Source organism: Ochotona curzoniae, unplaced genomic scaffold (genome assembly GCF_017591425.1).
Source record: "Ochotona curzoniae isolate NIBS_2020 unplaced genomic scaffold, NIBS_Ocur_1.0 scaffold_2476, whole genome shotgun sequence".
NCBI classification, from domain to species: Eukaryota; Metazoa; Chordata; class Mammalia; order Lagomorpha; family Ochotonidae; genus Ochotona; species Ochotona curzoniae.
The window spans coordinates 1,116,187-1,254,882 of NW_024467095.1; the positions used below are offsets into that span (position 1 = coordinate 1,116,187).

At 51.2% G+C, this 138,696-nt stretch overlaps 6 protein-coding genes and 1 non-coding gene across 16 annotated transcripts; 1 reads left to right on the forward strand and 6 right to left on the reverse strand.

The window, feature by feature from the left end:
- Positions 1-3,196: 3,196 nt before the first annotated feature.
- Positions 3,197-31,461, reverse strand: CCDC136 (coiled-coil domain containing 136). 5 transcript variants are annotated; one of them, XM_041002406.1, is made up of 18 exons: positions 31,404-31,461; positions 30,528-30,635; positions 28,457-28,702; positions 28,301-28,375; positions 21,311-21,634; positions 18,888-18,999; positions 17,878-18,046; positions 16,986-17,126; positions 16,532-16,690; positions 16,159-16,329; positions 15,640-15,825; positions 13,850-14,044; positions 13,214-13,413; positions 11,507-11,981; positions 10,952-11,173; positions 9,746-10,027; positions 8,815-9,123; positions 3,197-3,529 (listed from the first exon to the last, which is right to left on the reverse strand). In XM_041002406.1, the coding sequence occupies exons 1-18, from the start codon at positions 31,459-31,461 to the stop codon at positions 3,419-3,421; spliced, it is 3,543 nt and encodes a 1,180-aa protein (XP_040858340.1). In that variant the 3' UTR covers positions 3,197-3,418. The 5 variants fall into 5 exon arrangements, with proteins under 5 accessions (XP_040858340.1, XP_040858341.1, XP_040858345.1 ...); XM_041002407.1 differs by having other exon boundaries at positions 11,507-11,974; positions 13,213-13,413; XM_041002411.1 differs by lacking the exons at positions 8,815-9,123; positions 9,746-10,027 and having other exon boundaries at positions 18,888-18,996; positions 21,344-21,634.
- A 4,011-nt stretch (positions 31,462-35,472) lies between these two features.
- Positions 35,473-35,544, reverse strand: TRNAP-AGG. The gene has a single exon. It is a non-coding gene; the product is annotated as a tRNA-Pro (tRNA).
- Positions 35,545-38,012: 2,468 nt separating this feature from the next.
- OPN1SW (opsin 1, short wave sensitive) lies at positions 38,013-40,816 on the forward strand. Its single transcript, XM_041002118.1, has 5 exons — positions 38,013-38,359; positions 38,626-38,794; positions 39,171-39,336; positions 39,657-39,896; positions 40,697-40,816. The coding sequence occupies exons 1-5, from the start codon at positions 38,014-38,016 to the stop codon at positions 40,814-40,816; spliced, it is 1,041 nt and encodes a 346-aa protein (XP_040858052.1). The 5' UTR covers position 38,013.
- A 1,013-nt stretch (positions 40,817-41,829) lies between these two features.
- Positions 41,830-69,104, reverse strand: CALU (calumenin). Of its 5 annotated transcripts, none has more exons than XM_041002057.1 (7): positions 60,952-61,538; positions 56,349-56,542; positions 52,385-52,551; positions 51,512-51,572; positions 45,821-46,020; positions 44,297-44,434; positions 41,830-43,146 (listed from the first exon to the last, which is right to left on the reverse strand). In XM_041002057.1, the coding sequence occupies exons 1-6, from the start codon at positions 61,170-61,172 to the stop codon at positions 44,330-44,332; spliced, it is 948 nt and encodes a 315-aa protein (XP_040857991.1). In that variant the 5' UTR covers positions 61,173-61,538; the 3' UTR covers positions 41,830-43,146; positions 44,297-44,329. The 5 variants fall into 5 exon arrangements, with proteins under 5 accessions (XP_040857991.1, XP_040857990.1, XP_040857989.1 ...); XM_041002056.1 differs by lacking the exon at positions 41,830-43,146 and adding an exon at positions 69,057-69,104 and having other exon boundaries at positions 43,883-44,434; positions 60,952-61,184; XM_041002055.1 differs by lacking the exon at positions 41,830-43,146 and adding an exon at positions 67,972-68,446 and having other exon boundaries at positions 43,883-44,434; positions 60,952-61,184.
- FAM71F1 (family with sequence similarity 71 member F1) lies at positions 68,926-88,911 on the reverse strand. The gene is made up of 7 exons (XM_041001916.1): positions 88,663-88,911; positions 87,421-87,605; positions 85,162-85,414; positions 84,303-84,424; positions 79,871-79,908; positions 76,053-76,225; positions 68,926-69,390 (listed from the first exon to the last, which is right to left on the reverse strand). The coding sequence occupies exons 1-7, from the start codon at positions 88,909-88,911 to the stop codon at positions 68,926-68,928; spliced, it is 1,485 nt and encodes a 494-aa protein (XP_040857850.1).
- A 10,344-nt stretch (positions 88,912-99,255) lies between these two features.
- On the reverse strand, positions 99,256-107,487 carry FAM71F2 (family with sequence similarity 71 member F2). Of its 2 annotated transcripts, XM_041002288.1 has the most exons (6): positions 107,203-107,481; position 106,040; positions 103,547-103,757; positions 102,317-102,566; positions 101,735-101,853; positions 99,256-99,602 (listed from the first exon to the last, which is right to left on the reverse strand). In XM_041002288.1, the coding sequence occupies exons 1-6, from the start codon at positions 107,353-107,355 to the stop codon at positions 99,404-99,406; spliced, it is 933 nt and encodes a 310-aa protein (XP_040858222.1). In that variant the 5' UTR covers positions 107,356-107,481; the 3' UTR covers positions 99,256-99,403. The 2 variants fall into 2 exon arrangements, with proteins under 2 accessions (XP_040858222.1, XP_040858221.1); XM_041002287.1 differs by lacking the exon at position 106,040 and having other exon boundaries at positions 103,547-103,731; positions 107,203-107,487.
- Positions 107,488-113,754: 6,267 nt separating this feature from the next.
- Positions 113,755-115,205, reverse strand: HILPDA (hypoxia inducible lipid droplet associated). Its single transcript, XM_041002124.1, has one exon. It carries the CDS (start codon positions 114,515-114,517, stop codon positions 114,323-114,325), a length of 195 nt encoding a protein of 64 aa, XP_040858058.1. The 5' UTR covers positions 114,518-115,205; the 3' UTR covers positions 113,755-114,322.
- Between the last annotated feature and the right edge of the window lie 23,491 nt (positions 115,206-138,696).

Genomic DNA, 138,696 nt, shown 5'->3' on the forward strand with positions numbered 1-138,696 from the left:
AGGGGTCCACCAATCCTTTCTCAGGTAATGAGTTTGCCTGGTCTTTAGGTCAGGGAGGTGGGGCAGGAGGTGAGAAGGGGCCAGAAACAGAAGAGGGACCTGACGTGCGTGGCTGGAAGGGAGCGGGACTCCGGGCAGCCTGGTAGTGACAGGGGAGGTATAAATAGCTCGGGCCCTGCAGCTCATGTTCTGTCACTGCCTGTGACGAGCTGCTCAGGAATTCCACGTTCCCCCTGATGAACCCCTCTCTCTGTCTCCCTCTCCTGCCGCCCCTCCCCATCCCTCCGGCCATTTCCATCCTACGCCCAGGAGGCTGGCTGTCCACCTGAGGGATGCCCTGCTATGGGACACACAGGCTGAGTCTTAAGAGGGGGTTGCGTGCCTGTTCATGTGTACCCGCGCATGCGTAAAACGGCAGGCTTCTGGGCAGCAGCCAGAGGTGCCAAGGCTCTGCATTCAGCCATGTGGCCTTTTAGGCCCTAAAGCAGAGATGGAGGGCTGGGTTCTAGCCTCGGCTACTGCTGAGGGCAACGGCAAAGTAGGGGTCCCTTTACACCCACATGGCTCAGCTTTTATATGCATAAGCCCACCCCTCTATCCCCGCAGTGGTCCATGCAGGGCCACAGCAAAGGTGGGAGCGTCCTGGGGGAGACAGAGCACCCCCAAGCTAGCTGTTCTCGTGCTCTGGCCCTGACCATTGTCTGGCTTCGGGGGAGTGAGTGGAAGGGTGCAAAGTGACGAAGGATGGTTCCCGTCACTGCTGCTGGAGAAACCCGAGCCTGCTGCTCTCCAGGATAAATTGGGGCCTGAGTCAGGCCTGCAGCCACTCACAGGCTGACCCCGGGCTCATGCCGGTGACTCAGTCCTCAATATAGCCCATGAGCAGCGGCTCCGGGCCCGGCATTGTGGGTCGGAACGGACCGTGCGCAATGCTGTCCTGGGGCCTGCCAGCTGAACCCCTTCTCTGAGGAGGAGGGCTGCCCAAGGGGCTTACAGGGGGGTTTCATCAGCCCAGCGTGTGCGGCGGTTGGTGCCGGCCAGAAGCACAGGCTGTTTATAACCCCCTGACTCACCAGCAGCTGATTTCTCTGGGGAGACCAGGTTGCTTGGCTCTTCACCTGAATCTGCTCCGGCCATCAGGGGCACTGCTCATCAGCCACCACCATGCGCCTTATTTAATGCTGAATCAGCAGCAGCAGGTCTCAGGTGGAAAATCCTATTGTTGTGGAGTGCAGCCAGTGATTGCTCCTTCACCTCTCCTTGCATACTCTTCCCCATGTCCCCCATGTTGAATGCAGATGAATCCAATTAGGCTTTTTAGCTACCAGCCCAGTTCCTGTTCCTGCCCTTTCTGGTCAGGTGTTACCGTTACTTGACTCTTGGTTGAGCCAGGACAGGTAACCCCCTGAGCATGGTCCCTGTGTACTGCTTAGATGGGACAATGGATATATTAGCACTGTTTCTGGTTTGCGTACTATCAGGAGGCCTGGCAGAGGTGGAATGTGGGCAGAGAAGCCAGGGAAAGGTGAATGTCTATAGCTTTGTGTGTCCAGGTTATTCATTGCATGGCTCTTAGGGTAACTTGTAAGTTGGGGAAGCTGGGACATAGGTCTTCAGTTTAAAGGATGGACTTCAGGGTAATGGCCATTTGTTCCCCTTTGGATTATGTTTGGTTGGATTGCCATATGGACTTGTGATCTGCTATTTTTAGTGTGTTCTATTATCGCCAAGTTTGGTTGATAAAAATTCCTTAATAAAATCTTAGACATGTCTGATGTGATCTCGTTCGCATCCCGTAACACTATTTTTTTTTTTCTGGGACCAGTGCCATGACATGGTAGGCTAAGCCTCTGTCTGAAGTACTGCTATGGGTGCCGGTTTGTATCCCGGTTGCTCCACTTCCCATCCAGCTTCCCGTTTATGGCCTGGGAAAGCAGCTGAGGATGGCCCAAGTCCTTTGGCCCCTTAATCCATGTGGGAGATCAGGAAGAAGTTCCTGGCTCCTGGCTTTAGATTGGCTCTGTTCCTGCCGTTGTGGCCATTTGGGAAGTGAAACAGTGGATAGAAGACCTATTTTTCCCTATAAATTTGCCTATCCAATAAAAAAAATAAATCTCTTTAAATTTTATTGGAAAGGTATATCAGATTTACAGGGAGAAGGAGAAACAGAAAGATCTTTGTCTACAGGCTCCCCAAATGGCCATGACAGCCATTGCTGAGCCAATCTGAAGCCAGGAACCAGGAACTTCTTCCGGGTATCCCACATGTGCAGGGTCCCAAGGTCCTTGAATGCTTTCCCAGGCCACAAGCAGGGAGCTGGATGCGAAGTGGAGCTGCCAGGGATCCCAGTGCGTTCAAGGTGTGGACTTTAGCCGCTAGGCCACGGCCCCAGGCCTACCTTCCTGCATCTTAACACTCTACCTCCCAGAATCAGAACCATAGAGATGTGTGTGCCATCTCTCAACAGCAGGTGACTGGTGGCTAGAGTGGAGGCGAAAGCAGAGGGTGCTGGAGAAGAGGTAGGAGGGCGGTGGGCAGGGAGAGGCTGCTGATTGGGTTGGGATCCTAGACTTCATCCCTGCCTGCCTGTGCTTTCCAAGAGAGCTAGGAGACTGCAGTAGATTTACAGTCCATTCCTCCTTGCTTTTTACATGGTTTTGTATTTCAAGGAAAGGAGTAATCTTTAGAAGACATTGCTTATAGTGCATCAGTAAGACCAGTCTGTACCAGGGGGAATTCTAACCTGAGCAGAGATGGGGAGAGGCTTCTGCCAGCTGCTCTGGCTTCTACACTGAAAAGCTGGGCACAGCAGTTGGTTCACTACCTGTTGGTTCACTCCCCAAATGGCCTCAGTGGCCAGAGCTGAGCCAATCTGAAGCCAGGAGCCAGGAGCTTCTTCTAGGTCTCCATCATGGGGGCGAGGGAGGACAGGAGCCACCTCCCACCAGAGACCCCAGTCCATTGTATTTCTCCATGCTCAGTGGAATTCCTGGAGATAAGCAGAGACCAATCCGTGATCCATACAGCTCACAGCACAGGGAGCCGGCCTCACTTCTGAAGTCACCCGGAGGGCAACAAACCATGCCCATGAGCAGACCCCTGTGTGAGCGACCTGGTTAGAGAACTGTTCTGTCCTTTGTCTGGGTGGGAGGTGTCAAAGCGCTTAGGAAATGAAAAGTAACGCAGTCTCAGGTGATCTGGTTGATGTTTAATTACAAGGAACCCAGGTTCTTAGACAAGGCAGGAGGTGGGAGCCAGGAGCTCCCATAAGCCTGAGTGACTGAGGCTAAGGAGGGGGGCACACATGGGACACACAGCTGCGGGAGGGGCTCTGGCACAGTGCATCCTGCCCAAAGGCGAACGTGGCTGCTGCTGCTGCTGCTGGAGGTCTGCCTGGTCCACGGGCCCAGGTGTGCCATCACTCCATGAGGCAGAGCTCTGTCTCCTGCGGTCTCATGCTGGGTAACACATACAGAGCCGCGGCCGCAATAGCCAAGAACACCATGGGCTTCCACATCCCAAACATGTTCTGTGGGGACCAAAGCGAAAACGTGAGTGCCCAGCCGTCCCAACCCTTCCCTGAGTCAAGCACCAGCTGCCTACTGCTGCCCGAAACAGGTGCCCTGGGAGCACCGTGCATCAGCCTCTTACCTCCTGGGCAACCATGACACAATGTGGGCTCCAAGTCCTGACCCCACCAGACTGATAGCATGGCACACACCGGAGGAGTCCCCATGGCTGTGGCTGCAATTAGGCCTCCGCCTTCTCCCGGGGGAGGGGAGGATGGAAACAACTCCTACGCGTGGAATGCTCAGACTTCAAACAGGTGCAATGAGAAAGGGTAGGTTGCCAATAGGGCAACGGCGAGTCCCCTTAGACCCTTGAGAAGAGGGCTCATTGGCGTTATAAAGAAGGAGTTCAGAGGGAGGGGAAAGTGAAGGAAGTACAGGTCAGTAGGAGTTCTTAGGTGGTCCAAGCTGTTGCACCAGATGCAGCCAGTTCAAACCTGTTATTGGCCCTGGGTCACTGAAACCCCCCCATTCACAGGTGTGTTGACTGACTTGCTGGTGCATGTGCAAGAGTAAGGCTTTCCAACTGAGGGCCATGTGGGGAACCCTGCCGATCCATGGGAAAATGACAACACCATCAGATGATACCCAGAACAGCATCCTCTAGGAAACACCCATGTGGGGAAGCAGTTCCTGTTATTAGCTTTGTAACGGTCTCACTTGGATTCTGAGTCGTGAACTATGGCTCAAAACAATTTTAGGAAAAGGCAGAGTAGGGCCTTGTTTGCGCTAGAAACAGAATTTTTCAGAGAATAACTGCTCCGAAGAGAGGCTTCAAGTCAACAACCAAGAGCAGAGGACCTCCCAGATGTGGAGACCAAGTGACCGAGAGGAATGGAAGACAGGCAGCAGAAAGCAAGCAGCGCTGGAGGTGGGTGCTCAGGGTGGCTCCGAGAAGGGAGCTGGAGCCAAGACTTAGCCTCCCACAGGGCGAACGTGGCAGCGTGGTGGTCTCATGGCAGGAAGGGCAGAAAGCCACCTACGAGCATGAGTGCACACGCCACAGGTAGAGGCCCGAGTCTAACACAAGATGAGCAGCGGGAAGCTTTGGGATCCTGAAGGAGCACGTCACACCCAGGCTTGGACCACAGCCATGGAAACCATGCCTGCAATTCCACCCAGCTGTTTGATAATATTGGCCATGAACTCTGCAGGTAATATGCAAGATAAGAGCAGGAAGACAGTGTGGTCCTTTGTACGCCCTGTTAGGTGACCAAGGAGCTCAGTTAAGAAGCTGGGGCAACCTCACACAGGAAACCTGTTCCCCACTCGCACCCTGGATAAGGACAAGGAGGCGTGCTTGTCACCCCAAAGGACAATGGGAATAGTCTGAAACCGGAGGTCAAGGTGGAAACCTCTCGTAAATCTTCATAGGAAAGTTTTGTCAATGGATCCCAACATCGAGTCAGGGGCAGAAGGGGCAGAGGATGCACAGGGGCTTCCTAACCAACACAGCAGGATAACGAGTGACCCCTCAACGCTGACGGGCTGGTGTTGCATAAGCACAAAGGAGGCGTCTGCCCAGTGTGCAAAGCAAGAGGGGGTGCTTGGGGAGCCAGGATCAGAACTTCATCGGTAGCTCGGCTTCAACTCTCACAAGCCGACTCTCAGCTCTGTCTATACAGGGAAGACGCCTGCAGCGGCAGCTTGCTCGCAGGGCTGTGGCGAGGAGTAATTGGTTAATGCCTGTAACGTGACTGCAAGCACCCAGCTTTATGCATTATGAAGGTGCATGCTCTTTTCATGATTGTGTAGTGATTTGTAATCTACAAAATGCTTCTGCATACATGAACTCATCTGACCCTCCCAACAACCCCATGAGGAGAGCAGAGCTTACGCATCTTCCGCTGACATCTGAGGAAACTAAGGCTGAGATGATGCATTTTGCTCACAGGGGTGGAGCCTAGAAGATTCAGACTCAGCCCCCTTGGCATCTCAGCTCAGCAGGCTTCCTGGGCAGGGCTCTGCGGAATGTAGTACCCCCTTCACCAGCAGGTCTCTGCTCTCCCCATGACCTGGACTGGGAGGGGAGGCGCTGCCCAAGACATGTGCCAGTGACTGTACAGGAGAACCATAGGTAGAGAGAGAGCCCTGTTACTGAAGGGGTTAAAGATCGCCCACGAGGAATAACAGGAATGCCTTAAAAGCAAAAAGGAGAAGGGGATGCAGGTGGGCGAGGTGACACAAAAGAGGATAGAAAAGGAAATAATGGAAAGTGCTAGCAACAGATATCTCGGGAGTTGCCACTCTGAGATCAGGCACGTTCAGGGTGGTATGGCCGTAGACGACACGGGAGTTGCCACTCTGAACCCTACACTTCCCATGAAAATATAGGGCAGGGATGGAGTGGAGGGGCAGCAGGGGAAGAACGAGAGAGGAGTCAAAACAGGGCAAAGAGAGGCTAGCTTATGGGTTCCAAGAGACAGGCAGAACCCTAGGGCTCTCTCTGCCTTAGGCCACAAGACTAGTTCTGCTTCCTGGATAATAACCTGGTGCCAGAGCAGACCCCAGGAAGGAGGCCAGAGGCATCGGCCCTCTCTTCCACTCCGCTCCCCAGCAGTACCACACACGCTCCTGGGAAACCAAGCTTGAGATGCCGATTCAAATGGAGTTTGACCCCCAAGAGGAATAAACCAACTATGAAATACTTTCTGGCATTCTGTTCTGTTCTCTGGAAGCCAGGCGTCCTAGACCAAGGAGACATTCAGGACCAAATGTCTAACACGGTGGACGTCCTGTCTGTTTCACCGAGGCTGAGGGTCACAGCTCTGTGGAAGATCTTTCCTTGCACCCAGCGGCAGAGGGAGTCACCTCTGCCCCTCCAGCAGCAACAGAGGGCTCTAGAGTTAAACAAAGGCAAGGAGCCCAGGCCAGCCCTGCAGACAGATGTCAGCTCACTGGAAGCAGTCAGGCAACTCTAACAGTAGCAACAGTTGCTGGGAGTATCCTAGTTTTTCCTAGCCAGGGATAGGAACTCAAACCGTGCCTCTGGGAAGCATATTCCAGATCCCTGAGACTTGGGAAGACTCTCAGAGAAGTTACCAGGCTTTGCAGTAGCCCGAGGAAAAGCCAGGACTAAAACTCAGCCCCGAGCACCAGCTCTTGTCCAATGGCAAAAGAGGCGAGCAGCTGAGAGAAAAGGGAAAGAGGGAAGCGATACCAGTACCTGTGTTAGGACGACGTCTCAGCCCACCAGCACCAGAGCAAAGCCGAGATGACCACCAGACCTACAAGAGGCAAGGAGAAGATGGGGGGCTCGGGGACAGGGGGTGGCTGCAACACGTCAATGAGGAAGAGGCACGAGGAGGGACCAGGAGATGCAAGGTGGCATAAGGACATAAACACACGAATCCAACAGAGAATGAAGATGAGAAACAAAGGGAAAGAGAAAGCAATCCACAGGTTAAAACCAGATAGATTCCAGCTCTGCCCTTGGGCCCGGGGCCTGGTTCCAGCTCTGCTCCCAGCTCTGCTCCCTGGGCCCAGGGCCTGGTTCCAGCTCTGCTCCCGGGCCTGGAGCCTGGTTCCAGCTCTGCTCCCGGGCCTGGAGCCTGGTTCCAGCTCTGCCCCCGGGCCCAGGGCCTGGTTCCAGCTCTGCTCCCAGCTCTGTCCCCGGGCCCAGGGCCTGGTTCCAGCTCTGCTCCCGGGCCTGGAGCCTGGTTCCAGCTCTGCTCCCAGCTCTGCCCCCGGGCCCAGGGCCTGGTTCCAGCTCTGCTCCCTGGGTCCGGGGCCTTTCGACTGGTGGCCCTCAGGGGCTGCCAAATGGAAGGGGCTGAGTAGGTGCTAGGTCCAAATCAGGTGGCGAGTTGGACTCTCCATCTTGTACACTTCTCACGTCTTGTCCAGCTGCAGGCACCTGCTCCTAGACCATCCTTGTGGGTCTATCATGCTGGCAAAGCAGAGCTCCAGAAAGCAAACTGGGCTTCCGCCAAGCAGCACTGCACGCCCTGCTCCCTGGTCACTCTAGTACAGCCGGGTTTTGCGCCAGGCCACCTGTCCAGGCTAATTTCCAAGAGTCTCAGTATCTTGACCTCTATCTAGGTCCTGTGACCCATCAGGAGTTAATGCTATCACTGTGAGACAAAATACATTAAAATAAGCCAATCAAGGAGAAGGGATAATTCTTTGTAACAATCTTCCAGAGAGAAACAAAATGTGCAGGTGGCAACAGGTGTGTGTAGAAATGCCTTAGGGCACGGTGGGCGCTGGGAATGCCGTTAACCTTGATGTACAAAAATCAGGTCTGGCTTTAGAAATGTGGCATGCACAGTAAAAATAAAACCGGTGAGGCTCTAAGCCAGGATGTAGTTAAATATGATGGTTTCAAGGAAATCCATCTCAAGGGGAGCGTCCCTGTTACTTTGCCAAAGTGAGGCTCTTTGGCCGCAGGGTAACAGCAAAGTGCACACAGGGTCCTTGGCCATGCTGCTTGAATTGCTGGAAAATTCCAGATATCCCTCAAGTTGATGGGGTAATCCCACCACAAGAGAATTCTTTTATTTCCCTGTTATCAGAAAGAAGCTGCATGGGAACCAGGGACTCACTCAGAAAGCTCTGAGTTGGACTTACTCAAACTCCTACACTCAGTTAGCCCCAGGGTTGGAAGTCGGCTGGTGCACGTAGGCACAGAGGTAACAGCTGTTAAAACACGGAAGCACTTCTGAACAGGTGGCACATTACCCTTGCCATCTGGGGACCTCTCCCTTGACAGCCTCCCCCCAGTCCCTCAAAGATCCAGCAACTCGAGGGTGGGGGTGAGGCTGGTCCCCTCAGATTGGTCAATGTCCCTGCCTGTTGGACAAAGACTTTGACCATCATTCCTTGGCACTTCCAGTCTGCGTGTTCAAGTCCTCAAGTCTACAAAGGCACTGCCCGCCTCACCACACCCTTCATTGCAGTGACAAAGGTGAAACTTATTTGTCCAGGATGCCCAGAAGCACCCTGAGGGCCTCAAGTTGTCACCGTCCCTCCTTCAATGCCCTGTAAGAGAACCCTCTGAACGAGAAAGGTGTAAGTGAAATGACAGACTCCAACGAGCCACCTCGGCTCTGCTTCTGCATATTGGTCTACACTGGCCATTTCCTACAGAGTGACTGTCCTTCCCAGCTGCCCTCTCCGTGCCCTCCTGCCCAGGGGCCATCCTGGGGAGTGCTCTGGCCTCTTCTCCTGGGCCACCCCTCCACACCAGGGCACTGGAGCCTAAGGTCGTTTCTTCCCACCTGAGGCAGCCTTCGGCTGTGGTTACCTTTTTACTCTCAGAAAGTCTGAGCGGGTTGTCTTCCTCGGATGTCTCAGGGCGAGAGTCGCTGCTTTCCTCATCTTCGTCATCTTCTTGCTTGTCTTCCTCTTCTTTGTATTCTTCGTACTCCTCCTCCTCCTCGGTTGGTTTAATCTTAAGATCCGCTGGCTCAGTAGCTTGCTTGTCTTGGCATTCCTTTTTCGCTTTCCCTTCCAGTTCTCTCTTTTTATCCTCCTCCTCCTTCTCTTCTTCTTCTTTTGCTAGCTTCTCTAACTCCGACTGGCTGACCTTGTAGTATAGCACCACCTCCAGACTCTGTGGGGTGGGGGCAGGGGAGCCTGCTGTCACTTGGGAAGGGTCCTACTCTATCTAGGGAATGCTTCCCAGCAGTGAGAGTCAGAGTTAATGTCCTTAAACGTGATGGGGCATCCCCAGGCCTGGCCTCTTGGGGGACCTGGGCAAGCGCTGGGGGTTAAGCCACTCAGTCGCTGGAGCGGAAGGTTCTTGGGCTCTCCTCTTCCCATCCCTTCTCTCTCATTTATTGGTGCTTTTCTTGGGCAGATAGTAGGTGAGCGGGGAGCGGAGCCCAGCACAGGGGCTGTGGTCTTTTGGGACTGGATCCACACTTCCCAGGACACCACAGGAAGAGGGCACAGCAACTTTCCATGAAGATAGAGCTACTGTCAACACGTGACTGAGATTCTGGGACCTTTGCTTACAAATGCCAAGGGTATTCAAAATGGTCATAAAAATGAAACTGCGCATGGATTTCAAAAAGCAACTGGCACCAAACTAAACTTGTATTTTCCCTCTATTTGCCCACCAGCTGTTTGAAAGTCCTTGTACCTCAGCTGGCCATGGCAGTGATGGAAGGAGCTCTGCTTGTTGGCATCTGCCCTGCCCTCCTGCCTATCTGGCTGCCAAGTTGACCACTCACCTTTCTGGTCTCAAGGTTGTCCTCAGAGCTGTCCGAGCACGCCTTGGGCACCTTTTTAGTCTTAACCCCACTGGCGTTTTTGTTCACATTCTTGTTGCTGCTCTTTCCCTTGCTCTCCTTGGGCACGGTGGGCTTCTTCTCTTGGAGCCTGCCCAGCTCTTCCTGGCAGCACTGCAGCTGCCCCTCCAGCTGCTCCTGCACGGCCAGCAGCCGCCCCTGCTCATCCATGCTAGCCTGGTACTGCAGCTGCAGCTCCCGCAGCTTGGTCTGCAGTTCTTTGATCTGTTGGTAGTGGGGAGGGTGGTGCCCAGTTACCCAGAACTGAGTCTGGAGTCCAGGCAGGCAGCCTGGGCCCTGCATGAGTGTGTGTGTAGAAATCTTCCAATGAAAAAAAAAAAAAAACCCTGAAACTGCAGAAGGCAAAGCTCTGACACAGTGTTGCAAAGAGCTTTCCTCTAATTTGAGGCACCTGTTGATTTACATCTAACATGATTAAAAGAAATAGAGGACTTAAGTGATGTTATTTTTTACCAGGAAAAGAGCTATAGGGCTGCTAACCACCTCTCAACCCCGGGGATTTATCAATAACCCTTGTAATGGGGATTCTTCTCTCAGCCTGCCCATCTGTCTGTCTCCTGCAGGAAGTGTGCCGCGCACTCCTGTGATGCTCTAGCTCCTGCATTGCCTGGCCAGGGCAGCGGAAGTCACACCCAAGGACCTGCTCATCGGTCTGGGCTCCTGTGTGGGCTGCCATTTGAATACATATACACAGTGCCCCCCGCTATCACTGCTAGAGACGGGACCTTCTGTGCCCTTCCCGTGGGGGTGCAGCACTCTGCTTGGCACTATATGAGGCCACAAAGAAAGAAGCAAAGCCCCTGTCCTTGGGGTGTTTACAATCTGAGGAGACAAGGAAAAACACAAACATCGGCAAGTGAAAAAAGGCTGCTCTTCGGAAGTGCCCTGGGACTCCAGCAGGACAGAAGAGGCAAAGGAAAGAAGCAGTCTTGATGTCCAAGGCTGGTGGGCACGAGGGGACCTGGCACCTGGCCTTGGCCCTGCGCAGGTGCAGCAACCGCTTCCTAGGCTGTGGTCTGCCTGCTCAGTGCCCGAGCTCCTCTCGCTCTAGGGGCTCCCGGGGGATGCGTGGGGGGAGCCCTGCATCTCCAGCTCTAGGGGCTCCTGCCGGAGGAAGCCCTGCATTACCTCATTCTTGTCACTCTGGGAGGCCGAGGGCTTTTCCAGGCCCTCCATGCACTCCTGGAACTCCTTTTCGCAGGCATCCAGTTCTTCCCGAAGTATTCTCTGCTGTTCCAGCAGCTTGTTCATCTGCTCTTGCAGCTGGCAGTGCTCCTCCTCGCTTATCTGGCCCAGGGCCTGCACGGCCTGCAGCTTGGTCAGCACCTTGGCTACCGACTCCTCAAAGTGCTGTGGAGGGTGGATGGGCAGTGGCAGCACCCTGAGAGTGACCTGACCTCCGTCCCACTCTTAGGGAGGCCCTTCCCTGGATATGGAACTGGAGCTGTGCAGGGAGATGCTGTCTTTTCCCCCCCATCAAGAGCCCATGACTGTACTGATGAAGACCCCCGAATCCCAGGCCTCCAATCAGTGGGGGCTGCAGGGGCGGCGGAGCCGCTAAGGACAGAGGGGTCTCACTTCCTGCCAGCGGTCTCCCAGCTCAGCCCTGTTCCCCTTCCACCTGGCCCTGGTGATGCAGTTCATTGTCTTCCCCTGCCTGCCCTGTCCTGTGGCGCCTGTTACCTCCATGTCTTCAGACTCAGCCAGGTCCTCACTGGTGGTGCTGCTGCTGGCGTAGCTCTTGTGGTAGGTGTCAGAGCTGTTGTTGCTACCGTAACTCTTCTTGTAAGAGCTGTTGCTGCTGCTGCTGCTGGAGCGGTAACTCTTCCCGTAGCCCTCGCTGGTGCTGCTGTCATGGCTCTTGAGGAAGTTCTCGCTGCTGGCCTCCACGCTGTCATAGCTCTTGTGGAAGTTCTCGCTGCTGGGAGCCACGCTGCCATGGCTCTTCTTGTAAGACTCCAGGCTTGCCTTGGCAGCCGGGGACTGGTCTTGGAGTAGCTGCATCTCTTCCAGGCAGAACTGCAGGTCGGCCTGCAGCCTCTTGCGCTCCTCCAGGAGCCTCCCGTGCTCCTGCTGCAGGAGCACCTGCTCTGCCAGGCTGTCGCTGTACATCGCCTGCAGCGCCTGCAGCGCGTCCCTGAGTAACTGGGACTGCCGGGGTTAGGGACAGGGAGACAATACCATTACTTTGCACGTTGCAGTGAGCTGTGCTTCTGCCGGCGCAAAGGCCTGCGAAGTGCCTATCCCTAACTGGAGGGGTCAGTCTGCTGCCCATCAGGGAAACCCCCCAGGGCAGACATCCCCATTTCTGCTGGCTCCGGTATTGTGCTATTTCCCTCTGTCCTCACAGGAGCGCTGAGCAGGTCTCATGAACACCCTGGATCCTCACCCCTCAGCTTCTTTTCGGTCAGTGGACCCCTTAGCCCAAGCTTTAGGGTCAGTCTTCTCCTGATCCCAATTCTATAATCAATTCCTCGAGAGCAGAGGCCTACAAAGAATCCCTCCTCAGGAGACGTGGGTTCGGCGTTGAGGTCCTCTCTGAATCCCTACATCTCTTGCTCCAGCTCTCAGTGTGGCTGCTGGGCACGTCTCCCAGACCCCTGGGCCTGGCTTCCTGGCTCTGGATGCTCAGGGAACACCTGCTCAGCTCAGCAAAGACGTTGTAACTGGTGCCCACTTGCACTACGGGGCATGCAGCCTGCACGTCTGATGCGCTGCAGCAGGGCAGGCCTCACAGTCCTGGCGGCTGCTGCTCCCTGGCCCGCCCGGCTTGGGCCAACTAGCTGCATGAGCAGGTTGAGCCTCAGCTGGGACCATCTAGCTGCTCCTCCTTGCCAACACTGAGGCTCAGACTCACCTGTCTGCGGATCTCTGCCTTGCTAGTGTTTGGATGTACCCATTTCCTGGACTAAGTCTGACCTGGCTCTGTCACAGCACCCAAGTTCCACCCAGGGGAGCATGATCTGTCTGAAGAGACACTCGTGCATGGGAACTCCTCCCTTGGAAATGAATGGGCCCAATCTACCTCATGTAGCACACCACAAGGTCACTTCTCTGCTTGTAAGGAGAGGACAAGCCGTCCTGAGTCAGAGCACAGGAATCCCAGCACACATTCAAAGCACGTGCAGCTGATGGGACCACATCACCGGAGCAGAGCTCCAGCCCTCCAGGCCATCGCTGCTCCGCCTGAGTGTCCCCAGGGCATGGCCTCAGGTGAGCTCCACCAGCTATAACTAAAGCCGCATCTCAGGGAACCCTGGCTGGCGGAGGGGAGGGCTTTAGCCTCGTGCTACTGCTGGCCACACAGTCCTCCTAAGCCAGCCCCTCCTGCCTGGCCCCTGCAAGGCTGCCGGGCTCAGGGCTGTCCCCCTACATCTTGCCGGAGTTACCTTGTTTTCACATTTTGAGGATTCAGACCATTTGGGGTCATCAGGATTCTCCGTGAACTGTCGCAGTGCTTTGTGCGTCTCTAACTGCTCTTTCAGTATGCCTTCTTGGCTCTGGATCAGTTTTTTCTGCGCATTCTGCATGCCTTGGTAGAGCATCTGCAGTTCGCAAAGGTCCTGCAACTTTGTGAGTATATCCTGACTCTGTAAGGTGGGGCGGGAGGAAGGTGTTGAGGTGGCTAAGCAGCAAGCCCGGGGCTCCTGTGTCGCATCCCCGCTGGGAGCCCTTCCCTTCCACAGAGGAGGCTCTGTGCTGGCTGCGCCCCATCCGGGGCCTGAGCCGCTAACGGAGCAGCCATGACCTCTTCTGTCTGGATGTTTACAAAGGGCTTTCAGGTGCATCTTCTCCAAATGGCCAATATCTACAATATGAGATGCTGCACAGATTCCAGAGGTGAAAAGCCCTCATCGGCTCTACTGAGCTCTTTGGTTTTGGGGAGATCATTGAGAAAATAACGAGTGAGTGGTTGAGACAGGAAAATCGGTCAGGTCCCACCCTCTCACTGCCCCAGGACACCTACATGTCGACTACTTGTTGGAGCGGCCGCTGGGCCAGCAGTCGCCCTGTGGCCGCAGTTACCTTCTGGAGGAGGCCGCTTTTGGGCAGCGGGAACATGAGCTTGTGCAGCTCCTCCTGCAGCTGGCCCTGCTCCTCCTGCAACCTCTTCTGATCCTCCAGGAGCTCACACTGCTCCATCTGCAGCTGGCCCAGCTCCTTCTGGCTGGCCTTGAACTTCTCCTGCAATTCTGTCAGTCTGGACAGCAGCGCATCACACTGTAGGCGTAGTGAAGGAAGGGACAATTATTCTGTGGGGTGTACCTCCACAGGGGCCGGCCGAGTGCGTCTGCTCTCCGGCTGCTCGCGGTTCGCTAGGTCCCGGGAGACCCAGCTGCTCCGTTCACCCCAGGTGTACCGTGCCCAGGCAGGCCCGGGCCTGGATACTGAGGGTGGGAAATGCCACAGGGCGCTGCACTGCCACCCCTCCTGGGGAGGGCACTCAGGAGGGCTGTTTACAAAGCCCTGCTTTCTCAGCCCTCTCCCGTTCTAGCACTTTCCTTGGATGGCCCATTTTCCTACTCTGCTAAAAACACAGGCACCCATTACACTCACTCTCTCCAGGTGTTTTCAGTCCACATTGCGCTCCTTACTAATAAGGACTTAACAGCATCCTAAGTTTTCCTATTTTTGTTGTCTTTGTCATCTTTTAAAATCTTTTGAACAGTATCAGTGACCCTGCATACACGTGGGAGACCTGGAAGAAGATCCTGGCTTCAAATCAGCTCAGCTACGGCTGTGGCGGCCATTTGGGGAGGGGTAGTGAACCAGCAGATGGACGATCTTTCTATTTCTCCTTCTTCCTATACATTTGCCTTTCCAATAAAAATAAACAGATCCTTTAAAAAAAATTAGTGACTGCTGAATTTGAGTAGTTAAAATGAAATCATCCCATAATTCCCCAAACCTTCTAACATATCAGAAACAAATTCCAGTGGTGCCGTGGGCCTGGAGCCAAGCCAGCCCTGGGCGACTGCACCTTCGCCTCTCCCCAGCTGTTCCCACGAGGAGAGAGGGGATGAGCATGGGCCCTGGGCCCCCACGTTGAGTGAGAGCAGAGAAGGAGGGCCCAGAGAGGCAGCTGAGTGCAGAGCACCGAGGTGCTCATGTCCCCAGGCCTCTGGCCCAGGACGGCCTGCTGCTGCCGGCTGGGGGAGCTGCCAGGGGTTCCAGCACCACAGAACCAGCTCTGCCACCTCCAGAGACCCTATTGCCTTCTCTCCAACCTGCTTCAACGCCTTTCCATGTCCTGTTGGTAGCCAGGAATGGAAAGTGCTCAACAGGGTGTGAGAGAACAGCTTTTATGCTCTACAGAGAAAGGAAGTGCGAGCAAGGCTCTACTGATCCCTACCAGCATTTATTCCTAACAGGAAGTGACAATAGTGTGTTCCGCCAAAGATACAAGAATCAAGCTTCAAAAACTGAACTACTCCAAAACCATAGAATAAGTCCTGGAAGAGCTTCCTTAGAGCCTCTGAACACCCAGCCAGCACTCCGACCGTGTGACTGCACCCAGTTCCCCCAGACACCGGCCCCTCCTCCTAGCTCCAACATTCATGGGTGTGTCCTGTCCTCTCCACAAAGAGTTAAGCTCACCAGTTCAATACCAGCAAACCAGCATCCACACAGACTCACGTAACGGACTGGGATCCACAGCTCCCACATCTAATCAGCTGTGGCTCTGGCTCAAAGTCAAGGTCAAGGACAATTGTGATTACAGGTAGCAGCAAGAGGCTGTGCCAGCTTCCTGGCTCAGGAGCCCATCAGGCCCCCTGGTGGGGCGACTGCCTCTCCTGCCCAGGAGCACAAGTTACCTTGTTGGCACAGGGGCCGTGGTCCGCGGGGAGTGGCTGGGTGCTCTTGAGTTCGTTCAGCTCCAGCTGGCAGAGCAGGTAGTCCTGCTCCAGCTGGTCATAGATGTGCTTCTGCCGCTCCAGCTCGTCCTTGCTTTCCTGGTACAGCCGCTTGACCTCATGAAGCTGGGCTTGAGTCTCTGCGTTCTGGGCAGGGGAGGCAGGCCTGGCCATCACAGGGCGGCAAGCCACCGCAGCTGTTCTCCTCCCAGGCGGGGGACCAGTCCACCCCACGGCCCCTCCACTCCCCAGCCCCCATCTTTGTCTCAGCTCCAGTGTCGTCCCAGCCAGGGATACCCAAGCAGAGCCATCCTTATGGGGCTTGGAACAGAGAATCCTGGGCGCATGAGGACGGGAAGGGACTGCCTTTCTATACACGACGCTGGCTTTCTGACTTGAGAGCAAAGGTCTCAAGAGCCCAGGACACCCCGTGATTACCTCTCCACCCTTTGGCTACAGCCTCTGGTGCAGCTTCTGTACCTTTTGCTCGCTCTCCCGGAAGCAGTCCACCATGTTCTTGAAGCGCTGCAGCTCTGCCTCGTGGCACCGCAGCTCCTCCTGCAGCTGCTGCTGCGCTTGCAGGAGCTTCTCCTTCTCCTTGGTGCTGTTCTGATACTGCAGCTGCAGCTTCTGGACCCGGCACGCCCACTCCTACGGGGGAGCAGGGAGCCCGGGGCAGTGCCGCTGCTGCCCGAGCTGGCCAGCTGCTGATGGCTGGGGGCGTCTCTCCTCCCTGCCCTCCACCTGCTGTGGTCTTCTCTTGGATGGCCGGAGGGTGCTGTCGTTTTAACTCTGCTCTCACCCTCTGCCTCCCATGACCCTGGGGCTCCGGGTGCCCTAGCTGCCCCCTCACCTTCTCGGCCTGGCTCTCCATAACTGTAGGTGTTGCAACCTTGAGCTGCCGGAGTTCACTCTGAAGCTGCAGCTGCACTTTCAGGAGCTCCTTCTGCTCGTCCTGGCTGGCATCATACTTTTGCTGCAGGGCACACAACCTGGTCTTGAGCTCCTCGTTCTGTGGCAGGTGAAGGGCATGGGAAGAACCATCACTCTCCAGACACAGCAGTCCACACCCTCCCACACCAAAATGGGGTTCTGTCCAGGACAGACATCCCAAGGGGCTCCCTGGGTCGAGCGGGAGGCACCCCCTCCAGAATGGCCACCATCCTAGTGTCGTGCTGTAGGGTTTTTCTCTCCCAGGGTTCTCCAGGGGGCTGTGGCCATGGCAGTGGGCTGGGAGCCGGTAGGGGAGGCCTTGGGCTCTGTCCCATCTTCTGGGGAAGGAGCAACGATGCGCATGGCTCACTCACCTGGACAAAGCTGTGAGAGGTCTGGAAGCGGAGCACCTCATTCTGTGCACACTTGAGCTCCCGCTGCAGCCGCCTCTGCTCCTCTTCCCCGACCCGGCGGTGATGCTGCAGCTGCAGCAGCTCAGTACTCAGTTCCTTACACTGTCGGGGGAATGGAGCACGAAGCTTGGTTAACGGCAGGTGCCACACACACTGCAGGACAGGCATGGGGCAAGGATGCATTCCTTTGATTGGAATGCAGTCATGGGGCTCTCCATGCCAGCAGAGATGTGTTCTGAGAAACACACAAGGCACACCCTACTGCCTGCCTAGGCGACCTGGTTTTCACATACACATGACTTCGTCTATTGGCCCTAGGCTCACAATAAACAAAACAACATGAGCTTAAATCTAGCACAAGAGGAAAACAATGAGATCCAGAGGTGAAGTACACACAAGTTGCCTGAGGCTCCACGACTTATAGCCAGCTCTTCTGCTAGGGAGAGGAACTCACTCTAAAGTCAGTACATGTGCAGGCAACACAGCCATTGTTTGTCAGTAGCACGTGCCACATACTGCACGCAACTGCACTGCCACCCCTGCGTGGTGACTGCAGGGCAGGAGGTCCATCCACAGCAACACTGCCACGAGCTCTGGAGGGACGTGTCTCCCGATGAAAACAGGATGTCTACAATGCCCCTGGGCAACATCTTAGCTCCACCAGAACCTCACGGGTCACCCACTATAGGTGCAGCCCACCGCTCACCAAGCACCGCCACACGGCAAGTTGGCGAGACCCCTGGCTACTCTCTACGGCCACATCCATCAGGGCCTCCCTTCAGCGCTGTGTCTACCCCAGGCCAAGGGAGGGTAGGAGAGGGAGAACTGGGAGGGGCCCGCCTGCTCTCCTCACCTTGTTCTTCATTCCATACACCTGCTCCTCAGCACCCAGGAGCTGCTGCCGCAACAACTGTAGTTCAGGATCCGGCTCTGGGAAGTCTACTTCGAAAGTCTGGGATTCTGTTGACATCATGGTCTTCAGCGGTTGGGACTCCAGCCACCTCTCGGTTGCTCTTCGTGTCCTGAAATCCAGAGTCCCAGAGCCATGATCGTCGGGAACCCGAGCTGGCATCACCAGCTGAGTGGGCACTGATGCCTTCAGCTTCAGCCAGGAGAAAAAGGACCCTTTCGCTATGATTTACCTCTCAAATAAACACTGAGAAGATGACAGGGCCTCCAGGACCCCATCTGCAGAGGCACGTGGGCTTCGGAGCCTCAAGGCTAGGTCTGACATCAAGCCAACTGCAGCCTGGCTCTACTAAGCCATTAGACCTAATCAAGTCTGTGTGGACAACACAGGAATCTCTTCTAAATGTACTCTCACACAATGTAAAAACAAAAACCACCTATCAATAATGGGAGAAATCTAACTTTGAAAGATAAGAGTCGCAAGGAGAGAGGGAGAGTCAGAAGGAAACATCTTTGATTCACTGGTTCACTTCCCAAATGGCTGCAATGGCCAGCACTGGGCCAGGCCAAAGCCAGGAGCCAGGAGCCAGGGACTCCATCCAGATCGCCCACGTGAGTGGCAGAGGCCCAAATGCTTGGAGCCATCTTTTGCTGCCTTCTCAGGTACATTAGCAGGGAACTGGAGCAGGGAGAAGCTCAGACTCAAACTGGTGCCCACATGGGATGCCGGCATCACAGGTGGTGGCTTTACCCACTATGCCACAATGCAAGTTCCAAGAAAGCTAAGGATTAGAACCCACTCAGCTGTAGTGTTGGCTTCCTATGCCTATTCCTAGGTGGCCTCTGTGGCCTTTGGGTGCCATGGGAAGGACTGGGTCTCTAGAATCAAGCACCTGCTCTTAGAGATGCCCAAGGCAGTCTTGCAAACCCCCAAGCCCTGTCCCCTGGTTGTACCTCTCGCTCTCGAGTTCCGCAAGCTGCCCTGTGAGGCTGCTGTTGCTCTCCTGCAGGGCCCGGTACTCCTCGTTCAGGAAGTGGTAGCGTTCCTGCAACTGCTGCAGTTCTTCTGTGGAGGACAAGCAGAGCAAGACGAGCCCCTTGTGGGAGTGGGGGGACAAAGCATCGACAAGCACCCTCCCCTAGGGCCTCCTGCCTGGAAGCCTGAGCGCTTGAGTCACAACAGTCTCACTTGCTTTGGAAAACAGGCCAGAGGTCCCACTCACAGAGGCTTGGGAGACAGACAGAGTCTGGAAAATCCTGATGTCACAGGCTGGCTTCCAGACTGGCCCCAACAACAGCAGGGTCTTAAGTTTTTAGGGCCTTTGGGATTTTAATTGGGTGACTGCATCAATGCTTGCTGTCTGATTCAGTGTGTCTGTGTTTTCAAACAAAAAGCAGAGACCTGAGCTCTGCTGACACTGGTGCCTGCAGACACCCGGTCCATGTTGGAGCTGCCCTTCTTCCTTTATCACTAGATCCACTCTTTGGTCTTCAGGTGGTCAACAATTCATCTGAATTATTTTTTTAAATAAATGCAAGCCTTATTTTTTTTAAAGATTTATTATCTAAGGCAGAGAAAGACAGATTTTCCATCTGCTGGTTCACCCCCTAGAGTCACAATGCCCAGGGCTGGGTCAGGCCAAACCAGGAGCTTGGAATTCCATCTGAGTCTCCCATGTGGGTGGCAGGGTCCCAAGTACCTGGGCCACCCTCTGCTGCTTCCCCAGGCCATAAGCTGGGAGTTGGACAGAAGCGGGGCAGCCAGAACTCAAACTGATGCTCTATGGGACGCTGGTGTCACAGGAGGCCGCTTAGCTTGCCGTGCCACGATGCTGGTCTCTCCAATGGGCCTGCATTCCCCGCATATCACCCCAAGCTTCAGGTCAGGGGTAGCAGAACTGCCCCACCGACCCTAAGGACAAGTTGGTGATTATTTTTTAAATGCTGTCATGAAGTGAACATCCCTATGTTTTGTTCTCCCATGACTAAGAACTATATCTCTTAGAACACTAATTCTGTTTATGAAGCAAGGCCTATCTTACCCGAAGGGAAAATCAAGACTCTTGATGTCATTTCTAACTTCTCCTTTTCATTCCAATCAGAGCCCTTAGGCCACTGCAGATGACCACACACGGGAGGCAGGCCACTGATGTTTAACGGAAGCCAACTGTGTGACGAGCACACCCCTCGTGATGTCAGCCTCCGCCAGCTGGGTGTGACTGCTTGCAGTGTGCCAGGCTGGAGGACTCAGCCCTCCAGTCAGCCCTGGAGCAGCTTGCTTTCTTCTTCTTTCTTTCTTTCTTTCTTTCTTTCTTTTTTAAACAAACTTGGGGTTGTAGAATAACTTTACATTTAGGAAAAGACCGCAGATAGTGGAATTCTCTGAGAGTCCTCTTGTGGCTTCCCCAAGTGTTAACATCTCACATTATTACCCTGCTACCTGTTCCCTAACTAAGGACCCAAGGTTTCACATTACTGTAAACTGTGGGCTTGATTCAGGTATCTCTACATTTCCCCACAGCCCTCTTTCTGTTCTAGAATGCCACCTTGCCGTAAGGGTTCAGTAACCATATTTGAATTTCATACTGCCTCCGCCCAGATACAGAAGTGGAGGCTCCAGGAGAGGTGACAGCCACACTAAGTTCATTCTGTTGAAGAGTGGCGCCGTGTTTCTGTGTTCAAGCCAACTGTGCTCTGGCCCAAGCCTTTCCCGCTCGCCAGCCTCCATGGCCCAGCACCACCGGCCAAGGCTCTTCTGGGAAAGCTTGAAGGTCTTTGAGGCCTTGTTGACGGCCTCTGCCTTGACCTGGCCAAATCCAGGGCCTCTATTGTTCTCAGCTCATAAATCGAGTCCCAGCAGAAAGGCACACTCACTGAAATAACAAATCCTAGCAACCAGCTGGGAGGCTCAGTGGCTGCAAGCAGAGTGCAATGCCATGACTGCCTGGAAGACTAGAGGCCGTCTTCTCCCTTCCAGCTTCTGGGTACTCTGCTCAGTTGCCACGGAAGCTTTCCTTGGCAAAGGCTCCAGCAGCCTAAGAAGGAGCACTCTGGAGCCCCGGAAACAGGATGTGGCCAGGCAATGTGCCACGATGCCAGAGCAGCGGGAAGGTTCCCAAGGTGACTGGTCTCCCCACCCCCACCCCAGACCTGGACAACATCCCGGGAAGGCCTTCCCCGTGATCAAGTCAACCAAGACACATTGGTGATGAATCTGTAGAATCGGAGTGCATTCTCTCCCTTAGTGTCTCAAGTTCAACCTGGAGGGCGTCTTCCTAGAGGTTCCCAATCCATCGTCTAAAACCACCCCTCTCCCCACCTCCCTCCACGCGAGCTCCTCTCTCCTGCTGGACCAGGAGGAGGACTTGCTCTCATACCTTGCAGCCCAGAAAAGTCAGAAAGACTTAAGCTGTTGGAAGGGTCAGAGCCCTTCATCTCCATTTCGGCGCGGAGGGTGGCGATCTCCAGCTCGTAGTCTCCCCGGATGCGCTCCATGTCATCAAGTTCATTCTGCATCCGGCAGAGGTCCTCCTGCAGCGACGCCATGTCACTTTCATGCTCGCTCGCTGAATCTGCTGCTGCCTGTCGTAGGTTATGGATCTCAGCCTGGGCCAGATGTAATTCCCGTTCTATTGCCTTAAGCTCACTTTCTTTCTCTCGCTCTAACAGGGAAATCTCCTCCCGCAGATGTCGCAACTCGCCTGTAAACCCAAAGATGCAGACAGTCAAGAGGACAAGGCATCTATCACCCTCTAGATGCACAAAGCTAAAAGCAGACTCTTGGATTGTCTGGCTAGGAATAGCAGGAACAGAGTGACTACATGTAAGCCATGGAAGGAACAGATTTCAGAGAGAAAAAACAGAGACAGATCTTCCATCGGCTGGCTCATTCCCCAAATTCCCGTCACAACCAGGGCTGGGCCAGGCTGAAGCTGGGAACCCAGAACTCCATCCAGGACTCCCACGTGGGTGGCAGGGACCCATGTACTTGAGCCATCATCTGCTCCCTGCCAGGGTATGCATAAGCTGGAGCAGAAACAGAAGACCAATGACTTGAACCGGGTACTCCAACTTGGATGCAGGCATTCCAAGTAGCAAGTGAACCATTACATCAAAATGCCTACCTTGTGGGACAAGAGTGGACCAGCCTGCTGCACATACTGCAGTGTATCCAGGGCTGGGGGTGGGCCTAGTGGGAGTTATCGGGGGTTGCTCTGACTAGGCTGCAGTTCCTGCTGGTGTGTATAATGGCAGAGTATGTGGTGCGCAGGGTTAGGCTGGACCACAGCATCCACTGATTTGAGTATGAAATGAGACTGGAGACAGAACTGACCAGGTGACTGTAACTACCAGTATGTGTGTGCAGGCTGATGTGGGTGATGAAGTGAGTCGGACCCCACACTGGCCGGCACACACAGGAGTCAGTTCTGGGGTCACCTCTGGCGAGGTTTCTTTGGGGACTCCCTCCCAATTGGATCCCTGGACTTAGACTCCAACCACAGGTAAGACCACAGGATCTATGGTCTGATTGTGGAGTGCATGTGTCAGAACTGGGTCTCCTTGGTTGCTGAGGCCTGTGCGGTGGACAGCATGCCCATTTGCTCATGGGGGTCATGACAACCAGTTCATTGAGGCCTGCAGCTGATGTCTAGTAGCATAGAGGGCAGAACAAATTGGACAGCTCTCCTGGACTGGTATCTGGGCAAATCAAGACTTTAAGGTGGACTATGTCAGTCAATGGACCTTGGAAAGATTTCCTCAACCTTGGAGTAACGAAATCAACAGCATTTCAGAACTATCAAAACCACTCACGCAGTATGCTCAGAACATGCTCCACCTTGGGGGCCACGGAATGACATCAGGTGGGCTTCCCCCATTCTTGGGGTTGCTGGGAGAAGTCCCTCCCCTGTTCTCTCTCTAATTTCCCCAGATACCAGAAGGAAAAAGAGACTGGAAGCAGTTTTCTCATTCACTTTCCCCCATTCCTCAAACTTCCGCACCCTACCTGGAAGTCCACATGGGCATGTATCTCTCTCAACCATGCAAACATCATCAAAAATAAAATGAAAGTATTAAAAATAATTAAATGCCTATCCCTAATTTACAGTATGTTACTGATGCCTGAGTTCTTTTAAAAATTCTCTAGCTAGAAAAAAATTCATGAAAATGATGTTCACCATTTCAAGGTGGTAACTTGGAAATTACAACAGCTCAGAGATCCCATGAACTTTCCATGTCAGGACAAGATCCAGAACAATCCCAGCACAAATCCAAATGTCACTTTATGATGACCAAGCACTGAGTAGTCACCTAACCGCCAACTGGGAATGATTTTTAGAGAGCACACAGTCTCAAAGGAGAGTGGTGGGTCGGTACTGAAGTTAACGACATGTCACATAGACGGGAAGACGAGCTGTGGGACCTGCGGCATTCTCTAATTCTTGCCAAAGGTCTTCTCATGCGAGGTACAGAACACACACGCACAAACAGACCTGGGAAAGACCTGCCCCCCAGCCCCCACGGGCCTGTTTCTGGGGGGTGGAACAGCACCAGATGGAGGGTATTTTACTTTCCCCATCTTCTTGATCTGCCCTGTTTGAATGCTGACAAAACCTGTATTTCAGAACATACAGAAAAGTTGCAGAGAAAAATGCGTCTGAGCTCTCTATACGAGCAGCAGCTCAGGGCTTCTGCCCATCTGGGATCGGCAGACCCTCCCAGCCGGGAGGGAGCAAAGGGCACAGGCATTAACTAACAGGAGTCCTGGATCTGGGATCCAGGCGGAGGTAATCGGGGGACTGGCCCTGCCGGGAGGGACCTTCCCACACACCACACCAGGCGCCATTCTCCTCAGCCCCTGGCCCCAGGCTCCGCCCACTCTACTTTTCCCAGCTTCTTGAGGCACCTCCTCAAAACACAAGCTAGGGCCTCTGTGGCATGCTCTGCCCTGGCGCCTGGAGCTCTGTGGCGCAGGTGCAGCCACTCTGCCTGCCACCTGGGCTGCAGGCTGTAGGGAGGCGGGTCTCTCGGCTCTGCTGCTCATCACCAACAGCTCCAGGACCCGGTACTGTGCCAGGTGGGTAACCTCCAGCCCAGCAGGCTCTTCCTGCATTCACTGGTATGCATATATTCAACAAACGGTGACTGAGCATCTCCACGTGTCCACAGTGCATGCTGGGCATTTTTTCAAAAACTGGAAAGGAACAAAGACGCTTGAGAAGGCCAAGGCATACCCAGGCAGCGGACGGGGTATCTCAGGGTTAGAGTTAGGGTTAAGGTCAGGTGTTGTTGTGCCCCCATGTGTTTGGCCAAGCCTTCCTAGCTACCACCGAGCACCGGGCCTCCTCTCCTCCGGATATGCCACAGGCAGGAAAGGTTCTGACTCCAGGCCAGGTCACCCACAAGGCCTCTGGCTTCCTACTTGAAGGCCAGGAAGTCCTCACTCTGCGCCTACTGCTGGGCCAGGCTCGGGGACACACTGGTAAACCTGCCATTCGGATGAAGACCTCCGATGGAGGGTCTGACCCCGCCCAAGGCCCTGCTGCCGGGAGTTGGGGAGGATGGGGGGTGCCCTAGTCGGGGTTCCGAAGGGGCTGGCGCCGGTTGGGACCCATCGGCGCAGCCCAGAGCTCCGCGGTCGGGCTGTGGGACGAAAGGGGTGGATCTACTCACTGGTGATGGCCTCCATGTCCCTGGCCCCCCGGCTAGCGGACTTGGGGGGCCTCCCACCGGCCGGCCGGTCCCGGCCCCCGAGGGGCTGTGGCGGCCCCAACCGCCCCCGACACCAGCGCCCTCTGGGCCGCGCGCGTCCCTGCGCGGAACGGGCACGGCGCGCGCCAGGGGGCGGGGCGCGGAGGGAAGAACGACGCTGGGGCTCGGGCAGGTGGCTCCTACCTGTCTCTTGTTCGGACTTCCAGCCTACTTGAAAGGAAGGGTGTACCTTTTGGAGTCAAGGCGACTGCTTTTTCTCCTCCACGGGACCCTCATTCTACAGACAAGATCTGACGGATTACCTTGACAAAACCAGAAACAAACAAAAGCTTTCTCCTGACTCCGCAGTCTGGAACTTTTATTTCTCCACCGGAGTTGCCTGTACTCACCTAGGTTTCTCCTCTTACTTCCCCTTCAATTCCAGTCCCTCCTGTCTGCACTGGAGTCTGCAGAGAATCCTCTGGTCAAATTCCACCATCATCTCCTTCCCTTGTCATAGTCACTTTGGACAGTGCCGTGTCAGTGTCCAGCAAATGTTTAATTCGCTGTTCATCTCTCTTGGACCGCTCCTCCCACCCCATGCCCAGGGGTCCATGTGACAGTGTGGTCATGTCCCGTGGAGTCCAGTGCTGCCCGTAGGCTCATGGATCTCAAGTTGATAGCCCCAGCCAGGTTCTTCCCTGGTCTACATTTGTAGATCCAATTGCCCCCCTAGCACAGCCACTCGAGGGGCAGATGTTTGGCTCAGGATCCAAGATGCCCCTCCTCACAGGGCCTGGGTTGGAGTCTCTGCTCCGGAGTTCAGCTTCTTGCACACGCACCCCTGGGACAAGCAACGGCTCAAGCAGCTGAATTTCTGCCATCTGTGTGGAAGACCTGGGTCCAGCTCCTGGATCCTGGCTGTAGCCTTACCCTGCCCCAGGGCATCTGGGGAGTGAACCAAAAGATGGAGAAACCTCTTGCAAATGAGTTGGTTTTTGAAAAAAAAATTTTTTGTTGTTTAAATAATTAATTTTTTAAAAATTCTAAGTCAGGCTCAGTGCCTAGTGGCTAAAATCCTTGCCTTGCGTGCACTGGGATTCCATATGGGCGCCGGTTCTATCCCGGTGGCCCCATTTCCCATCCAGCTCCCTGATTGTGGCCTGGGAAAGCAGTGGAGGATGGTCCAAAGCCTTGAGACCCTGCACCTGCATGGAAGACCCGGAGGAGGCTCCTGGCTCCTGGCTTCAGATCAGCACAGCTCCGGCCATTGTAGCAGCTTGGGGAGTGAATCAACAGACAGATCTTTCTCTCTTTCTCTTTCTCTCTGTATATCTGCCTTTCCAATAAAAATAAATAAATCTTTAAAAAAATTCTAAGTCACTTAGGTGTTCACAAAACATTTCAAACTCAATAAAAACAATCTTAAAGCATTCCCCTAGTTCCCACGTTCGTTCCTTGCCGAGTCCTTCCTGACCCAGTACAGGACACCGCCACCCGGCCAAGTGTTCAACATAAAAGTATCTTTTGTGCTTTTGTTAGCCTTCTATTCATTTCATCAGCAAGTCCTGAAGTTGCCACCTTCAAAAATATATATCAAGTCATCTCAGTGGATACCGCCTGGATCCAAGTGCCCCCCTCCTGAGGAATGCCACAGCCTGCCAATCGAACTGTCTTGCTTCTCTTCCAGCCATCCAGTTTCCACACAGTGGCCGAAGAGAATGTAAAACATGGCATGGTGAGGTACAGTCCATGAAAGCACTGCTTGGGTACCTGCATTGCACAGCAGAGTGCCTGGGGTCAAGCCCTGCCTCGGTGTCCACCCAGCTCCCTCTAAAGCCTGCGAGGCAGCAGACAATGGCTCAAGTCCTTGGGTTCTTGCCAACCCATGTGGGAGAACTGATGGAGTTCTAGGATCCTGGCTTGGGCCTCATCCAGCACGGGCTGTTGCCAGCATGTGGGGAATGATGGATGGAAGACTTCCCTTCTGGGTCTGTTTGCCTTTCAAATAAGAATAATTTTTAGAGGCCAGCACAGTGACTGAACAGGCTCATCTTCCACCTGTTGCACCAGCGGCCCATATGAGCACCAGTTCTAATCCCGGCTATTCCACTTCCAATTCAGCTCTCTGCTTGCGGACTAGGAAAGCAGCAGAGAATGGTTCAAGTCCTTGGAGCCCTGCACCTGCGTGGGAGACCCAGAAGTTCCTAGCTCCTGGCTTCAGATCAGCTCAGCTCCAGTCATTGTGGCTATTTGGGGAGTGAAACAGCAGATGAAAGATCTCTCTCTCTCTCCTTCTCTCTATAAATCTGTCTTTCAAACAAACAAAAATAAGTCTTTTAAGCAATAATATATTTTTTTTCCATTTTTAAATGATATAAAAAATAAACCCAATTCTATCACTTGGACCCTGGCCAAGGCCCTTGATGGCTTTCTACTTAATGTAAAATGCAAGCCAAACGCTCCCAGCCGGCCTGCAGGACCCATTCTACTATCTGGTCTCTGGCTGCCCTTTGCAATGCTCTTGACCAGGGTGCTCCAGCGCACATTGTCCCCTTGAGAAGTCCACCTGAATTCAGTTGACTCACTGCTGGCCCATTGCTGTCCTTTCTGCCTGGTGTGCAGCACACACGAATGGCTGGGATGCTACTTGTGGCTCAGGGCTTCGCTCCAGCGCCAGCTAACCACCCTGTTCACGGCGAGCATCCGTGCCAGCCCCTCCATCTGCATCATTCCAGAATGCTGCTGTCATGGCACTCTGGGTGCCATGTGCATTTGTTTGCACTTTTCTGCGCTTCCTCATCAGAACGCTCTCTTCACTGGGGCAAGAACTGTCCTTTTCTCATTCCTACCTGGCCCTCCAAGTTCAAGTGCACTGAATAAACCTGTACTAGCTAGCAGACAAGCAACTGATTTTCAGAAAGAAAAAAAAGCAACTTGCCCAGCTTTGTGCCCCTCAGAGTAGGGGTGATCTGAGACCAATACCTCTTGGCTCCCTCTCCCTGGCATTTTCTCGTTGTCCACCTTCCCTGCTTTTGCTTGCGTCACTGTCCCCTTTTCAACGCCTTTGCTTGCCCCTCTCCAGGATCGCTTCCCGACCTCCCTTTTTTCCCCTTTCATTTACCCGGCTCTTTCTGGCTTGATCTCACTTCTCCCTGTGGTGTGCCTGCTGTTTTCTAGGGCAGCTCCCCTAAACTTTCCGAGGCCCCACAGGAGGAACAAAGGCTGCTGCTTTACTTAGAGGTGCCAGCTGGTTTCCAGAAACAAAAGGATGTGGGCCTAGGAAGAAAGGGGCTGTTGGGGGGGCAGGCACAGGTGCACATCTGAGACAGCCAGAGAGAAGCTCTCAGTGGTTCCTTTCTAGGCAGCACGCAGTCACTTCTTGGCAGCTCATTGCTCCTTCCTGTGATGCCCTTGGAAGGACAGGTGAAAGGAAGCAGACTCAGAAGTCAATTCCAGCTACCCACCCTTGGCATGGACCATGGGCCCAAAGGACTGTGGGAGCTGTGTGAAGGGGAAGGGTGAAGGAGAGAGAGAGGAGAGAGAGAGAGAGAAACAACAGAGAGGAACGAGACAGTAGCATTGGGCTGTTTTCCTTTGCCATGCTTCAGTTAAAACCCAAAGAGAGAAGTTCTCGATTGACCAGGTGGCTGGCCACTGGCCTCCACATGAGTTACCTTGCAGCTGCTGGATCTGCTTGGTGAAGGCCTCTGCCTGCTGGGCGCTGGCCAGCCGCTCATCCTCCAGGAGCCCTGCAATGAGAGGGGGCCAATCAAGTTCCGATCTTGGGGATGCACTGAGCCTTTCGTCGGGGGGTGCGGGCACGTGCTCACCCTGCAGCTCCAGGGAGTCGTCCTCATGTTGCCCAGCCAGCTCCCGGGTCTCCTCCAGCTCAGCCACCAGCTGCAGCACCTGCGCCCTCAGCTCATCCAGCTCAGTCTCGGTGAGGCTCAGGCCCCGGTGCTTGCTGAGGGACAGGGAGCCTCCGCTGCTGCCCTTCTGCACTTGGTCAGTCTCTTCCTCCTCCTCCTCCTCCTCCTCTTCCTCTTCTTCATACAGTGCCGGCAGCAAGACCTCTCCTGGGAGACACCCACCCCACCACAATGCTAGACCTGGCTTCCTTGCCAAGGCCATTCCAGAGGCCTATGGCACCAGGGCACAGATGGAAGGGCAGTCCCCCTTGGTGTACCCTCCACCCCAGGAGCCTCCTGTGCCCATGATGGCTCCTCAAGCATAAGAGGCAAGTTGGCAGGTACCCTCCCTTTCTTCTCCCCTTCTCAGATCCTTCTGGACCTACGGCACACGTGGTGGCACCTCCCCAGTCCCTATTCCAACCTGTGGGCAAATCATCTGTGGGCCCAGGGAACTTGCACAAGCATTCCTGAGCCTTTTCCAGTCTGTTCTCTGGGGGAGAAGATGAGTGGGCAAGGGGATTATAGCCACTGAGTATGTCTTTAGGCCAAAAATTGGGCCAGAGTTGGAGGGTTCGCCATGGGTCTCTGCCTACAGTACCTGCAACTCATACAGGTGCCGGTTTGAGTCCCAGCTGTTCCAATTCAGATTCAGCTTCCTGCTAATACCCTTGGGAAAGCAGCAAAGGATGACCCACATTCTAGGGCCTTTGCATCCACGTGGGGACCTTAAAGAAGCTCCTGGCTTCTGGCTGCAGACCAGCCTACCTGCAGCCATTGTGGCCATTTGGGAGTGAGCCGGCAGATGCAAGATCTCCCTCTCCTTCTCTCTGCATAACTCCATTTTTTTCAAATTAAAAATAAATAAATTTTAAAAACACTATCCAGGTGGCTTGTGCAAAATTAGCCTTTCTATAATAAGAAAGTCTTCTCTATGAGTAGTTAGAAAACATTGAAGAAAATGATTCTAAATGTTGTGCTGGACAAACACCAGTGCCCTTTCCAATGATACTTTCTCAAATATCTTTTTGAAACTTTCTGCAAGGCCCCCTTGCTTGGCCCTGCTGGCTTCCCCTCCCCGAGCAGGACTTGGCCCCTCGTCCCTCGTGACTTCTCTTCCCTGCAGTTTTCAAAAGTCGCAGCTTGCACTTGTGTGCAAAAAAGCAAACCAGTCATTTTCCATGCATGAAAAGAGAACAAAAACCCTACCAACAAGGGTTGGGTGCCTGGTCCCCAGCCTCTGGTTGGCAAATACCCCCTCCTTCACTGCAATGCAGCTCCTGCAAATAGCAAAAATCTTATTCATCTTTAACCCTTGGAAACTCCACTCTAACTTTGTGTGTGAGTGGCAGCCCAGGGCTCCTTTGAGACGTCTGCTGTCAGCTGCCCCTCTTCAAGGTAACAGTGTAACCCACGCTGCATATGCAGAGGGGACCTGGGGATATCTCCCAGAAGGTCCTGGCTAACACACCAGCCAGCATCCATCCAGGGGCCTGGTGCTGCCGGATGTGCCAAGTCACATGGGTGTGACGAGCATACACGTGCACTGCAGGCTGGCCCCACCTGCCCTGGCAGAGCCTGGAGAACTGAAGCCCCAAGAGTTCGCTTTGAAGCAAATCGTGATGGCCCCAGAAAGACCAAGCCTGGGCCCATGGCTTCGCCTTTTCAAAACCAGAGACAGCTTGGGATCTGGGTCGCTGGCAGTGAGAGCAATTCCCCCTCCTCCAAGGCTGCTCCAAAGCTGTGTTCACAGAGGCCACTTTGTCCAGCAGCTCCCCTGGGAGAACACACAACCCAGCTAGCTGTATTGTCATGTCTCCCCACCTGCAGGGATGCACCCTGAACTTTCCCCAGCACCTGGGCCTTGGGGAGGACTTGAGTTCAAATCCACAGGCAGAGGGCCCGAGGGGAACCAAGGGAAGGATTTCGCCCTGGCTCAGAGGGTCAGAAGCAGGAAGAAGGGCCAGGAGAGAGGCCCTAGGGGAGAACTCACCCTCCATGGCCTGCATCCCTCGCCGCTCCAGGGACCCCCAGCGTTGGCCTTTCTTCCGGTCACAAGCTTCAGACACTTCAAAGGAGCCTAAAGTGGTTACTGTGGGTCCTGCGGGCATGGAGACAGGTTGCATTGTGGGGCATGGGTGCAGGGGGAAGCGGGAGATGTGCCTTCCAGCACCCTCCCCACCCCAGCCCTGGCAGCTGCAATTCCGGTGGAGGTGCCTGACTGCCCAGCTCTAGGACTACCCTGCGGGGACCCTAGCTCAGCCCTACTTGCTCCCCTCCCCCAATTTGGCACTCCCAAACCCAAAACACACCCTACTCGATTTCAAGCTATTCCAGCCCCTGACACTGGCAGAAAGAGGACAAGCATACGTTCAGCGAAGGGGACAGGGAGAAGAGCCGGGATAGGAGGCAGAACAGCAGCCAGTTGAGAGGTTGCAGTCAGAGAGAGAGCTGACGCGATGGGGGCGCATGAAGGGGTCCAGGTGGGGACACCCCCTGCCCACCTCGCCAATCTTTGCCCCTCTTATTCCCTCCTCTCTTCGGCCATCCTATGTTGCCGGGTGTCCGGGAGCTCCCAGGGCTGCAGGGGCTGCAGGGGCTGCAGGAGCTGCAGGGGCTGGAGCCCACCCTACCCCATCCCTACCCCCCGGGACAGAGAGGGGAACGCCCCGGTAAGGATGCAGCTGCTGTGCAGATGCCCTTTGCCGGAAAGATGGAGACCGGGCCCCAGGGAGGGCGCGGATGGAGCGAGGAAGGCTGAGGGCTGAGGGGTGGGCAGAGGAGGGTCGGGGCGCCCGGGGTCTGCAGCCAGGCATGCAGGAGAGGGAGGGAAGAAGGCGGGGAAAGGGGGAGGGAAGGAGGCTCTGACCTGGGCCGGGGCAGCTCCAGCCCGCGGCTCCCGCGCCGGCCCCGGCGCCCGCCTCCATGGCCGCTCTGGAGCCCAAGCTGCAGCCGCAGCTGCGGGGCCGGGACCCGAGCGAGGCGCGCGGGGAAGGAGCGGAGGGCGGGCCGCGGGGAGGAGCCTGTGTCCGGGCCACCTGACGACGCCGCCTCCCGGAAGCCCTCCCTGCGCGCGTTCTGGGAGCCAGTGCTAGCTGGAGGCCGCGCGAAGGTGAGCATGCCACGCTCGGAGAGCGGCCGGACTTGGACAGCACACGCACGCTGCTCCGAGGTGGAGAGGCCAGCTCCACCTGCTGTGTTGATGGGCAGGAACCTCAGTGCAGCCCATGCCAGAGCCAGATCCTCTCCCAGTGACTGACGGAGGGAAGAACAAGGACGGGTCCCTCTCTTCTGTCCCCATCACCGCAGTGAGCGAGGCCCACCCGACACGGTGACCCCCTCCAAGCTGTTGCTGGGCCTCCGCGGTCTCCACACTCCTAGCAGTCAGAACCCGGGACTCTCGCTGGGGCCCCAAGGTCCCCTTGCCTCCCGGCCCTGCCTCCGGTCGAATCCCCCGCGGTGGTGGAGGCCGCCCGGCTGAAGCTGGCGCTGCCAGTGTGGAAGGGGGCATGCAAAGAAGGGGTTTTCTCTTCCTCAACTCATTCCGGCATCGGTGGATGCCAGCAGCTCTCACCTCTTCGCGGATCTGAGTCGCAGAGGGTGTACTGGGTTACCTGTGTACAGCGCCACGGCTCCCAGTTGCCAGAAGTCTGGCTGCCCAATTTCTTCAAACCTGGGCAGTATCATTGCCTGACTCCAGCATGACAAAACCCTGGACAGCCAAGCTATCTTTGCCCTGATCTAAGGGTCACAACCTGGGAATCCAATGGTGCCCACGGACAGTCACGTTGTCTCCCTGCACGGCCCTCCCATTCCCTCTGGCTTGGTCTCCCCAACCTGATCTTGGGGGTGTGGGCATGGAGCAGGTGTTTCTTGCACCTGCTGCCCAGAGGCCAGGATTTTGCCCCAGACCCTCCCTAGCATCAAGTCAGGAGGAGCTGCAGCCCTTGCCGAGCCAGTGGGGCACAGGGTGCTCGTGGCAGTGCTGGGACTTGGGCAGCACACAGAGCCCTTGGGTGGGCATTGCAGGGCTGTTCTGGTTCTGTCTGAGCCCATGGGATCAGGCTAGCTTCCTCTGGGCAGGTGGAGGGTGAAATGGGAGGTGCAAGTTGTCCGTTGTGACCTCCTCAGGGATGTTCTTTTTGGGGAGCCCTGATCCCCAGTTAGGACTAATCCCCTGCTGGTTCCTGAGGCTGCAGATCACCAAGCGAGTCTGGGAGCATTCAAAACAGAGTCATGTTCTTGGAAACCTCCTTTTGGCTCTTGCGGTGCTGGGCTGGAGGGGGAGAGGTCAGGACGCTCTCGGAAGGGCTGGGGTGAAGGTAAGTAGGTCAGCCGGTGATCACCTTATGGGATGATCTGTGTTAAGCCTTGTAATCCCTGGGACTCGGGCCTGCCCGTCTCCTAATCCCATCCCAGCAGATCATCCTCTCCAAGGGCCTGTGCTGCCATTTATCTCCCGGTTCTGAAGTAGCGTCACGTTGTTGCCTTAACCCTTGCTTCATGCCCTTGAACTGCTCTCTCACGTTTCCTGTCACCTTTCCCACCTGGTCTTACCAGCTCAGATCCTCTTTCACTGAAGCTTGAATTATTATTAGATACCTCACCAACCAACACCACATTTTCCATTCAATTTCTTAGTGTTGTATTTATTCATGTATTAAATTCTGGGGGCCTTAGTGATTATTAATTTTTTCCCCTCCATGTCTCCCCTGTGGATGCAGAGCCCTTGGGTCATCCTGTACTGCCTTTCCAGGCACATTAGAGTGCAGCAGCTGGAACCTGAGCAGATGTCCATATGAGATGGATACGCCCACTGCACCACAGTGCTTGCCCCTGGAGCTGGGCACGGAACCCTGGCACTCTAACATGGGGAGTTTAACCAGTGTCTTTAACCACTGTACCAAATATTGAGCTCTTCGTTTACTTTTTAATTTATTTTTTGTTATTATTTTTAAAGATTTATTTATTTTTATTGGAAAGTCAGATATACAGAGAGAAGGAGAGACAAGGAAGATCTTCCGTCCGATGATTTGCTCCCCAAGTGAGCACAACGACTGATGCTGCGCTGATCCAAAGCCAGGAGCCAGGAGCCTCCTCCAGGTCTCCCACATGGGTGCAGGGTCCCACGGCTTTGGGCCGTCCTCCACTGCTTTCCCAGGCCACAAGCAGGGAGCTGGATGGGAAGTGGAGCTCCCAGGATTAGAACCGGGGCCCAGATGGGATCCCGGCACGTTCAAGGCGAGGACCTTAACCAATAAGTTATCGCATCAGGCCCTACTTTTTTTATTTTTTAAGAATTTATTTTATTGGGAAGGCAAATTGGATTTACAAAGAGAAGGAGAGATAAAGATAAAAATCCTCCATCTGCTGGTTCCCTCCCCAGATAGCTACAATGGCTGGAGCTGATCTGATCTGAAGCCAGGAGCTTCTTCTGGGTCTCCCATGTGGGTGCAGGGTCCCAAGGCCTTAGGCTGACCTCGATTGCTTTCCTGTGCCACAAGCAGGGAACTGGATAGGATGTGGAGGAGCCAGGACATGAACCAGTGCCCATAAGAGATCCTGGCACTTGCAAGGCAAGGATTAACCACTAGGCTACCATGCTGGGCCCCCACATTTAGTTTCTTTTTTTTAAATTTTTATTATTTTTTATTGCAAAGGCGGATATACAGAGAAGAGAGACAGAGAGGAAGATCTTCCGTCCGATGATTCACTCCCCAAGTGAGCGCAACGGCCGATACTATGCCGATCCGAAGCCAGGAGCCTCTTCTGGGTCTCCCACGCGGGTGCATGGTCCCAAAGCTTTGGGCTGTCCTCGACTGCTTTCCCAGGCCACAGGCAGGGAGCTGGAAGGGAAGCGGGGCTGCCGGGATAGAACCGGCGCCCATATGGGATCCCTGGCGTGCAAGGCGAGGACCTTAACCACTGCGCCACCGCGCCGGGCCCCACATTTACTTTCAAACTTCTATTTTCCTCAGTATCTCCATGTGCATTCTCAAGGGTGCTGGATGAGGAAAGAGCCATGTTAGTGTAGTGTGTTGCGGTGCCAGGCATTCCCTGTAGATTCACTCATGTCTGGAAGGGCCATGGCTGCTTCTGATGGGATCCAACAAGTTTAAGCAATGAATAGCGCTCTTCCTGTTTCACCAAGGAGAAAGCAGTTTGATCTCTGATCCTACTGTTTGGACTTGGAAATCTGATGGCTTTCCAACTGGGATTTCACATCCGGAGCCTATCTGTTCTTTATTGTTGTTCTTTGATGCAATTTAGTTGGCACTGGGGTCTCCTTTCCCCCTCCTGAGTTCCCTCCGCTCCCCTCTGTTCTCTCCTCCAATCTCACAATGGGTGTCTTTTGTGAATTTTCCCAAGTCCATCATGCTGCTGCTGGAGTGTCTCCCAAGCGCGTAGGTGACTGTCAGTGATTTCGTTGGCAGTTCACTCTTGTAGCCCAGGCTCCTAATGTAGATACAGTGAGGACTAGGTCTTCATTATTTATGGACAGTAGCAATAACAGTGATAAAGGGACATTGACCATCTCAGGTAATTATAAACAGTCTCTTGTGGATGGCTGATTAATGATTACATCACAGGATCTTATGGCACAAGGTACAGGTAAGTATGAAGTGACGTAAGGTAGGATTCATGTGTAATATCCCTAGATTTGACATTATGTTATGTTATATTAGAGCAAACATATGAGCTTATCTGTACTTGACCTTGACTCAGAAGCCACCATCAGGCTGTCCTCTGTGCCAGTCCGTTTGGCCTCAGTGGCTGAGACAGCACTTGCAGTCAGCTCACCTGCACTCCTGGCTCCCAGCTTCAGCTTCAGCTTGGCTGTCGTGGTCATTTGAGGAGAGAACCAGTGGGTGGAAGCCCTTCAGCCCTACAAGGCGTAAGCAGCATGCATGAAGGTATACAGTGTGAAATAAAAAGCAGGGCTCGTCCGGGATTTGAACCCGGGACCTCTCGCACCCTAAGCGAGAATCATACCCCTAGACCAACGAGCCACAGAAACTTACATGTTGCCAGATGTATCCTCCTTGCCACATGCGGCAGCAGTAATTTGTGGTTCCTAGAAGTGGCCCCTCCTCTGCTCCAGGCTGGCTCCCAGCCCAGGCCGGCTAGGCTCCAGCACACACCTCGCCTCACTCCTCCCCAGTCCACTGTGGGACCACACAGTGCCCAGAGCCGGGGCGGGCAGGGGAGGGGAGGGCAACTCCAGGCTGAGCTGATCTTCCCTGGAACCAGGTGGGTCTTCCTGGCGTTGTTACCAAGGTAGGCCGGGTAGTCATAGCTGCTGCTGGGGAAGGGCAGGGAAGAAGTTGGGGCACCCCTGGGCCAGAGGGAGCCTGTCTGAGACCTCTCACACCAATTCAGAGCCACCCTTCTTTCTCATCCCATGGTGGAGCCACATACGCCACGTGGGTCCAAAAGCACCACGAACCGCCAGGTGCCGTGTGCGGCTGGAAGGGGCAGCACAAGTTAGGGCGATCAGACCTTCTGGGAATGCAGCTGTCATACCCTGTGGGGGTGCTCCATGCTTTACAAAGGTTTTTTTTTAAAGCCTTTTTATAATCCTGGGAGGATTGGTGTTCCTCCCACCACGAGAAGAAAGACACCTGCTTAAACTCAGCTTCAGTGTCATGCTTATCTGAATGCAAGGACTGTTGGGAATGCAGAATCCATTGAGAACCCACACTTGCTTGAAAAAGCTGGAGAGGATGTCTGCAAAGACCTACCCTGACCCTCTCCCAGCCTGCCCCTGCGTGTCCTGCCAGAGTGCAGCAGCCAGCTGGGGGAGACCCTGACAGCCTTCACAGTCCAAGCTGGGCTGGGCTAGGGGTTGGTCAGGTTGAGAGCATCCCAGAGGAGAGGGAGTGGCTGGGATCCCAGCTGAGGAGCTGAGATCTCATTGGAGACCCCAGTGGGCTGGGCCAGGTTCCCTCTTTTATGTTTGCGCTGGGCCCAGCCCATTTGGGTTGGTTCCTCTGAGCCAAGAGCTCCCTGCAAGCAGAGATGGGCTGGTGCCGTCTGGGTCTGCCCCGTGGCTAGCGCTTGCTCATCCTGCTGACAATACTATGCACCCCGCAAGGACTTCCGTGTGGCCAGCCTTGTAGAAGCCTTTTATCTGGTTAATTTCATTTAGTCCCCAGCACAAGTGACTTAGCAAATGTCTGTAGAACGAATGAGTGAGTGAAAAAACAAGAGAGAAAGGAAGGAAGGACACCTTGGAAGTATGCACAGTCATGAATGTGCCAGCTGCTCAAGTGAGACATCACCACCAGGCTTGAGGCCCAAGCCATCGCCTGCCCCCACCCCCACCAAGCTTTGGAGGCCCTCACTCCCTTGTCCCCAGGGAATACAGTTTTAGGAGTGTCTGGGGGCAGACAGCTGCTTGTGCTGCCCCTTCCAGCAGGCTGGGGATTTTTTCAGCCCCAAAGACTTTTTGGGTAGCTGTTCCCAGCCTCACCCGGGCTTCCAAATCAACGTCCACTCAACCTGCGGCTCTGTGACCTCAGCTCGCATTCCCTGCATGGTTGCCGTGGCTGGGCGTGCCAGGCACTGACGCCAGCCGCGCCTGCTGCTCAGAGCTGGGCCTCCTGCAGGGACAGCCGTGCTGAAAAGGGCTTGGCCCCAGTCACTGCCTTTCCGTAGGGGGCTGGGTGCTGCTGGGACTGGGGACAGCGTCACTCATCATGTGGCTAATGGCAGGAGATGATGCCCACAGAATGCCAGTAATCCCTTCTCTGCTGTTGTAACCACATGGCTCCCTGTGCACACATGTACACGAATGGGTGTGTGTGCGCACACACACGTGAACACAGAGTGGGGGTCAGGGAAGAAGGCTGCCCTTCTGGGAGTCCATGGGCTCCTGCCTTCCGTTTATTTCCAGGTTACAACGACGGTAGCCGTGTACCATGTGTTAGGACTTGGACCCTCCATCGCTTGTATGTGCCTCGTCGAAGAAGCCCTAGATGCAGTGTTCTAGAAGACTTGTGACTGCCTTCCCGAAACCTCCCGTTTCCCCAGGAGGGTAGAGGACTTTGAGTCAGGCAGATCCAGGACTGATGGCTCGTTTGCCCAGAGCACGGCCACTCTCCTCATCTCCCCAGCTTGCAGAGCCTCGGGGTCAGCATGGGATGCACCTTGTGCTGGCTGCGCCTGTGAAGGGTAATGGAGGACAAAGGTGACAGCTCTGTCGCTGAATACAGGTCAGCCCCCTCCAGGCCTTGGAACCTACACACCCGGGTCCTTTGACCCCAATCTGTTATCCTCTGAGGAACACACAATCAGCTTTGGGACCACAGAAAGAGGTTTAGGTGGGGCTCAGGGACCTCTAATCCCAAGCTCCGTCCTTGGGCGGCTTAGGATCACCCAAGCAGCTTCAAAGGAGAGGCTGTGTGGTAGGGTGGGGACAGCATGGCGAAGGGTGATGTATAAGAGCACCCGGGGGGCGGGGGCCTCCCAGGAGCACAATGTCTGAGGAGGAGGATTTCTACCTGTTCAAGAATCTCTCCTCTGTGGCGCCGTGGGATGGACCTCAGTACCACATTGCTCCCGTCTGGGCCTTCCACCTCCAGGCAGCCTTCATGGGCCTCGTCTTCTTTGCAGGGACTCCGCTCAATGCAGTAGTGCTGGTGGCCACGCTGCGTTACAAAAAGCTGCGGCAACCACTCAACTACATCCTGGTCAATATCTCGCTGGCGGGCTTCCTCGCCTGCATCTTCTCTGTCTTCAACGTCTTCATCTCCAGCTGCTATGGCTACTTTGTCCTTGGCCGCTTTGTCTGTAGTTTGGAGGCCTTCACGGGTTCTGCTACAGGTACTGCAGGTGTAGGGGTGAGTGGAGGGGAGGCTGAGGATGCTCCTCCAGGATTGCAACCAGAACTTTTGGGTGGGAGGGAGTCCCTAACAGGAGCCTAGCTGAGGTGGGGGAAGGAGCTGGTGTGCCCTTGAAGGCTGGGGTACCAAGCGGCCCACACTTGCACCATACCGGCGACGTTTGGATTTCCAACCTCATCCCCTATGCTCTATCCGCCAGCTGGGTAAGGGCCCCACTACTACCATTACCCCCGCATTTCACCGCAGGACTGGTGACAGGCTGGTCACTGGCCTTCCTGGCCTTTGAGCGCTACATTGTCATCTGTAAGCCCTTCGGCAACTTCCGCTTCAGCTCCAAGCACGCACTGGTGGTAGTCCTGGCGACCTGGGTCATTGGTGTCGGTGTCTCCATCCCGCCCTTCTTTGGTTGGAGCCGGTGAGAGCGCGGGGTGGCGGGCCTGGCTTGGCTGGAAGCTCAGGGTGAGAGCGCGGGGTGGCGGGCCTGGCTTGGCCGGAGGCTCAGGGTAATGGGTGGAGAGCAAGCCTGGGTTCTAGAGAAGCCTTGTAGTCTTCGACTTCAACTTGCTCAAGAGTTGGTGGGGTAGGTGAGGCGAGAGGCCTGTGGGAAATGAGGCCCCTGTCCACTCTGCAGCTCCAACTGTGGCCTCCTCCCCACGCTCCCAGCTCTGCCAGAAGCCTTGGAGGGGCACCTTTTGGGCTCTAAGTAGAGAACATGACTCACGTGCAGGGCCTGGGGTGGGGGCGAGGCGGGGAACACAGAGCTTCTGTCCTGAGTGCGTGGTCCCTGGCAGGTTCCTCCCCGAGGGCCTGCAGTGCTCCTGTGGCCCCGACTGGTACACCGTGGGCACCAAATACCGCAGCGAGTACTACACCTGGTTCCTCTTCATCTTCTGCTTCATCATCCCTCTTTCCCTCATCTGCTTCTCTTATGCTCAGCTGCTGGGGACCCTCCGAGCTGTGAGTGGGGGTCAGAGACCGGGTGGAGGTGGGGTGGCTCCAGGCAACAGCCAGGATGAAAACCTTCACTGCTTAGGGGAGCTAGCAACAGAGAGGGGAGCGGAGGCAGGGGTAATAAGACCGAATGCAGACAGAGGCTGTCAGCCCGACCTCTAAGAAGTTCATTGAGCCCAGAACTGCCTCCACTCTGCCTTCCCTCAAAGGAAAGCCCAAGAATCAGGCCAGGAGCTGGGAGATGTCCCCCAATTACAACGGGTCCAAAGACCCGGAAACTGGGGCCTGGGCTGCAGAGGGATGTGACGCTCCGTGTTCCGCCGCAGGTCGCTGCTCAGCAGCAGGAGTCGGCGACCACACAGAAGGCTGAGCGGGAAGTGAGCCGCATGGTGGTGGTGATGGTGGGGTCGTTCTGTGTGTGCTATGTGCCCTACGCCTCCCTGGCCATGTACATAGTCAACAACCGCAACCACGGGCTGGATTTACGGTTTGTCACCATTCCTGCCTTCTTCTCCAAGAGCGCCTGCGTCTACAACCCCATCATCTATTGCTTCATGAACAAGCAGGTAAAGCTGCCTCCCATGGGCCTCTGAGCGCCTGCTTTCTAAGCTCCATTCTCGCCCCACCAATGACTTTGAACCTGGGAGTTCACCTGGTCTCTACTCAGGACTCCCAGGAGTGGACAGGATCCCCAAGGCCGCCTGGTAGGAAGGGGCAGACACTGACAACTAACAAACCCCACAGAGGATAAGGCTTGGGCCAGAAAAACCAAGTTCCTCCAGATCGGGATGAAATGTGCTGGAAAAAGAGATGCCCTTGCATTTTAGGAGTTCCTACCCCTTTTCCTCCAAATGTCTTGTGGCGTGTGGCAATCTGAGCTATGGCGGGAGAGGGCTCCTACAGCTAAACCCACCTCAGACCAACCTAGGAGAGTTCCCGTCTTGGAAAGTCCTACTTTCACAATGACTTTGTTTCCTTCAAACATTGAGACAGACTCAAAACTGCCTTGAAACTCCCCAGCAGGAAGAGAATTCATAACCCTTCCCAGCCGGGAGCATCTTCAAGCAATGGCAGGGTGGGGCAGACTAATTCTGACACTCTTATGAAGCAGGCTGGTGCCTAAGTCTTGGGAGAGTGAAGTTATAGGTTCAGGCAGAGTGTCCAGGGACTTCTACTGTGGACCCAGGGAAGCAAGCAGATCCAGACTGGATTTTGGCCGCTTTTCAACATGGGAAAGATAGCATTTCAAACCTGTTGAAAACCTAGGTACTGGGGTACTTAGAATGCCCTTTCCAACACCCATGGGCATTATCCTGCCCTGTGCTCCTCCGTCAAGGGGCACCTCCTCTTCTGCCTTTCCCTCCAGTTCCGAGCCTGCATCATGGAAATGCTGTGCGGGAGGCCCATGACTGACGATTCTGAGCTGTCCAGCAGTCAGAGGACGGAAGTTTCCACTGTGTCTTCCAGCAAAGTTGGTCCCAGCTAAGGACCACTATGCTGGCCTACTTACATTTAAGTAAGTTTCTGCTGTGGCTACCAGAACCACACAAGCCGTGGAGACATGCGGCAAGGGGTGGGACAAGGGCAGGTGGGGGGCCAAGTTCTCACTGTCCTGCTGCTCTCTTCCTGTTTACCATGCTGGTGTTCCTCAGGTTGGGTCTACTTCAGTCCAGCCAGAGGCCATTTGCAAACAGAAGCGCTGCTCACTGTATTGGGAGAACTGAATTCTAGACACAAGGGGGACTCCAAAATGTGTGTGGAGAGATGAAATTAAAAGATCAAGTTTAAGTTGAAATCCATGCATTGTTTTCATGTGTGCGTCCCATGAATATTCTGAACATTCCTTGTACAGGGCAACTCTACTCACGGTTGATTCCTCAGTGCATGGCTAACGGTGACTTTTCCTTTTTTTGGCATCTGTCCTCTCCCCCAGCTCCACTGGGGGTCTGATCTGAGGACTTATTTCGAGTTAGAACAAACTTAAGGGAGCACCATGGGTTGAGGGTGGGGTCGGGGGAGAAGCAGCCTAAGCTCCAGCCAGCCCATGCACAGTTTAGAAGACCTCTATGGCAGCACTGTCACAGTGCTGGCAGGAGGGCCACTGCCACGGCCCGGATGACTTATTCCACCAGCCCCCCTTGGGATAAACCTAAATGTGTTATGCTGCGTATTTGTTAAAGTCAGTAGTTTAATTCTCTCGATGTCTCAAAGAGTTTGCAGGTCTTAATCCCATTCAACAAACAAAAATACCAATCAAGATAACTCAGCGTGCCATGCCATCAGATAATGATGTCCTGAGCGGCTGGGCTTGGCTCCAGCTCCACTGACAAAGGCACGCTGTCTCAGAAACAGGAGTGACCAATTTTGGAGAAGCAGGGCCAGGAAGGAGATGGCAAGCCTCCTAGCAGAGTTCCTTTTCTGTGACGTGTTACAGCCTCCCAGGTCCGAGCCAGTGGCCTGTCCCATTCCTAGAGAACAAAGGACACATACCCCCACAGTGAATGTCAACAGTTTTATTTAGAAACAGATAGGTACCTGTTTGCATTACAGAATATAAAACTTGGTTTACACTCTATAAAAAATAACCAATATCCAAATTCAAGAGAGCTAGCATTCACAGGACGCATGATGGGGGTGTGTCGTTTCTGTTCAACAGCCTCACGCTCGACTTAAACAGCAACAATCCGATGGATCAGACGAGGGTACAGTGGTTGTTGCTGGGTCCCCAGCACCCAGAAGCCACCATCCTGGCAGGCCATGGCTTACCTCCTGGGCAACTAAGCTTTGCTTTCTAAGCGCATGATTTCAACATTAGGCCTGAGTGTGCGGTGAGGCTCCGTGGCCTCAAGGCTGGCCACCAGGGCTGGTGGCATCAGTGATTCTCTGGTTGATTTATCAGAAATGGAGCAGGAGGGTGGGGATTCCATTACCTTCTACTGGAGTTAAACTTAGTGTATTCATTATCAAGAGCTCAATGTGAAGGCTGGGGTGAAGTTACATCAGACCTGGCTTTTTACCATACCAAGTAGCTCAACATGATTGCGGAAGACCAAAGGAGATACTTATGTTCAGATTAATTAATAACCACCCAGCACCACCTGAATGTGTTATCCAGAAATATACAGGAAATAATAAAGGTTATATACACATATATTTATCTTAGTAACCTGAGGGCTAAAAACTTGGAATACAAGAATTCTTCTTAAAAGAGGCCCATCTGTAAGAAACGGACCCAAATGGACAGAGTTCATATTACATACAATATAGGTAAAGTGGAGTTGGGAACAGAGTGGGGTTTGTCAGCTCCTTCTACAACGCCCCTGGCTTAGGTGAGGATTGGCAACCTGCTGATTCACAATCTACCTTTCAGTTCCTGCTGGTGGCACGGAAGTGGGGAGATGAGGAACGGGGCGATGGTCCTCACACCCAAGGGGCCTCCCTCGCCTCCGAGCAGACATGGAGAGAGGCCCGACAGGAAGTGGTTTGCACTGTGAGGTATGAGGATCCCTGGGAAATTCAGCAGCACGTGGTTTTTGAAACCAGCACACGAGAACAGAACACTGCAGCCAAGCATGTAACTAATACTGTTGTTTAACTACTGTTCAGGAGAGGGAAAGGAAAGGAAAGGAAAAAATGCCCACATTGGGAGGCCCTTAAGCTTCCCAGGAGGCAGTCCAGGTCATCGCATGTCAGTTTCGTAGGCGGATTTCCGGTCCGAGATAGTTTCTCTCATAAAGGCACTTTCGATGATGATGACGTGATTGGAAAGGAGTGAATTTTAATTATGGAGAAACCAAGATTCACTCCTTGGCACACCTGGGGAAGAGGCACCACATGTGGCACTTAGCGTGATTTCAACAGGCGAAACATTATGCTGTAAGCACTTTAACAGATGCACACCCGGAACACAACGTCCGCCTGAATACGCTAGGATTCTTCCTTTAATCTTCTAGCTGTTTGGGCCGGAAGCAACCCTGTGAGGCTTACTACGTGAGCCTAACCCTTCCCCACCACAGCTGTGTTTGACAAAACCAGCAAGAAGCTGGTCCCATGGTGTGTGTGTGTGTGTGTAAGTAGATGGAGCTGAGCTCTCTCGCAGCATGGGCCTGTCCTTGCCCATGTGTGTGTGTAAGCAGGTGGAGCCGCAGCATGGTGTGTGTGTGTGTGCATGTGTGTAAGCAGGTAGAGCCGCAGCATGGTGTGTGTGTGTGTGTGTGTAAGTAGATGGAGCTGGGCTCTCTCGCAGCATGGGCCTGTCCTTGCCCGTGTGTGTGTGTAAGCAGGTAGAGCCGCAGCATGGGGTGTGTGTGTGTGTGTGTGTAAGCAGGTGGAGCTGCAGCATGGTGTCTGTGTGTGTCTGTGCATGTGTGTAAGCAGGTGGAGCCGGGCTCTCTCGCAGGGCGGGCCTGTCCTCGCATGGGGAATGGAACCACACGAGTGTGTAGCACACGCCCCCATTGCCTTCTCAGCAGGCAGGAAGAGAAGTACACTTGTTACATACAAATGGCGGGGATAGCTTTTTCCTTTTCTCTCTCCTGAACGTTTCTTATTGATCTTAGGCTTAAAAAACAAAGACAAAAACAAAAAAACCCCAAAAAACGAGTTAAGTGAGAATTATAAAAATTGTCAGGGAAGGGCTTGGGGAGAAGTACAAGGCTGGTGCTTGCCTCCAGATGTGGGCCAAGGCGCTGACCCTTCTTATCCTCCTCCCAACTAGAGAACAAAGACAAAAACAAACACACCATGGTATACACAGCACAAAGCGTCATCCTACAGACACAAGTGCACTCTCAGAGCTGTTCCTCGGACGCATGACTGCCCTCCAGGCCCTCGGAGACAGGAGGGACGGGGACGGGGTGGTTTTCATTGTTCCGTGACGCTGCTGCACGTCCTGAAAAGTTTGTACTAACAGTCTCAGTAGCGCAAACAATTTCATGTGAAACCAGAAGCTGTAAAAATAAATTACTTTTGAAGTGATGCAAGCTCCTCCGGCGCAGGCTCAAAACTCATCGTGCCGGACTAAGGCCTCCCCGAAATCTGTGGCCTGGCTGCCCACGAACAAATCATACTTGTCGACGATCTCCTCCTTGGTCAGCTTGCCATCCTGCTCAGGGAAAGCAAGAGGTGAGGCAGGAAGCACTCCCACTCCACGCCCGGAAACACGGCTACAGGAAGACTCCAGTTACTCCACTAACTGTCCCTTTCCTCCACTGGGAAGCAAACAGCAATCAATGTGTCTATTACAAGAAAGCTTAAAGTGGAAGGATGTCAGTAATAGACAACTCAATGCCCGAGATGGGTTGGCTCCCTAGGAGGAAGGTCCCGTCACAGCAGAATAGTGGGGCACCTGCAGGCCACGGTCAAGAACTGGGCAAGCACTTCAAAGTGAACCACTCATCACTGGACAACAATGAAGAACCTGCCACTAAACCTCAGCCGCACCTTGGCTTTGCCCTGGCCAGGAACCAGGTTAGACAACCCAAATCAAGGCTCAGGCACACATTTCCCAAGGATGTCTACTTGAGGGCCCAGCATGGTGGTAGCCTAGCAGGGATTCCCATATGGGCAACGGTTTTAATCCTGGTGGACCTGCTTCCCATTCAGCTCCCTGCTTGTGGCCTTGGAAAGCAGTTAAGGCCCAAAGCCTCGGGACCCTGCAACCACTTGGAAGACCCAAAGAGGCTCCTGGCTTCAGATCGGCGCAGCTCTGGCCATTACAGCTACTTGGGGAGTGAATCAACGGATGGAAGATCTTCCTCTCTGTCTCTCTTTCTCTCTATATCTGCTTTTCCAAAAAACCAAACCAAAACAAAAAATAGTAAAGTAAATCTTAAAAAAGAAAAAGGATGTCTGCTTGCATTTCTGTTCCCTGCGTACCTTAGGACAATGTACTTGGCAACTGGAGCAAGAACTCGAGACAAACCAACCCTTAGGAAGGCTCCAAGATGAGAAAATGCATTTGAAACGGAAGCTTAGCTCAGCTAGAAGGATTTCCAGAGCACTAAAATCCCCATATTTAGATCCACGTTTACTTTCAGTTTCAGCAGACTATTCAAGTTGATGGGGCTTAGCAGAAACACCACAGTCAATGGACTGAATGCCTCAGCTAATTCATCCAGGGCAACCTGAGCAGTTTCAGGGCAAAGATATTTACTAACTGTTACAAAGGACTGAATTTTTAAAAGTACACATTTAAGGAGCAAATTACTAGCTTTCAATGGGCAGAGTAAGCCCATTAAGGTAAAAGAACAAAAGAAACAACAACAACAACAAAAAGACAAGCAAAGATCCTGGGGCCTCAGGGAGCAGAGAGGGTGCTGTGTGCTGGGCTCAGGCTGAGGGACACAGGCCACTCAGCAGCTGTGGCCTCCAGGTTCTCAAGGCCACACCTGCCTCCTCTGCAGACTCAGACTCTCAGTCTTTGGCCTTGACAGAAATTCTGCAGGCGATGCCCTCGGCACCAGACTTGGACCCCTGCTAGCTGACCCACCTTGTTCTGGTCTGACTCATAGACGAGGTGCCTGGCTTCTGCCTCTGCGTGGTCATAGTCCGACGGCAGGATCCAGTCTTTGGTTTCTTCCTTGTCCATCTTCCCATCACGGTTCTTATCTCGGAACTCAACAAACTGCTCTCGCTCTGTCTTCACCCACTCTGGCTCATCAGCGTTTCCATCGTGGCTATACATGTCACCTGTGCAGACACAGAAATGTACTTGTCTTCTTCCAGACCGACTCACGTCATCTCTTTGGATGACTATGGCTAGGCACTGCCTGTCCATCTCCTTAGAACCTAACAGCACTAGGGAAGGTTTGTTACACCACAGCGACTGCCTAGCAGGGTATTTTCCTGGAGCTTAATTACTTTCTTTTTTTTTTTTTTTTTGCAGAAGAATATTCCCACCTGCTGGTTTTGAGTAAATAAGAGCTTCTTTATACCTTAAAAAAGGCAGATAAGACATTGAATGGCATCGAGAAAGGTAAAGACCAGCTGTGCCCTATGTCATTTCTCCTCAGTGTGCCTAAGTCAACTGGACCACTGCTTTCAGAAAGGTGCAGTTTTCAATTCTCAGGGAAACTTGACCAAGTGTAGAATGCTGCAAACCCAAACTGTCTCCCACCCGATCACTATACACAGCACACACACCACTGTCCTCAGCACTGCAGTGGGGTGGGCACAGCCGCAGGGCACACATGCTCTAGCTTGAGTCCTGGCCACCCTGCTTCCCAGCCAGCTATCTGTAAGCAGACCTGTAAAAGATCAATCTCTATCCTCAGAATTACTAGAGTGTAAAAAGGTGATTAAAAAATCTTTCCCTTAAAAATTTTTGTTGATTTTTAAAAAAACTTATTTTATTAGAAAGTCAGATCAGATTTACACAGAGAAGGAGAGACAGAGAGGAAGATCTTCCATCCACTGGTTTACTCCCCAAGTGGCTGTAATGGCCAGAGCTGAGCTGATCTAAAGCCAGGAACCAGGAGCTTCCTCCAGGTCTCCCATGTGGGTGCAGGGTCCCAAGGCTCTGGACAGTCCTCGACTGCCTTCCCAGGCCACAAGCAGGGGCTGGATGGGAAGTGGAGTAGTTGGGACAAAAACTGGTGCCCATATGGGATGCCAGGGCTTTCAAGGTAAGGATATAGCCATTGCTCCAGGTCCTTTCTTCCTTTCTGTAACTCCAACTTTTAAGTAAAATAAAGAACTCTTTTCTTAAAAATAATTCTTGGCCAGGCACAGTAGCCTAGTCCCTGCCTTGCATGTGCCGGGATCCCATATGGGTGCTGGTTCGTGTCCCGGCTGCCCCATTTCCCATTTGGCTCCCTGCTCGAGCCCTGAGAAAGCAGTTGAGGACAGGCCAAAGCCTTGGGACCCTGCACCTGCATGGGAGACCTGAAGAAGCCCCTGGCTCCTGGCTTCGGGTCAGCTCAGCTCTGGCCATTGCAGCCACTTGGAGAGTGAATCAACAGATGGAAGTTTCTTGCCTTCTCTCTGTAAATCTGCCAATAACAAAAAGTAACAAAAATTAAATCTTTAATAAGTAGATAAAATTATTTTTTATGACAGGCCATATGATTTTTGGCATGTAATACAAAAAGAGTTCTAAGAGCTAAATGACATTACTGTAACAAGTACCACTTGCACTAACTCGTTACACTTTAAATATAAACAAAACCTTTTCTGTCATTTTGTTCAAATGTGTATTAATAACTCTAACAGTAACTTAACTTGGAAGGTTTTGAAAATACCTGTCAGCCCTTTCACAGAGAACAACCATGCTGCCGTGCACACACCACTGTACCACGGGCAGAACGTCTGTGGGGTGAGGAGGGCCAGGGGCAGCACAAAGATGCCACTTGGTACTCCCTCCTCCCATGCTGCAGTGCCCTGGGAAACGGGATGGTCCCTGCCAGGACATGGGAAATGTGCACTAGGTGTTCTGCCCCTTGCCTCTGGTCTAGACGTGAGCCGTGGGAGAGTGAAGCAGCGGATGGAAAATTTCTGTGTCTGAGTACAACAAAAACAAACATTAGAAATCTAAAAACAAACCAGCTTGTATGAAACACAGAGCCAGTGGTGTAAGTTAATATGAACAAAAGAAAGAATACAAAATACCTGCTGGAGAACCGAGAAATAAATCCAGATATCTACATTCAACTGATATTTGACCTCAAACATATACTGGAGAAAAAGACAGCCTCTTCAATACATGCTGCTGGGGAAACTGGCTGACCGCATGCAGGGGGCGGAATGACACCCCTGCCTCACTGCACAGAGGAAACCCCACTCCAAGTGCATAAGACCCAAACAGAGAATCTGAAACAGCGGGCAGCAGAATGGTGGCAGGTGGCCCCCCAAGCTCCCTGCTGCTGGGCCTGAGAAGGCACTGGAAGGTGATCCGTGAGATCGGGATGAAGTCCTGGCTTCCGCACAGTGCAGGCAACAATCAAGAGTAAAGGGATAACCCACACAGGAAACCACACGCCAGCTGTTGTCACACGGGCTAATAGCAACCAAACCAACAGCAAAGTGCACCAAGGGTCAACCAACAACTTCTCAGGAGAGATGACTGCCTAACAAGTATGTGAACAAATACCCAACATCACTCCAATGTTAGTGAGCACTCAGTATCACTAAATATTAGGGAAAGACACATCAAAACCACCAGGATCCATCTTCTCCAAGTAAGAATGGATACTCTAAACAAGGCAAAAAACAACAAATGCTAGTGCTGAGGTAAAGCAAAGGAAATAGTTTTAGCTACATTTTATTTGTTTGAGATACAAGGAAAGTGCAAGTCAAGTGAACAGAGAGCTCCCAGTGCTGGCTCCCTCCCCACCCGCCCTCAGTGGCCAGGCCCATTCCAGGAACCAAACTCATCTCTCCAGTGTGGGTGGTGAGGCTCTGCTGCCTCCCACACTGTGCACGTGCAGAAAGCTGAAACCGGGAGGCAACTGGCTGAGCAGTCCAACACGACAGCCCCTCCTGGAAGGCAGTGCCACCTGGGATCCTAGCTGCCTACAAAAGGGTACTCAGAGATACTGCTCTCGTAATAAAGCCAACTGGAAGCCCCTCCCACAAAACTGAACCTACCAGGATTCAGTCACCCCACTACTTGGCATTTATTCAAAGGAAGTCACATCAGCACATCAAGAACTGCACCCCCATGTTTACCAAGTCTGGGGGCCAGAGGTGTCTGCTGCTGTACAGATGAAGAACATCTGGTGCATTACACTACAGAATATCAGTCATAAATATAATACTGTCATTTTCAGCAACACGAATGGAACTTCAACACTATTAAAGTGAAATACGCCAGGCACAGAGATAAGTACTGCATGTTGTTGCTCATATGTGGAAGCTGAAAGTGCTGACCTGGCAGCCAGTGTTGTGTGTTAAGCCCCCACCTTAACCCTGGCATCCCTCATGCGCACTGGTTTCAGCTCCAGCTACTCTACTTGTGATTCAGCTCCTCGTGATGCTCTTGGAAAAGCCCAGATGCTTGGGTCCCTGCCGTGACCTGGGAGACCTGGATGGAGTTTGAGGTTCCTTCCTTTGGCCTGTCTCAGCCCTAAACATTGCAGCCATTTAGGGAGTAAACCAGCAGCCATCTTTCTCCTGTCACTATCTTTTTACTGTTCTTTTCCTCTTTTCTTTTCTCTCTTAAGATGGCTACAAAGTCAGAAGCCAGGACCTTCTTCCAGGTCTCCACGCGAGCTGCAGGGATCCAAACACGTGGACTATCTTTCACTGCTTTTCCCAGGCACACTGTAGAGAGTTGGATCAGAAGTACAGCAGCCGCGACATGAACCAGAGCCCATATGGGACACCAATGTCAAAGACGACAGCTTTCCTGCTCCGCCACGACGCCAGCCACTCATTCTGCTATTTGAATACTTATTTATTCCCGGGTTCCCTGCAGTTCTTTACTATGAATTAGCATGCCACATGGGGCACACTACAGCTATGTATCTATCCACATGGTCCAATGTGGCTACTGAGAGCTGAACATGTAGCTGGGTCAAAGTGGGATGTGCTCCACTAGCAAATGCCTAGGTGAGGCGGGTCATGCCAGACTGGGCCTCAGTGCTAGTAGGAACCAGGGAGGGAGGGGGTAAAGCTGGTAAGAGGAATTTGGAGGGCCCCCCTGCTGGAGCACCTCATCCACTGGAGAGCATGAGTTGGGATGGTGGCAGGGCTACAACACCTGTGGGCCTCAAGCAAGCCAGATCAGGGAAGAGCCAGGCTTGGTTGACTGTCCCTGCAGGTGCAAACATGGAGCAGAATGGGTGAGGGTTGGTTGGGCTTTGCCGCAGCATCAGATGGCAGATGCTGGCACCAGTGGCTGGTCTGTCAAGGTAAACTACAGAACCATGTGGAAAGTGAGTGATCCGGGAATGGGAGTGGCCTAGGAGGGGAATAGTGGGCAACTCCCTCATAGGTTACCACTCCCACTGGAGAGCATGAAAACAAGGACTGGGTCAGGGGTGGCTGGACAGAACAGCACCCACCAGCATGTGTGTGGGCTGCACAGTGGAGCTGATTGGGTTGAACTAGGCTACAATCCATACTGACATGTATGAGAGCTGAATGGGATGTGGGACAGACTGGACTAGTCTGCTGTATATATTGGCGAGCAGGGGAACAAGGGCAGGGGGCGGGCCTGGTGGGGGTTATTGTGGGTCACTCCAATGAGGCTGCAGCTCCCACTGGTTTATGTGAGGGCCGAGTATGCGCTGGGCAGAACCAGGCTGGACTGCAACACCCATTGGTTCAAGTGGAAGACAGGGCTGGAAACAGAACCAACCGACCCAGCAATAGCAACCACCAGCTGATTGGGGCAATGGACAGTGCCAGGCCCTGTACTTGCAAGTACACACAAGAATTGGTCTGGGATCACCTCAGACAAAGTTTCTTTTGGGATCTCCCCAATCGAACTGCCAGTCTCAGAACCCATGATCTGCCACGGAGTATAAAGTGCCAGAGCCGAGCCTCCTCAGAGGCTCAGACGGAGAGGTTGAAAGCATAACCAGGTGCACATGGAGGATATGGCAGTCTATTGGAACCTGCAGAGGATACCTGGCACCACAACAGAGGACAAAACAAATAGATCAACGACCCCAGCCATGTGTTGGCAGTTAAAATCTGGGCAAACGGAGACTTTAAGTGGACTATGTTAATTAGTGGATTCTGCAACGACTTTATCATGCTTGGAATGGCGAGACTGGCAGCGATTCAGAACTGCTGAACTATCAAAAACCACTTGAGCAAGACCCTAGGAACATGCCCCACATTGGGGACCTGGAATGGGTGCGGCTTCTCCTTTATCTCCCCCTTTACCCCAGATACAGAAAAAAAAATGTGGTAATAATAGTCTTACCCACTTTCCTGTAGCCCATGAAACTTAGTGCCCTAATTAACTATGTAAAGATTGTCAAAAAATGAAAATTAAAAAACTGAAAAACCCACCCACACAAAGTGGGATGTGCTATGTATGACCATTTAAAAAATCAATAAATTATGCTGGTAGTGGAAATTATAGCATTTTAATTGGATAGTGCCACTGTGGATACTTTATTATCACACTGGCCTGGCTTAATGATCAGGTAAGAGCTGACCCACAGAGCAAATTGCTTCCAAAAGTCTTTTTTTTAGCTTCTTCTAAAAACACCACTAGAAACAGACTTACCAATATACTCTTCTAGATCAATGAAACCATCAGCATTCTTATCTATATCCTCCATTGTTTCCTAAGCAGGAAAGAACAAAAAGCCATTTTAGTTGGTCTCTGAATGAATCTGCCAAGAGAGAATACAGCACTCTCTCTCTCATTCTCTATTTCTCACAGACCCTGTAGAATTAAAGCAATGGGAAACTGGTGTTTTCCTAACTGGAAAATGGTAAACAAGTTTCTTCAGGGAGAATATGGGCAGTGCAGTACACTGCTGAAGTCCTGGAGCTGAGCGATGCCGCAGGCAGCTCCGGACAGCCCGTGCTGTCCCCAGCTGCCTTCTGCGGGAATTCTGGTATTACTGTACTACTATTCAGTGAGACCACTCATCATGAGATATTTTAAAAAACAGGATTCCCCCCTTTGTACTTTATATGAAGCTACTAATGAAAAAGCCAATTGTCTGATGGAAAGTATTAAACAGAAAGCCTAAAGTACTTAAAAAATGTACGGGGTCCAGCAGGACAGCTCAACAGGCAAATCTTCCACCTCCAAGCATGGCATCCCATATGAGGGCCAGTTCGTTTGCCAGCTGCTACACTTTCTATCCGGCTCCATTTATGGCTAGGGAAAGCAATGGAGATGGCCCGATGCCTTGGGGGAGCTATGTGGGAGACCTGAAAGAAGCTCCTGGCTCCAGATTGGCTCAGCTCCGGCCAATGTGGCCATTTCTGTCTCCATGTAAATCTGCTTTTCCAATAAAAGTAACAAAAAGAAAAGTGGTGACAGATCCTGGACCATGAATTGGACCAGTACTTGTGTATGTACATGGGAAAAGCTGAAGATGATGACAATGGCAGCAGAAAGACAGGCTGAGCCCTGTTCCCGCACCTGCACCACTATGTCTTTCATGTAGTCATATTCCTCGGGGTGCAGGAAGGCTGTGAACTCCTCCTTCGTGGCGATGAGGTCTCCATCCTTGTCTGCCATTTTAAATCTCCGCTCATCTCTAACCATCATCTGTTTATAGTTAAAACCATCATCAGGGTCTGGGTCATCTAGAAAACAAAAATTCAAGTCAAATCTTAAAGGCTCCTTATACAAACAAAAAATGCCTTGGATGAGGAAATCAATTTCCAAGAAAGAGTAAGCAAAGAAGAAATAACTCTTGATTATATAGGTAAAATTGTAGCAGTATAAAGACAGTTCATCTAGGGTTAAAATCCTGGTAATCAGACCTCAGAATTAAGTCCAAGTTGAGTGTAAATGGTTACCATTCAACACGGAACCCGGGCTCTTGGAAGACATAACCAAACATGGAATATGTCACTATTATTGGGATGACACAGCTGACATTTGCAGTTATGTCTGGGATGCAGTGCTGGCCCACGGTCACACCATATGGGTTTGAACTCCACTGCTCCCTCACAGTGTGAACGTAGGCAAGTGCATTAACTGTCTCCAAGATGGACATAAATGTGGTACCCGCCTCACAGGGTACCTAAGCATTTCATGAGAAAGTCAGTCTAGGTGGAGTTCTTGGACTAAGACCTGACATGGCTAGCTTTCAATAAATGTCAGCTCTTGCAGCTCTTTTACGTAAACACAGGGCTCTCATCATGAAGCTGAATGCCAAAGGACTTCTAGCCCATTTCCAGGACACTTGGATTCAAGTAAAGCAATGTCAGAACATCACCACTTTGAAAAATCACAGTTGATGCGTGTGTGTGCTTGGCCAACCAGGATATCTAAGCCAGAAGTTACAGGTGCTGCTCACCCTTCCTTACATGGATGCAATTTCTAGAAAGTACGAACTATTCCAGAGTTACAGAAAGCAGAGTACTGCTTGCTTAGGAGAAAAGACATGGGCAGAGTGAGAACTAAAGGAACACAAGGACGTCTCGGGGTGAGAGGTAAGCCCACTGTCTGGACTGTCCCCAGTTTCCCTGGCATATATATTGGTCAGAACTTAACAACTGTGCATTTAAGTACCCCCATTTCACCATAGGTCAATTACTCTGATAAAGTTAGTTTATTAAAAGAAACATCCTATTACAATCAAATTGATTTTAGACCTGTTCATCTGGTACAGTGTGGCAGTGCACAGGCAGCAGTTAGTGTCATATACAGGACGGAAAGAAATTTGGTTTCTTTAGGCTGAAAAAGCGTGAAGGCTTTAACTTAACTGCAGAAAAGAGAGAAAAACGTCAAACTGCTGTGTGAACCAATGCAGACAACAAATTTGAGAACACTTTGAAAGACAATAAATTTTTATTCTTGTAACATACCGAATAGTTTTGTAAAACGATCCACAGGGCCTTTTAAATAATAACACCAATTCTGTTGATCTTTGATATTCTGGCTCAACCTTTCCACACTTGAAGCATAAGAGAAAACAAGAGCCAGTGTTGTTATAGTGTGTAAAGCTGCCACCTGCACTGCTGGCATCCAAAATGGATGGCGTTTCGTGCCCAGCTGATGCACTTCCTATGCAGCTCTCTGCAAAGGCAGAACATGGTCTAAATGCTTAGGCCCCTGCCACCCACGTGGGAGACCTGGAAGAGGCTTGGGCTCCTGGCTTCAGCCTGGCTCAGTCCTGGTTGTTGCAACCATCTGGGGAATGAACCAGCAGATGGAAGATCTCCAAGCTCTTTCTCAGTAACTCTGATTTTCAAATAAATAAATGAAGACATCTTGAGACAAAACTGTTTTGAGAGGTGATCAGCTCAAAGTTTCATTCTTTATAGCTTGTAAAAAAAATTCAGTCAGCATATTGAATCATCATAGATGTATACTCCAAGCTGTCACCTTTCTCTGATATAAAGTCATCTCTTCTAACCAAACACAAAGTTTCAGCACCAGTGGTGTTACATGACAAACACAGCTCCCACTTTCACACTAGATCCTTACTCACAGCCCTCCTCTTACCCCTGGGGTAGACCATGGTGAGCAGTCCAAGAAGCATGACAGCAACATGGCATGCATGAGGAAGAAACTTTAGGTGACAAACCTCGGGCCTACAGCCCTGTCGGGGCCCAGGCCTTGCCTAAGAGCTCGTGTGTACTTCTGACTGGCCGACACAGCTCTGGAGAGGCTCCTGATTTCATTTGGGAACAGGCACAGTGGACCTTAGGATACCATCTTTCATTTGTGGCAGAGAAGGGTGTTAACATCCCTTCTGAGAGCAGTGGATTCATGAAGACACATTTTACCTAAGAGCTAAGATGATTCCTATGTGAACGCAAAAGTGAATCAAACACCAATGAGCAGGCAAACTCCTCGTCACACCCGGAGTGCTGTCAGCCCCGCACGCCTCTGGGGAAAGACACCTTATAAAGGCATAGCTACTTCAGCCAGCACTCCAGCTTATGTATAGTCTCCGGCAGTAGAAATACCCATCACATTGAATCATCTGCCTTGTGAGGCCATGGGCTCTCAACAGATTTTTATGCAAACAATCATCCGGAGTTTTATTCTGGGCAGGGCAGCGGGTGAGTGCTTAAGTCCAAGCTGATTTATTAACACAGCATTTCGTGTGGCTCACCAACAGCCTACCCTCCGCTTCACAATCCCTGCCAAGGAAACTGGGAGAATGTCGAGCCAGAGAGCAAAAAGCATCACCTCCCACCTGCACTGACTCTTCTGTACACATGTTCTTAACACGGTGCAGGATCTGCTTGATCTTGGCTAAGCATCGGAGCGGAGACAGTGCCAGCTCAGTCTGGGAAATGAGAACACGCTTGACACAGAAATAAGTCTCTTCCCCAGAAATGCATGCAGTTGTGTAACTACCGTGGACAGCTGGCTCGCAGCGGACAGTGACCATTACACTGCTGGCCAGTCGGAGGGACACTTGCTCCCAAATTCCCCCGCCTCAACTGTAGCCGTAGGCAACAAAGGACTCACAATTAAAACACCTTAGGGCAGCAACTCGGGAAGACTGTCACTGAATATTCAGCAGAAGCAAAGTGGAACAAGCAACAAAATTACTTACAGGTGGCCCCCCACACAAATCAACCGAAAGCAGTCAAAATAACATTCATTTGCCTTGAAGCACTTGCAAAGCAGGCTGAAAAACCCATGCGCCAGAGGAAACAAATGGGAAATTTTCATTTCTAAACTTAGTAAGCAGTATAGTTAAATTTTTTAATTGAGGAAGCTATTTTGTTTGAATTTTATTTTACCAAGAGAAGACAGTGCATTTTACCAGATGTCCGCCAGTTAGAAAGGAATCTAATTTGGTTTGAATTTCAGGCCCAACATTTGAAAGGGACAATGTCAAGAGACATCTCCAGGTCTCGCTTGGCGTTGCTGGAACAGACACAGTCTCTTCAGTAGAATCTACTCTGAACATCATCCAAGAAGGAAATACAATCAAACAGATTTGCAATGCTCAAGTTGTGGAAGACGCCAAACTTCAGAACAAAATCAAACCAATAATACATAGCACACAGAGTTCAAACAGAACCAAAGGGCCATCAGCTCAGGTGGGACGACTTGGGCTAGGCACCATTCTTCTTTTTACTGTGTGACCCATTTGTTTCTTTGACTCAGGACCATGGTCTCCAAGGGCCGACACCTTGCCCCTTACCCAGGTATGTGCCATAGGCCACGTTTCTGTACTCATCCCAGGAGATTAAGCCGTCTTGATTCATATCAAATTCCTGCCACTGGCTTTCAACATTGCCATATATGTATTTCTTCTGGGCGTGCTTAATCCAGGCTTTCAGCTCCCCCTCCGTCACAAACCCATCTTTATCCGCGTCTACTTTATCTACAATCACTCTACAAGACAAAACAGTTACATTTCAAGGTGCCGGCTCCACGAGGCTTTCCCCCGACGGTAGGGACCTACCTAGGACGTAGCCGTAGGTGGCATTTTTATACTCCTCCCAGGAAACGAGGCCGTCCTCATTGAGGTCATGCCCCTTCCACTGTCGCTCTACATCCTCGTAAATCCAGCGTTTTTGTGCAAACTTAATCCAGTCTTTGAGCTCATCCACAGTGACAAACCCGTCCTTGTCGCCATCTATTTTACTTACAATCTTTCTGTAGAAAATGCAGAGAAATCCAGCAAGAGGTTAAAAGGACACCAGGCCCTGGACATGGCCAGCTTGTGTGCTGTGACCACAGGTGTCGCTCAAGGCTAATGCATGGAAAAGTCTCCAAAACCAAACATTACACAGGCATGCCTGGTTTCCCTCAGAAGGGACTCATTTCTGATCATAATAAGCCATTCAGGGTAAATGTTATTATTTATTTATTTATTTATTTATTTATTTATTTATTTACAGTCCATGGCTGTTGCACTTACACCCCAAAGCCAAACCATTCTGTCAGCACTCAGGAGCAAATGCCCATGCCTGTTTGGGTTCTCCATGCTTACTGCTTTGAGGAAACCGAGAGAACCCTCATTTCCTGGCCACAACCATTGATAATGGTTTACTACAAATGCAAGATATTCCAATAATTTAGTCCATTCAACATAAAGATATGTAATTTTTATGAGGGGGATGCTTATCTAAAAAAGGGCAGCAACTCTTGTTATGCTGAGTTGGACTTCTACATGTCATCAGGAAAACAGAGAACTCTGGCAAAATATCTTAAGCATGCGGATCGTGGCGAGAATGTTAATAAGGTGACAAGGTTAGTGTGCAGATTACAAAGCAAAACACCAAAACTGGTCAATGATCACACCATCTTTCCGACTGGCCATCTGAACTGAAGTCTATGTGCATGGCAGGTAAACTCTGTTTTAAAGATTCAACCACCTACTTATAGAGACCGAGGCAACTTAGGTAAAGCTACACATGAAAGCAGCCCAGCGTGCAGCAGCAACTTCCAGCATGAGGAAGGCAGCGTGGGAAGACAGTTAAGGCCATTGGGATGCTGCCTTCCCAACACATCTGAGGGGCAGCAAGTGATGGTCCCAGAAAGTAGCTGGGCTCCTCCCATCCACATGGGAGATGTGAATGCAGTCCCTGGCGTCAGCTAGGCCGAGCTCTGGTAGTTGAGGGCATTTAGGGGATAAGACAGCAGACAATAGCTCTCTGTTGTTTACCCCTCAAATAAATCTTAAAAAAAAAAAAAAAAGGCAGGACTTGGCACTATGGCATAGTGAGCTGCCACCAGTAGTGAAGGCAACCCATATGCGTGGCAGTTCAAGTCCGGCTGCTCCTTGCTAATGTGCCTGGGAAAGTAGCAGAAGTCAGCCCAAGTCCTTGGGACCCTGCACCCATGTAGGAGACCCAAAAAAGGCTCCTAGTTTCAATCTGGCTCAGCCGTAGCCATTTGAGGAGTAAAAATCTCGCTTTTTTCTGTAGTTCTGTCCTCTTTCAAATAAATATCTTTTTGAAAAGATTTATTTATTTTTGGGTCCGGCACGATAGCGTAATGGCTCAGTGCTAAAGCTTTGCATGCACTGGGATCCCATACGGGTGCTGGTTCATGTTCCAGCTTGTGGCCTGGGAAAGCAGTGGAGGACTCTGCACATGAGTGGGAAACCCGGAAGAGGTTCCAGGCTCCTGGCTTCGGATCTGTGCAGTTCTGGTCGTTGCGGCCAATTATTAGAGAATAAACCCGTGGACAGCAGATCTCTGCCCCTCCTTCTCTGTAAATCTGCCTTTCCAATAAAAATAAATCAATTTTAAAGCAAAACATACCTTCTCTCTATATGGACGTAAGGACAAAACTGTTTAAGACTGTAGAATTTTAACAATATTAAGCTATACCAGTATTGAAACTTCTCTACTGATCTACAATGACCCAGTGTGTGCCTAAACAGCACCACCTCACTGTTCCACTAAGGAAAAAAAGGACAAGGTAGCAGAGCCCCTCCCAACCCCAAAAGATATTTTTAAGTTACTATAAATAATCTGAAGAGAGGGATTACCCAGATAAAAATGGCACATGATTGCTCAAGACGAGCTTTTCTTAATGAAGCTGGCTGGACAGAATCTTCAAACGATTCAATCCTGCAGTTGGCTACCTTTCTTTTGAAAACAGACAGAGTAAATATTTTTGACTTGGTCTCATAAACAATCTGCCATATTCATGCACATATAAAAACATTGCAATCCTCTAAAAATGTAAAAGGCAGCCTGCAGGCAGCTGCAAAATGCACTGTAAGCAGGCACACAGTTGGGTATGCACCATTTCAGGCCTGACATTCTAACTTGGACTTTTAATACTTTGAACAAATTTATGACACTAATGGTGTTAAGAAATAGTTCTGTGACAATGGACAACCCCATGGATGCAGTTATGATGACACTAGCCAAATACTGACTCCAGAACAAACACAGTGCATTTAATGGCCTTCAGGGTACTTTTCTGAAGAGGTAGCATACGAATCTACAGCTCAAATAACAAAGTAACCTTTTGGTTCCTTTAAGAACTTGAGGGTGGGGGTGGGTGCCACATTGCAGCAGTGTAGTAAGGGAGTCACATGGGACACTCGGAGCCCATGACTGCTAGTTCCAGTTCCAGCTGCTCTGCTTCCGCTTCAGATTCCTGCTAATGCACCTAGGAGACAGTATGTGATGGCCAGGAGCTCGGACCCACGCCACCTGTGGGAAGACCTGGGTGGAATTCTGGGCTCCTGGCTTTAGCCTGCCCCAGCCCCTGCTGTTGGGAGTCATTCAATGGAAGATTTCTCTCTGCCTTCTAAGTAAACAAATAAATCTGGGTCAATAAGAGGACTCAAAAGGGCCCATAATATTAATAATTTCAACACACAAAGGTTTCTATAATAGTATGTGTGCATTTTCTAAGAAAGAGATTAGTTTCCATTAAAGTGTCTATAATTTCACAAAAGGATGAGGAACCACTTTTACCCATTTCTAGAGCAAATGCACCAAAGCTAAGAACTCCACCAAGTATTTCAAAAACAGCAGTGAGCCTCTATAACTATGATTTCCCTCTTAATAATTACTTGCTTTACATAGACAAATGAAGAAAAGGGGCAATGTTATTCCCAATTTCTAGTGTGCAATCATCTACCAAAATGGCATCTACATATGCCATAGAAAATAAGCCAAAAAAGAATTAACCTGGGCTTTGTTTTCAATGGTGTATCTGTGCCTAGGGTTAGTGCCAAAATTTAGAAGCAAGCACGACTTATCTCATTCAGTCAACCTGACTTTATCATCTCGGTCTAACAGAACACTGCAGCTGCTGATGTGTTCAATCTCTGATAATATCCACTTGATGATGTAAAAGTCTTTTTCCCTACTGAAAACAGGGCCAGCAGAGCTATTCTGTTACCTGGGAAAAGCCAGAACAGCCTCGGTCAAGTACACCAAGATAAGGGTGCTTCCTGTGGAGCAAGTTGGGAAAGAGGTGTGTGCAGGCTGAACAGGGGAGGGATGTACGTAGTATTAACAGGTGTGACGTTAACACTGGGATCTTCTTTGTGCAACTCCATTTTTGGTCTGGAATGTTAGTGCAGTTATGGGATTAACACAAAGTGAGCACAATCTCTCCGAGTTAGAAAAGCAACTCACAGTGGGAGGAGACGGATGTATGCTTTCCATATCTACTCCCAAACGTTTTGGAAGATTGGTCATTCTACGCAGCAAAATCTTTTGATTACTTCTGCTAGTGCTGAGGAATAAAATACTGCATTTTTTGGTCCGCAGATAATCCAGTGAAAGACTAAATTTATTCTGTGGTATTTCCAAATGCAAACCTATAATAACATTTTATAGTGCCACCCATGCTGGTAAAACATTTTTTTTTGGAAAGCACTGTCTACAACTTTCACACACACCTGCTGGATACAGATCAGAAAGCCGTCCCAGCACCCTTGTTGCAGAGACAACCCGCATCTTTTTAAAAAGCAAGGCTCTGGGAGAACCAGGAGGTCTCAGAACTCCAGGTAGAAACAGTCCGCTGGAACCCTGGCACTGAACTCCTAGGGAGGGTTGCCTGTTGAGGGCGCCAGAGAGCCCAAGAGCCGAGCTCGGCCCAGGTACCATGGTGACATTGAGATCACTGATCGCGCTCAGTCGGTTTGGGTCTCATTTTTTTAATTAAGCAAATATCTGAGACTGAAGGACATCCTGGGAAATCATAAACTTTACAGAAAATACTCCAGGGGTCCAATGTGCAGTTTACTAGCCACTCTAAAATGTGGATGGGCAACTGTGAACAAATGGTCCAGATTAAAACAAAAAAACCGAACCACCAGCAGAGGTCCCCACATATGTTCTCCTAGGACCAGCAGGATGCAGCAGGAGCCCTCAGCACATCTGACGCAAAATGACTTTGCCTTGTAGAATGTGATCACACTCCATGGAGTAACCTAGGCAAGCAGGCACTAATTCTATTTCAGGGGCAGCAATTGCGTGGTTAGCTTCAGAAGATGCAGTTCAACATAGCTTTACTGCTGCCATAAACGGGGGAGGACATACAAAGCATGGCATTACCCTAATTGGTCCCCAGAGAAGGCACCTTACCCCAGCCTCTCCTTGCTCTCTTCCGGTGTCAGCTGATCAAAGGTCTTTGCTTCCTCAGCACCCAGGAAGGCATCATGATCGTAATCAAAGCTCTCAGTGTCGTCATGAACTTTGTCGCTAAGTTGAGGCTCATGATGCACGCGGTCCTTCTTCTCCGTGGGCTTGCTCAAGGCCAAGGCTGTGCACAGGGACAGGCACACGAGAAGCTGACGCAGCTCCATGACAACCAGATCCTAAAGAAAATGAAAGGCAGTTAATCTGGAGACGGTACAGGTCACGACAAGCAAGAAAGCAGTGCCCTAGTAACATTAGTAATGACACACCAATCTGCAAGTCACTTACACTACCCACATATCACTGCTTCCTCCATGAAATAAATGCAATGGATTATCAGACTTTCCAATTAACATGCTGGGACAGGTGCACCAGTTTTCTTCATCTAACTGTAGGTTCATAAGAAGACTACCAAATCATTATTTTAATCCTTCTCCCCAAGTTCACAAGCATTAATAAAAGCAGAAGAATCAAGATTTAACTTCTCACTTAATCTCTTACTTGTGTGTCTTCAAACCTGGTGTGTTATTAAAATCAATCATAAAGTTTCCTCAATTTATTTAAAATCTGTGAAGCCGATTTCAATTACTCAGTTTTAAATAATTGGTTTGGCCCTGCTAAGCCAATAACAGCCCAAGACTTGAAATGCAATAAATCCATAGAAGGCTGATCACACACACACACACACACACTCACTCAGTTTTATTTATTTGAAAGGCAGAGCTTTGGGGGAGAGGAAGGAGAGGGGTTTGAGCAACAGTAAGATCCACCTTTCACCTGTTGGTTCATTCCCCAAAGGGCAAAAAAAGCAGGGGATGCTTGCAATGTAGGTGGGCTGTAACCTGCCATCTTGTAACACCAGGCCCCAGCAGGCCGATTTTTAAAAAGATTTACTTTTTGTTATTTGAAAGGCATATTTATAGAAAGGAGAAAGTCTTACACCTACTGGCTCACTTTCCAAATGGCAACAAAGGCCAGAGCTGAACTGATAATGAATCCAAGAGCCTGAACCTTAGAGGTGTCCCGCATGGGTGTTGGTCCCAAGGCTCTGGCCACAGGCAGGAATGTGGAGCAGCTGGATGGGAAGTGGAGCAGCTGGGATGCTAGCGCTTGCAGGTGGAGGATTAGCAGTGGAGCCATCATACTGGCCCCTAGCAAGGCGATCTCTGAGTTGGTAACTGTGCTCGACGAGTGAGCTTAGAAGGATTCAATGGCGCTTAGCAGCAAGGTCCCAGGATCACTGGTTTAGGAACCAATCAACTACTCAGGAGTTCCCCTAGTCCACTCAACTCTGAGCTGCCCTTACTCGCCCAGGCATACGAACCTGGAGTACTGTTTGGAGTAGAAATTTCCAGGTCCTACCTGCTTTTGCACTCTGAGTGCAAAACTTCAAACCAAGTGAAGGTTCTATGCAGGCTAAAGCAATCTGTCACCACACAATAATATCCTGAATATAATATCCACTTCAGTGTGATTAACCACATCACATTATCTCTCTCTCATCTCTCTTTATGCCTAAACCCTACTACCTTGGGACTATGATCGTGACCTTATCTGGAAATAAGGTCTTTGAGGATGCAATCAAGTTAAAATGAGGCCATGCTGGATTAGGGTGGGCCCTGATGCAGTGATTTGTATCTCGTAAAAACAGAAATGTGGACTCAGACACAGGGTGCAGAATGCCTTCCCAGGCATCAGGGAACCCCAGGGAGGGCAGGCAGGAAGAGACAGGGGTGGATTTTTTCAGGACCATCCAAGAGCATGGTCTTGCAGTCACCTTGTTTGCAAATCTTTAGCCTCCAGACCTATGAGAATACATCTTCCTCCTCCTTTTTTTTTTTTTTTAAAGATTTATTTTTTTGGGTCCAGCACAGTAGCTAAAGCCCTCACCTTGCATGCGCCGGGATCCCATATGGGCACCAGTTCGTATCCCGGTGGCCCACCTTCCCATCCAGCTCCCTGAACTGGGAAAGCAGTCGAGGATGGATTAAAGCCTTAGGACCCTGCACCAGCCGCAGGTTTCAATTTCCATAGAATGTCTCCAGCAGAAGTAGCTAATCTAGATCATATATGCAAATGATCACAAATGTAAGAAAACCCATTTAGCCGAGCTTGTAACTCCGAGCATCTGTACCCAGACTGCACTTCAGAATCATCCGAGACTCCTGAACTCCTCCTCTAATCAAACAAAAATACCTGCGATGTAGCCTGGCTTGTGCTGCATCATGAGGCGCTGTCACGTGCAGTGACATGGTACCCCATATCGGAATGCCCCCCTAGTTCTAGCTGTTCTGTTCCCATCCAGTTCCCTGCTGATGCACCTGAGAACACAGTGCAAGCTGGCCTAGGAGCTTGGGCACAGGTTCACGTCCTGTTTGCTCTGCTCCTGATCCAGTTCCCTGTTAATGTGCCTGGGAAAGTAGGAGGATGACCCAAGTCTAGGGCCCTACAACCACGTGGGGCCTAGAAGAAGTGAGATCCTGGCTCCTGGCTTCAGTTCAGCCCAGACCCAGCTATCACAGCCATCAGGGGAGCAAACCCCAGGATGGAAGACAGTGCTCTGTCTCCTTGTGTCCCTCTCTCTGTAATTCTCTAAAAAAAAAAAAAAAGTCCTCTATTAAAACAAATGCTCTTTGTGCCACACATAACAAGTTCTTTTACAAACTTTAACAAAAGACTCCTGTTTTATGAAGACACTAAAAAACTCCGAACCAACTGTGCAAGACTTATCTAAATCCATATGCACATAAAAGTAGAACAAAGCTGGGAGTAGGAACAAAGAATATTCCCCCAAGATAAAGGATATTTTATGTGTGAAAAGTGAAAACAGTATAACACAACTTTTTATACAAGACAGGTGAAGAACTAAATTAGCACAGTTCATTTCTGAAACATCTTTTTCATTTCACCCAAACAACCCAAATGAAAGAAAACTAAATGACCCTTTTCATTTGCCTCACTATTCAACACAACCACACATCAGCAACTAACAAACAATCACAAAAGCTACAGGAGCCGCAGCTATTTGCCCGGGCAGTGAAGAAGCCAGACAGAAAAGCCAGTGCCATTTTCAGAGCAGCTGGCCTCAACCTTGGTGCTGAAGCCGTGAAGGCACGCTGTGGGAGGCGGCAGTGACGGCTCGTGCAGACTGCTGCCACCCCAGCGCAGGACCCACACTGTGTCCCCCCGCCTCCTGGGCCGCTCCCCACCACTGCAGGGGATCACACCAGCTTCACGCAGGAGCTGCATGACAAGCACACAAACTGGTACCTAAATGGGATGCCAGCATTGTAGGCAGTGGCAGCTTTACCCAACCCACCACAAGGTCGGGGCCTACATTTTTAAAAATTAAGATGTTTATTTGAAAGGCAGGATGACAGATTTTTCCATCGACTGGTTCACCACTCAAATACCTGTAACACAGGTGGGCGGGGCCAGACAAAGCAAGGAGCCAGGAGGACTTGAGTCCCAGGCCGTCTTCCATTCCTTTCCCAGGTATGTTAACAGGGAGCTAGACCCGAAGCAAAGCAGCCACAACTCAGACTGGCCAGTGTTATAGGCAATGGGTTTAACTTACTACACCCGTAACACCAGTCCCACACACCAGTCCCTCTTACATCAAGGAGGGAAAAAAAAAAATCCAGACCTGCACTGCCTAGCACAGTGGCTACTGCACATGTGTCTACTGAGCACTTGAAAATGTGGTGATTTTTGGCCCAGCGAGATAGCCTAGTGGCTAAAGTTCTCAGCTTGCATGTACCAGGATCCCATATGGACGCTGTTTCTAATCCCGGCAGCTCCACTTCCCATCCAGCTCTCTGCTTGTGGCCTGGGAAAGCATTTGAGGACGACCCAAAGCTTTGAGACCCTGCACCTGTGTGGGAGACCTGGAAGAGACTCCGTGCTCCTGGCTTCAGACTGGCATAGCTGCTGCTGTAGCAGCCACGTGGGGAGTGACTCAACAGACAGAAGATCTTTCTCTCTGTATATCTGCCTTTCCAATTAAAAAAAATAAATCTTAAAAAAATAAATAAAACAGAGCAACTGTCTTATAAAACATGAATCTCAACCATTGGGTTCACCTGGATACACACATTCACTGCATAGTGTGCAATGCCATTTAATAAAAAGCAGGCGGGGTGGGCATTAAAAAAAAGTGGTTATTCTGACTTCAGGTGTGGCACGCGTGTAACGTTTTACATAGAAAAATGGCATTTTGTAACGTGTTGCATTAAATAAAACACATTATTAACTTGTCTTACATTTTCATTTGTGTTATACGTGGGTCATATTCTATTTCTACTGGACAGCATCACATCAGGCATAAATTCAAGGACTGGGTCAGAAAAGACAACGAGTACATCATCTTGTTGCATTTCACCAGTAACACTACCTTCTATGGAATCACCTTCATAAACTGCCTCAGTAAGTTATAAGGAGAAACGGCTAAGGTGTAGGAGTTCAACAACAGTGAGTTTCTAGCACTCAGACTCACTTGAAAACTCTAAATTACCATTCTCTGCCACTTTCCTGGTCCTTCCTGCAACTTCTGATAAAAACCCACGGATCAGGCTCGGCGCGTTAGCACAGTGGTTAAGGTCCTTGCCTTGCATGCCCGGGATCCCATATGGGCACAGGTTCTAATCCCAGCGGCACCGCTTCCCTTTCAGCTCCCTGCCTGTGGCCCGGGAAAGCAGCCGAGGACGGCCCAAAGCTTTGGGACCCTGCACCCGCGTGGGAGACCCGGAAGAGGCTCCTGGCTTTGGATCGGCATAGTATCGGCTGTTGCGCTCACTTGGGGAGTGAATCATCGGACGGAAGATCTTCCTCTCTGTCTCTCCTCTCTGTATATCCGCCTTTCCAATAAAAAAATAATAAAAATAAATCTTAAAAAAAAACCCACGGATCACAGAACATCTAAAGTAAATTGCTTCAGAGAAATTTAGATGTAATATTATCAAGAATATGAATGTTCAGTGATGCCACAATTACTCTGCTTGAACAAAGACGCATTGCTCAACAAATGGGAGAAGAGGGCGTGGTGACACATTCCGGTCCTCTGAGCTGGCCGCTCGGCAGGAGAGCCATTCTTCCTGCAGCAGCATCTCACTGCTTCCCAGCACCCTGCGCCTGGGGCACCCAGGCAGAGCCAGGCAGCACTCCATCCATAAGGCCCAGCTTACGGAATCCAGAAACTACATCCATCTTATTCTCCACCTGACATTTCACTTGCAAACGTTAATACAAGTACTACCAATGGACTGCCAATAAAGTAACGGCATCCTTCCTGACGTGACAGAAGTCACATCAACAGACATCACATCAGTTCCTTAGCAAATGTCAATTATCTGTGACGGTGGATGTTGGCAAGTAAGCGGAGTATAAAACAGTACAAATTTGTAATGAAAAGCTCTGGGAACGAAACTGTGACTTGTGTCTCATCATTTCTACGACCAAGCCACCTCCAGCAAAGATCTGATTTTGTTTCTGGCTGCAGAACCAAAAACCACTGTTGTTTACATACAACTAATTGTCACAGGAGTGGTATACTAAACATAGGGTCAAGAGCTTTGTTTTCTAACTGTAATGTTGCTGGCCATGTGTAATATACCTGAGATGCTTGAAAATTTGGTAGCTATTTTAAGTTCAACTCTCCTTCATTGCCAAAGAGTCTAGATGAAAAAAAAAAGTTACCATGATCATTCATGTTGGCGGTGATCTTTAAACTTTAGGCAACTTGTCTGTGCTGCCCCATGCAATAACCATGTTTTTCTTTTTTTTTTTTAAGAGGCAGTGAGAGAAAAGAGGTGCCACCCACAGCTTCAGTCCCCAAATGCCTGCAGCCTAAGGGAAGCCAGGAATTCAATCCAGATCTCCCACAAGGCTAGCAGGAGCCACCACTGCCTCTGAGGATCCTCACTGGCAGGCAGTCAAGAGCCAGGGACAACCAGCCTCACACCCAGGCTCCTGAGGCAAGATCCCACTGCCCTAACACACCTACAAGATCCCACTGCCCTAACACACCTACAAGATCCCACTGCCCTAACACACCTACAAGATACTTTTAAGGTCTTTTCAGCTACTTGCTACATTTCTGGGACAACTGCTACAATCGCCTATATTATTCACCCTCTGCAGTCCCCAGTGCACTGTCTCCCACCAGAAGTGACTGAACTGCGAGGTACCCGCGGTAAGGAGCAGCCTGCCTGTGCCCCCCCACCCCTGCTTCCATTTACCAGATGTGACTGTCCACCAGCCGAGGCAACAACGGTATCCCACTGTCCCAACTCTCACCCATAAACCACAGCATCAGCAAGCGCACACTGAAGACTTCAGCAAGATACCTACTGCTGTATGGCCTAGCACGCATTTCTCTTTTTTAAAAAAGATTTACTTTTACTGGAAAGGCATATTTTGCAGAGAGGAGGAGAGAAAGAGAAAAATCCACCATCTGCCAAAGCCGGGAGTCTCCTCTGGGTCTCCCACACAGGTGTAGGGTCCCAAGGACTTGGACCATCCTCTGTTGCTTCCCCAGGCCGTAAACAGGGAGCTGGTTGGGGGGAGGGAACAGCTGGGACCTAACTGGCACACATCTGGGATGCTGGTGCTCTTGCAAGTGGAGGATCAGTCAACCACTACGCCAGGCCCCCTAGCAAGCACTGCTAACTCAATACCCTGGACCTACTGACATCCAGGGCTAACTCAAGTTACAGGAACTCTGTTAATACCAAAAAGTACTGAGCTGGACTGGTGCTGTGTATATAAGGGGCTTATTTCTTCACATGCCACTGGATACATGGAAGCAAACTGGCACTAAGCAGAGTGAGGATGCGGAGCTGGACTCAAAAGCTGTAATGAGCACCATCTGCTCACTGCCAGTTTTCTGAGTGCCTGGTTCTCGTAACTGTTCAAAGAATGCCACCTGAGCACCCTGAACCACAGTTAAGTTGGCTCGGGCTGACTTACCTCTTCCAAACAGACACGATCTACAGGTTGTCTCTGAAACCGCCTTTGGCCCACACCACAGAGATTGCGAAAGATGCTTATCAGCTGATTGCTAAAGTCGACTGGATCAAGTCAAACAGGTACCTATCTGGGGTCAAGTTCCCATCTACAGCTAAGACGAACTTCTCGGGAGTTTCCAAGGTTCTCTGGCTCCAAGCTGAGTACAAACCGCTCTAACTACAAACAAAGCAGAAGCAATGGGAGTCCTGATTCAGGAACACCAACTTTATGGTCCATGACAGGAAGGGGATGCAATTCAACTGGGCCTTTACACACCGAGGGACTCAGATCAAAGACCCACCAGTTTGCACCTTGATACAAAAGCAGCCTGGACACCCGCAAACCAGCAGCTGGAGGGACTTAAATCTGCTTCTGAACCCAGCAGGCCAAAAAGCAGCATTAGGGGCTGGAAGGAACAGAGCTTAAGGGGGAAGATGCATTTCCCTAATAAACTACTCTCCTTCGTAAACACAGTCACCTTACAGTTACAAAAGATGCCTCTGAACCCTCACATGCTACTCCCACCCGTTCTTTCTTCCCCTTGGTTCCCGCACATTTGAAGTAAGCGAACACGACTTTCTTGGCACCTGCACCCCGACCTGGGCTGGGCTGGGCTGGGCTGGGCTGGGCTGGGGCGGGGCGGCCAGATACAGACAGCCCGGCGAGCGCAAAGCTGCAGTCTAGCTGCCCTCTGACCTGCGGGAGGCAAACACAAAGTGTCGCCCGAGGCCGAGGCAGTGGCCGGCGTTGGCCCAGCGGAGGACCACGACGCGCGGCTGGCCATGCACAGACCACCCCCCAAGCAGGGCACACAGCCTCAGGGCCCCAGCCTCCCGCCCAGAGCGCGCGGACAACCGCACGGCGGGCTCGCCGGTCCAGGATCCCGCGCGCCAGGCCCGGGATGGGCGAGCAGGCTCAGGCCCAGGAGCCCGGCGCCGGCCCCGAAGGAGCTGGGCGCGCGTCGCTCGCGGAGCGCGGCCCGGAAGCAAACAGAAAGCGAAGCAGGGCGCGACGGTGGGACGGGGAGCGCGCGCCTCGGCACCTACCCTCCCTGTCCTCGTCGCTCCCGCCGCTCGGGCTGCAGCGGCCGCCGCTCTCCCACCGGCTCGGCTCACGCGCGCAAGCACCGCCCCGCCGGAAGCAGCCCCGCGCCCCGCCTCGCCGCCGGCTTTCCGACCAGTCCTGCACAGCCCCGCTGCTGACGCGCAGCTCACTTGGGCCGCCATTGGTCCCACGGTGGCGTGGCCGGGATTGGCTGGAAAGCGCCACGTCCCCACGAGCGCGCCGAGCTGCGTGGGTCGGCTTCCCGCCCAGGCCTGGCCCCGGGGCTGTGGGGATAGTTGGTGGGCCCAGCGCGGCGCGGCCTGTGGGCGCGGCTGTCTGCCCGCCACGTCCCCGCTCTCAGCGCTTGGCTCTGCCTCTGCCTCCCGGGCGGCCGTAACTCGGTCGCGGACTGTCGTGAACGGGTCTGTTCCTTGCTGCCCTGCCGTCGGACGCGGTGTCTCCCGGAGGCTTTTTACTCTTCACCTACAGTAGCGTGTAGTTCTGCTCCTAGACGGCCATGTTGGCGTCCCCCGAGGGCCTTTCCTTTCACTTGTCGAGGTTTTGTGTCCGCGCAGCGGTGCCTTGCCGGTTCTCTGTCTTGGGAAGGCCAATAGACGTCCCAGTTCAAAGGTTAGCTCTGGCAAGGCTTTGCTGAACCGGCTAAGCATAGCAGTTCCCGCCTTTGTTGCAGGGCACTGGACATCTTGAGTGCGAAGTCAGACTTTTCCTCTGGCAGCTCCTCCAGGGTTGGGATCGGCCTTGCTGCTCCCCTCCCAGTCCCCGGCCAAAGTCAGAATCTGTGTTTTACATGAAGTGAATGAAGTGGAACCCAGGCTCGTCCGTGATTTAAAAGGAACAAGGGAAACCATTACTCATTTTCAAGTCCTGAAATTAAAACAAGTATTAAAAATGAAGGCTACAATATTTTCGAACTCAAGTGGAGTATTAATCGGTTCTTAACATGCAGAATCTCTGTTGAAAAGTCGGTTTCGACAATTACTAACCCCATGGAAGAATTAACTGCAATATTGTTAGTCTGCTTTTTAAGATGTTTTATTGTTATTTGAAAGACAGAGAAACAGAAACTCTTTTATCTACTGGCTCACTCCTCAAGTGCGGCCTGAAACGCCATATAGGGTGACAGGCACCCAAGCAGCTGTCATCTGCTGCCTCCCAGAATGTGTGAGCAGGAGGCTGGATCGGAAGCCGAGTAACTGGTATTGAACCAGCAGTTGGTAGGGGGAGAGGACATCACCAAGCCGCCCATCCGGCTGGGCAGCTGCCAGGCTCTTCCCTCCACTCCCTTTAAGTGTCAAGAGGGAAGGTTGACAACTAATGCTTCATGCATTCGGACAGTACGGTGACTGGCCTCAGCGGTAGCCGAAGAAGGCTTCTCGGGCGGGCGTGATTCAGGCTGGACTAAGGAAATCCCACGGCGGTATTGAGCAAGAGGAGAAGCAGCAGGGTCAAGGGTAAGTGTGAGGCAGAGGAGAGGCAAATTCTCAGGGCAGGTAATGAACGAGAAATGTTAAAAAAAAAAAAGATGATGATGATGAAGGAGCCATGCAGGGAGAGCTTTGGTGATAAACTGTGAAGGGTGGTGGGAAGGCATGCCAGTCGGAGCTGATGGCAGTGGGGTCCGGGGGTCTCCTGGCAGATTTGTGCGCATGTGCTTTAGTTGGGGGTGCATGAAATGGAATGTGTTCTTCGGGGGATGCACATCTGCTAACGGGGATGAACTCTCAGCAGGAGTGACTTCAATAGCTGTCCTGAACAAGCTTCTTGGAAGTCAGGTATTGTGCTGGGTCCGGACAGCGTCCCTGTCCTCCCCTTAGTAAGAGAGCTGTCCATCCCAGATACGTCCTAGTGAGGATGGACAGAGAGTATGACTGTCAGAGATGGGGCCTGCTACCTTGATGTTCCCTGAGGGACAGGGCCTAACCTAGCAAGGGAAAGGCCCATGGAAGTGAACCCTTGTGTACAGGAGGGATCTGAAATGCAGAAGTAACAGGTCCTGGACCTTGTAAGCACCTGGATGAAGAGAATGAAGGGGGCCCACTCAAAAATTATGATTCTTATTTTAATTTTATTTTTTAAAATACTGTTTACATAGCTGAGAAGGATGCATAGGGTGGGGAGGGTAGAGGTATGGAGAAAGGTGGGTGGGACAAATGTTTCTGTTCTTTTTTTTTCCTGTATCTGCGGGAAGGAGGGAGAAGGGGCCACTCAGCTGTCAAGCTACACCAGCACTCAGGGCTGTGGGATGGTCATTTGGTCACAGCTAGACACCTCGATGTGGGGAAGACTGTGCCGAAGGTGATTCAAGTGGTTCTGATAGTTCTGATAAACATTGCTGGCTTTATCACACCAAGGTCTGTCGGCTGACTAAGTCCACCTCGCACATCCAGAGACCCAGACACTTGCTGCAAAGCTCAGCCAGGAGAAACATCCAACCTGTTCTGCCTTCCGTCCTCTGATGAGCTACCTGACCTCTTCTTGCTGGCCCAGACGAGCTGGCCTTCATGTCCCCTAGTGCATCCGGGTGTGCTGTCCACCGTACAGGTTTCAGCAACTGAGGAGACCTCATCCCGATACGTGCACGGCAAGTCAGACCACAGAGCATCTCGTGCCTTTTCCTGTGGTCGGGGTCTGAGTTCAGCAGTCCAGTTGGGGAGTTCCCAGGAAACCTCACCTAGGGTAACGTCGGGCAGTCTTGTGTGCACCAGCTAGTGCAGGGTCAGGTTCAGTCTGTCATCTGCACCAGCCAATGCATAAACCAGTGGATGCAGCTGTCTGGCTAATTCTGCCCCCAGCCCCATCAACCACACAAACTAATAGGTGCTGTAGCCTATACCAGCCCAGCCTGCCACAAGCCCAGTCACACACAGTAGCAGGTACTGTGGGCTAGTTGGAGTGACCTCCAATGATCCCCACAAGCCTCACCCCAAGTCGTGGTTTTTGAGTGTGCTGGCATGTGCTGCAGCCTAACCCTGCCCATCCTGTGTCCCATCTGGCTCTGTGAATACCCAAAGGTGCTGCAGTTTAGCTCTGCCCTATTTGCCTCCAGGCCTGGCTGATATCTATGCTGATGGGTATTGCCACCTTGTCCAACCTTGCCAGCCCTTAGCCCTGGCTCTTGTGCTCACCAGTGGGAGCTGCAGCTTAGCACAGGAGCACCCACAGTTCCCCTACGAGGCCAGCTCCCAGCCCAGGATCTGGAGCTTGCCAGGGGGTACTCTGGTCCATCCTGACATGTCTCGCACCCACTCCCAGCACTTGCCAGTGGGTGCAGCAGCCTAATCCAGGATCTGATCCCCAGACCCTGTCCACACATATACCAACATGTGTTGCAGCCTTGCCAAGCAGCCCAACTTCTAGGACCACGAAAGAATCTTGTTTTTTTCTTTTTTATTGAAAGGGCAGATTTACGGGAAGAAAGAAAAAGATTTTCTATCCATTGGTTGACTTCCCAAATTGCCATAACAGTCAGAACTGAGCCTATCCAAAACCAGAAGCCAGCAGTTTCCTCCAGGTCTTCCATGAGAGTACAAGGTCCCATGGCTTTGGGCCATCCACTGCTTTCCCACAGGCAGGGAGCTGGATGGGAAGTGGAGCCGCTGGAACAATAACTGGTGCCCATATGGGATCCTGGCATGTTCAGGGTGAAGATTTTAGCCACTGAGTCATCACATCAGGCCCAACAAACAAGATTATTAGCACAGTGCTTAGGGTGAGAGGTGGTGATAGATGCCAAGGAGGCCAGTGAAGGCAGCAGGAGAACAGTGTCAGGACTGACAAGAGTGGCGCTGCCATCTTAGAAATGGTTGCCAAGGAAGGCCTCAGGGTGATGCTTTGGGAAACATTCCAGGAGAAAGGAACAGCAGGGCCAAGGCCCTGGGCATACTGGGAGTGTGTGTGAAGTGGCCGGAAGTGGTGGGTGGAGCGCAGTAGTGAGCTGGTGAGGAGCTGGTGAGGACCTGAGGTCAGAGATGTAGCAGTAGGGGATGAGGGAAGGGGCAGGCCCTTCAGGGCAGTGCAAGGATGACGGGGCCATGAGTCAGACACTGTGGGAGAGATGGGCTGTTTTCCAAACTGTTTCCTCTGCAACCTGTGCGTCTGGCTGACGACATTTCTGTGGGGCTGAGTTTTGGCCCCAGGGAGCAGGGGAGCGGTCCTATACTTTGCTTCTTCCTGGAGCTGTTCACTTAGCAGACACTAAGGAACCCTGTCAGCATCTCAGGGTGATAGCAGACACGGGAGAGGTCAAGACAGCGTTTGGAGGGATCAGGGAATCGCCAGCATACCAGGCCTGAACATGAAAGGTCATGCTGCTTTGCCTCACTATCACCATGGGGACCCTCCTCAGCCTTAGACCCGAAACTCCATACAGGACACCAGGGGGACAAGCAAATCCAAATTAAAGAGTAGGCTGGGGAAGGTCTAATGCTTGGATAACACGTAATGGCTTAGGGGCTGGCACAGTGACTCAACTGGGCAATCCTCTGCCTGCAAGCACCACCATCCAATATGGGCACAGGTTCGTGTCTCAGCCGCTCCACTTCCCATCCAGCTCCCTGCTTGTGGTCTGGGAAAGCAGTAGAGAATGGTCCAACCCCATGGGACCCTGCACATTGTGTGGGCGTCCCCAAGGAGGCTCCTGGCTTCCACTCAGCTCAGCTTTAGCTATTGTGGTCACTTATAGGGAGTGAACTAGCTGATGGAAGTTCTTCTCTTTGTCTCTTCTCTCTGCATATATGCCTTTCCAGTAAAAATTAAAAAAAAAATTTTTTTAAGTGATGGCTTAGCAAGAAAAAAGTTGGCATGAGGAGATGGTGAGAGGGCCCTCAAGGGGGCAGAGAGGGTTGAGTGGAGAAGACACATTTCCTATTGCAGTTGTTGGCACCCTGGTTAAGGTGTCTCTTGGAGCACCTACCACCCCACGGAGGAGTGTTTGACTGCAGGCTCCCTTCTGAGTCCAGCTTCCTGCAGATGATGCAGTGCCTGCATCGTGCCACCCCCACCTCACCCTCCATGAGAGCTCCAGGTGCCCAGGTTCCTCCCTAGCCTAGTCCTGGCCTCCGTGAGCATTCGGGGAGTGAACCAACAGATGTCTCTTTGCCTTTCTAATGATAATAAATTAAAAAAAAACATAGATTTAGAAAGACAATCATGTTTCTTTTCTTGGGTTTATGGTCTTACTCTCAAGTTTAAATTAGATAAATAGATGCTTGGTGAGGCCTCTTTTAGGATGGATTCTGTCTCTTGTCCTCTTCGTGCCTCCCAAGTCTCTGCTCTTCCTTCGGTTCCGGTTTCTCTTTGGACTTCTCGGACTCCCTCCCATCACGTGGTTCCTCTGGTCCCTGCCAGAGCATGGTCCGTACCTGCTCCAGAGGTGCCAGTGCTGTGGGGGAGTGTGGGAGGGAAGGGGGAGGGCTGTGCTCACTTGAGGTGGTGAGGAGGTGGTGAGGAGCTGGAGGGCCAGGGTGACTACACGCATGCTGCAGGAAAAGGCCCTGCTGCCCCCGGAGGCAATTCCAGCATTCCCCGAGCTGTGGCCTTGTCCTCCGCTCCAGCCATCCAGGGTCCCTCAGAAGGTGGAACACTGCAGCAGGATGGCATCAGCGAGGGCTGCACAGACTCTCTGTGGCTCAAATGGAACTTCCTGGGAGAACAGGAGAGAAATGCATATCAAGCTCTTTTCTGGGCACACAGAACCCCCTGCGCCCCACCTTGTCCATGAAGGATGAGACCTTCCATGGAAACCTGGAGCTATAGATAGTGCAAGTGGACATATGTTTTTTCATTCTGTGCTTGTATGCCTATGATAAAGGCATGGGAGGGGATTAACATATAGCTAAACAGAACAGTCATGTGAATCTGTGGCAGTACATCCTGGGTGAGTGTGGTCGCCTTTCCATTCAGTGTTTTTGGTTGGTGGCTGACCACAGGTAGCTGAAATAAGGAGAGTCACACTGCAGGTAAGGGAGGACTCCTATCCTTAGCTTAAATTACCAACCACCAATAACAGATATATTCCAGAGTCAGGGATGTGTTCCTAATATTTCACTCTGGAAAACCTGACTTGCCTCTAACTTCTGTAGTAATCTCTTTGCAGTCAGAGGCCGACAAGCAGAATTTCAGTATAGTTGTCAGATAGATGGAGTGATAAGAGTTGTGTGGGATAGGAATGTCTGGCACCCTGCATAGAAGCTGGAACCCCAGAGAAGCTGAAACTCCACCCCAGCTTTCCTCTGGCTCTCTAAACCCCAAACCAGGTAAGAAGATCCCTGGAGGGGCTGGCATTGTAGTGTCACAAGTTAAGTTGCCACCTGCAACAATGGCATCCCCTCCCTATGAGTACCTGTCTTAGGCCAGCTGCTCCACTTCCCACCCAGCTCCCTGCTAATGAGCCTGGGAGTGGATGATGGCCCAAGTGCTTCCTTGTGGAAGAGAAGACTCAGATGAGCTTTGGTCTGGCCAGTACACCTCTCCAATCCCAGTCATTGGGACTATTTGATTAGTGAACCAGTGGCTGGAAGATCCCTTTTATCTTTCTCTTTCTCCCTTCACTCTGTAATTCTGCTTTTCAAATAAATAAATACATCTCTGAGAAGAAAAGCTGTATCCCCAAGAGATACAGAGAAGAAAAAGAAGGGACAAGCCACAGCTAGCACCCCAAATCCCCTTGTCTCCCCCCAGCAAAGAGAGTGTAGCTCCTTGCTGCAGGTACAGCATGCCAGCCTCTCCCGCTACGTGGCCACCTGCAGCAGCTGGGGGCCCTTCAGGTGACATACCTCCAGATTCTACTCAGCCCCATTGGAGTGAGAAGGGGGCAATTAAAAAAAAAAAGAGGACTCGTGTTGCCATGTATGGCGCCTCCTATTCCTACTCCACAGGGTTCTGCAATCTCCCTCAGGATCCCATGCCCTGGAGCTGACCTGCACGGCTGCCCCATGAAGATAACCAGCTTGTCTCCCTCACCTTGCTACCCCCATTACCGTACCTGTGGGTGGGCCCAGCTGGGGCCAGGTGGAGGCTGCTAGGGTGCTGAGGAGCGAGAGGGGCTGTGGCCCGGAGGGGTTCTCTCTTTCCCACTCTCCGTAAGTCAGTGACTCCCTCCAGCTGAGGTCTCGGGTGCAAGGAATGCTGTCTTCATAGGAAGTGTCTTTCTCTATAGGACGGGAAAGCAATACAGTGGTCCGTGCTCCGGTTTACGAGGCTCTGGAAGACCACTGCCAACCTCGTGTGTGTGTGTGTGTGTGTGGGTGGGTGGGCGTGTTGGGGAGGGTTGCTCATTAAGGACTAGGCTGGGGGCAGGGCTGCCATGATCTCATTTCATAGAGGAGGAATGTGAGGCCTGGAGAGGTGAAGAAACTTCTAAGTGTCCATGTAGCGAGGAGGCAGAGTCAGAATTCACAGCCAGGCTCCTAAGCCCATGCTCTCACCACTGTATCACACGAACAAGGCAGTACTAGACAAAGGAACAGACTGCTTTGTTTTGCCATGCTGGCTGTGTGAGGCTTCTCAAGAGATGCAGATAGCTGAATAGATGATGGCTAATGGCGTTGAACCCACAGGGCTAAGCCAGAAGCTCTTCTTGGTCCACTGGGGCCTGGCTACACAAAAGGATGGCCAAAAGCCCAGTAGCTTCAGCGGTAGCTAACTAGCTCTGATGTGTACCTTCTTATTCCCAGCCAGACTGAGTGAACTTGAATCTGAAACAAGATCCCCCAGGCTCTGCTCCTGTGATGAAAGTGATGGAAGGGCCAGTGCTGTGGGGAAGCACGTTAGACCTCTGCCTGTAATGCCAGCATCTCATGAGTGCCAGTTTAAATCCCGGCTGCTCCACTACCAACCCATCTCCCTGCTAATGCGACTGAGAAAACAGCATAGAGTGGCCCAAGTACCTGGGCTCCTGGCTTCAGCTCAGCCATGCCCTGGCCATCATGGCCATTTGGGAAGTGAACCAGTGGATGGAAGATCTTTTTTTCTTTCCTCTCCCCTTCTCTCAGTCACTCTGCCTTTCAAATTAATTTTAAAAAGAAAAGAAAAGAAAAGAAAAGAAAAGAAAAGAAAAGAAAAGAAAAGAAAAGAAAAGAAAAGAAAAGAAAAGAAAAGAAAAGAAAAGAAAAGAAAAGAAAGTGAAGTGTGGGAAGCACCCCTCCATAACCATGGGAAGTTGTGTGGATAAGTTCAGCCCTCTCTTTTTCCCTCTAGATGTTCCAAGAGGCTATGATGGAACTGTCCCTCTGAACTGAGAGGGTTCAGAGGTCATCCTAGGGGGATTCATTAAAATAAACCTAGGATGGGGCTTACATCATGGCATAGTAGGCTAAGCCTCCATCCTGCAGTGCCAGCATCCAATACAGGTACCAGTTTTATGTCCTGGCTGCTCCACTTCCAGCTCTCTGCATATGATCTGGGAAAGCAATGGAAGATGACCTAAGCTCTTGGGACCCTGCACCCACATGGGAGACCCAGAAGAATCTCCTGGCTCTCAGCTTTGGATCAGCTGAGTTCTGGCCATTGAGGTCATTTAGGGAGTGAACCAGTAGATGGAGGATCTCTCTTTCTCTATAACTCTTCAAATAAAAATAAAGCCTTAATATATATAGACAGACACATAGATGCAGCAAACCTAGGTGTGTTTTTTTTAAGGATTTTATTTATATTTATTGGAAAGGCAGATATATAGAGAAGGAGAGACAGAGAGGAAGATCTTCCGTCCAATGATTCACTCCCCAAGTGAGCGCAACGGCCGATGCTATGCCAATCCGAAGCCAAGCCAGGAGCCTCTTCCAGGTCTCCCACGTGGGTGCAGGATCCCAAAGCTTTGGGCTGTCCTCAACTGCTTTCCCGGGCCACAGGCAGGGAGCTGGATGGGAAGCGGGGCCACCAGGATTAGAACCAGCGTCCATATGGGATCCCGGGCGTGCAAGGCGAGGACCTTAACCACTGTGCCATCGCGCCAGGCCTGCCTAAGTGTGTTTTGGGCATGCTGGCCTCCGTAATACTGGAATCACTGAGAGTCCAGTTGCACTCTTAAATTCTAGCCATGAGTTACAGTATTCGGCATCTCCCTCACCCCTGACCTCATGGAGTTATAGCTCTGCTGGCTGTAGGACTGGGTGGATTTGGATGGATGTGTGAAAACAGATACAAGTCCCTGTGGTGTCCTCTGGAGACAGCAGCCACAGCCCAGGATGGCCTGCGGGATGGCGGAGGGCCGCAGCGGCTCTGCCCACCATTTAATCAGTGCTTGAGGGACTGGCAGCCCCCACAGACTATATGGTGCACTACAGCAAAGTGTGGCTCTCCCACTAAATGCTAGTCTTTCCTGGGCTTGATTTTTTTTTCCCCATTACATGTCAGTAGTATATCTCATAAAAACCAGGATTGGGAGCTTCTCTTGAAAGAAAGCAAGCTTTTCTTGAAAGAAAATCAGAGTATCTGATGGTTCCAGGTCACTACTAATGGAAATCTCAGTTGAAACCTTCACTCCCTCCTCTCTACCATATCTGTCACTCCCTGTTGCCTCCTCGACGCTGAAACCAGCTGCTGTTTCCCTTGAAGCATTCAGAGAAAGACTAATTGCTGTGTCTGTCTATGTCACCCAGACTTTTAACTGTTTATACCACCTGCAGGTGCATGGGTTTGTAGTTCCTCAGTTGGGTAAAAATAATATCAGCTCCCTTGAAACCCTCATCTTCCTCTGCCTCCCAAGTGCCTTAGGGTATCATATTCCATCTCTTGAGGCGAGGTGGAGGAACACTCGACCAGTGTCAGGTCTGTGGGTACGTGCTGAACTACCATCGTGTCTGGGCAAGATGTTGTGAAGTGGAGGGTTTAGAAGGCTAGGGAAGGCTTTAGAATGGAGAAGAGAGAGCAGAGTGGATGAGTGAGGAATGGAAGAGGAGAGTTGAAGGCCTACAGAGAGGAAGGTCAAGGCTGCAGTACTGAAGAGGCAGAGGGCTCCCATCAGAGGAGGCAGGGAGTGACTGGGCAGATGGGGGAGGGGTTACAGGGCCACGTTGGCCATAAGGCAGGGAGCCTTCTGGAACCGGGAAATAGAGACCCAGCCGCCATACCTGAAATACACACTGCTCCCTCATGCGTACCCTGACTCATCTACTTTGTCCAGCTCCCAGCCACTTCCAGGCCAGCTTCCTGGGAGGAGCCCAGCACCCCATCCTTTGTGTTCCCTTGGGGCCCTCAGGCGGGAGCCCTGACTGTCGGCTGCCAAGAAGAGCTTTGATCATTCTGGACTTGCCCACCTGATTTCCCCAAATAGGCATGATGTCTTTTGACCCCAAAGCCTGTCAGATGGGTTGCACTTAGTGAGTGCTCAAAGCCTGCTGTTAAGGAACAAATGGCTGACTGAATCAGCAGACAATTACTGCAGACTGAAGGTGAGAAGGAGTGGAGCCTGGGAATAGAGATGAAGAACATTAAAAACAACAACAACAACAAACTGGGGAGCCCAGCACAACGGCTCAATGGCTAAATCCTCATCTTGCAGGCACTGGGATCCTATATGGGTGCTGTTTCATGACCCAGCTGCTCCCATCCAGCTCCCTGCTTGTGGCCTGGGAAAGCAATAGATGGCCCAGAGCCTTGGAACCGTGTACCCACATGGCAGACCTGGAGGAAGCTCCTGGCTCCTGGCTTCAGATCAGCTCAGCTCTGGCCGTTTTGGCTATTTGGGGAGTGAACCAGTGGATAGAAGATCTTTATGTCTGCTATGTAAATCTGCCTTGATGCTGCACCTGCAGAGAGGAATGTTCCCAAAGGTGGGACACCTTGTGCTCCCCATTACCTGAGGCATCCTTTTTGGTCTCCACTTTTTTGCTGCTCCTGGGACTCCGATCATTTCAGGATTGAGGAGATAAAGGTCAAAATAAAGAGAGGACAGCATTAGACTTGGATTTCACATCTTGTTCCCAATTCATTTTTCCTAATGCCAAAGCTTTTAGAGGCAGCTATAAATATGAAGACGCAAGCTGTGGCTATGTTGGCGAGTGTGACATGCATTAATGTCGTAGGAGAAAAACTCGGCTGGGGAGGAGGTGGGTTGGGGTGGGAGGTGTGGCCTGGAGCCCGAGCTGTTGATTCTGCCACAGAGGAGGGGGCCCGTGCCTCCATCTGCTGAACCCTGGGTCTCAGCCAATTATTTTATGGACTAATAAGTTGCCTGTTGCTACTGACGTGCAAAAACTGGTCCTGATGGCAACCAGACTAGAATCTGCCAGCCTTCCTTCCAGGGAACTGAAGAGAAAGAAGCTAAATGTCAGGGCAGGGCAATCTGATGACAGCGGAGCCAGAGCTCATTTGCTCTGGTGCCTGCATTCCTCCGCCCTGCTTCCTGCGTGTTTCCCAGAGGAGAATTCCGCACCTCTTTCCTCTCTCCCTTCAAATCAACTGTGGCAGCCGCTGCTAGCCTGACCTTTTCAGAATGTAAATTGTATGACATCATCTCCCTATTTGCAAAGCCGTGGAGGTGGCCATTGCACTTCAGCTCTCAATTTCTTGGTTTCTCAGGCAGGCCCAGACTGGCCAGGCCCCCGCCCACTCCTGCTTATTGTACTTTCCACTGGCTTTCCATACCAAGTTCCCCCATCCCTTCCAGGTGAAAACGCCACCTGGCACCCAATCTATTCTCACCTCTACCTGCTTAAGTCTTCTCAACCCTTTATCTGATTCTTGCCTGTTTTTCCTCCAAGTGTTAGTTTCCTTCGAATCCTCTGACTGGGGGTGGGAGTTGTGACCCGGCAGGTTAAGCGGTCACTTGGGATGCCTGTACTTCATATCAGAGAGCCTCAGGTTGAGTTCCCTCTCCACTTCTAATCCAGCTTCCTGCTCCTGTGTCTCCTGGGAGGCAGGAGGTGATGACTCAAGTACCTGCTATCGACAGGAGAGGCCTAGATGGAGTTCTTGGCTTTTTACCTAACCCAAATGTGTGTGTCGGAGATTTCTAGGAGGCCCCTGGTGACCCTGCCTGCCTGCTTCTCTTGCTCCTTGAGGCAGAGCTCCTGATCACACAGAATGGAGAATGCATTTCCCAACCTACCTTGCAGCTAGATGTGATCATGAGATTGAGTTGTAGCCAATAAAATATAAGTAGAAGCTAACCTTTATATGGCAATTTGAGGGAAAGCAGTCGAGGGGGGCCCAAAGCCTTGGGACCTGCACCCACGTGGGAGACCTCCTGGAGAAGGTTCCTGGCTGTGGCTTAGCCCTGACCTGGCTGTCGTGGTCATTTGGGGAGTGAACTGAAGATGGAAAGTTCTCCCTCTCTCTCAAACACATCTTGTAGAAAGTGTTGCTTTTGTACATTTTGCTCTCCTGGTTCCCAGCATGCTGTACTTCAGCACACGCCATACCACGCAGAAATCCCTCGACTATGGATCTATGTGTAATAGATTACAGTCTCTAGGATATATCCTTTACTTCTGGACAACGGGCTAGCTCTTGTCCTATTCATGCTTTTCTACCTCCCGTCGAAGTTAGGGTTAGTGGCACAGGTTCATAGGGACCGAGGTTTGATTCTGTGCAGAAGAATGTGACAAGAGCTCGATTTACATGTGCTCATGCAATCCTGGCCATGTCTGGGTGAGGCTGGTACAGCCTCACCTTTCCACCTTACACATCCAGGAAATGAGGCCCAGAAAAGTTAGCCCATGAAGTCTCAACATTTGAATGCTGCAACTATTTCAGCAAAGTTGAGACTGGTGTATTAGAATTGATTGGAAATCACAATATAGAGCTTAACTACCCTTTATTACCGTTAAGGATAAAAAATTGTCATATAAATTAGGCACTGGGGCAGTCTCCTTTCATATATTGTTCAGTATGCAAAGCAAGCAGCTCTCATGAGCTGTTCAATAATTATTTTTGATAAAAAGGAGCAAAACACTTCAAAGGGATACGTTACATTGTCGACAACAAGCTGTCGGATTCTCGGTATCAGCCCATGTTGGCGTTGTCCTTGTCCTTGCCATGTGAGAGGAATATTGCCTCTGGTTTCACATCTGCCACCATGTTGGAGAGTAGCAGGGCCAGCGGAATTACACTGAGGAAACCTCATGTTTCTCATTGCATCACTCCAAATATGATAACAGAAATCCAACACATTTATGAAATATTTCTGTGCTTGCTTGTCAGTTTGTAAATAAACCATACACAGTGAGACACATATACATTGTTTGAGTAAACATAAGTCACTACTATTTTTTTTTAACCTTTAGTAGAAGTGGGATATTTGGAAACCAAACAGTTGCAGTTCTCCACACTGCCGTTGAAGCTGTTGGGGCCGCAACTTTGGTACACTGGCTCGACTCTGCTTCAGTCTTCCCTTGTTGAACTTTGGTAGGTATTCACAGTGTATCACAGCTCATTGCAACAATGCTGTATTTACTATCTAACTATTTTACAATGAGCGTTCCTTGTCTAAAGTCTGTCCTCATAGCCCCTCTGGTTTGTTTTTTCCACCACCTTGCCAGCTTCCAAGGACGCTGTTTCCTCCCTGTTCTCTCACAGTGCCTGTAGCCTGGGATCCAATATTTCAGAGATGTACCAAAAAGTCATAACCAGTGACTAGTTTGACAAACCAGCCAACCAACAGGATGTGATTATACAGTCCCTAGCACTCCAGCCACATGTAGAACTTCCTTAACTCTGGGCACATCGGTCACAGCTTGCCAACAAACAACCCTGACCAAGAGCAGGTGAGAGTCTGTCATGCAGCAGTGTGGCACTGTATCCTACTCTGCGGTGTGCTGTCCCAGGGCAGTATTTAAAGAATGGCTACTCTCAAGCATCCATTGTTTGAAAATATAGTACCTTCCCGGGAAGAAAACAGCAACATGTTTTCACAACATGTTTTTAAGGGTGCATTTTCTATCTTACATATCAGTTATTGTTTAGGCGAACACTTAGAAAAAGTAACTTTTGCAATCCAGTTTATGTCATTTTTCAACAGTGAACTTTAAAACATTTTAAAATTCTGTAATCATTTACTTGTCCCTTTTTCTGTAAAGAATTTTAAACGTATAAATCTCTGTTACTGTAAGTGGTATGCTTATTGTCTAAAAATTGTTATAGCTGTCTCACATATGGACGGTGGGACTGATGGGTAAGCAGTGTACTGGGTCTAGGTCTGCGGGGACTCTGAATTCTCTTGCTCTGCCTGCCTTCAGCTCCCCTTGTTCTCCCTTTATTTCCTCTGTCAGAGCTGCTAGTCCTGCTGGTTCTTGGTTCTCAAAAATCTGACGCTTTCCTCTCTGGCTAATATTTGGTTATTTCTCTTTGCTCTTCCTTTTTTTAATATGATTAATTACATTGCATTATGTGACAGTGTTATGGGCTCTCTTCCTTTTTTTCTTTTGAACCTCTATCTTAGAGGAAGTGTTTGTGTATGTGTGTGTTCAAAACTACAGGCATGCTCCCTTACTCCCCCAGTGCCAGCAGTGGCTTGCACTGCTCTGGGCTGAAGTCAGGAGCCAGTAACTCAATCCTGGTCTGCACTGTTGGTGGCAGGAACTCAGCTGCTGCCTCCCAGTGTGAAAATGGGAATGGGGCCTGGAGGAACACTGTACTGTGATGTGGGATGCAGGGATCCCGAGCAGGATTAGACTGTGCCAAATGCCAGCTCCTCTCTTTTCCACCACAAATAACCTGCACCAGAACTCGAGCTCCCACTGTCGTCCTTGCACTAAGTATCTTCTACTTGTACTTTCTCTCATACCAGCCAGTCTTAAACTCAACACCAAGTCCTTTCGCAGGGACAATCCCTCAAACGCAGGGAGAATGGGTTGAAACCATGGAGCTTTCCAGAACAGACGGTACATTTAGAAAACCACCAGAGAAGCCCCATTTAGTGCAGACAGAAGCCAGGCAGGTGAATGAACTTAATAAGCCGCGTGATGTTTTAAATGATGTTTCTCTGCAGGGCTTGGGACCTGAAGGGAAAGCAGGTCTCATTCTCCACTTGCGTTACTAATTGAGGGAGAGCTACTTTTTCACTTCCCTCTGAAACCTTCCTGCCATTCTTGCTAAGTGGGGACACAGGAAAAGGCAAAGAGTTGCGGGGAAAGGTCGCCCTGTATTGAGGCAGCTCAAGGGGAGGGGACAGTGATTTCACAGCCCTGGGGCTCATTCACCATAAATTACTCCATTTCTGGCCCTCAGGGCCCAGATCATCCGGGCTACTGGGGGGTGTGCCAGAGGTCAACCTGATTCAAGTCCAGTACCTGAACTGGTTCTGCTGGTGCAAGTCGGCAAAAATCTGAGAGAGGGCCTCACTCTCGGCCTTGGCCATCAGCTGCAGCAGGCTCTCGCTGGGCTGGGACACTTGGAGTTCCTTCTGTGTTAAAAGAGAGAAAAGGAAAAGCAAAGCTAGGCCTTCACCCCTGTGCACTCCCCTGACTGTGGTCCAGATTCCTAAGTGTTGGAACTCAAAGCCCTGGACCAGGTGAGCACGTTAGCTGCCCGCAGGGGTGAGTCTGAGTCCTCACCTGTTGTCTGCTGTCCCTGTGCTGGTGTAAATAGCCTTTTGTGCCTTGAGAGCATTGCCTGCATCACGTTTCTGTCAGCATAGTTTAGCTTAGCCCTGGCCGTGTGCTCGTGTGGGGAGTGAGCACGTTGATAGAAGATCACTCTCCTTTTTCTGTGACTCTAATTTTCACATAAATAAATAACTTTAAGATTTTTTATTTTATTTTGAAAAATTTGAAATTTGGAAAGCCAGGTTTTTTTCCCCACAATATGCGTTTTCCATGAACTTTTTGAATATCCCTCTTATATAGGGATTTCAAATTTTTTTGCACCAAAATAAACTTAACATTTTCCACAATGTGTTTTTTTAAGTTCAAAGGAATAGAGAATGGCTACAGGCGACCAACAGAGAAAGAAGCACTCTAGTGCTGGCTTGCTGGGCCGTTGGCCCAACCTACACATCTACTGAAAGGATTGAACCTTGCGCTTACCAAGGGTGACTTGAATACCATTCATGACACTTCCGTAAAGCTGGAGACCAAGTAGGCCCTGCTGGGTGCTTGCCCTCCCCCGCCGCCCTCGCTCTGGCCCTAACCTTAGCTCTTGCTCCCTAACCTTAGCGTCTCCGGAGGAGCCACAATTGTTCTTGGGTACCAAGCAGTGAGTAACAGGAATCCTAGGGTCCTTGGTGGTGATGGACAGGCCCTCCTGCAGAATCTGAAGCAGTCGGATCCAGAAGTGGAAGACGGTCTCAGGGTGATCGGGGTGGAGCTTCAGGTAGTAGATCTTCTCAGTGACCGTCCTCAGCCTTAGGATGCGTTGCAGGCGGTCACAGACCTGCAGCTCCACAAACTTCAGGGGAAGGATCCTGTGGGCACCAGGCGAGCAGACACACATCCCATCAGCATCCCGTCAGCACCCCGTCCAGTCCTCTCTGAGCCCCCTTTCGTGAGCACAGAAGCATCACCTGGAAGACTGCGGCTGTGGGAGTGGGGGAGCATGGTGCTCCAACTTTGGGGAAGTCATACACACACACACACACATGCACACCTGGAAGTTGGTTTGAAATGCACAGCCCATCAGTCCTGTGTCAGAATGCCTGGAGTTCAAGTCTAGTTCCAGTATTGCTTCCAGCTCCCTGCTAATGTTCACTCCTGGGAGCCGTGCATTAAGTAACTGAGTTCCTGCCACCTGTGTGGGAGGCCCTGACTGAGTTCTGAGCTCCAGCCTGGGCCAGGGCCAGCTCTGGCTGCTGTTGGCATCTGAGAAAGTTAACCCGCAGATGACAATATCTCTTTGTCTCGGTCTATCTGCCTTTTAAATAAATTAAAAGCAGTTATCTCTTGCTCTTTTAGGAAAAAAAAAAAAGCATTATTTAGTTATTCCAAAGGCAGAATGACAGAGAGAGAGTGAAAGAGAGAGAATGACAATTTTGTATCCATTGGTTCCTCAAATGTTTGCTGCACCTAGGACTGGGCCAGGCTGAAAATAGGAGCCAGGAACTTCATCCTGGTCTCCCATGTGGGTGTTAGAAGCCCAAGTAATTGAGCCATCTTTTGCTGCTTTTACAAACACATTAGCAGGCAACTGGATGAAAAATGAAGAAGCCAGGACTTGAACCAACATTGTGATATGGGATGCCAGCACCATAAGCTGCAGACAACACTGGTCTCAGAAGTCATCTCTTTAAAAAAAAAAATGTGGCTGGCATTGTGCTATAGTGGGTTAAACTACATCTGCAATGGTGGCATTCCGTATGTGCACTTGTTCAGGCTGCTCCACTTCCGATCCACCTCCCTGCTAACGCACCTGGGAAAGCAGTGGGAGACAGCCCAGGTATTTGGTCCTTTGTCACTCGTGTGAGAGACCTCGAGGAGGCTCCTGGCTTCGCTCTGGCTCGGCCCAGCTATTGTGGTCACTTGGGAAGTAAACTAGCGAGTGGAAGATTTCTCTTCTCTCTCCTCTCTTTCTCTGCCTTTGAAATAAATGAATGAATCTTTCTTAAAAATAAAAAAGTAAAATGTGACATCTGTAAAATGGCCGCCTGTGGGCCAGCTTCATCAGGCCTGGGTATGATCTAAGGGTGTGTATTTTAGCCTTTACCCACTAAGCTGTGGTGCTCCCTGCACCTGATCTTAGAGACGCCCAGGAGGAGGAGGGCTGGGCATGCAGGGTTTTGCAGTGTCTTTCTTGTTTTAATTTAATTTAACTTGAAAGTTGGAGTTACAGAGAGAGGGAGAGAGAACTTTCTTTCTTGACAGCCATTGGGGAGCTGGCCACATACTCGGTTTGCCCACTCCTCGACGTCAGGCCCGGGGGGGCGGCTGTTCTGGCCATAGGTAACTAAGCCCACCACAGGGAGCTTTATCATGAGGGAGCCTGGAGAAGTGCCAGGCAGCTGGGAAGAACTGAGGGTCCGTGTCATCCCTCAGGATACTTCAGGAAGCTCAACCACCAAAAAAGGGCTGTTGCATCTCAGGCAGGCATGATGTCACGGTGAGGACAACTGAGACACAGTGAGTGGCGTGTGACTCACAAATTATGAGTTGAGTGAGTTGCATTCCAGAAACTTCCCAGCAGGCCCACATCTGACAGACATCTCTGGCTTCCTGGCCCTTGGCCAAGGACTAGGAGGCCTCCTGGGAGCACAATGAGCCAAGGGCTGCAGGAAGGGAGCGAGCTTGCCCTTGGCCCTCCCCTGCTGTTTAAATTCACACTCCCTTTAACTCCACTGGGCTTGTGCCCTACCCGTGTACCCCCTATCTGTTGCTCCCCACCCCCTGACCTGAGTGTGGGCACTCAGCAGCTTCTACCCTGGACATACCCCTGTCTCCCAATCCCTCCTCCCTGAGTTCCACCTGTGGCAGCACTTACCTCTTCAGCATGATGTTTGGTACTTTTGATGGTCTGTTCCAAGTCTGGCTCTGCCCCTGGTGCCACTTGACACTAGCCATAAGTAGGATGTTGGGGAGGGGCAAGCAGGGCACAGAGGAGGTCACCCCCAGGGCCATGGTATTGCAGGCTTTGTAGATGTCTGTCCAGCTCCTGCCCCTTTTGACCTGCAAGGCAGCCCCCAGGCTCAGCCTGAGCACTTGGCAGAAGTAGCAGCACGGTTTTAGCCCAGGGCTTCTCAGTCCCGGCTCTGCTAAGGTCGTCGTATGGGGATGGAGGGCTGTTCTGGGCTTTGTTGGGAAGCTTAGTAGTGTCTGGGCTCTGTCCTCTCAGTACTGGTAGCAACCTACTCTCGTCTCCTCAGGCTGTGTCCCCCCACAGCATCTTCACACATTGCCACATTTCCCCTGGTAGCAGGTGGCGGGAGGTGGGGAGCCCTACTCACTGCTTGTGGGGACTCACTGCTTTAACCCAAGCAACAGTTCCCTATGAACAACCACCTGCAAAAAAACAGAAGTTCTCTGGCATCTATCACATGGCTGTCAATCCTCCCTGCCCTTGTTCCTGGGTTTTCTTTGATCAGTGTGTCATCTTGGCCCTTCATGGGACCCTCTTACCTCCTGCTTCCTTCCCTACACAGGCATGTCCTATCTAGTCCCTTCTAATCCATGCTTGTTCCATTCCACTTAGTCTTGGTTCTCAGGGGCCTAGGGAAAGCCCAGGCACAGAAGCAGAAATGCACGGCAGTGCACCTGGTAGACCAGGCCCTTGGCAGCTGCGGGCAAAGCAGCCCTTGTGCAGCGGGAGACTGGGGTCACCTGTACAATAGAGCCTCCCCACAGCACAGCCAAGTACTTCAATCTGAGTCCAACCTCCTCTGCTTCACTGCCCCCACACTCCTGCTGCTTCCTGATTCAGCATTTCCCGTCTCAGCCCCTTAAAGGGCCTCCTCCTCCAGCTGCTCCCTGGCGACAGCCTGGACGGGGAAGTCAACTGGGGAATCCGAGTACCTGGGAGCACAGAGCTGCTCACTTCAGTCCCAGGGGACAAGAGTCACCAGGAGAAGCCCTGTGTGGGGATCAGCAAAGCCTGGCCAGTGTGAGGAAGAAGGGTGGGGCATCCTGGCTCTTCAGGTCTAGTGCCCCTGCAGGGACGGGCTGCCTGGTTGATGCTTGGGAACAGGTGTTGGAGAACAAAGGGGCTGATGGGAGCCATCAGGTGTACCTGGACAAAGTTGCTTTCGAACATCACTGAGTCTGGAAACAGGTTGAACTCTGGAGAGTGAATCATTTGGCAGAGCAGCCCCTCCTCCACGCCCATGCTCACGCCAGGGTTCGGTTCCCCTTCTGCAGTCAAGAGGCCCCTGGGTTCTTCCCAGGAATTCAGGACGGGGAAGGTTGGATAGGATCTTGTGACTTGGACTAGCTTCTTTGGTTTCCACCAAGGCGTTCTGTGTGGAACTGATGACAACATTTCTGCACATGCTCAGGGGCCTGCTGCACGTTTGTCCTGGGATTCCTCTCTTCCCTGCTGGCCTTGGGCTGCTGGCCAAGCGCAGGGGGATGGCCAATCAGCTCACAATGATGAATGGATGACATCATGCAAAAAACCAGGGCAGGCCTGTAGGAAGGGAAGTACACAGGAGCCTCCCTCTTCCTCCCCAAGCACTTTTTTCCCCTGATGTTTAAATGTTTCCCAGACTTGCTTGGAACCCCAGGACACAGATCTCCCAGAATCTACTGAAAATTCTGGCAGAATTTTCTGGAGAATTCTGGAAGAATTCAAGGAAGCAAGGAAGTTCCAGCAGCAGCTCAGAGAAACATCTCCTCCCACCCTTCCCCAGTCTCTCTCCCTCCTAATGCAACTCAGCCCCCACTGTTTGAAGGGCTTTAAGCCCCACCTCCCCTAGCCATGCAAGCTGTGAGATTCTCTGTAGCTTTCTAGGCTCCAGCTGCTTGCTCTGCTGTGGCTGCTGGTCACCATTGTCAGGTGTCTTGCGTTTGGGAGGTTCAGCTCAAGGGTGATCTGTTTCTTACCCTCCTCCACTGCCCCAGAGGCTATCCTTGTGTGCGTGCCAGTTGGGAGGGCCAGAACCCTGATGAACCCTCCAGCTTGTTTCCCAGTGTACCTCATCTCCAGGCCAGACCCAGAGAGAGCCCTGCTCCGGGTAGGATGGTGGGCAGAGCCAGAGCAAGGGCAAAGAGCCAAGGGGCTGACCACCAGCCAAGGCCCTGTCAGGGAGAGATTACGTCCTAATTGGGACAAAATTCATTGCAGGATTTCTTAAACAATGCATTTAGCTGACCAGGTCAAAAGAGAGTCATTTAGAAAAACAGTTGGACAGCCCACAAAGTGCAAGCTCTAGGGGTTGGAGCCGGCATTGCCTGGGAAAGTCAGGGAGAAAGCATGGAAGGGTGCTAGGCCCTCAGCCCCCTCCCCTGACCATGCAGTCCCCTCCCCGCCACAGCGCCTCTGACAGCTCTCAGCTGGACTCACTGGCCTGGCTTCTGCTCGTTGTTGGCCACTTGGGAAAAAGTCCTCCATGGCAACGCTCGCTGAGGGTGTGGCAGAAACCGTGGCCTGTGGGCTACATAGCCCTGGGAACAGCCTGGAAAATGAACACACAGGGCAGAAGCAACATTATTTGCACTAACAATGCATTGCTTTTCACACTTGCAGCTGAGCCACACTCAACAGCAGTGGCTGGGCCTGTATGCCCAGTTTGTGTGCATTCGGCCTTGGAGACATTCAAAGGTGATGAAGAAGATGTCTTTTATTAAATTTTTTTCTCTTGTTCCTGCAGGGCTGCTAAGCCCACTTTGTAGTAGCGATTATGCAAGGAGGCACTCACACCTTGTCTAGAGAGCTAACGGAAGAAGCTAGCTTTCAGTTCCACAAAAGATGTTAAGCAGGTGCGTGAATAGCACCTGAAGATGTTGACTTTTTCCTCCCTGGCCCCATCAAGCCTCAGAAGCTTTAAAGATCTTTTAATCAGCCATGGGACTGGGGCTATGTTGTGGTGCAAAGTGCTAACTCACTGCCTGGGACTCCAGCACCCACATGAACACAGGTTCAAGTCCTGGCAGCTCCACTTCCCATCCAGCTCCCTGCTTGTGGCCTGGGAAAGCATCAGAGGACAGCCCGAAGCCTTGGGACCCTGCACCCGCGTGGGAGACCCAGAAGAAGCTCCTGGCTCCTGGCTTTTTAGATCAGTCCAGATCTAGCCATTGTGGTCATTTGGGGAGTGAACCAGCAGATGGAGGACCTCTTTCTGTGTGTCTCCTTCCTTCTCTGTCACTCGGCCTTGTAAATAAATACATAGATCTTTTAAAAGCATGAACTGTACGATCGCCGTGTCATCCCCAGTACCCATTATTTCCATTTCTTTTTTAAAGGTTTATTTTTATTGGAAAAGTAGATTCACAGAGTGAAAGAGAGATAGAAAGATCTTCCATCCACTGATTTACTCCCGAAGTGGCTACAATAGCTGGAATTGAGCCAGCACAAAGCCAAAAGCCAGGAGCTTCTTCTGGGTCTCCCATGCAGGGTCCCAAGGCTTTGGGCTGTCCTTGACTGCTTTCTCAGGCCACAAGCAGGGAGCTGGATGGGAAGTGCAGTAGCTAGGACCAGCACTGGCACCCACCTGGCATTCTGGCGCTTGTAGGCAGAGAATTAGCCCATTGAACCATAACAGGAGCCCTTCCATTTCTTCAGTAATAGAGCACCTACATTTTTGGAGACACAAGATTTTCTAGAATATTTCCTGGCCTCCTTTACCATGAGGTATGACAACTTAAATAAATTCTGGCAAAAGGGGTGTGAGCTTAAGTGTGAAATACCACTTTAAAAAAAATCTTTTTAAGATTTATTTTATTTTGGGCCCGATGTGGTAGCCTAGTGGCTAAAGTCCTTGCTTTGCATGTGCCAGGATCCCATATGGGTCGGTTCATGTCCCAGATACTCTACTTCCCATCCAGCTTTTTGCTTATTTTGTTTTATTGTATTGTATTGTATTGTATTGTATTGTATTGTATTGTATTGTATTGTATTTGAAAGGTAGAATTAGAGAGGAAAAGAGAGAGATATGGATCTTCCATCTACTGATTCACTTGTCAAATAGCTCCAGTGACCAGAGCTGGATCAGTTCAAAGCCAGGAACCGGAAGCCTCCTCCAGGTCTCTAATGTGAGTTCAGGGGCCCCAGGACTTGAGCCATTCTTTGCTGCTTTCCCAGGCTGTAAGCTAGGAGCTGGATCAGAAGTAGAGCAGCTGGGGCCCAAACCGGTGGCCATGTAGGACACCAACACCACAGGCAGAAGTTTAGCTACTGTGCTACAGCGCCTGCCCCAGTACTACTTTGTAAAGGAATCATTGGGCCCTTCTCTCAGCCCTTCTCGGCTGCTGTACACCTTAAAATAGTTATAACATACTATTCAGCTGTCTCGTGTCTATTTTCATTATATATTTAGCTTAAAGTATTCAAGCATGATTTCTACTGAGCTACGTGAATTTTAGGATAGCCCAAATAGGCTTATACCTCAAACAAGCCATATGTTAACAATTGAGGAGCAGAACAGTGTTAGGAGGGCTGTGCAGAGAAATCTTCAATGTCTTAGTGAGGGGTAACTAATCTATGTGTCCTACCTAGTATAGTATATGGGAGTCCACACTGACTGTTTCCTGTCTGTTCTAAGCTTTCACTGGTTCCCTTCTTCAATAGTAGCAATGGCCAGAGCTGAGCCCATCCAAAGCCAGGAGCATCTTCTGGGTCTCCCACGTGGGTGCAGGGTCCCAAAGCTTTAGTCCATCCTCTCTTACTCAACTACCATCCAACAGCATTCTAGTGCTTATGGGAAGAGGATTAGCCAGCTGAGCCATTGTGCCAGCCCTCAAAATAAATACTTCTAAATATTTTGTTAAAATTCATTCTAGTGGGTCCAATGCAGTATCCTAGTGGCTAAAGTCCTTGACTTGCATGTGCCAAGATCCCATATGGGTATTGGTTCACATCCTGGCTGCTCTACTTCCCTTCCAGCTCCCAGCTTGTGGCCTGGGAAAGCAGTGGAGGATGGCCCAAAGTCATGGGATCCTGCATCCGCGTGGGAGACCTGGAAGAGTTCCCGGCTCCTGGTGTCAGGCTCCCTAGGGCTATTGTTGCCAACTGGGGAGAGAACCAGCAAATGGAAGATCTCTGTCCCTCCTTCTCTTTGTAGCTCTGACTTTCCAATAGAAAAAAAATCTTAAAAAAAATCTTGAAAAACTAATTCTAGTGTAACAGTAGCAAAATTATCCTTAAAGTGATAAGAACCCTAAAGTAAGTTAATCCAGCAGATAATTCTTTAAAGCAATTAGGTGAATCGTAGCCAACAGTTCAGTTTATCAAAAATTCGGCAGCACAGTAGCCTAGTGGTTAAAGTCCTTGCCTTGAACACGCTGGGATCCCATATGGGCACCAGTTCTAATACTGGCAACCCTGCTTCCCATCCAGCTCCCTGCTTGTGGCCTGGAAAAGCAGTAGTGGATGGCTCAAAGCCTTGGGACCCTGTACCCACATGGGAGACCTGGAGGAGGCTCCTGGCTCCTGGCTTCTGATCGGCTCAGCTGCAGCCATTGCAGCCACTTTGAAGTAAATCAATGGATGGAAGATCTTCCTTTCTGTCTCTCCTCCTCTCTGTATGTCTGACTGTCTAATAAAAATAAATCTTTGAAAAATATTATGGACAGTAGGGACTGGCATTGCAAGGTCGCCGGTAAAGCTGTTGCCTGAAACATTGGTTCATGACCTGGCCATTCCGCTTCTGATGCAGCTTCCTGCTCATGACCCAGTAACAGTGGAAGACAGCCCAAATGTTTGGGCTCCTGCTGCCCATCTAGAAGATTTTTATGGCTTTAGTCTGGTCTGTGTTGACTTACAGCCACCTGGAGCATGGACAGATGGACTATGTCTGTCTCTCTCTTTCTGTAACTGACTTTCAAAGTAAATATATACTTTTTAAAAATGTGCTCACTAGATACAAATTTGAAATAAGAAAACATCAATACATACAAATAAAGAGGTTTAAAAGACAGTGGCAGGAAGCTCTGTTAGTTAGGATATATTCCAGGTAGTCAAAGACATCAAAGTATAGTAACTTAAACGAAACAGAATTGTGTTATTCTCTTACATAGCAGCTCAGAGGTAGCCAGTCCAGAGCTGGGACAGTATCTCTGAGGCTCTCAGAAGGCGGCTCCGTGTCAGGGCTTCAAGGTGGCTGCTCTAGCTCCTGCCATCACATTTGTATGCTGGCCAGTGGGAAGGGGAAAAGGAAAGGGGCGTGTACGCTCATTCCTTTTAAGGGCATGACCTAGAAATGTCATAATCATTTTGCTCACATCCTATTGGTCAGAATTCAGCAGGTGCCAGTTGCTTGCCAAGGATCAGGAGGGACAGCGGGACGCCCAGCCAGTGTTGTTGAACCCAATGAGCAGTCCAGACTGGGAAGGAAATGGCAGCCAGGTCTCTCACTGCTGAACAAAGTATAGCTGACACGGAAAATTGGCAAAGACTTCAAGAACGAGAGAATAAAAACTCAGTTTTAAAATACGTATAAGAAGTCTTTCAAAAAGGTTGTGAAAAATGCATAGTATGAAAAAACTATACATAGATTTCGAATTTTTGAGAGATTTATTAGAGTGACAAATGAAGAAAAGGGAGGGGCAGGGAGAGAGATCTTCCACCTGCTGATTCACTCCTCAATTGCCTGTAAGAGCTTGAGTTGGACCAGGCGGAAGGCAGCAGCTGGGAATTCCATCCAGCTCTCGCACACGGTGGCAGGGACTAAGCACTTGGACCATCTTCTGTTATCTTCCCAGGTGAATCAGGAAGCAGTCAGACCAGAAGAATGGCATCACAGTGCCAGCCCTGGAGTTCAAAATTTTTATGCTAAAATAAATTTATATTTCTTTTTTTTTTAAAAGTATTTGTTTTTATTTGAAAGGCAGAATTATAAAGAGAAGGGAGAGAGAGAGACAGAATTTTCCATCTGCTCCCATATGACTGTAACTGCTGACAAAAGCCAGGAACCAGAAGCTTCCTCCAGGTCTCCCACAAGGGTGCAGGGTCCCAAGGTTTTGGACCATCCTCGACTGCTTTCCCAGGCCTGAGGCAGGGAGTTAGATCAGAGATGGAGCAGCCAGGACACTAACCAGAGCCCGTATGGGATGCTGATATATGGTTGAAGAATTACCCTGTATGCCGCTTGGTCAGCCTCTAAATCTATTTTCTGGCCTCTTGAATTCCATTTTTCCATGAACTCTTTGTGGTACTTTCATATATGAATTGAAATATACATAGTTAAAGGCTCATGACTGCATAAATAGATGTTGGGAGAGATGGAGGGTGAATTTTGGTTTTCTAACTTGTTCCGTTCTGAGGGACTAAAAGTGGTGACTTCATTGTAGCAAACAGCACACCACATATTCCACTAACAGGAGTGAGGAGTTCACAGAGAAACAGCTGGTCCCAAGTTTAGGGCAGCGTAAGTACATAAGATGGGAGAGCAAGTGCTCCAAAAAGGCTAGGCACCCCTCTAAGGAATGCAGAAAGCAGCTCTGACGCTGGTGCTCCCAGGGTTCAAGGACACAAGCCAAGCATGACACGAAGCAACCCGGGGGGGATTCTGGAAATGGCCAGTCACCACTTGGCACCCTGAGAGCAGTGGTTGACTCAGACAGGCGTTGCCATTAAGGCTGAGGTGGTGAACCTAGGCGACTGGACGGGGAACAAGGACCTGACGTGAGCCTGCGGTATCTTCCAAGAAAATCCTGCTGACTGAAAAGAGCGGAGCACCGAGGTGAGGTTGCAGGAATGTGGCTGGCACTGAAGCCCAACTCCCTGACAATATGCTCTGGGAATGGGACAGCCCATTCCAAGATGCTGCTTCAGAGGAAATGGGACGAAAAACAAGCCTGGAGCCCAGTGCAGTGGCCTATTGGCTAAAGTCCTCGCCTTGCACGTGCCAGGATCCCATATGGGCGCTAGTCCTAATCCCGGCAGCTCCGCTTCCCATCCAGCTCCCTGCTTGTGGCCTGGGAAAGCAGTCAAGGATGGCCCAAAGCCTTGGGACCCTGCACCTGTGTGGGAGACCTGGAGGAAGTTCCTGGCTCCTGGCTTCAGATCGGCTAAGCACTGGTTGTTGCAGCCACGTGGGGAGTGAATCGTTGGAGGGAAGATCTTCCTTTCTGTCTCTCCTCCTCTCTATATCTGACTTTGCAATAAAAATAAATAATTCTTATAAATAAATAGGTAAATATTTTTAAAATGCATGGGTAATGGGCAGGGTGACAGCAGGACATATGTATTGAGCCATTATCTGCTCGTCAGCAGGGAGCTGTGTGGCATGCGGAGTGGCTAGGGTGGAAATAGGGCACTGCAGTATGAAATTTGGGCATGCCAAGTAGCATCCCAACTGCTGTGCCAAGCTCCTGCCCCGGGCGATTTATTTTTAACTTCATTCTCTGGCTCTCATTTTTTACAACACATTTCCTTCTTTGTCCAACTCTCATACATAATGTATTGCACTGGCAGAATTGCTAACTCTTGTCCCGAGAGACAATTTAACAAGGAACGTGTGGTTTCCAGGCACTCCTGTTGGTCTTAGCCAATGGTTTCCCCTGGCTGCTTGGATCAGCTACTTGCTCCTCCACCACCCCGGTTCATGCCACCCTGTGCAGACAGTCAGGCCGGCTCCTGGTGGCCCGCAATGAAGCTGATGACTATCAAAGCTGCTTGCGTAGCGGAACTCTTCCCCACACCAGGTCCCTGTACCTTGCTTTCTCCTGTCCTGCTGCTCCCTGTGCACCCCTGAATTCTTTCTTACATGAGGACAAGAGCTTCTCCCCACCACCAGCACTGGCACCCCGAGGAGCTTGGCCGCCCTTTGGGCCTGCTTCCCTCTTTTCAAACAGGGGTCTCACAAGGCTCCAGATGAGCTGCTGTGTTTCATTTCTCAGTTCACAGGCTGTGGGTCTGCAAGGACACTGGGAGTCCCCGGCGCAGGTCTGGACCATGCCTCCGTCCAGCAGCGTTCCTAGTTCTCCTGCACTCTCCCCCAACCAGCTGCTATCTCCTCTATGCAAATAAGTGGTGTTTGACCAGTTGTTTGCATTTTCTTTAAGCCCTGCCAGGCCTTCTCTAACTTTATTTCCACCCCACATTATTTTTAAAGATTTATTTATTTTTTAATTTTTATTGGAAAGTCAGATATACAGAGAGGAGAGACAGAGAGGAAGATCTTCCATCCAATGATTCACTCCCCAGGTGACCGCAATGACTGGAGCTGAGCCGATCCGAAGCCAGGAGCCTCTTCCGGGTCTCCCACGTGGGTGCAGGCTCCCAAAGCTTTGAGCCGTCCTTGACTGCTTTCCCGGGCCACAGGCGGGGAGCTGGATGGCAAGCGGGGCCGCTGGGATAGAACCGGTGCCCATATGGGATCCCGGGTGTGCCAGACGAGGACCTTAACCACTGTGCTAACGCGCCGGGCCCCACCCCACATTTTAAGTGGCCCTATCTTAGTATCGATTTGTAAGAACGTTTGTTTTCTCTTTCCTCTGAATTTCATCTCGGAAGCTTGAGGATGTCTTTTGACGTTGTTTTTGTGAATGGGCTCTGCATGACAACGTTTTGCTTCTTTTCTCTTCTGGCCGTGAACTTGAACTGATCCCTTGTACATTGTTTTCGTCATCTAAGAACCAGGCTCAGGGAAATGAGCTCGGTGTAAGCCTGTCCAGCAGTGCGGGTGGGACAGCCGGAACTGACCATGGCAGACAGACGAAGTCACTAACATCCAGTTCATGGGCTGTCCCCTAGGACGGGAATGCAAGTGAGGAAGACACACCTGGTTGGCTTTTGGAGCCCCACATGGCATTTGTTTTATCAGGGACAGCATTCCATCAACAAGACCTTGTGGTCAGGTGCACAGAAACGATGGGCCAACCGCACAGGGCAGGGGAAAGACGCCGGGGGTTGGGGGGGCCTTTGAACCTGACAGGAGTGACATCCTTGCTCAGGACCTGCTCCAGGACCCAGGCCCTCCAACTGAGCTCTGGCCACCCTGCAGCGCCCCCTTGTGACTATCAGTCGCGCGACATCCTCGCCTCTGTTCTTTTCCTAGCACCTCCTCCGTTTCCACTGGAATCTAGCTGGCATGCGTGCATTTAAGCGCTTTTTAAGCTGGCTCTTTAAGCGCTTTTGATTCCACAAATCAACTCACATTCTTCCAGATAATTCCTTTTTTGGTTTCAGTAAGAGAGCTTCCCTTACTGGCAACTGAAGAACTCTAACTGATCTGAAACGTTCTGTTCTCATCAAGGAAACCGACACAGACACAAGGAACTATGAAGGGGTGAGAGAAGCTGCAATCCCAGATGCCTGTAGGGCACAGTACTGGAAGCGCCATCAGTTAGGACAGGTACTGGTAGGAAAGTGGCGCAGAAAGTGGGCCACCAAATGTGGGTAAAGAGGTGCAGAAACAAAGAGAAAGACAGCGAGCGAACTCACAGCCGAATTGAAAAAAAATTTTAAGATTTAAAAAAATTTTTTATTGCAAAGTCAGAGATACAGAGAGGAGGAGAAACAGAGAGGAAGATCTTCTGTCCAATGATTTACTTCCCAAGTGACTGCAACAGCTGGTGGTGTGCCAATCTGAAGCCAGGATCCAGGAACTTCCTCCAGGTCTCCCACACGGGTGCAGGGTCCCAAGGCTTTGGGCCGTCCTCCACTGCTTTCCCAGGACACAGGCAGGGAGCTGGATGGGAAGTGGAGCTGCTGGGATTAGAACCGGCAACTATATGGGATCCCAGCGTGTTCAAGGCGAGGACTTTAGCCGCTAGGCCACCATGCCAGGCCCAGCCTAACTGAATTTATTATAAATAATTTCAGGGTCCAGTGTGTTGGCCTAGCGGCTAAAGACTTCACCTTGCATGCCCAGGGTGTCGGTTCTAATCCCAGTGGCCCTGCTTCCCATCCTGCTTCCTGCTTGTGGCCTGGTAAAGCAGTTGAGGATGGCCCAAAGCCTTGGAATCCTCACCTGCATGAGAAATGCAAAAGAGCCTCTAGGCTCCTGGCTTGGACTGGCTCAGCTTCAGCTGTTGTAGCTGCTTTGGGAGTGAATCATCAGACAGAAGATCTTCCTCTCTGTCTCTCCTCCTCTCAGTATATCTGAATCTCTATATCTGACTTTCCAACAAAAATAAATAAATCTTAAAAAGAAAGAAGGAAAGGAAGGAAGGAAGGAATGAAGGAAGGAAGAAAGAAAGAAAAAGAAAAGAAAAGAAAAGAAAGAAAGGGAATTTATTCTTTGCCTCCAGCACTAGTATCCCATATGGGGCACTGGTTCTAGTCACAAGCATCCCACTTCCAGTCCAGCTCCATGCTTAGGGCATGGGAAAATAGTGGAGGATGGCCCAAGTCCTTGAGCCCCTGCACCCACGTGGGAGACCCAGAAGAAATTCCTGGCTCCCAGTTTGGACTGGCCCAACTCCAGCCATTGTGTCCATTTGGGGAATGAGCTAGCAGAACAGCAGATGGAGGATATCTCTGTCTCTCCTCTCTCTGTAACTCTGCCTCAATAATAACTAATAATTTTTACAAAGGAGGCTCGGTCTCTCCCCAGAGGCACTTCTCTCGGACCGGCTCTTTTGGCTTCGCTTGGCGGCTGTGCGGCTGCTTCCCACTTCCTTGCCTGGAAAGTGAACTCCTTTGCCTTGTAAGCTGTCCCCCTCTGTGCTCCCAGCCTCCAGCCTGCCTCCAGCACAGCCCACAGCAAGCAGGGACTCACTTGGAGGTTTATTGGTGGATGTGCAGAAGCACCTTGTAAGAAATGCCATTAAGCTCTCCCGTGGACTTTGGCTCACAGTGGGAAGCCAGCCTCGTGGGGAGGTGTGGTAAGGACACAAGAGCCAGAGACCCCCTGCAGCGGGGTGAAGGGTCAGGGTCCCAGAAAGTTCTGTCCCAGGGAACTGGCTACTGGAACCTGCTGGCAGTGCTCATCCGTGTCCTCTTGTTCCCAGAGGCTGTGGCTCAGGGCGGCCCTCATGGGCACCTGCAGGTCGACTTGAGATGCCACCAGAGTGGCAATGGAGTCGTAGCTGGTGGAGTTGTCTATTTCGAGGACGGTTTCGATGTTCCTGCAGGAGCACAGGGATTTCAGGGTTGTGGAGAGTGATAGAGGAAAAAAGAAAGGGCTCTTAGAAGGTTCTTATTTGAAAAATTGTTCTCCCATCCTGTCTTTTCTGGCATGGGACTCTGGTTCTACAGATGGAGAAGTGGGAAGGAAGGGCAGCGACCCGTGCTTGCGTGGAGGGCATGGTGTTGTCTACGTGTGACGGGAGCAGAGATGGCTGAGGGGAGGGAGGCTGGACCCAAGGTTTGTCCTGCTGACCCCGAGACCCTGATGTGTTACGACACAAAGTTAAACTCTGGCCAACTGAGCACCACCTCATAGCTATGATATCCCACAGGGACCCCTAAGCCTAGATCCAAAGGAAACTTGAAACAGGTCTCTAAAATAGGGCCAGTGCGATGGCTCAACTGTCTAATCCTTCATTTGCAAGCACCAGCATATGGATGCTGTTTCTAATCCCGGCAGCCCTGCTTCCCATCCTGCTTTCTGCTTGTGGCCTGGGAAAGCAGTTGAGGACGGCCCAAAGCCTTGGGACCCTGCACCCACATGGGAGACCTGGAAGGAGCTCCTGGCTTCAGATCAGCTCGGCTCCAGTAGTTGTGGACATTTGGGTAGCAAACCAGTAGTAGATGGAAGATCTTGGGCTCTCCTTCTCTTTGTAAAACTGCCTTCCCAATAAAATAAGTCTAAAAAAAAATATCCAGTTCTCTAAAGTAATCAAACTGAAAAGAGAATCATAACCACGTAGTGTCAAGAAAAACACATTTGCAGTCAAAATTCTTTTTAAAATTCCAGGTAGAGGTGATATATGCATTCATTTTAAAAGAAGAAAACAGAAATTCTAAGGGAGCACCAGAGAGTGGAAAGTGCTCACCCAGGAGCTATGCAGCAGGTTGGGCTCTTTTTTAAGTGGAAATACTTGCAATTGTTTTAGTGAAACACCTTCACTGTGGCCAGAGAAAGAAGTCTTTGCTACAAAAACTCTTGGAAATGCTGGGTAAAAGATGATGCATAGCCTTTGCGATGCATTGTAGGGCTCCAGAAAAGTGACGAAACATCCTGGGGACCCTGGGTCCTGGCCATGGCCTGAGATACTTGATGGCCTTGGGGACCAAGAGCTTGGGCGGTTGCCATGGAGAAGCCTTCCTGAGGAGGGGGCCTGGGGCTTCAGCTGTATGCTTAGGAGCTGGGTGGTCTTGCAGAGCTGGCACAAATCTCATCCGAGGACTCAGAGGGCAGAGAGAAGGGATGGCAGTGGGTTTTTTCACTGTCCAGGAAACTGCCTGAGCGAAATTGGACTGCGCTGAGAGGAGGGGATGCTGCCAGCCTGGGACCTCTGTAACACCTTTCCTAGGCTTACCCCAAAGGGGGCTGGAGGATTCTGAGAGCTGGCCACTGGGTAGTGAGGGGCCCTGGGTGGGGGAGGCAACTGATGAAAGGGAGATCTCACAGGAGACAGGAAGCGGACGTCCAAGAGGAAAGCTCCGAAGAGGAAAAGTGAGCCTTAAGCATCAGGATGCAGACAGCGGATGACAGCTGGAGAAAGAAACTGGGACCTTTTGCAATTTAATGGGACCAGAGGCCCATTTATTTCCTAGAAGAGAGCCCACTGGCTATGGAGTCTGCCTAGAGAAACAGCTTTGAGCTAGGGGCCAGGAGAATACTCCACCCCTATGCTGTCCGCCCCGATCCCCACCCCTACGCTGCCTGCCCCGGGAGCTATTTTCAAGAAATGGCAACACTTGAGTTGCATTTTAGCGCTGCTTCCTGCATCCTGCCTGCATAGTGCGTTGGTCAGCCTTTCTGGATTCTTATTCTGCCCATTTTACAGAGGATGTGGGTGAGCCAAGGAACACTCCATGAGGGACCCCAGTGTACAAGGGTCAGAGACCGACAGCACCTCTAGGAGCCTGGTGTGTCAACTGGCTTACTTACCCCACTTTCTGATGACGGATCCCCTCCATAAGAAAGCTCTGGGGTTTGCTCAGGGAATGAACCTCCAGATCAAAGGGTAGGTTCATGATAAAGTGGAGGGACAGAGGATGAAAAGGACACTGAGGTAGGTGGACAGTGTCACAAATGCCAGGACCCTGCCAGGGGAAAGCATGCTGGAGCTGCCCACGCCAAGGACCAAACCTGTCTGCTGTGAACTGTTGTCTTCCAGAAAGTTCTGAGAAACTACCGCTGGTCTGCTCGGCCGCCAACAGCATGAGCGTCTCACTGGGCTGGGAGGACGATGGGAAGCTGCTCTCAGGCTGTGGGGAGAGATGCAGTCAGATGGCCCAGGCAGCCGGTGGCATTCCATGGTGTGAAATGACCAAAACGACGTTGACAAGATTTGAAAATCCAAAGTGCAAACAGAAGCTTCTATTATACACTGTCCCTCCGCCTCTGTCTTTGGGGATTTGATTCCATGCCAAAACCTGTAGATGCGCCAGCCCCTCGTGTGATGGGCACTGGGTTCATGCCACACCCAGCCACACCCTCCTGTCTGCTTTATATCATCTCCAGATGAGGTACCATTATTCACGCGACATCAATGCTATACACATAGCTGTTACACTGAATTGCTTAGGAAATGTTGACAGCAAAAATGTGTAAGTAGTTGACTGCCAGGTGCAAAACGTGTGTGTTCATGTGTGGATGTATGTAGGTGGGTGTCTGCCCACCCCATGCATCCACCTCTCCCTCTGGAGCCCGCACCAGGGTCCCACTTACTGTTGTGTCTGGGGAGCTGCTGGGCCTCTTGGGCACCAGGCAGTGTGTGAACTGGATTCTCGGGTCTTTGGTGGTGATCGACAGACCATTCTGTAGGATTTTCACCAAGCGCATCCAGAACTGGAACACGGCCTCTGGGTGTTTCTGGTGGAGCCTGAGGTAGTAGATCTTCTCGGTCACTGTCCTGACCCTCAGGATGCGTTGCAGCCGGTCACAGATGCGTAACTCCACATACTTCAGGGGGAGGATCCTGAGGTCATGAGGAAGTGGAGTTGTTAGTGTCCACCCCAAGCTGGGCTTGGCTTCACCGGCCCCCGACCTGATGCACGTGGGCTGAGAGCAGGGCTGGGCACTAAAGCCGAAGCTCTGTGGTTTCCAGAACTATTCATGGATCTGCTCACATCGTTAGCAGCAGCGGGGATATGGTTTGGCCTTAACAACTAAGACTGGTTAAGATGCCTTGGTCCCACTTGGAAGTACCTGGGTTCCACCCCCAGCTCTGGCTCCTGACTCAAGCCTCCTGCTAACACGGATTGTGGGAGATAGAATGGATGACTCAGTTCGTTAGAGTCCTGCCACCCACGCGGGGGCCCTGGATTAAGCTCCTGGCGCCCAGCATCAGCCCTTGTCCCAGCCCCAGCCATTGCAGGCATTTGGGAAATAAACGAGTTCTCTCTCTTTCTCTCTCTCATCTCTTGTCTGTCTCCTTGTCTCTCTGCCTTTCAAAGGAAAAAATGTGCACTATTTTGTTTAATTCTCACAATAGTCCTTTGGGGAAGGAAAGACAAAGCTCACTAACTGCATGTAGACCCTGCAGCCCAGGGTTGCTGCGCCCACTGCCCGCTCCCTGCATGCGGACCTGCTGTGTTGAAAGGGGAGGGAGCACTGACGGTTTCTCTACACATGTTCTCCCTCTTGACTTTTCATAGTCCTAATTGCTTTTTACAGCCTAACTTTGCAGAACTCCACTTGGTACTAACAACAGTCAACAAAAGGAAGCCAAGAGTCCCCAAATAAAGCTCAGGACAAGGACTGTGTATTATTTTATCCCCAGCATCAAGACATCAAGATGCCAAATAAATATGTTAAAGCAGTGGATTAATGAACTCTACATCATTTATACGCTGAAGAATAGTGCCCTTTCTGTTGGTCTAAAACCCAGCTGGCAAACAGTGCCTGTACCAGTCCACCCCCCAGCCCTCCCGGTCCCTTCCTCAAGCCTTTCTTTACCTGTTGAGGGTGATGACGGGGGCAACACCAGGCTTGTTACGGGTGGAAAGTTGACCCTGTGGCCAGGTGACATTGGCCATCAGGAGAACATTAGGGAGTGGCAAGGAAGGCACTGAAGAGGTCACCCCGAGTATCACGGTGGCAGGTCTTTCATAGATATCCATCCTGTTGCCAGACTTGGTGACCTGGAAGGCAGCCCCCAGGTACACAGCTCAGAATGGAGAACAGGGGCAGACATTAAGACAAACTCAGATAAACCCCTTGACCCATCTTGTAGTGCCCGGATTCATGTCCCAGTTCGGCTTTCAATTTCACCTTCCTGCTGAGGTGCGCTGTGGTAGACAGCAGATGATGGACAGCTCACGGACTTGGGCCCCCGTCACCCATGTGGAGGAACAATGGGTTTCCTGACTCCTGGCTCAGCCCTGGTTATTATAACAATTAGGGAGTGAACAACTGGATGGAAGATTTCTGTCTCAATGTCTTTCAAATACATAAAAAGTAAATAAATAAATATTTTTTAAAGAAGAAAGAGTAGAAGTCAAGGGGAACAGGTCACAGATTCTGGAGATTCTTGTTTTGGCAAGTGTGTAGCGCCTGGGGTCGAGCCCCGACTCGTTCTCTGACCTTTTGGTAGCCTCACCTGATAGACTTCCAGCTCACTACAAGAGGAACCTTATGTGACACTTACTTTGTGTTGTCTGCAGTACCTAACTCTAAGCAGATACACCAGAAAGAAAAATTGGTGTAGCCTTGAAATGTTTACTCACTTGGAATCAGAGAAGTCAGTGCTGGCTTCTAATGAGCTGGAAAGAAGAAGGTGTTGAAGTCCCGGAAGGGGATGAGAGTGAAGAAGGGACTGACAAGGGGGGCAGACTCACACAGCTCATGCTTGCAGGAGATCTGGGGCTTCCCCAAGAAGGAGGCGGGGGTGTCCAGCTGGCTGCTGGTCTGGAATACAGAAGAAGCTGTTCCATTCAAGCACCCTGAGCCTGTGGCAAGGCAAGGGGCAGGACTCCTGGCTGTAGGCATGGTGTTTCAGCTAAGACAACCCTGCCTTAACTCCTAGGGCTGTTGGAGAAACAGAACTGTTGCTGGCAGGTAGCCACAGGGACCAGGCGCAGGAACACACGGGGGAGCCTCCGGGTTCCCGAGACCAGTGGGTCTTCTTCCAGCAGTGTAGACCTTGCAAGACCATATCAGGACCCATGCACAGTGCCCTGTGGAGCTGGGGACAAGGACGAAACCCACTAATGACCAAAAGGTGTTTTCCCACCAACCTGATCAGATAGTGTTTCAAAAAAAAAATGGGTTTTGATTCTGGAAAAAAAGTGACATGTCTTCAAGCCCATGTTTTAGAATGAAATTGATATCCCTGCAAGCCACAGAGGCTGCACACACCAAGGATGAGTGTTGGAATGCATCCAGCAGGATAGCTGGGACAGTGGAGGCCTGTGGGATCCTTTGAGAAGAGGCTCCAGGGCGGAGGCGGCGGAGGGCCTCTCACCCCGAGCGTGCTCTCGCCCCCAGTGAGTCGTGGATGTGCTTTCGCGCTCTCCTTGAAGATAGGAGGACATCTGTGCTGTCTAGTCAGCCAAGGACGGGCAGTTCTCTTTATCTATTCCCTGTTTCAAGCTGCCTTGTTAGCTTCTTTGTACTCTCTGTTCCCAGACATGACTTAATTTTGAGTTATATTTGAACTATTGTTTTACGAAATGTATAAGAGCTGAAACGCTGGAGATAAACTTTGTTAGTTGCCTAAGAAAGCACTGTCCCCCATTTCTTCAAGTCGCGTCTCCTGCCCAGGAAGCCGCAAGGTAAACTTGCAGTGAGTGTGCGACGGTCAGAGGTGATGTTGCTTTTAGTGTTGATGATGTAGAAGAGAGACGAGAACAAGCCGCTTTACCTCACCATAGCCACAACTGTGCTGAACTATAACTACGACATAATGGCAACTACATCACAACTATTATATGCAACTATAACTACCTATAACATAATGATAATTTACCAGAACTATATTATAAATATACTATTGCTATAACTATAGCATAACTATAATAATAACTATAAATAAAACTATAGTGTAACTATAACTAAAACTGTATCACAACTATAACCAAAACTACACCATAACTGTAACTATACCATAACTATAATTATACTATAACTGCAACTAAACTGTATGTCATAACTATCACAATGCAGTCACTACACAACTAACTACAACTGTTAACTATACTACAATACGGGTTCCGAGTCCAGAAGGCCCATGTTAACAACTGCTGCTACTCCACCAAAAGCATGTAAAGATTGATCCGGCTCTCAGGCTGGCCAGCCAACAGCCTGAGGAGGCAGCCCCTGGGGTAGCACCCCTGGGACCGTGAAGCCCCCAGAGTCCTGGACACAGCTCCCTCAAATCTGGGGATCTCAGTAGGAACGGTAGGCTGCAGTGAAGAACCGCCCGAGTAGGCCCAAGCCCTGACTTCACACTCTGCTGCAACTCATGGCCCCTCCACTCCATCCACGTGGATTCTTGTCCCACATCCTTCCTGTGCCTTCCAGCCTCCCATCTTTACTCAGGTATCTTACAGACCCTCTCCCTGGAATCTGCCCACCCTTCTGCCCTTCTTTCTCAGTGACACATGACCCTGAACTCAGGAAAGCCTTCTTCCTTCACTCACATCCAGAGATGGCATTGAATGTCCCCAGCACTGCCCCCGCCCCCAGTTGCAGGGGTCACTTTCATATCATTAGTCATAGTACGACCTTCTGGAGGGTGATGGAGTCTTGTAGAACATCTCAGGGTAGGTTCCCAGGGCAGAGTTTCTAACTGCAGGTTTTATTCCAGCATCCATCCTGTCTGGACCAGTGCCTGGGGCCCGCCCGCAGGCTGAGCTCAGCTTTCTGCATTTGCAAGATGCAAATGGTCCTGCATATGGCTGAGTAGTAAATGAACAAAATCCTATCATTTGTAACAAAATGATCCCAACTGGAGACCGTTATGCTCAGTGAAATAAGTCAGTCTCAAAAGGATAAACATCATATGTTCTATCTGATATAAAGTAACCTCCATGCAAAATGCAAAACAAACAGATCTACAGGTGAACCAGTGCAGACAGATCTTCCCGCAGAGGAGACACTAGTGCAGACTAGCACAGCAGGGAGTGAGAGACATTGCAGTATGCAGCTCTAATCCTGAATACAAGGAGGATTCTCAATGATACCTTGGCAATATGATGCCAGATGTTCTACCTTGGCCTATACCTACAATGCCATGATATAGTTAAATAGCAGAATGTTAAAATTAGAACTGTTGCTAAAGGACTATATACATACTACTGCAATAATTTGGAGGAAAATGGTGAGAGGAAAAAAATGAGAAGAAGGAAGGGAAGGAGAGGGGGAATCCCTATAGCTACAAAACTGAATTGTGGAAAATAATAATAACAATTAAAAAAATGTGGCCCACGGGAGCTCTTTCATGCTGCTGGCACAAACCAGGAGTTGGGGAAAGACGCTCCCACTTTCTCTAGCCATTGCAGCATCTTTCTCCTCCCCCAGGGTTTTCAAAGGCCACAGTTGTCTTCCAGCCAACCACTAGGAACAGGTTTCGCGTAGGGAAACGCGGTTGATCCTGAGCTGCCTAAGGGTACCTGGATAAAGTTGCTTTCGAACACTGCGGAGCCAGAGAACAAGTTGAATTCTGGAGAATGGATCAGCCGACAAAGTACGCCATTTTCCACCCCTAGCTTCACCCCAGGGCCTGGTTCCCTGACTACAGGTGAAAAGCCCTTAATTTTCCTCATTGGTTCTTGGGAGGAAGGGGCTGGGGGTCATCTCTGGGGCTCCACGCAGACCCAGCCCAACCCCAGGTGTTGGTGTGATGGCAGCTCCCCCAACCTGCACAGTGCCACTCCGCATGGCTCCTTACGCTGTCCAGCAGGGCTGGGTGGGAGTGACGGCTCACAATGGCAGGAATGACATCAAGGGATGTGACAGGGACCAGCAGCAGAGAAGAGGAGAAACAGAGCTCTTCTCTCCCTCCCTTTCCTGCTACAAACCAGTCAGCAGGTGGCCCACCCCACTCCCTTGTTCTCTGGCTTTTACTTCTTCCTTTGGGAATTTTTAGTTAATTAAACTTTCCGACTTTTCCTTTTGTTTTTTGGCCTTTCTCTTACCTATGTATAGGAATTACTTGTATTGCAAAGATTAGTCCTGTTTACGGTATAAAGTTTAATTTTTTGTCGTAGTCTACCATTTGGATTTGTTGGCAGTGGTTTCTACCATGTGGACTTTGCTTTGGTAGTTAACTGTGTGGCTTCTGGGCTTTTATTATTATTATTATATTTTGAAAAAATTTCCCCTTTTTACTTTCATAACTATTATCTTTTTACCTCTTTAATTGGTCCAGATTTTTTCCTGGTGTGTGATGTAAAGTTTAGGACCCATATGCTCGCATCTCCCCAGAGGGCTGTGTAACACCATCTACTGTGTGTCAGACACATCTCTTCACTACTGATCTGAGAATCACTCATTCAGATGTTTCTTGCACACCTACTATAGGCTAGGTGCTAACTAACCCTAGCAGCTAAAGTCCTTGCCTTGAACGCACTAGGATCCCATATGGGCACTGGTTCACATCCCAGCGGCCCTGATTCCCACCCAGCTCCCTGCTTATGACCTGGGAAAACAGTCAAGAATGGCCCAAAGCCTTGGGACCCTGCACCCGTGTGGAAAATCTGGAGGAAGTTCCTGGTTCCTGACTTTGGATTGGCACACCACCATTTTGAATATATTACATATTAAAATACTTTCCCCAATCTTTTTACTTCTAAACATGGCTACCAGAAAACTTCAAGTTATGTATGTGGTTTGCGGTGTGTGTGTCAGACAGAGGCAGACTGACAGAAGGAGAGGTTTGATCGTCTGACTCATTTCCAAAGGGCCCACAAAGCCTAGGTAGGGCTGGGCCAGTTCAAAGCCAGGTCAAGAACTCATTCAATCCAGGCTCCCATGTGGGTGACAGAGAACAAGCTGAGTCATCACCTATTGTTAGGGTGTACACTAGCAGGAAGACTCGGAATTCGAGCTGGAGCCAGGACTGGAACTCTGGCACTGCACTCAGGAATGCCAACTGGCACCTCAGTCAGCAAGTCAAATGCCCGCCCCTTAGTCTGCACTGCATCCAGTCAAGGCCAGACTCAATCGTATCTTTGGCCCTGATATTCCGATACTTTAACCTGTTAAGACCAAATTTTTCAGGCCCAGTGCAATGGCTCAATTGGTCAATCCCATATAGGTGTTAATGTGTGTCGTGGGAAAGCAATGGAAGATGGCCCAAAGTTTAGGGACCATGCACCCGCACGGAAGACTCGGAGGAAACTCCTGACTACTGGCTTTGGTTTGGCTCGATTCTGGCCATTGCAGCCATTTGGAGAATGAACCAGTAAGTGAAAGATCTTTCTTTCCTTTTTTTTTTTAAGATTTATTTATTTTTATTGCAAAGTTAGATATATACAGAGAGGAGCAGAGACAGAGAGAAATATCTTCCATCCGATGATTTACTCCCCAAGTGACTGCAATGGCCGGTGCTGTGCCAATCTGAACCCAGGAGACCAGATCCTCTTCCAGGTATCCCACACAGGTGCAGGGCCCCAAGATTTGGGCCATTCTCGACTGCTTTCCCAGGCTACAAGCAAGGAGCTGGGTGGGAAGTGTGGCTGCCAGGATTAGAACTGGCACCCATATGGGATTGGGCACATTTAAGGTGAGGACTTTAGTCACTAGGCCATGGCGCTGGACCTGGAAGAGCTTTCTCTCTGTCTGTGGTTCTGCCTCTCCAATAAAAATAAACAAATCTTTAAACTATTAAATAAATAAATAAAACTGAAGTGTTGAATTCTGCAAATATTTCAATGACATACTGGTTTGAAAGTTACCATAAATGGTATATTTATTACTCAACTTAAGCCTTTATAGTTATCCTATGTACAGGGCAATGGGAAATAATGGAAATAAGCTTTGAAAAGCACCGATTCAGGAGCTGGCACTGTGTATAGGCTAAGTCTCCTTCTGCACTCCTAGCATTCAATACGGGTGTTAGTTCGAAACCTGGCTGCTCCACTCCCCATCCAGCTTCCTGCTCATGTGCCTGGGAAAGCAGTGGAGGATGGCCCAAGTCCTGGGGCCACTGCACCCACGTGGAAGACCTGGAAGAGGCTCCTGGCCTCTGACCAGTTCTACTCTGTCCATTACAGCCTTCTGGTGAATGAACCAGCACCTGGAAAATCTCTTTGTCCTTCCTTCTCTCTCTGTAACTGCCTTTCAAATAAAAACAAATCTTACACAACAAAAACAGCCTTTCCGTCCAGAAAGCACTGCATACACAGCACTGCACATGAACATTCCCTTCCGGCCTACAGTCCACCAGACGGCACTGGGGCAGGCCTCGGGCAAGGACTGGCATTTAAAACATGTTGTGTACGTGCTGTGCCCTGGGTCTACCTCCTTTCCTTTGTTCACATTGTTCTACTAGAAAAAACTACCCTTTCTTGTCTAGCAGTCCATAAATCCACTGACTTTTTAAAAATATACATATTATATTTATTTGAGAGACAGAGTTACATACACACAAAAAGAAAGCGAGTGAGAGACTCTTCCCCCGACTGGTTTGTTCTCCAAAGGGCTGATCCAGGGGGGATGTGCTAACCAAAGCTAGGAGCCCTAACTCCATCTGAGCTTCCCCTGTGGGTGGCAGGGGACCAGCACCTGGGCCACCTTCTGCAGCTTTCCCAGGTTCATTAACAGAGAACTGGATTGGAAGCAGAGCAACATGAACTCAAACCATGGCTCATACAGGATGCTGGCTTAAATCACCACTCCCATAATGTTGACCACAAACCTCCTGACTCTTCAAACTTCAGACCCTCTAAAAAAAAACCTTTTTCCTTCTTTCTTTTTTTTTTTTTTAAAGAGGATTTATTTTTATCGGAAAGGCAGATGTACAGAGGAAACAGGGAAAAAGATCTTGCATCCACTGGTTCACTCTCCAAGTGGCTGCAACAGCTGGAGCTGAGTCGATCCAAAACAAGGAGTGAGGAGCTTCTTCTGGGTCATCTGGGTCTCCCATGCGGGTGCAGGCTCCCAAGGCTTTGGGCCATCCTTGACTCCTTTCTGAGGCCACAGGTGGGGAGCCAAATGGGAAGTGGAGCAGCCAGGATTAGAACCAGTGCCCACATGGGATCCCAACCTGTGCAAGGTGAGGACTTTAGTCACTAGGCTACCATGTGGGACCCAAAAAGCTCATTCTTAACTTCCCCTTCCTATCTGCAAATCCTTAATGCACTGACTGTCCTGTCCACGTGTTTCTATTACAGAACCTTGTCACCCGTATACAGGCTTCCCTCCCAGTGATGAGATCTTAGTTGATGTCTGACATCTCCTAGGTGCTGTGTGCAACAGGGCAGGTTACCATGCCTCAGTAAAAGCCCCAAAACCTCAGTGGCTGGACACAGTGACGGATCACCTCCCATGCTTCAGGGCGGGCTGAGAGCTCTGCTCAAGGATCTGCACTGATGGGACAGTTCCCACAGAGCACTGCGTGTCACTGTGGCAGAGGGACAAGGAGGGCCTTGCAAAGTTCTCAAGCAGCACTGAAACGTTCTTGTCAGAGAGACTGGCTGAACCCATTACATGGGAGCAGCCAACCACCAGCCAACCACCGGGTGAGGAGGAAGTGCCTGGGAGGTGTGCGCAGAGATGTCTGGAGAATACAGAGACGGCCACTGATAAGCCTGCTAGTCAGTAGGCATCTGATGCACTACCTCTCCGACATGCTCCGTCTGGGCAAACAATCCAGGAATTCCATCGGTAAACAGCTGCAACACTGAGTTGAAATGGAAGACTCCAAATAATGCACAAGGTTTATTTGGAAGATAGAGAGATGTGGAGAAAGTCCGGAAAGACTGGTTCACTGCCCCAAAAGCCACCAGAGCCAGGAATTCCACCCGGGTCTCCCACAGGGGTCCAGGGCCCAAGCACTAGGGCCATCTTCTGCTGTTTGCCTTAGCAGAGAGCTGGACTGGACGTGGAGCAGCCAGGACTCAAGTGCTGACACAGATGTTGCAGGCAGTAGCTTAACCCGCAGAGCTAGTTTTGGAGATGGTTCACACAGGTGGGGATCTATCAACCCTGAGACAGATAGCACCCTCTGCTCTGCATCTCATAGTCTGGGATCAGGTCAAATTAAACAGATTAGGGAGGAAAATGGATCCCAATAGCTTAGGGAAAGTGGTAGTCCAGGAAGCAGATGTGGGGAAGTCACCTGGCAGAGAGGTTTGTTTTCAGATCCAGTTGTGTTCCTTGGGAGGGGAGCATTAGGCAGCTGTTCTGTTGAAGCTCTGAGACGTTAGGACTCTCACTGCAGCTTCACCAATCATAACGTATCCGTAACTGGCAGAGAGACTAGAATCAGGAGGCCGGTGCCACGGCACAGCACGTTAAGCCTTTCCCTGCTCCACCAACATCCCTATGGGCACCAGTTTGAGTGACCACTGCTCCATGTCCATTTCAGTTCCCAAGCAGTGGAGGCTGGCCTGACTGCTTGGGTCCCTGCATCCACGTGGGACACTAGGAAGAAGCTCCTGGTTTTGGCTTGGCCCAGCTCTGGCCTATGGGCATTTGGGGAGTGAACCAGTAGATGAAAGATATGTCACTTCTTTCCCTATAAATCTGCCTTTTAAATAAAATAATAAATGAACATTTTAAAAAATAGAAACTGGAATTGGGATGGGGATATTGTTGCATATTAAACTGCAAAACAAATATATATATATAACCCCCAACATGTGAACCAGAAGTTTACATGGAACAGAGATCCTCCAGGAAGCTGATGGCAGCAGCCAGTGAACTCTGGGTGAAACCTCCACAACAAAGTGCCTCAGAAGCTTCCAGATTCAGGAGAAAAATTAAGAGAATAGAACTTTAGCCCAAGAATTAGTCACCATTGACAAAACAGCAAGAGAGGAGCTCAGACGGGGTGCGGGTAGCTGGCCTGTAGTCCTAGCGTGTCTCCATGAAAACAGGGGTTGGCAAGGCTGACAGAACCTTCTCTTTAGTGGATCCAATTGAGATCTGGTTGGGAGTGACAAAAGCTAACGCAAAGCTAGCTTGGCTGGGTGGATGACCAACCATCCCCATTTGCCCAGGATGTCCCAGGGTTTTAGCACTGGAAGTCTCACAGCCCAAGAAATCCTATTTCTAGGCCAAGAAGAACAGGGGCTGCCTCTACTTGCAGGATGCAAAAGGCAATGGCCATCCATCCCATCCGTGGTGGCTGAACCTCTGACCACCCCAACTGTCTTGGAGGAAAGGCCGATTCCGACTGCAACATGCAGACCATCTCAATCAAACTGACGCACCTGGGGAAGCAACTTCAGAAGCAGTCCTCGAGGTTCAAGAGAGGCAGAATACCTACCCAATTGAAGAAATCTCTAAAAAAAAAAAAAAAAAAAGCCAAACAAAACAAACTGGCCAGCAGTCAGAGATGAAAAGTGAACCCCCCATGGACAGTTTCTCACCTACCCAGAAGGCAGGCAGTTTGTCACACTTGGTAAACTGCAATCTCAACATTATACTTCTGAGCATCAGAATGATGCCTGGGCCAGTCTCCTGAGGTAATGGCACTGATGTGAAGCCAAGCTGGTTGACCAGAGGGTACCTTTCCCTCAGGAAAAAGTAAACCAAACCCATAAAAATGACACACACAGAGACCCAGGAAGGGTCCAAAGAGCAACCAGAGGGCGCTTCCACTTCTGAGAAAAGGGGAAGCTGCTCAAATCCGAGCCAAAATCGCTGCCTGTGAGGTGTGAACCCTGCCAGCCGACTTGGAGATCAATCACAGTCACGCAGTCCCAGGAGCAGAGAAAGGCCCTGGCGAGCAGGGGAGCGGCCAAGGCCTCCTGCAAGGACCGCGGGCGTCTTTCTCGGCTGGTGGAGGACAGTCACACAGGGCTGTAAAGATTTGGACCTAACCTCCAACCAGGTTAAACAAGAACACCCAACTGCCCTGTTGCTAAATTCCAAGCTTTTATGGACATTCTTCATAAAATGCTTTAGGTACTTTCTTGCTTCCAAATTTGACATTAAGCCTTTTCCAACACTAATCCAAAGGCATAAAACACAAGGTGGAAACACACATTTCCCTTTATTGCATTAGAAAAATTCATTTGAGCCACATGGTGGCCATAATGCTGTAGTCCCCGCAGCAGGCTCTGTCACCCCACCACCCCTTCCTTCACACACACACACAATGCTGGAGGGAGAACAGAACCCTGTGAAACAAACAGAGCTGGACACGGAACACTCCACGTCCCTCCTCCCTGCAGACAATCCACATTCCTCTTCAACTACTATCTAATGTTGAACACTAAATAAACTGACCCCAAAAGACTCCATGAGTCTGAAGAACCCTGGGCCGGTGTCTGGGAAGTATGGCTGGAAGCATTGGCACCTGCCAACAGCTCAGTCTCCATTTAAGATGGCAGAGCCCACCACAGGCACAGCAAAGCACAGAGCAGGCCACTGGGGGAGATCACGCCTTCCCATAGCCACAGTCACACCCCAGGGCCTGGCACACCCAGTTGAACACCATCCCCTAGACCTAGGAACTTGAGTTGGCTTGGCAGCATGAGTGCTCTGAGCTCGCTGGCTAGCTGGCTGGACACGTTGAGGTCACCATTCCCAGCCAACACACTGGGTGGGACATGGGGGATGCTATCGCATCCCTCGGGGTGGGTGGTCAGGAAGACCCCTAGGAGGTTCCGGGCCGGTGAGCTGGCCTCTGGGGTTCCAGGAGTTGCCAGGCACTGGGCTCTCCAGCAAGCTTTCCAGGGACTCCATCACTCGCACGAAGACAGAGAGGAGTGTGAGCACCATGCCCAGGAGGTAGAGGTTCACCATCTGCTTCATGGCTCCACGTCGTCCCCCTCCTCTGTCAGCGGGAGGGCCGGGGGCCTGGGAAAAAGATGGGCAGGGGTTAACCTACAGCCTTGGAGGAGGAGCGCGCCTGGGCCCGGCCCACCCAGTCAGGCGGGGAATGTTCTTCCCCAGCAGACACTGCAAACGGCAAGGCTACAGAGGGAAGCCTATGGCTTCAACCAGCACCACAGCACTCCTTAACAAGTCTCCTTGCTTAACAACTTTACTTCTGCAGGGTACAACGGCCAATCGTGTGCTACGTGCAGGAAGCCGGGTAACCGTCCTCGGGTGGAGGCTCTGTCCCTTGAAGAGAGGTAGGTGGGAATTAAAGAAAAAGAAAATGTACTAGAGAAAGTAACCTGTCTACAAGTGTCTGTCACATCAGAGTTGACCAGACCTTTCAAGCGGCAGAATAACTGAGAGGCCCAAACCCATTGAGTCTATTTCCTGGACAAAGATACCCTGAGTACTTACAACGTGTAGGCCTCCTGGAAGGTACTAAAGGCCTCAAGCGAAGCCTAGGAGACAGGATCCCCAGATCTCCTGGGGTACTTAGCACACAGCACGAGACGTGTTGGGATGGGAAAGAGATGCAGGAGTGCTTAGGAAGTCTTACCCGGCACTGGCCAACACGGGTGGCCACGTGGATCCCAGCTTGAGCACCACAAAGGGAGAAACAGGGGCGACTGCCTGGGGGGGACCCCGGCTTGGTGCAGGGGCTCAGGGGCAGGGGAGACACTCCTGGCGGCAGGCCCCGTACTCTGTCGGGATTGGGAAAGAGGTGGGGGGCGGGGGTCCGGGGAATCCAGACCTAGGCCGGGGAAGCCCTCGGGACCGCTTACCTAAAGAGCTGCGAAATGACGCTCGCCGTCACAGCAGATCGTGCAGCAGGCGGGAGAAGAGAGAGGAGCCGTTCAACAGGCAGCAAGCGAGGCCGCTGCGCGCACCACGGCCCGCGTAGCCGGGACACGAAAGCGCAGTGGGCCAGGCGCGACACCTGCGGCCGCCGGGTCCCTCCCCTTATAGCGGCCGCCCCGGAGGCCCGCAGGCGCACGCGCACGTCGGGGCGCACGTCCGCGGCTTGCCCCTCCCGGCCAGGGCGGGATCTTGGCTCGCGTCCGCCATTCCCGCATTCCAGGCCTGGGCGGGTCGGAGGGTTTAGGGAAAGAATCCTCCTTGTCCTGGGGTGAGCCTGTAGCTGCCGGTGAGGGCGTCACTTTGTGTACTGGCCACCAGATGATGTTTAAGGGCGCTTTTCAGCTTGAACCAAAGAGCTGGGGAGGAGGTCCTATAATCCGGGTTTAGGCCCAGAACATCACCCACTCGAGCGGGGGCACGGAGACGCTGTCTTCGGGGCTCTCTGGGCTGGGGTAGGGCCTTGGGGGAGGCGCAAGGCTCGGGCTCCTGCGGGGTTGGAGCTGCGGGGGCGGGAGTTCAAGGGGTCTCCTTCAGCTGGGCCAGCTCAGCCGAAAGGGGACGGTCACCTTTCCCCTACTTTGTGCTGTCTGTCGGGAAGGCAGGGCGGGGAAGACCCGGGGAAGAGAAAGTGTGGATCCGACGTGCTGCCTGGCAGGCAGTCGACAGCCCCGCCCGGCCTCCTCCTCCAAACCCCTCCTAGTCTTTTTGGTTCTGCTTCGCAGTGTTGTCTGTGCCCTTTGACCCAGTATGCCACTTCTAGGAATTCTAGTAAACTCTCATGTGGGGAATGGAGATGTGGGGAGCTGATCCTTGTAGCCTAGGGGTGTGTGGAGGAAGGGGAACCCAGTACTGGCCTGTGCAGGTCCACTTAGAACTTGAACCAGGGAATGGATGACTTCTCTCAGTAACTCTCAAAAATAAATAATAGTGAAGAAGGCATTTAGTTAAATAAGTTAGAGTGTGTTGATAGAAAAGTTAGACCCCCAACATAGTAAAGGAGAAAAGATACATGCACAGCCTCTGTGTGATGTGCCACAGTTTATACCAAAACAAAGCCACGCAGTGCGGTGTGCGCAAGGAGGTGCCACCTCACACCGCTGGGAGAATGAAAACAAAGCCGGGAAGGAGCAAGTGTTGGGGAGGGATGGACAAGGTGGAATCCTGCACTGCCGCTGGGAATGTCAAATGCTGCAGTTGTTTTGCAAAAGACTTTGGCAGTTCCTTCAAAAGTTAAACATAGGCTTACCATATGATCCAACAGCTCCACTCCTGTCTTCCCGAGAACTGAACAGTGCTCAGGCAAGCAGGTTTGCACAAATGTTCTTAGCAACGTTGTTCATGACAGGCAAAAAAATGCAAACAACCCAAATGTCCTTCAGCTTGTAAAAGGGTAAGTAAAGTATGATACAGTGGAACGGCATCCACAAAACATGAAATATTGATACAAGCTGTACGCGACAACCACAAGCCAAGTGAAGGGAACCAGACACCAAAGGGTACACGTAGGGGAGAGCTCAGAGGGTTTTTTTTTTTTTTTTTTTTTTTATTCAAACCAGCGCTCTGATGTGGGCTGCAAACATCTCCAGCACTGGTCAAGTACTGGCTCAATGGCTAAATCCTTACCTTGTATCTGCTGGAATCCCATACAGGTGCAGGCTCATTTCCTTACTGCTCTACTTCCCATCCAGCTTCCTGCTTGTGGCCTGGGAAAGCAGTCGAGGATGGCCCAAAGTCTTGGGACCCTGCACCCATGTGGAAGACCTGGAAGAAGCTCCTGGCTCCTGGGTTTAGGTTGGCCTAGCTCCAATCATTATGGCTACTTGGGGAGTGAACCAGCAGAATATTTTGCTCTCTGTGTCTCTTGCTGGAAATCTCCCTTCCCGATAAAAATAAATAAATCTTAATAATAGTAATAATAATTGAGTGTTTTTTTAAAGCACTGGCTTGACCCTTTTTACTATGATATCCACTTCTCAAAAATATTTAAGGGTATTGTTTCATTTAGGAAAGTAAAAGTAACAAAATGAACTAAAACACGTGATAAATACTCAAGGTGAAGCAGTGAGTGGAAATAAAGTCGAACAGGTCTCTATTGGGGAGGAAAGTAGCTATTGATTGATACTGTTTCCATTTTTATAGCAAAATCTCCAGGGTAACATTCTTCCCTCCCTTCCTGAACAATTCCGTCTTCAAGCCTAGAGAGAGAACCTAGTGAGCCGAGGGGCCAGGGTGCAAGACCGCCTTTATTCGCTGCTTTGGAGCAGGCTTCCTCTGTGACTGCCAAGGCAGAAGCGATAGAAAAGGGGGGCTCCCTCCAGGCTTAACGCCCAGTGGTTTCGTGTAACACCGTGAAGGAAGGAGAAAGAAAGGTCCAAGTTGCTGGAGGGAGTGAGGACTGAGAAAATCCTGGTGTGTCTCTCTCTCTCTTTTTAAGACTTTACAATTTTTGTTGGAAAGGTAGATGTACAAAGAAGGAGAGATGGAGAGAATGATTTTCCACCTGTTACTTCACTCACTAGGTGGCTGCGATGGCCAGAGCTGAGCCAATCCAAAGCCAGGCGCTTTTTCTGGGTCTCCCATGTGGGTGCGAATTCCCAAGGCTTTGGGCCATCCTCCGCTGCTTTCCCAGACCACAAGCAGATGGATGGATGGGAAATGAAGTAGCCAGAACGTGAACTGGTTCCCATGTGTGATTACGGTGCTTGAAGGGGAGGGTTGGCCAAGTGAGCTGCTTCTCCGGACCAAGTCTCTCTTATGATGCTTATCATTGACATGAAACAAAAGGCGAGCCTTTACTGAAATGAGGAAATTGGGACTTTCTCATCCCCAAATTCTCTTTCTCATTAGTAAGCTTTCCTGAGACATTCACGGAGTTCTTTTTTTCTCGTTTGAATATTGTCGGTCTTTCTATGTCTGTGGAATGTGAATCCATGGACTCACATCAAACACAGAGAAAACATAATTTGGGGAAAAACTAAAAGATTGGGTGCCTACTTCACATGTACTTTATTTTATCTTGTCCTTACTCACCAAACAATGTGGTGTGACGAGTATTAACATTAATATTGTATTGCAAGTTGCAGAAGCCATGCAGAGGTTAGGCGTCCTGGGTAACCTAGATACCGTAAGTGCACAGGACAGGGTGAGTACTTGGTAATGTGTTAAGATGCTCATGTTGGAGTGCTGGGGTTCAAGTTCTGGCTTATTTCCATTTCTAGCTTCCTGCCAGTTCTCACACTGAGAGACGATAGTGACTTAGAACTTGGGTCTCTGCCATTCACATGGAGCTCCTGTGCCTTTTAAAGCCATTAAAGGGGTCAGTGCTGTGGCTGAGCCCACGTGAGTGGTTAGTAGTTAATCTCACGGTCAGAACTAAGAATTGAGGCCTCAGAACTGCATAATGTCCAGGGGGTTAAGCCACTGCCTGCAATGACGACATGCCATATCAGAGGGCCAGTTTGGGTCCCACCTGCTCCACTTCTGGTCCAGCTCCTTGGTAATGATGGCTCAAGTGTCTGAGTACCTGTTGCCCACGTGGCAGATTCAGCCAAGGGTCCTGGCTTCAGCCCAGCCCTGGAAGTTGTGGCCATTTGGGCGGTGGACCAATAAGTGAAAGATCTCTCTCTTTCTCTCTTTTCCTCTACCTCTTTTCCCTCTGTGACTCTGAGTTGCAAATAAATACATGAATTTTTTTTTAAAAAAATTGAGGCATCTGGCCCAAGTGAGGGAGGGGAGAGCCAGTGTTCACTGTGGGTGCCCTCTGCCCACCCTTCAGGGTCACCCCACCTTTCACAGGGCACATGTCCTGGCTTTCCACATGGCCACGGCCCTCCCACTCCCACCTGGCCTCTCAGCACTGCCCTAAACTCTTGACCTATTTTTTTCCATCAACAAATTAACATGTTCAGTTTCTCCCACCCGCTACCTGCTCATTTCCTATCTGTTTTCACAACATTGCTCAAATCATACATTTACCAAATGTGAGTTAAAGTTTGTCCTTTAATTATAAAAGTAACAGATGCATTGGGGAGACGCTCGGTCATCCTCTCACCCAGAAGGATCACTGTTAAAATGTGGTTGCACAATGAATACACAAATAGAATTACTCACAGAGCAGCTGGGCTCTTTTAAAAAAATATGAAATATCTTAAAAGATAAAAATGATCCATTCATTAATTAAATATTTGTTGAGCAACTACTTTGCGCCAGGCACTGTCTGGATTTAGGAACACAGTAATGGGCAAGACAGTCCAAGTGTTTCCTCTTTGGGGCTCCATTCCAGGACGGGGGCTAAGGTAGGCTAGTGGTGGTGAGAACCACGAAGAGAAAAAACACAGTCTAGAGAGGGACACGGACAGGGTCTCGGATATTGCTTGATACAGGATAATCAAGAAAGCTTCCCGAAACAGGGCATTTGAGCAGCGACCAGATGGAACTACCCAGAGACACAGTCGGAAGTACACATCTTCCTGAACGTGCAGGGAGGTAGACGTGGGAGCCCCAGGGTCAGGAGGCAGTGGGTCCTCTTAGGGTTCTGGGCTGTTCTGTTTTGTAATGACAACACCTGCTTTCCCCTCACATTTAGATGTACACACACACACACACACACACACACACACATGCACACACACACACAGTCCCTCATTCCAGTGCCTGGCACCTCTCCCCTAGACACTGCTGCCGCCAGCTGACAAGCTCCATGGCTCTGTTCCACGACATTGGGGGGTGGAGTAGGGCAGGGAGCATCCTGCTGCCTGTTAGCTGGACAGGAAGGGTGGAAGGGACCACTGGGAGACAAAGAAGGAAAGAGGACAGTTGGCCTTTGAGGAGACCCCCAGCCTCTTCCCTTCTCCCAGTGATTCCTCCCACACTCAAGGACAAAGGAGAAGTGGTCCTCCACAGAATCCCTCCCTCATCAACAAAGGCCTTCCCGCGCACTTACCCCTCACCTGACAGCTCTCCCATTCAGCCCTGGAAGCGCCTGGTCATCATCTTGATATTCTGCCCATTAAAGTATCATTTGCTGCTATGGTCCAGCCATTGCGGCCATTTGGGGAATGCAGAGTTAATCAGTGGATGGACGATCTTCCTCTCTGTCTCTCTTCCTCTCTGTATATCTGACTTCCCAATTAAAAAAAAAAAAATCTTACAGAAAGTTATTGTGCTGAGTGGAAATTGCCCAGTTGACATGCATCATATTTTGCAAACCTGACCATTTTATCTTTTTTTAAAGAGACTTATTTTCTTTATTGGAAAGGCAAATTTACAGAGAGAAGGAGAGATAAAGATTTTCCGTCTGCTGGTTCACTCCCCAAGTGGCCACAACAGCCAGAGCTAAGCTGATCTGAAGCCAAGAGCCAAGAGCTCCTTCCAGTCTCCCACATGGGTGCAGGGTCCCAAAGTTTTGGGCCGTCCTTGGCTGCTTTCCCAGGCCACAAGAAGGGAGCTGGATGGTAAATGGAGCAGCCAGGACAAGAACCAGTGTCCATATGGGATCCTGGCACATGCAAATTGAAGATGTAGCCACTGAGTGCTCATGCCGGGCCCTTACTGTGCCTTTTTGTTTTTTGAGGGACAAAACGCTGAGGACTACCAACACCCAAGCCATGTGTACCACTTAAATCCCATCACCTTCCATGGCAACCCAGCAAGGCTGAAGACTGCACACACCCGCCCCTCATTCCGCACGCCCCAGATGCCACAACACCTGCTCGGACACCGCCACACAGGCTGCACCATGAACACTGCTTGTGCTGCATCTGTAGTCAGGCCCTGTCCCAAGCTCCACCCTTTATCCTAGAAAAAGGACACACCCTTGGGGCTGGCAGCATGGGTCAATAGGCTAATCCTCCACCCTGTGGAGCCAGCATCCCATATTGCCACTATACTGTTTTAGGGAATGATGACCAAGGAGGGGGACCCTGTTCGTGTCCACTACAGATGTCTTTTCTCTAATGTTTTTGATCCACGGTTGCTTGCCTACATTTTGACAGGATTACGTTAAGACTTGAAAACGTATCCTCAGGGCAGGCACCTGGTACCACCAGCTCAGGCTGCCACTGGGACGCCTGCATCCTGCACAGTACCTGGTCCGAGCTCCATGTCCTCCTCCAGCCTTACCTTTCTGCTAATGTGCACCCTGGGGGGCAGCAGCTGGTGACTCAGCTCTTGATCCCCACATCCATTTGGGAGACTCAGACAGAATGCTGGGCTTCAGGCTTCAGCCTGGCCCAGCCCTGGTTCTGTAGGCATTTGGGGGTTAACCAGGGCATGAAAGATTTCTCTCTCCCTCCCTTTCTTTGTCTCTCTCTCTCTCTCACACACACACACACACACACACACACACACACGCCCTACTATTGCTCTATCTTTTAAGTAAGTAGATGAACATGTACACACACATATATGTATAGACATTGTGACACCATATGTTAAGATACTGCTTAGAATATCCCATCTTGGGTCTGGCACAATAACCTAGTGGCTAAATCCTCGCCTTGCCTTTGCCAGAATCCCACATGGGCACCGGTTCTAATCCCGGCAGCTCCACTTCCCATCCAGTTCCCTGCCTGTGGCCTAGGAAAGCAGTAGAGGACTGCCCAAAGCCTTGGGACCCTGCACCCGTGTGGGAGACCCGGAAGGAGTTCCTGGATCCTAGCTTCGGATCGGCATAGCATCGGCCTTTGCGCTCGCTTGGGGAGTGAATCATCGGACGGAAGATCTTCCTCTCTGTCTCTCCTCCTCTCTGTATATCTGACTTTCCAATAAATAAATAAATAAATAATAAAATAAAATAAAACAGTAAGCATATACTTACTTCACGATGGATACTCCACACATCTTACCCAGTTTCTGTAACGCACCTTGGGGGTGGTAGAAGACAGCTCACTTATATCAGTTCCTGTCACATTGGACATGCACTTGGGTTAAACCCGTGGTTGAAGGGTCTCTCCCTCTTCTGTATTTCTCTTTCTGTGTCACTCTGCATTTTAAATAAATAGATAAATAAATTATATTGTTTTAAAAGTTTATATATATAGGTGTATGTGCATATCCCTCTGTGTGTGAGTGAATGTGAATAAAATATTTTTACTCTGTGCCTTGAGCAAGTCAGATGCTCAGGGTTATTTGTGAATCAGTCTCCTAGCACCCATGAACACTAAGAATCAGTATGCTCGCCGAGCCAAGCTAACTCTTTGGCCACACTGACCCTGTCCATCCCACCCACATCACCAAATTCAAGCTCATGGTCACTGCCCAGCCAAGAGCCTTGGGCAGATCCCTTCTGCCTCCCAGTCTCCACCTCTCATAGCGAGAACAACTGGAACTCAACAAGGGTTCTACTGTGCCTCCCAGCTGATTAGATTCCTGGGACTCAGTCACAAGACAGACTCGGCCCCGAATCGTGAGCGTGGCACGTAGCCAGCTGCATCATCCCAGCGGACACGGATCTTGTTAGGACAGCTGTGTTGTGAGTATGGGAGCAGGTGTGTGTACACTAACAGCCCTCGCACCTGCCAGTGACTCTGAGCCACTGCTGTTGTCACTGCCTGTGTTCCTGCTGGACGTCCTAGAGGACCCGGCCTGGGCTTGTGGCTTTCACAAGCTGGCGGTGCGGGTCTCTGAGTCAAGGGCCATGTGATTGTTGGCTTTGCATAGCTAAGACGCTGTATGGTGTCATCACGGCAGGTAGTTCAGGTTCCTGGGTTGGATGAGCACATTACTTAGGCAACAGTGGATATGAGCTTCCTGAGAGCCCCGGCTTTTCCCAAGGGGCAGAGGGTCAAGTCCCACCTCCCCCCACTCCTGGGCTAGCAAGCCCCCTCCCCGACACAGTTCCCTCTCCACGGCATGCGTGTTGTAACAGCGAGTTGAGCTGTTGTTCATTTCACATTGGAGTGCTAATCTCTGTCCCCAGAGACTCCAGCTTCTTATCCAGCTCTCTGCTGGTGCGCCTGGAAAGGCAGCAGATGATGATCCAACTACCGGGATCCCTGCCACCCACACGGGGGACACAGATGGAGTTCCTGTCTCGTCGCTACAGTATGGTTCAGCCCCAGCTGTTGTGCATCTCTGGGGGAACGAGGCACTTGATGGAAGATCTCTCTCTGTTTTTTATTTTTTTATGGAGCCTTTTTCCATCAAGTGAGGCTTCTAAATGCAAGAGCCAGAAAGTCAAGGCCGTTCTCGTAGCACACTAGCTACTGAGCAAAGTAACCAAATCTGTAGCGGCTAAACCCCAGTTACATCACCCAGGTGACCAGGGCAAAGCATGCTCCAGCCAGAGAGGACAGAGAAATGGCTGCTGGCCTCAGAGCTCAGCTCTCTACTCCATGACACTGGGTCACCAGGGGCAGGAGGGGAAACTGGCCTTGTCCGCGGCGGCACACACTGTCTTCCAGCTGCTTTAGACAGGCCCATCTCCAATGCTTAAAGCAGATGGAGAATCAACCTCTCTCTCCTTTCCAACTCAATAAGTAAATCTAAAAAAAGAGGGTTGTCACAGTGACAGGTTCATGATGCGAGTGGGAGCGCCAGCCATAGCGATTCTATTACATGACACAATCACTTCAAGGTAAGCATGGGGGTGCATCCTGTATTGGGTGTTTTTAGCTAGTGCTGATTCCACGATTACCACTTGGAAAAGAGTCGGTGGCGGGGAGGGGAGGCTGGGTGATGGGCAGTGGTGCTGACACGCCAGGCAGGCCTGGCCCTTACACCGCAGCTATGTCACCAGCTGAAGCTGCCCCCTGGCAGATCACAATGCCACTGGAGCCATCCTGTATTGAGCTGCAATGAAGCTAGCAAATTTCCAGCAGGCTGGAGCTGCCAAACCGTGGCCTGTGCTGCTCCGGAACCACCTGTCTTCCCCCATCACCTGCTCTAGCCAAGTACTCGCACCCTTAAAGGCAGTTGCTTTCAATAGTGTTTGGAGTGTTGTAGTGCAGAGGAAAAGAGAATGTATGCACACACACACACACTTACATGCACACCTTTCAGAGGGTATTCTGGGCCTTTCATACACATGAACAATGCCCTAGGAGGCCTTCTATGTTGGGATTATTTAACCGAGTATAATTTATTTATTTTATTTGAAAGGTAGAGTTACAGAGAGAGAGATCTATCGTCTGCTGGTTCACTCCCCAAATAGCTGCAATGGCCAGAGCTGGGCTGGTGCAAACCCAGGAGCCAGAAGCTTATTTCTGGTCTCTCATGAGGAAACTGGGAACTAAGCACTTGGGCCATCCTCTGCTGCTTTCCCAGGTACATCAGCAGGGGGCTGGATTGGAAGAGCAGCAGCTGAGGTTTAAACTGGCTCCCATAAAGGATGGGAAGAAGAGAGCCTGGAGGCTCTTCCACCACCCTCCTCCACCTCTTGCTTCTGCATGGGGCTCCAGGGGAAGCCCCGTGGAACGTGTTGCCTGGCACACACAACATGTGCCAGGCAACATTTGATGACTGGATGTTGAATGTTTAACTGAGTCATCGTGTCACAGGACAGGTCATTGATTTTCTTTAGTCAACTTCCTTCCATGTTGATGAAACCTGGCACAGTGCTGGAGTTAAGTGGGTTAAAGGATCCATGAGAAAAACCAGAGTGGGTGTGTGCACTGGGGTGTGGGGGCGGGGAGGCTACGCGGTGGGGAGACATAGCAGACCAGTCAAGGGAAGCTTCCCAAGCAACATGAACTTGGATAGAACTATGCAGGAAATGGGTAGGATTGATCAAAGTAGACGGCAAGTCAGGAAAGGCGATCCCTAGCACATACGGGGTCCCTTCTAGTGTGCCAGTGTTGCCAGCATCCCATGTGGGTGCCAGTTCATGTTCTGGCTCCACTTCTCATCCAGTTCCCTGCTTGTGACCTAAAAAAATAGTTGGGGATGGCCCAAAGCCTTGGGACCCTGCACCCACGTGGGTGACGTGGAAGAAGCTCCTGGTCTCAGACCAGCCCAGCTCTGGCTGTTGCGAGCCATTTGGGGAGTGAACCAGTGGATGGAAGATCTTTTCTCTTTGTGTCTCCTTTTTCTCTGGCAAAATCTACCTTTCAAACAAAAGTAAGTCAATTTTAAAAGAAAAGAAAAAGGGAAAAAAGAGGGGATTTTCCCTTAGAGGGTAAAGCTAGAATCCCAGCCCAGGCAGCGTAGTTTACCAGCATGAATGCTAAAGCTATGGTGCTGCCCAGCTCAGCCGGCCCTGGGTTCCCCTACATGGAGCTGCCTGTTGTTCCATGAAGGCTGTGCTATGTGGGGCCTCTGAGCCTGACTGCGGTGTTGTTCTCCAGCCCTGCGGTGCAGTGAGCTAAGTCCGGTCTGGAACACTCAGTCTGTATCAGCCTGCTAGGTTGAGTACCCAGCCACTCCACATCTGTACCAGCTCCTTGTGGATGTCCCGGGGGGAGAGGCAGCAGATGCTGGAACAAGACCTGCACCTCTGCCATCCGTGCGGACCTCCTGGCTTCCGCTGGGCCCAGCCCTGGTCCTTGCTGTCACTTGAAGAGTGAACTAGATGATAGATCTCCCTCGCTCTCTTTTCATCTCTTTTCCTGTGAACCCCGCCTCTCCCGAGCTCATACTGTGTGTCCAGGTCCCATGTAAGAACACTCCATGCTTTGTGTCCTTTAATCCACACAGCAATCCTAAGCAATATGCAGTTGTCATTGCTACACTAGGAAAATGGCTCCTGGGAAGAACTCACCACGGGTGGCAGCTCAGAAGATGAAATTCAAGCCCTTTGGGGGATGCTAAGCTGACTCCGTGTAAAACCCTTTCCACAGCTTCTTGAATTTGGAAAGAGGTCCTCAGGGGAGAGGGTCCCTCCTTCTTCTGGTAATTGTTTTACCAGGAAGGTTCAGAGCAGGGGTGGGCCAGGGCAGGGCACAGCATCACTACAAACACCTGGATGACTGGAAGCTAGGAGATCTCAGCAGGTGTTCTCACCTGCTGGGGTCAAGGTGTATCTTGTGGGCCCAAGTGGGAGGCTGCCTTGGCCAACAGGAAGCAGGAGCACCACGTGTCTCCCTTAGACCCTGCACTGCACCAGATCCCACAGCAGAGAGCCCAAGGCGGTCTCTGTCCTCGCCTTTACCCTCCAACTGACTTTGAATCTGAGAAAGGTCAGACAGATGTCTGGATGCACAGGTGAGAATTCCTGCCCATGGGCAGGACAGGGTGGGAAGAGTGCTTTAACAGGTGATCTGTGGGGGTGGGGAGAGGAGCATTAAACGTGCTGTCATGTCCACTGCACAGGGACAGTCTCCTGGTCACCAAGAAAAGCCACCTGTTAGTAACTCTTAGTGAGGACCTGATTTAAGTTGTCCACGGCGTCCAGGAAGCACCAATCCCAAAAGACTAGCAGGCAGACCAGGAAAACCACCTTTCTAAGAAACATAGCAGCATCCAGGGTCCAGGGCTCCCCAGGGGAAGCGCTAGGAAGCCCCAACGCTGGCCAGGGTCCTAAAGCCTTGGGGCACCAGAGGCTGGCCTGCTTCCCACAGGCCAGGGAGGGGTCAGCGTTGTGATTGCCTGGTGCTGCAACAGGGCAGTGAGTGGGCAGAGGGGAGACAAAAGCTCCCTGGCCGGCTCAGCCTCTGCCCACATCCATGAGGTCAGCAAACCCAGAGCTGGACAGGGAGGGCACCAGTGACCGGGAGGGACCTGGCTCACAAGGCAATGGACTGAATGGCAGCTCCAGTGCCTCTCGAGCAGTGTCCCCAAGAGGGCATTTCTATATCCCCCCCACACACAACCCCTTATTTGGCTTTCAATTCTTGTTTAAAAACTTCAGATCAGAATTTGTATAATGGCTCCACTGGCTAATCCTCCAAGTTCAATGGCTAGCATAACTTATGGGCACTGGTTCATAACCCAGCTGTCCACTTCCCATCCAGCTCCCTATCTGTGTCCTGGGAAAGCAGTCAAGGACGGTCCAAAGCCTTGGGACCCTGCACCCACATAAGAGACCTGGAGGAGCCTCATGGATCCTGGCTTTGGATCAGCTCAGCTCCGTCCATTGAGGCCATTTGGGGAGTGATCCGTGGACAGGAGATCTTTCTTTTTGCCTCTCCTTTTTTCTATAAATCTGCCTTTCCAAATAAAAATTAATTAAAAATGTTAAGAACCACTTTAGCTCATTTGTATATGTCACATGCTGCTAGTGTGGTTCCTACTACCTCTAGAAAGAGTGAAGTTGGTGTTTTGGTTCAGCCAACTCAGGCTTCCGGGCTGGAGAAGGAAGCAGGCTTCAGAACTGGCCAGCACACCACGCCACCACGTGGACAACACACAGTTGGTGTATTAAAATTGGCTTTCTGAGACTGTTGTTGCGGCAGAGCAAGTTAAGTCTCCACCTGCAATACTGACATCCCATAAGGCTCAGGTTCAATTCCTGAGTGCTCCACTTGTGGTCCAGCTCCAGCAGTGGAGGACGGCCCAAGGCTCGGGACCCTACACCCACATGGGAGACTCGTGGCTTCATCCTAGCCAAGACCTGCCGCTAGCATCTGGAAGGTGAACCACAGAATGAGAAATCGTTATTTCTCTCTATTTTCTCTAACTCTGCCTTTCAAATAAAATTTTAAGAGACAGTGAGAAAAAAAGACTGACTTTCTAAGCCCCTTGGTTTTTAGAGACTCATCCAAATGACTGCACCAGCTTAAAAAGTACATTCCAGTCAGAATTTTGATGTTCAAAAAACTCATCTGAGAAACAGAGTTCTCCCAGGTTTTCCCACACTTGGGATCCTGTGAGCCAGGGGAGGTGTCTCAGAGAGGGGGCGGAGCTGCCCTGCTGGGTGCCCCGACGTCAGACCCCCTGGTGGTGACTGCAGGACTTTCTCATCAGGGCCTCTGGCATCCAAAGCATTGCTTCAGTTACGGCCGGTGATAGATAGCCAGCAAACCGGTCCTGCGGTGTTATCACCAGCTGCTACCACTGGAGGGCGGTGGCGAGACAGGATGGCACCCCAGGGATTCTGGGAACACAGCTCCTCCCTCCAGCACACCCCTCCAACAAGAGGGGTGTTAGCAACAAGAGGGGAGCTCAGTATATTGTCAGTGTGGAGATAAAAGGCCCTGCACTGTAGCCCAGTGGCTGAAGCCCTCGCCTTGCACGTGCCAGGATCCCGTATGGGCGCCGGTTCACGTCGCAGCGGCCCCGCTTCTGGTTCTTACAGAATTGGATGTTAGTTCTGGTTCTTACAATATTACTACATGCAGCTAATTCCCGCAACCTGGTTCCTTACCGTGAGCAGAAAACACCAGACGCAATTGAGGTACCTTGGAAGGTTTATTCCAGCGGGGCAGGGACAGGACAGGGTGGTGGGAGAGCAGGGGGAAAAGGGAAGGAAAGGAGGAAGGGAGGCCGGAAGGAGAGAGCCGCACCTGGGGGCCTTTAGTCACTCAGGTGAGCCGCAAGGTGTGGGGCGGGATGGGGAGGGACTGAGGCCCCGGGCATTGGTGCCTGAGACTGTCACAGGCTGGAATAGGTGCAGCATCCATCTGTGGGTACAAGAGCCAATTGAGATGCGGGTCGAATGCACTGGACTGGTCTGCTGCACATACTGGCATGCACAGGACCCAGGGCCGAGGCCAGGCTTGGAGGGGGTTACTGTGGGTCGCTCTAACTAGGCTGCAGTTCCCACTGGTGTGTATGAGGGCCGAGTGTGTGGTGGGCTGGGTTGGGCTGGGTTTGCGTATGAGATGGGACTGGGGGCAGAACCAAGCAGGCAGCTACAATACCAGCTTGTGTATGTAGGCTGGTGTAGGTCATGGACTGAGCCGGGCCTTGTGCTCACTGGCACACAGGAGCCAGATCTGGGGTTGCCTCTGGTGAGGTTTCTCTGGGGACCCCCCAAATGACCACTGGGCTCAAAACTCCAACCACAGGAAAATCACAGGATCTGTGCTCTGACCGTGGCGTCCATGTACAGAACTGGGCCTCCTCAGGTGCTGAGGCCTGTGCAGTGGACGGCACGCCCAGATGCACATGGAGGCATGAGAACCAGTTCACTGTGGCCTGAACAGGACGTCTGGTACCATGGACGGCAGAACAAATTGGACAGGTCTCCCAGCCAATCTTTATGGCAAGCATCTGGATGAGTGGAGACTGAGGGTGGTCTGTGTCCGTCAATGGACTTTGGAAAGATTTCCTCAGCTTTGGACCAATGAGCCAACAGCAGTTCAGATCTATAGAAACCACTGGAGCAGTACCCTTGCAGCATGCCCACTTCAGGGACCCTGGGATGCCGCTGGGTGGCCGTCCCTCATCCCCGGGTATTGACGCAGTTAGGGTGATGGGTGTGGCCTCCCCCTCTCTCTCCCCTCCCCCCAGGTGCAGAAAGAAAAAGGGGCTAGAAACGGTTGTCTCAATTCCTCCCATAGCTTGACCCTTCCCACCTTAATCAGTGAGTGGTCCTCATAGGCACACATCTTCCTCAACTATGTCAACATCCTCAAAAATAAAAGAAATTCGTAAAATAAATAAATCTTTTCTAAAAAGGGGGGAGGATGTGGGTTTGGATTTTTTCCACAACAAAATGAATGTTCCATGAACTTTTTGATATACTCGCATAGGGCATTGTTGAAAAGTGGCAGACGGGATCCCTTTTCACAGTTACCAGGAAGGCTTTCGAAAGCCAGGGCTCATGAGGACTGCTGCGTCCCACTGTACGGTCTGGGCACCACGGAGGGACCCTCAGCCACAGCCACCAAGAAGGAAAGCCAGCCGCTTCCCCCACGCCCTCCCCAGGGAGGCAGAACAGTTATTGCAGTTCTGGAAGATGCCAGAAGGGGGCAGCATTGTCTCACCCTGGGGGAAATTTTGTTTTCAGTTAAAATATTGTTTTAAATGATGTTTTTAATTGGCACATGAAGCGCAGTGTGATGTTTGCACACGTGAGTGTAATGGGTGATGCTCACACCAGGTCATTAGCACACCCATCACCTCCCATACGTCAATTCTTGCTGTTGGGAATCAGTCCCTCTTCTAGCCATTTTCAAACACGCAGCAAGTTATCTTTAACTGTAGTCACCCACCGTGCTGCGGGATAATAGAAGTTAATCCTCCTATTTTGGTATTCTTCAACCAGCCCTTTTCTATTCTCCTTCTCTCAAGCTAATTTTTTTAAAGATGTATTTTTAAAAAGATATATTTAGGGCCCGGCGCAGTGGCCTAGTGGCTAAAGTCCTCACCTTGAACGCGCTGGGATCCCATATGGGCACCGGTTCTAATCCCGGCAGCTCCACTTCCCATCCAGCTCCCTGCTTGTGGCCTGGGAAAGCAGTCGAGGACGGCCCAAAGCCTTGGGACCCAGCACCCGTGTGGGAGACCCGGAAGAAGTTCCTGGATCCTGGCTTTGGATCGGCATAGCATCAGCCGTTGCACTCACTTGGGGAGTGAATCATTGGACGGAAGATCTTCCTCTCTGTCTCTCATCCTCTCTGTATATCTGACTTTCCAATAAATAAATAGATCTTTAAAAAAATAATAAAAATAATAAAAAGATTTATTTATAGCAAAGTCAGATATACAGAGAAGAGGAGAGACAGAGAGGAAGATCTTCCATCCTATGACTCATTCACCAATCGGCTGCAGTGGCTGGAGCAGTGCTGATCCAAAGCCAGGAGCCCGGATCCTCCTCTAGGTCTCCCACGTGGGTGCAGGGTCCCAAAGCTTTGAGCCATCCTTTACTGCTTTCCCAGGCCACAAGCAGGGAGCTGGATGGGAAGTAGGGTTGCCAGGATTAGAACCGGCACCCATGGGATCCTGGCACGTGCAAGGCGAGGACTTTGGCCAGAAGAACTCGCTTTCTTCTGTCCCAGCGAGTACTGAGCTTGTGCCTGAGCCTTGGTGGTGCCTCTCCTGGCCTGAGATAGACACACGGAATAAAGAAGCAAGAAACCTGTGTTTGAAGTCATGAGGAGCAGGATTTGCTGTTGTCCTTGCTGTAACCGAGGCTGTCCTACGGCAGAGCTGTGTGTGTGTGTGTGTGAGAGAGAGAAATTACAATTCAATGTAAATTCTACCACTTGGTGTATGCACTTGAATTTCAGCAAACTTTAAAACTGTCTTCAGGCACACTTATCAGATTGATTAAAAAAAAAAAGCAATAAAAAATAGACTATACCAAATGCTGCTGAGGATGCAGGGCAGGAGCAGTGGGAGCTGCGGGTCGGACAGGTGGGCGGGGCCACGCAAAACAGGCTGGCAGTGAGAAGTCCGCATGGAAGTTCGACCACACGCTGGCGGTCCCACTTGGATGCACTCAACAGAAAGGAGAGGTTCATTTCTCTCTCTCTCTCAATATTTATTTTTATTGGAAAGACAGATTTATAGAGAGACGGGGAGACAGAGAGAAAGATCTTCCATCTACTGGTTCACTCTGCAAGTGGCTGCAGTGACCAGAGCTGAGCCAACCTGAAGCCAGCAGCCAGGAGCTTCTTCTAGGTATCCCACGTGGGTGCAGGGTCCCAAGGCTTTGGGCCATGCTCCACTGCTTTCCCAGGCCACAAGCAGGGAGCTACTCCACTTCCCTAAGTGAACCAGCACCCACATTGCAGAGGGAGGATTAACCAATTGAGCCACAGGGCAGGTTGCTTGCCAGTCTCAGAAGCCAGTTTGTAAATGTTTGCAGCGTGGCTTTGCTCATAGCTGTTCCCAAATGTCTTTCAGCCAGTGATGGATAAGCCAATCTGTGGAGGAGTCCATAAAACGCATCTCTACTCAGCGCAAAGCACGTGATGTGGCTGGCCTGCAGAGGTTTAGGCTAAGTCACCACCCCACCGCCTGCCACACAGGGCCATCTGGACAGACAGAATTCTGGAAGGGGTGGAGAGTGCAGACAGGAAGGGGGGAGGGCAGGAGGAAGGGGGGAGGACAGGAGGAAGGGTTGGAGTCTCTTGTACTCCCCTTACTTCCCTCCATGCACTGCACATCAAAGACCAGTGACTCCTAGTGCACATAGATAAAACATTGAAAGCAAGCTCAAGGTCAGATAGAAAGGGTCGCATACTGTTAGCTTCCAGTTAACTGAAAATCCCAGAATTAGGCAAATTCAGAGGGAAAGAAAGGAGACTGGTACCTGGCGAGGATGGGGAGGAAAGAGGAGTGGGGCTGCTGTGGGGCTTCTTTCAGGGCAGCCGGAAAGTTCTAGACTTGATGGTGATGGGTGTGTCACCATGGGAATCCATGGAAACCATGGAAAGGGTGACAGATAGGTGATCCGACGAGGGGCCAGGAACCGCTCACAGCGGCCATGGCGCAGGGACGTGGGCCCCGTCTCCCGCTGCCTCAGCTGGCACCTTAGCACAGAGATTAGATTAGAAGCAAAGTATCTAGGACTTGAACTGGCATTCTGCATAGGGGTGCTGGAGTCGCAAGCTGTGGCCTAGCCCACTGCACCACAATATTGGCCCCAGAAACATTAATTTGATGGATGAGGAAACTGAGCATAAAAAACTAACTCGTAGGCCACCCTTCCCGCAGCTGTGGAACCCATAGGCCCTGGTGAGGTGTCATCTCAGGAGGTGCACCTGGATGTCACACCGGCACCCCTCTCTCCCAGCATCCAGGTGTTCACACAGAGAAAGAGCCCCAGCTCGCTCTGTCCCCTGCTGTCCGTTTTACATGGCAATAGCCAGCTTGGCCCTGGCACCTGCCGAGCCGCAGGGCTGGAGGCAGGCAGGAAGGAGCTCTTCCTGAACTTGGCACCCAGTTATGCTCCCAGACCTAGAGCTTCAGGAATGTCTTTCCTCGCCGTCTCCCATCCTCCCGACACCCTGGGGATGGAGGGACACCCACACGGCAAACACCCAGGGTGAGCTATGCCATGCCCGCCACCACACCGGCACCCAGCGTCCCTCAGCTTGGCGTGAGCCCTGGGGAAGGCTGGAGTTTGTTGTGGCTGCTAGTGTCCACTCCTTCAGGGTGAGAGAAAGCTGCAGCCTGCACATTGCTAACATTTTTCTTCTGCAGCCAAGCTGGGAAATGTGGAAAATATACACAGGGAGAGGGGAAGAGGCCGCCTCTTGGTGCCTTTTGCCTCTGGGCTTTGGAGCAGGGAATCTCAGGGGAGTGGGGCGGATCCAGCACAAAGCATGCTGGGTGGAAGAGCTTGCCCTGCTCTCTGTGTAAATCCCCCTTGGACCAGCGACCCCCAACTTCCTCCGCAAAGAAAGATGCTGATGCTCGCCCCGCTGGGGGAAGCAGGTCAAAACTCTGATCATCCAAGGCCTGCGAAGAGGAGCAGCGGAGAGCCATGGGCTGGAACCCACACAGCCTTGCCCTCCTTCACCCCTACCACGGGGACATGGGGGCTGACGGGGATGGGCAGGGCCCGTTTGAGCTCTAGTCTCTGTCTGACTCTTTCTTACCTACCCTCGCATCTCTTCAGCATCTGCCCCAGACAGATGACTGTCGGCCTTGGCCCAACTCAGCCAGTCCTGACGAGCCTCTTTTCTTTCTTGCTTGCTTTCCTTTACTTATATTGTTATTTGAAAGTCATAGTTACAGAGAGAGGAGACAGGTAGGGAGAAAAGACAGAGGTTTTCTAGCCAGTAGTTCACTCTCCAAATGGCTACAATGGGCAGAGTTGCGCTGGTGCAAAACCAGGAGCCAGGAGCTTCTTCCAGATCTCCCCCCTTTGGCATCCAGACTGCTATGCTTGGGCCCTTCCCTGGAGAAGCCCAGGCAGTGTAAGAGTATTGTTTTCAATGAACTGCTGTATTGAAGAGGGTCACAATGAGAGACGCAGAGACCCAGAAAGGGGGAGAGAGGTCTTCCATCCACTGGTTCACTTACAAATGGTCTGAACAGCTGAGATGGGGCCAGGCAGACACCAGATGCTAGGAGCCAGGACTCCAGACAGGATCCCATGTGGGTGGTGGGAATTCAAGTATGGAAGCCTTCGTTGGTGGCTTTCCAGGGACACTGGCAAGAAGCTGGGTTGGAAGCAGTTAGCTAAAACTGGAACCAGTATTGCGCGATCTGGGGATGAGATGTGGGCATCCCAAGCAGTCAGTGGCTTACCCCACTGTGCCACAGTGCTGCCTCTGAGTTGTTAAGAAAGGCTTAGGTGGGGCTGGCGTGGTGGCTCAACAGGCTAACCCTCCACTTGCAGCACTGGCATCATTGCTCTACCTCACATCTACCTCCCTGGTAGTCAGCTGGGAAAGCAGCAATGGGTGGTCCAAGAGCCAGAGCTGTGTTTACCTGTCCTTGGCGCCCCCAACTCCCAGCACGGTGCCAACTCAGCAAGGGACTTCAGAAAGTCTGAGCGAAGCAGTGCAGACCAGCGCTGGCCGCAGCTCCGCTCCCCGAGTCTTGCAGTCCGGTATTAGTGGCACACTAACTCTGTAAGCGGGTTTGACTCCTATACTGCTGCTAGTTAGCCAGCTAGGGGTTATGTAAATCAGCACATACTGCTTGTCACCGAATCCCATTCTCCCAGTCCTTAGACACTGATGCCCAGGAAGACACCTGGCTTTTATTGGAGATGTCCCTACGGCTGCAACAGGATCATGGGGAGTTGCGTCAGTGCGAGCTTCTCCCACTGCCTCCTCCACACCAGAATCTCCATGACCGACAACTCTACGTAGAGACTGACTGATAAGCAACTTCCCCAGCCTCTTCCTGCCAGATATCAGAGATATACCCCAGGCGCCCTGGACTGCAACCATCAGACATCACGGAAGATAAATCCTGTTCTTGCAGTGGCACAGCCCATGGCAGGCCCATCCTCAACCTGAAAGTGCCAGTCTGGTTCAAGTCCTGGCTACTCCACGGTTGTTTTTTTTTTTTTTTTTGTCAGTTTGTACAAGATTCATTTTAAAAACTGAGAGAGAAGTTTCCTGCACAGCGACAGGAGGGTTTTCCAAGGGAGGAAAGACCTGGCAGCCCCACTTCCCATTCAGCTCCCTGCCTGTGGCCTGGGAAAGCAGTCGAGGACGGCCCAAAGCCTTGGGACCCTGCACCCGCGTGGAAGACCCGGAAGGAGCGCCTGGCTTCGGATCAGCTCAGCTTTGGCCGTTGCGGCCATTTGGTGAGTAAATCAGGGGATGGAGGATCTCCCCTTCTCTCACTATAAAATCTGCTTTTCAAATAAAAATAGATAAATCTGTAAAAATAAAAATCCCTTTGTGGCAAGCACAAGGCCCTCAGGCATCCCACGTAATGTGATTGCTTTAATGAATAGTTGGCTAGCAAATCACATTTGTAGCGCACAAGCACTGGAGATAAGACAGAAGCACTGCGCAGGGAGGCCGCGAGCCTCCCACGGACGGGGGTATATGCCGCTCGCTTGTTTCTGCTGCCCACATCTGGGGCTGAGGAGTGGATGCCGTCCTCAGATCCTTGGGCTGTGTCTGAGCTGCGTGGGGAGGAATCCCATTCTAAGTTAGCACACATTGTCTTCAGTGCCCGTTTCTCTCTCCCTGCCCCACTGGACTTGGGAGCCCAGGATGGCGGAGACAATGGCCATTTGTTCAACACTGTCCTCTCAACAACTAGTGGGCATATGGGAAGTAACCAGTAAACATTGACTGCGATGACTGTGTCATAGGAATCGCCATGTAATGAAAGCGGTGAGTCGGGAATACTGTACTAAACTTGCAAGAAACCTTGCCTTTTTAAAAAAGATTTATCTCTTTTTATTGGAAGGGCAGATTTTACAGAGAGAAGGAGAGACAAAGATCTTCCATCTGCTAATTCATTCCCCAAATGGCTGCAACAGCCTGAGCTCAGCTGAGCTAAAGCCAGAACGCAGGAGCCTCCTCTAGCTCTCACAGCTGCTGAGGGTTCCAAGGCCTTGGGCTGTCCTTCATTGCTTTTCCAGGTACATTAGCCAGGAGCTGGATGGGAAGTAGAAAACCTGAGACTCAAACCTGTGCCCCTAAGGGATACCAGCACTACAGCTGAAGCTTGGCCTGCTACGACACAGCATGGGTCCCAAAGAACACCACTTGAAAGATGGTGAAAGTGAGATGGTGACTTGAGTGATTGTCCCACAAAAAGGCCCTGACTTGGACCCACAACTTCCTAACTGCAAGACTGTGTCCTGGCAGCCTTGCCTTCTGTTTCGTCCTAAGCCGGAGTGCTGTTTTTTCTGTGTGTTATTCATGGGTTGGAACCAGAGAAGCAACTTCATCAGTGTAAGTAATTTAGATCAGTGCAGAGAGATAGAAAGGTCCTCTTATACAAAACCCTCGTGGTGGCAGGAGTTCACCAGGGGCTGGGGCCGGATGGACGGGCTGACGGGCTGTGTCCACCCCGACGCTGGGGCCGGATGGACGGGCTGACGGGCTGTGTCCACCCCGACGCTGGGGCCGGATGGACGGGCTGACGGGCTGTGTCCACCCCGACGCTGGGCCCAGATGGACGGGCTGACGGGCTGTGTCCACCCCGACGCTGGGGCCGGATGGACGGGCTGACGGGCTATGTCCACCCCGACCCCGGGGAGTACGTAAGCAGAGGTGCTGGAGAAGGCAGCCCCAAAGACAAACATCTTAGATCTCCCTGACTCACCCATTCCGTTTCCTTCATGAGACAGTGGCTGAAGACATCTGCCTCCAATCACGCAATGTTTACCATTCGTTCCTTGGATTATCAGAATTGCATTAAAAAAAAGATGTATTTATTTAAGATATATTTATTTTTATTGGAAAGGAGAGACAGAAAGATCTTCCATCCGCTGGTTTACTCTCCCAAGTGGCCACAGCAGCCTAAACTGAGCCAGTCTGAAGCCAGGGGCCAGGAGTTTCTTCCAGGTCTCTCGCGCAGGTACAGAGTCTCAAGGCTTCGGACCATCCTCCACTGCTTCCCCAGGCCATGAGAAGGAAGCTGGAAGGAAAGTGAAGCAGCTGTGACACAAATAGGCGCCCATATGGGATGCTGGCACTGCAGGCAGAGGATTAGGGTGTTGAGCCACCATGCCAGCCAAAGATCTATTTATTTACTTATTTGAAAGAATTACAGAGACAGCTGGGGGAAGACAGAGAATCTTCCCTCTGCTGGTTCACTCTCCAAATGACCACAATGACCCAAAGCCAGGAAACAGGAACTTCTTCTGGGTCTCCCAGGGGCCCAAGCACTAGGGCCAATTTCCAATGCTTTCCCAGGTGCATTAGCTGGTAGCTGATTAGAAGTGAACCAACTGGGGGCCTGGCACGATAGCCTAGCGGCTAAAGCCTTAATGTGCCAGGATTTCATATGGGCGCCAGTTCTAATCTCTGCAGTCCCGCTTCCCATCCAGCTCCCTACTTGTGGCCTGGGAAAGCAGTTGGGGACAGCCCAAAGCCTTGGGACTCTGTGCCCACGTGAGAGACCGGAAAGAAACTCCTGGCTCCTGGCTTCAGATTGGCACAGCTCCAGCCAATGAGGAATGAACCATCAGAGAGAAGATCTTTCTCTCTGTCTCTCCTTCTCTCTGTATATCTGCCTTTCCAATAAAAATAGATAAAATATTTTTGAACAGTGGACCAGCTGGGGCTCAAACTGGTGCTCTATCATAGGGCTTAGCCTGCTGGTCCACGACGCTGGCCTGGATCAGCAGCATTTATAAAGCACGCAGTGTAAGCATCACTAGCTGTTTATCGGCTATTTACTGTCTTCTCGAATAAACTGCCAAGGGTGGGGACTTCTGAGAAGAAATGGGCCCACTCCCTTGTTCCAGGGGCTCCCACAGCGAGGAAGGGCCGGGCTCTGCCCGTCCTCTAGTCCTCTGACACCCCAGTTTCACACCCCCCAGCGCAGGTGTGCGGCCGGGGGTGGGGGCGCCACCGAGCCTACACTACCAGTGTCCGCGCCGTCCAGGAAGGTCCCCACGGCCAAGGACAGGGCCGGGTCCTTCCCCTCCGCCCTGGAGCGAGACTCCCCGACACACCCTCAGCCAGCCCCGCGGTGCGTGGGAGAGAAGCCGAGCCTGGGCGCCGCGCGGAGGGCCCAGGGCGGAGCTCCGGGGGCCGTCGGGGAATCCACAGGCCGCGGTGCACCCGGCTCGGGCTCCCGGCAGCAGGCCCCGCCCAAGCCCCAGTGCTCCGCCCCGGCAGCAGGCCCCGCCCCTACAGCAGGCCCCGCCCAAGCCCTCGGTGCCCGCCCCGCCCACAGTGCCCGCCGCGGCAGCAGGCCCCGCCCAATCTCTCAGTGCCCCGCCCCAGCAGCAGGCCGCGCCCAAGCCGGCAGCAGGCCCCGCCCTTGCCCCGCCCAGGGACCCATCTGGGGGCAAGGCCACGCCCAAACCAGCAGTGACCCGCCCCCCACTC

Excerpts from the sequence above, each read along its gene's own strand:
- CCDC136 (XM_041002406.1), bottom strand. The coding sequence starts at position 31,461 with ATGGAGGCGGGCGCCGGGGCCGGCGCGGGAGCCGCGGGCTGGAGCTGC. Across the intron at positions 13,414-13,849 it reads AAAGCGGCCTCCTCCAGAAG|AGTCAGGATATACTCACAAA; the intron begins GTAACTGCGGCC and ends CCCACCTTACAG. Across the intron at positions 10,028-10,951 it reads CCCAGAGTGACAAGAATGAG|ATCAAAGAACTGCAGACCAA; the intron begins GTAATGCAGGGC and ends CACTACCAACAG.
- OPN1SW (XM_041002118.1), top strand. The coding sequence starts at position 38,014 with ATGTCTGAGGAGGAGGATTTCTACCTGTTCAAGAATCTCTCCTCTGTG. Across the intron at positions 38,360-38,625 it reads CTTCACGGGTTCTGCTACAG|GACTGGTGACAGGCTGGTCA; the intron begins GTACTGCAGGTG and ends ATTTCACCGCAG. Across the intron at positions 39,337-39,656 it reads TGCTGGGGACCCTCCGAGCT|GTCGCTGCTCAGCAGCAGGA; the intron begins GTGAGTGGGGGT and ends GTTCCGCCGCAG.
- CALU (XM_041002058.1), bottom strand. The coding sequence starts at position 61,172 with ATGGAGCTGCGTCAGCTTCTCGTGTGCCTGTCCCTGTGCACAGCCTTG. Across the intron at positions 56,543-60,951 it reads GAGAGCAAGGAGAGGCTGGG|AAAGATTGTAAGTAAAATAG; the intron begins GTAAGGTGCCTT and ends CATTTTCTACAG. Across the intron at positions 51,573-52,384 it reads TGAAAGACATAGTGGTGCAG|GAAACAATGGAGGATATAGA; the intron begins GTGCGGGAACAG and ends TTTCCTGCTTAG.
- FAM71F1 (XM_041001916.1), bottom strand. The coding sequence starts at position 88,911 with ATGTTGTCATCAGTTCCACACAGAACGCCTTGGTGGAAACCAAAGAAG. Across the intron at positions 85,415-87,420 it reads CCAAACATCATGCTGAAGAG|GATCCTTCCCCTGAAGTTTG; the intron begins GTAAGTGCTGCC and ends TGGTGCCCACAG. Across the intron at positions 69,391-76,052 it reads TGGGCCCACCCACAGGTACG|ACAGCCGCGCCCACAGGCCG; the intron begins GTAATGGGGGTA and ends CGTGGCGGGCAG.
- FAM71F2 (XM_041002288.1), bottom strand. The coding sequence starts at position 107,355 with ATGAGGAAAATTAAGGGCTTTTCACCTGTAGTCAGGGAACCAGGCCCT. Across the intron at positions 102,567-103,546 it reads CCCGTCATCACCCTCAACAG|GATCCTCCCCCTGAAGTATG; the intron begins GTAAAGAAAGGC and ends TCATGACCTCAG. Across the intron at positions 99,603-101,734 it reads CAACAGTTCACAGCAGACAG|GAACATCGAAACCGTCCTCG; the intron begins GTTTGGTCCTTG and ends GTGCTCCTGCAG.
- HILPDA (XM_041002124.1), bottom strand. The coding sequence starts at position 114,517 with ATGAAGCAGATGGTGAACCTCTACCTCCTGGGCATGGTGCTCACACTC.